This window comes from Rhyacophila brunnea, unplaced genomic scaffold (genome assembly GCF_057557595.1).
Source record: "Rhyacophila brunnea isolate RB1 unplaced genomic scaffold, BYU_Rbru_1.0 scaffold_15, whole genome shotgun sequence".
NCBI classification, from domain to species: Eukaryota; Metazoa; Arthropoda; class Insecta; order Trichoptera; family Rhyacophilidae; genus Rhyacophila; species Rhyacophila brunnea.
The window spans coordinates 20,745,231-20,889,409 of record NW_028232806.1 but is presented as its reverse complement, the minus strand read 5'-3'; the positions used below and the strand labels follow the sequence as shown (position 1 = coordinate 20,889,409).

Here is a 144,179-nt window from a genome sequence, read left to right as displayed (position 1 = left end):
ACGGTCCGATACATATTTTTTTCACATATAAAGGTCGTTTAACATTCATAAATATGGCTTAATGCTTTTGACATGGCTACCATAAAGAAAATTGGATTTTAAAATAGGCTGTATTATATTTATTCGATCTTGGAAGAATTTTTGTGATCTATAAGGGTGTGGGATAGTATAATTTATGTTTTGAATCTTTTATTAGGAAGGTATGTAATTAAAAACAAAGCCAATACTTAAGAATCAATATAAAATATCATATTGTATCGTTTTGACGGGATAATCAATTGTTCAAAGTAATCAATGAAAACAAATTTTCTTTATCTGATATATCTAGAATTATTTATTTATACATATAATATCTGTGTACATTTGTAAAGTCTATAACATGGTTAATCGATACATATTTAAATTTATTATTCATATTATTTTGGATACCAGGAAAATGTATATTTCACTACTAAATATTTTATAAAGCATCTTAACTTAAGCTTCTTTCTGCAATTATTTGCGTCCTCCATTTATAATAATCTTGTATTTAAATAAACTATTTCTTTTATTTAATGAATAAGACATAAGATTTGAGAACGTAACATTCTATATATTGAACATAGGTGCATAATTTGAACGACGGGACGTGTATCTGCTGGATGTACGCATGAGATGTTTTCAAATAATTATGTATGTTATATTTAAATGTCAACATATCGTCACGTTAATAATATCAACTGTCAATAATTAATTTTGAAAAGACGGTACATTAATAAAATAATATTCAATAAATATAATTGGTAGTTAATCCATACAATTTAACAAAAATGTGGCGACAACGGAAATGAATCTAATCTTAGGAAAACCTTTAGTCATAATGAATTGATTATATTTTAGTATAAGATATACAATTTATAGTAAATATTATATTATATTCAATTTATTATTTAAAATAAAACATAATTAAGTAATATTTATATAAGTAGGTATATCTATAGTACTCATTTCGCAATTTTATTACTTAGTATATATTGTGTTTTATTTAAATTAATACAATGTGTATCTACTAAGAATTGAGACCATTAAAGAAAAAATACTAAATGTTATCAGGAAAAGTTACCTATACGGTGGCGTATTTTGTAGAGCAGCCATCTCTAAAGCTGTGGGTGCTTGCTAGATCTTGGATCGAGAAAAAAATAATGTCGTGTTATCAACGTGTATTTGATTCAAGACAAGTGGGTGCCTAACGCATTGGGCTAACACCAAACAAGCATTTCCCATAAATAAATATAAGCTAATATATTATGAAATAAAACTTCTGGTACGAACGAAAATGGCAATTATCATTATTTTTATAAATACATCATGCATAGATGAATCTATCTCTTTTTCTATGTGATATTTTAATAATTAATATTATATATTATGTAAAACCGAACGTATTAGTAGAAGCCGGGCCAATGGCCACCCAAGTATATCGGAATGATAGAACAATCCTCAAGATGGAAAAACATTCCATTTAAGGATTGTGAAAGGAATTCTCGGCACCAGCGCAGTGCGATGATAACAGTTCCTGAAAGAAATTCTCACAAAAGTACAACATTGTCTCACGGTCGAATAACTTAAATGTTCACATACCTATAGATATTTATATTTTTTATCTTCAAATATCATTCAAAAAAATCGAAATGCGACGATAATCAAATAATCGATTGCCGTTATCTCGATATAAATAGAATTTTTTAATAAGAAATATTTACGGGTTATAAATAGACATACGCAAGTATTTACCTGTCAAAATATATATTCCATACTGATACAAGGACCAAATAAAAGTATATTGTGATATGGGAATGACTACTAATTAAAACTTTTATTGTGTGGAAGAATATTCACAAATAATAAAAACACAACTATTTTTAACTATTAACGTTTAATGATGGAATCAAAAGAAACAAGACAGTGAAAAAGTGTCTCATTTGTTTTAAAACAAATTAAAATTATAAAAATATGAAAGCATTACTTATTTGTTCTTAAAACAAATGAAAATGCAGTAAACTGTATTACCTCTCGAGCTTTCATTTATTATTTTCGCCAATTGATGTCACTACACGCATTAACGATGACTTTATCATTGTTTAAATTATATAAAATTAATCCCAATCTCGATTTGATTTACTCTGAGATCTATCGTAGTAACCTTTTGAGAGAATTATCTTAAATTTAGAAACTTTTTACGTTATTAGTTCCAATATAAAACAAGTTTTTTGGAAATTCGCTATTTTTTACTTGTTAAACGAAAGATTTTTTAAAACTATTTACGTCTAAACTGATGTGCTTTAGTGATTGTATTTACAAAAAAAAATATTGCATATTTCAAAATGATAATTCACAATACAATGAAAAAAAACGTGGTAAGATGTTAAATATATACAATACTTTAGTAAGACCGATTCCAATCTAAAAATAAATATAATTCTTATGAGTGTAACTAGTCTGAGTTAATAATTAACGTTAAGAATATGAAATGTTTAAGTCGTGACTACATTTGAACCATTCATACAAATTAATACTCGGATTCAGCAAATCATCCCGTATCGAGAGAATGATTAATTGATTGTATCAATTAGAATATATATTAAGTTTGTAATATCCATCAGGCTAAACAAGTTTAATGATGTTATATTCTTGTTTTGGTATCACAGCATCATAAGTCATGAAATCCTTTCAGAGGAATAGTGGTGTAAGTCGAGACGTGGTTTCGTTGGAAACGTTTCAATTGAGTTTTGAATCATGTTTCGATACAATAAAATAAATAATGAAATACATTTCTACTAAAACTTGATTAAAGTGGATAACCTCTGCAATAACCCTGAAATAAAAATAGATTAGAAAAAATAAAAATAATTTACCACGAGATCTCATGAATAATAATTTTATAAGCCACGAAAATTGAAAATTGAAAATTATTATTTAAAGTTAATGAAATGCAGTATATAATACTTATTCCACGAAGATGAATCATTATTTGGAGCGGTTTCGTCTGCTTCAACGGGACATTTTCAACTAATACAAAATATACGATCTTATAGCGTTATAGCTACATATTTATTTCTAGTAACATATTTTAAAGTTAAAATTATTAATTAAAGTTATGGACAATGATTAAATGAAAAATTCTAAAAAAATCTTTGTTGCTTAGCTGTTATATTACTAAGCTAAGATATTTTGTATCAGTTGAGAATATCCCATTGAAGTGGAATAAAATGGTCCAAGAATAATTTATTAAACTATATGGAATTGGTATGTACAAAGCGCCGACAGGGGGGGCTGACAGGGCTTTGATCTGATGGCCCGGTGTGGCAGGTCGACTAGTTAAGTGAGATAAACACACATTATGAATTTGCTCTAATAACAAAAAAAATCGCTTTTTCAGTTGCACGATATTAACATAAAAAAATGTGGTTATGCGATGTAATTTAATGAGGTATCATAATATTAATTAAATGATAATTCACGTGTAGAATTGTATTTTATAATTATTTTAATTATTTATCGAATATGGCGAAGGGTTGCGTGTTACTTGGCTTGCTTGAGTTCCACAGAACGGTATTTGGGGAACACTACAACTTACTGTTGAACATTACACTGCCCTTAATCTTAGCGATAGGTTGGGGGGGCTACCAAACATCGTGGCCTGGTGGCCCGCTTTAGGATGTGGGTGTAGACTAGGTATAATATTGCGTAAGTGTTATCGTTTTAAGTGCAATAATATATATAAAACAAATTATCCTAATAGGTCAAACTATGAAACTCTGCTATAATACCTAAATACCTATATTATACATAATCGTCACTTTCTTCAATAAACATATTTTTCTTAAACAACTACGTGATTATTGGAATCTTCTCTACTCTTGTCTCCTGGCCAAGGAATGCCAATGACCCTGTTGTTAGTCTTAACATTTATTAAACAATATAATTTAACAAAAATCAGTTCCGGGTACGTCCGCTTTGAATATGCACTCAGTCAGCTGAATTACTTTTATTGATTGTTAAAATCACCCAATAGAGTTAGTAATACTAATAAGTTATAAAATAATAAATACAATACTTATTTATTATTAACAGTATTCGATATATTATTATCATAAATTTGATTGCACCATTCTGATTGTAGATACTCACTATTTAATGAAACAGGAATCATGTTTCGCTATACATTTTTTTCGCTTCTTAATGAAACGTAATCGGTGCTAATAGTCATGCAAATTTGTAAAGAGGCAATAAAAATTCACAGGTAAGAATTAATAATTTATAATATAACGACTTACGCTTTTAATCAGATTAAGTGGGTGGACTATCGCTTAAAATTAATTGAAATTGTTAAAATATCTTGGAGATTTCTAGATAAATATTTAATTTGGCTAATATGCTGTGTTGTTAATATTATATTACCTATATTTTATTTATGCTGTAAAATAACACATTATAAAGATTTCTGTGGGTTAGTTTTATTATATTTAAGTGTGATAAATACCTACAACAAAAAAATCGTTGCGGAGTAATAATACGTTATTGATTTCGTACAAATACCAATCGGGAATTTTCTTTTTTATAATCATCATAAATATATATTTTGCTACTATTTTAATATTCAATAAACTTAACAACTTCCATAATCTCCGACGATGCCATATAAACGACATCTAAGTCATTGTTTTTCACCGAAAAATATTTTGTTATTTTAATCAACTATAATATAGTATAGAAGTAAGTATTCTATAAAAAAGCAATGCATTTATTTAATATTATAATTAAACTAGTGGATTATGTTTTATTATGATTAATATACCAAATAATAAACCCCCCCCCCCAAAAGATGTCAGTGTATATAAAATCGTTTCTTCATTATAATGATGATAACCGTCAAATATGAAATAGTTTCTTAATGACTATATAGTATATAGTGGTGTTAACATTACCTTCAGTTTTATTTGGGCTACTGGATAAACACTATTATTTTGTTAGAGGCACTATTAATTACTAAGTATATAGTTGGATAATTTAATAAAAATAACAATCAGTAAACAAAACTTGAATATTTAGTCAAATGCAATATTATAAAACAATGTAGCAAAATTAATTAATATTAGTAAATACGTTTATGTTACAGGTATAATTGAAACCGATTAAGTATGTAAGTTATATTAAATTCTATAGAGTTTTCCTAATATTAAACCAATAAGTATTTTGGTTATCAGTTACCTAGCAGACTACAATAAACTGAAATAGCCATCGACGAATATGACAATCTGTAGAATATAATATTATATTGTTGTAATATTTACTTTATTTTGATTTTTTCTTTTTGGTGAACGTTGTGCTCATTACGATGAGTTAGATTTCGATTTTAATTATTTTTTTAGTTCACAAAGCACATTAAATGAAATATGAGCTACAATACCTAATTTAATTTAACTAGTTTTTATTAAGTTTTGTATTCTACAATGATTAATATAATATAAAAAAACCTAGGAACCTAAACTTTTTTAAAATATGGTCTATAAAATATTTGGAATGACTCTCCCACAAGCTTCTGTAGATAGGTACCAACTCATAATAATAATGCTAACAAAATGAGACTGGCAAAAGCTTTTGACTGAATTCTTTCGCGGACCAGCGGTTGAAAAGCTGTGGGAATAACTAATTGTTTATTGTTATAGAAAATCACCGTGAAATGAAATTACATAAAATTACCAATTTTATTATAAATTCATTGCTTTACCAATTTAACCACCTGCTTCATACCTAATCACGACGAAATTAACCATCCGAAGATGGCTGCGAGTTTGATATTATTATTATTCATATATTATTTTTTAAACAATAATAACACACTTATTATATATTGCGCTTGTTACAGTTTTGAATACCAGTGGTGATTTGAATTTGGAATTAGGTAAGCTATGGATTTATAATATCGTGGGTCACAGGTTCGAATCCTGGGTTTGGAAAATACACATTTATTGTTTTTTAATGTGTGTTTAGAGTATGGACCTAATAATATGTTGAGCAAGTGGCTGACATCCATTTTACTAGAAAAACAAAATTTGTTAATACGTACAAACCTCTATTTCGTGGATGACCATATTCCCTTCTGAGGATCGAAGATATAAAAAATGTTTATAAAAATCATAAGAACGTACTTTTCAGTCATACGTATCCTACAGGACTTAAAAAGGATAATAATATGATATTATTTGATTAATAGTTCTAGGTACTTATATTAATATACACACTAATACTAACGCAGAATTAAGAACGCAATATGGTGGTTATTAAGACAAAAAACCATACGAGATGAATTTTCAATTTTATTTATAAAAATATCTAAAATTAAATTTATTATAACGGCGTTGAAAAAAACTTTTTTAATTATTTGTTGATATATTGTAATAATTTGTCGACATATGTCACAATATTCTAGTCTAGACAAAAACATGATAAATTTACGTACATATTATTACAGTTTTTGAACGCATTAGTGATATTGTGGGAAATATACTATAGGTACAGACGATTTGCAAGTAGATATATTACGACAACTTTTTTTTCCGACCACGTTTATCATTAGTTTTTATTTAACTATTATTAACTTTACTGTTACATTATATAACATCAATGTCTATGTTAGTTTTTTACTGGTATAGCGTAACATACCATTTTTTTTTTATTAATGTAGACACTAAATATTTTTCTAGTAAGCAATCTTTGCCACTGTTGAATGGTCATACTATTTAATATTAATATATTTGAATTAAGAATTGTTTCACGAGAATTCTTTAACCTTGAGTACAAAAATCTATTGAATACGGTTAATAAGCTGTCTATAAGTTTATAAAACAGCAATGTGAAATAATTTCACGTATTAATCAGTCCGGAATCATGACCATGTATAATGCATTATTAAATTTATGGCCACATTACGAAGAACACGCAGCAAAAAACGAAGACGTGTCTATTTTTTACGGCAGCTTTTATTATTATTTATGTAAAATTCCTTTAAGTATCTCCAGTTTAATAAACATAAAAAAACAACGGTGTCTTAATATGTTTACAATCTCAGTAGATATCTCACTCCGGAGTCCGCTGTAATTTTAAATACAAAAAAATGAATTGCCCAGGCGATCGAGCTCACGTATTTCAGGTTTCGATGGGATCGGAAACCTTGGGGGAAATAGGACCCAACACAATAATAATATTATTAGAAATTAAAAATTAAAAATTAAATAAGCTTCATCAATTTTTCCACATTTTCCATATACATATGTTACAAACTTACTAAATATGTTATAATAATTACTATTTAATCAATAATTGTCCTGAAACTATTATGTTTAGCTTACCTAATGAGCTAACGAGATAACTACAGTCTCTTTTTGTAAAATGCAGAAGTCTCTTATATTTATAGTTTCAAATTATCTGCATAGCCGCTAGCCTTCCACCCGAGAGTTCTGGGTTTTGATTCCCGGTGAGAACATAATATTTATGTGTTTTTCTCCAAAGCCTGGGTGTTTGTAATTGTTCAAAATTAATAACAACCACCTTGTACGAAAAAACAAGTCATGGTTATTAATAATTCTAAAAAAAAGTGTCTTAGGTTAAGTTAGGTTAGAAACAGACATATACACCAAAAATCTTAAGTTGACATTAACATACACTAGGGGTGTCAACTAATTTTTAAATAAGATCTACTTTGAAGAAGACAAATCCTCCGCGATTTTAAACCAACACAGAATCTTACTAGGAAAATTGAACAAATCGTTGTAGATAGAAAATTTTTATTTACATAACTGTAGTTATTTTATTTTGAATACATCAATTTTATTTTGAGCTTTCGGATGGTACATAGCTTGAATTACTTATCCTATATTGTAAGGTGTCTACAATTTTTGTATAATTAGGGGTGTAAAAACATTTCTCAAACATGATTTCAATTTTAGTCCGTTAATAATGATTATTAAATACATTAAATATAATCTAAAAAAATGAATAGTAGAATTATGTTTAATAAATAAAACCCCATTATAGTTCCAAATTATTGACCAATGCATATCAGGGATACTGAGAATTAACGCGTTTCAGTGTTAGCGTTACAGCTTCACAGCGTTAACAGTGGTGATTTTAGGTATGTGGAAGTCTGGGGTGATGACAATTTTGAAGGCACCCTTGTGAAAATTACCTGTCATTGCTTCTGAGATACACCGCCATAATGGTTGTTATTATACAACAATAGATACTTTCTAATGAAGCGACCACATCGTCTGCTTCATGGAAAATCTCTACAGCGCCATATGCAACGTATTACTTGCCGACCCCCACGAGCTGACACTGTTTACCTACATAATAAAGAAAAACATAATGTATCGTCATGTAAGAGTATATTGATTTGATAATAATATACCTAGTTGCAGAACTTTTGGATAAAATTTTTTTAATGTTATCCTTCTAATGCCGTGAATACATCATGTATGTTATTATTTTTAATAAAACACTATTCCTTACTTAAACTTGAAAAATCTTTAAAAAATATATTTTAGTAACTTCTCGGATCTAAGTTAAAAAACAAATTTAATTTAATTTCACCTTTCTCACAAATCTAGAGAAATACCTACATTATAATAAATGATAACTCATTTTCCTGTAAATTGTTTGATACCCCTGACTGCACATCAGTGGTGGGCATTAATGTGTTGCCAAGATGGTTTTAATTGAAGGTTGCCAGCATGGTAATTTTATTGAGTGCCCGTAATTATGTAATTATGTTTTGTTTTTTTTTGTAACCACAACTAAGTAATGGTGTAAAAAATATACACTGTCCGTTTTGTAGAATTAGTAATACCTGCTCTCTATTACATGTGGTAATTGATTTAAATTAAATTAGACCCTAATTGTACGTTACGATTTTACTAAATAATCGTTGTCAATCACCTATCGTCTCTAACTCAATACTTGATATAAATTATTATGTGGACTCGAAAAAAATGAATTCATCTGAAATCGACCTAAGCAAGAAAGAGATTCCATGATTTTTAATAATCCGAGACAGCATATTTGATAAAAAGTTATTATACTAAAATAATATTTTAGATATGTATTATAATTAAAATAATGTATTTCTATCAAGAACTAACACGTCACTGTTCTGGCGGAAGACACTAATTCGAAAAAATGACATTTTGAGTTAGTACCAAAATGTTCCTTATTTCAAACTTTACCATCTGGAAACCTTCTTAATAAATAAACAGTCTTTATTTTAAAATCATGCTTTTTACGATTACTTAATAAACTCACATGATAGACCATTATTTCAAACATTTTAACAACTTCAAAGTCAAATTACTCAAAACTAGTATTCTCCAGTTAGTGTGTTCTGCCAGAACAGAGACGATTATGAAGTTAACAGCGTTAAAGTATGTATTTAGGAACGTTATTATCAGTTCCACTATAATAATTATACTACTATAAAGGGAATAGGGGATATTTATCGGTTACATGTAAATTGTACGTAAAAGATTTCACCGTGGCACAGTTCACCGTGAGCTTTCTTATCGGAAAGAGATGGCCGTATACTTTACGGTCTCAAAGTTTGTTAGATTCATTTTAAACATTAATTCAATTTTCATAGCTGACTATGGCAAAATTCATGAATTCAAGAATGAAAACACAACATAACAAATAATTCAATATATCGGCAATTTTCAAAAATTGTTTGCTGCTGGCTTCCTGTAAAGTGTAAACCGACAAGAACCGTGTTTTATTTAGACATGAATTTTATGTCAGTACTATATTACCCAAAGAGGTTGGACGGTCTTTAATATACAGCCATATATTTCCGATACATTTCACGGTTAAGTATGATATGGCGAACTGCATACGTACAAGTTTCCGGACACGATATTTATCACGATTGGTAAAGGAGGCCATCGAAATCCATAGAAACCCTGAAAATCTTAATAAGGATGATGGGTTACGGTTAAAGACGCCATGGTTTCCGGCAGTGTCAGCAAAATCAAATATTCGAACCGGTATCTCTGGTCATCACACTCTGAGCAACGTTTGCTTTTAGTTAATCGGATTTCTTTTGGCATTCTCAGAGTGTCGTTTGCATTCATACAACTACAATTCATAATAACACAATATATATCTTGATAATGGCCTCTGCAACGAGACCGAAACGTCGAGGAACGAAGAAAGAAGTACACGCGGTAGAAACCCAATAATATATTATGTGAATATACTACTAGCTGCCCGGTACTGCTCAATATGGGAGCAAATGTTGTATGGAATAGGATTTGGTAACTATAACTTAATTTTCAATTAATTACAGGAACACTATTAATTTATTTTGAAAATCTGTCATCATTTAGTAGAAACATTGTGTTTCAAAATTGAAATATGACATGACAAAAATGTTACATTTCAAAATACCCTTCACGATATATTATAATGTTTTCCCACCAAGAATTAACAGTTAACGTTTCAAAAATTTTCAGAACATATTTTTTTAATATAACAATCTTAAAATTATGTTGTCTTATTTTTAAATGAACAGGTTTATTTTATTTAATGAGATATCATTAATTCAAGCCATTTTTCAAAATATAACTGCATTACTTCATTTGGTTTGTATAAAAATGTCTTGTGAACAGTACAGTAAAGTTCCATTTAACTGTGGAAAAAGCGGGAACCCTATGCGCTGGCGCCAAATTTTATTTATCACGCAAAACGTGATCAATAAATAATCATTTTTCTATTTCTTGAAAACGTTAATATTAACACCGTTTATTATTTTTATTATCCTCGATAATACCCATTACTACATCACCACGAGTTGGACGTGTCAAAAAGATATCATTATGTTTGTTTTTATACACATATTTTTTTTAACATATCCACTCCAAATAGAAGATATAGACAAGGGTCAAAATACCTACCCCTACAATTAGGTTATATTATTATATACCCCACAGTAAGTGCAAGCTATACAGATACATTACGTGGTAGGATGAGCAGTTAATTTGTATTCATTATTATTGTTCTATCTTGTATCTCTATTAAAACAATTTATTTCCCAAGAGATAATAAAAACTATATAGTTTAAATTCTTTTAGTCTCAATCAAAGTTTTGTGGAACAATTTTTGAAATAAATATATGTAAATAACGTATTCAATAGTTTTTTTTTTTACTAAAATGGGATTTATGTATCTTACCTACACGATAAACCGATAATAGGCTAAGTGCAGGCTAAAAATGCCATCCTGTCATTTGTAGTTTCACATCATCTGCAATTTCGTTAGCTACCTACGGAGGTACCTATGTTATTATTATTAAGTACCTATTAGAGCATTTTAACAAAGACTACTGTAAAAAAGTTGGAGTTTTGTAAAAATGTGCAATAAACCACCACACGATATAATATATTAACAATCTTCTTCTTGGTCGTGCACTCACGGCTGAGGATCGTGACCACATTTAAATTTCGCCATCCTTTGAGCGACCAAGACTTTCCATCCTTCTCGATCTTCCGCTTCTCTCAGGGCAGAATGGATGGTGCCCCCAGTCAGCTCTTTCACTTGGTCGCTCCATCGCGCATACGCTTTTCGTCTGCTTCGCCTTCCCTGGAGGCTACCCAAAACTACCAGTCTCTCCAGGTTGTCCGGTCCGCGCCTGACAATATGTCCAAAAAACTGCAGAATTCTTCACAGACATATCGTCGGGGGCCGTTCCTTTATCTTCAGTCTCTGGATAATTGACTGGTTCGTCCTGTACTCCGTCCAAGAAATGCGAAGCATTCGGCGCCAACACCACATCTCAAAGGCATCAATTGCAATAGAATAATAAAATTGTGCTGTCAAAAATTTTATAGTTTAATTATTTTTTAAACTAAAATATCGATTATCTACTTCATGTCTCCCATCCCTTTTCTCCCATGGTACTTTTTATTACGACATTAGGTATTATATTAAACTCAGTCAAAGCTCACCTGAGAGTGGCGTCCTCAGTACTTGGGTATCTGGTACTGAGACATTCCCAGGTGTTGATGCTTCACATCCAAACGGAGGGCCTCGTGATCGCTCGATTAAGACGAGTGCTGTGTGGTTGATTTGGTGGATCCATTTTTGTGTTGTCTACTTCATTGAAAACCGTCAGTGTTCTCAAGCCTCGCGAGACATTACTACGACGATAGTATCGTATAATATTATGGTCCTTATAACTGACAGTGTTTATATCTATCTCTATTGTCGCATCGGCTTGTCTCGTTAGACACCCTTTCGACTCTTTCTTGTGTGAATTTATTAACAACTCGTGAAGATGATTTAGTTTTACTTTCTTCTAAGCTGTGTTTGGCTACAATGTGGAGTTCTGAAGTTAGAAAAGGTAACACCGTCCTCTTTTCCTTAGCTTGTTGGATTTCATTGGAATTGCATTTTAGTGGACATGCCGTACATCAAAATATGTATTCCATACTTTGCTTTTTGCCTTACTTGCAGACTTGATTATTAGAGAACTTCAACTTCACCATATTTTCATGAGGGCTTTCTATGTACTTAAGTACTATTATTTATAAATAAAAATATAAAAAAATCATTAATGATATTGCTTGCACAAATTCAGTCAATAGTAAAGTCAAAATTAAATAAGTACCTAGTTTAATAATAATTGCTAAGTCATCGCTCTTCACTGGTATATTACCAGTATAACGAATTTATTTTTATTAATAAAAAAAGTGTAGACACCGTTGATAATTTCCGTTCTTTTTATATTACCCCCATACATTTTTTTAACTCTATTCTTTATCAAATACCAATTATTATTGTATCGGCTTACATTTAGTCAATTGCAACAACTCTAAATGCATTCAGACATCTGTATTTTATTTATCTTTTTTGTTACGGTAAATGTACTGAATCGTGTTATTGTACAATATTTCAAAATTTAAAAAATATGTAATAATTATTAATTACCTTCACATAATATATATTATGTACTTAGTTACTTTAGTTAGGTATTTAAAATAATAATTTATTATATTTTTATGTAAGGTTTAATGTTTAATTGATATTCACTGAGAATAACATAGAAACTCGTGGGCGTTGTTACATATTTTTTTTACAATATTAAACGGTAATCTGATAGATTAAAAATACATTGATATCAATGATGGATGACCTTTCCTCGTGGTACATAAATACATATTATGGTGATTAGGATTATATTGTATAATATGTGTCGCTAGATTTCAAAATCAGCCAAGTCCATAATAGATGAATAGGAGAAAAACAGCTTTTTGTTTTCTCAAGTACACAGTCACAAGAGTGAACGTTTCGAGTACAGAATATTTAAAATTAACAAGTTCCACATTTCGATAATGCAAAAATGTTAGAAAGTAGTAGTTTTTTAGCAATTCACAAAAAAATCAAAAATACCTAAAGGTGGACTTGGCTGATTTTGAAATCTAGCGATAAATATAATGTTGTTTCAAAATATTCTAGGATGATATTTTTCGATTGCGATAAGATTATTATCTTCCACTGCTGAATATAAATAGGCCATCTTTAGGTTCTCACATATTTTCTGAATCCTGAATTCTTTGAGTCAGTGATTTATAGATTGAACGGCCCAATGAAGTTGTCCATGAAGTCTGATTATTTTTATTATAATTTATAACAGTAGATTGTTTTATATTTAAATTATTTTTTAAAAGTTTTATAATTACCTATAATGTACTCATAACAGAACTAAACTCATTGACTGCAACAAAAATACATTTACGCTCACCTTTGCACGTCGGTGTTTGATTGTGTGTGTCTACCTTATGAGGTGGGCAAGAATCGAGCCGTGGGATAAATGCCCGGGACCTTTTTTTAAATTAGGGTTCTTACTTTAACACCCCAAATCCATATGTTATCAACCTTTTAATATTTAAAAAAACTTCTATTATTTTTTCAAAAGTGTTTGACATTTTGTTTTTTTGATTTATTTTATTGAAGTACTTAAGTTCGATGATTAAGTTATTGGTAATCTTTTTGGTATAAGTCGGTTATGTGGAATACAGCGGCAAACATATTTTGAAAATACCCGATATACTGGATTATTTGTTAGTTTTAGTTAGTTTAGGTTAGGTTAGGTTAACCTAACAAATAATCCAGTATATCGGCTATTTTCAAAATGTGTTCACCGCTGTATTCCACATAACCGACTTGTACCATCTTTTTATATAATTGCGCTTGCTATTTAAAATAACACACAGTGATATAAAATAATCTTTGCAAAATTAATTTAATCCTTTTATGTCATATATACACATTCATATGTCGATAGTCAACATGTTTTTTTTATGAAACTCATGGGTATATTTATAAACATTTTATTGAACTTCTATTATACTGATGGAATTTCATATTTATCCAAGAAGCAATCAATGCATTGTTATAAATTAATATAGTGCAATATTCATATTTTTTAAATTATCAAACTATTGAATTTTAACCTGATGCGGCTATCGATTTTGTTACAGCATCGGTTGAAATAATCGCTTTTTATTATAATCAATATAGTCACTTAATACTTTGGACGCTGAAGACGCACATGCGCGTAATGACCAGGCGGCCGATCGATGTAATTAACATGCATTTTAAAGGTGCTAATTAAAAAATCATTATCTACTCAGCAGCGAATGCGTTAATATAGTCACTTAAGAAAGAAAAAATAATAATTCACATCAATCTATCCCACAATATTATTAGTACCTACTAATATTTATTTTTTTACTCATTTTAACCATATTTTGAGAACGGGCACTTTTAATGTAAATTAATGTAATATTCATCAACTATTTTATTGATAATAATAATTATTAATTAGGCTGATTTTATTTTTACTATGAACTTTTTATTATGATATACAAATTTTAAGAATGTGGCAGTGTCCTGCTTTGTATTAATATATTATTCCTAATATATATGTTTTCGAGGTGTTTCAAATTAAGTAAGGTATTTTTTAGTTTACCTTCACTGTTGACTGAAATGTTTTCATGATTTATTTATAAATCGACTTTTTACAGCGTTTCTCATATGGGGTAATTAACACTTAAAAGCGAACTAAGAGCATAAACTTTGAATAAAAATAACGTATTGAAGCGCGGATTCTTAAACTGTTTTTTACCCGCATCTTCTTTCATAACTCAACATTCGCAAACGATGCGAAGTATGTTTATTTGTCAGTGCTTTCCAACTACCTTTCTTTACCCACCACATTAATCACATCCATACTTTTACATTATTTTTATTGCTGCTAATAAGAATATAGCGATCTGCTTAGCTTAAATAATCATCTACGTAAATAAATTATTGCCTTTTAAACTCAATGAATGCACCTATAGTTTTTAGTACGCAAAAACAATTATTTCACCCGAAGCTAGTTTCTATCGATATCTGCAAAACATTTTAATTCAAAGTTGCACGGAGCCAAGTCTGGAGAATTTATGCCATTGCAATAATTAAAAGTTGTTATCTCGTCTTGGGAATAGTTCTCGGAGAATTCAGAGAATGTGAATTGAGAATCACGTGTAATAAATATTCAGATATTCTTATTTCTCGAGAAATCATCAATGAGATTCTCAAGAATTCGAGATATTGTTACGAGACAAAAATAACAACGGGACGTGAAACTAAAAAAAGGAAGCTGGCGACTGCAACTCAAAATTAAAATCCGGCACTGCAAAAGCTTAGAAAGGGATCAAACTTAATCTCAAACGGATACGGCCGGAAGAAAATTTCAAAATGTAATTCTCGAATCTCAAAAAATGAACAAGAGTAGAAAAACCACAAATTTTAATTGCAATGGTCAATTTATTTTGTAAGACGATAGTGTCTTGATGGAAGAAATTTTTGTGTGTGCCAATCTTGGCCGTTTTCCCTACATATCTTATTAGTGAGTGAACTTTTCCCACAAGTTTTTCAATAACATCGCTTAATATTGTTATTGTCTCTTATTAAAGCTCCTGCTATTGTGTTACTATTTTTCAACTTATCATTCCTTGATAACCCAAGAAACCTTTTTTGGTGGACCTTTACCAGTCTTTGTCTATCGCTTTGACAGTTACATGAAATATGGTCTATAGATCCTACTTTGTCATCAGTAACGAATCGTTGCGAAAGTCGCTCGGATTGTGACTAAGAGGCCATCCATGGACTGAAACCGTATGCGGTTTAGATTCGTGTGCCATACTAAACTCATGATTTTTGTTCATGAAATTATATTTTCACTAAATTTGTAAGTGAAAGTGTATGATATAAACGGATACGATTAGATGCTTCTAAACCGCATACGGTTTCAGTCCATGGATTCAAATACTATTATAATAGTGAAGTATTATCCTTTTGGGTGCGTTTTTTGTCGATAGTAAACGACTCCGGCACCCATCGCACAGAAAGCTTTTTAATATCATATTTTTCGTAATGGTAATTGTGCAAATATTAATATTTGCAATCTCAAAAATCTCGCGCACTTGTACTGGTAGATTAATCGATTTTTTTGGTGGTGACCTCAATAATTGTTATCGGTAGTGACATCTTCAGTGCTAGTTCTGTCATGTTTGAACACATTTATTAAAAAAATGAATACCAATATTTAGTCGCGTCCCCTCGTTTAGGAACTTGTTAAATTAGACTGTTGACTGCGTAAGCATGTCTAATTTATCCAAACAAAGAAAATTTTAAATAAGACTGTGAAACATAAGTCCATTTTAAGGCATTAGCTTAATTAAGACAAGTTAATTATTAGTGCTACAGAATATCTTACTACATAATAAAGCCATTTTGTAAAGTTGTACCAGCAAATTAACATTGTTACAAGCCGTAGGTAATAGTCAATGCATATTATTCTACAACCACTATGTTATGACTCTGATTTCATATGGCTGTGTGCAGTTTGGTGGCTGAAAACGGAGATAAGTATTAAAATGTACGTAAAAATCGAGGGCGGGGGGGTTTTTGTAGTTCCACCGATCACTGTTAGGAGTCTGCAACCATGATATATTGGTAAAGCGTCAATTACATTGAGCTACTTTACGAGCTGTTTGTTGACGAATTTACAATCTGCCTGTAAAGTCGCCCAGTGTAATCATCGAACAAGCTAACAAGCAGATTGTAAACACTCTACCGAGAAAAGTTGAAAGCCGGTCAACTTTACACGCTACAAGCGGGCGTGTGGGCCTACTGCGTCTGCGCAGTAGAGCATAGTAGCAACCTCCCGGTAAAAAAACGAACTACGTGCTGTCAAAATAGTCGCTGGCTTATGGCTTCTCAGCGAATGGAAAGTTTTGTGTGTCATCATCACAATCGCAGTAGCTGAATCGCCCGCTATTAAATTCCCCAACAAACAGCTCGTAAAGTAGCTCAATGTAATTGACGCATAAGGCTAGTATAACTAAGTCTTCTCTTTATCACCTTTTATTACAGTCAATTAACCGTGTGCCATTTTTACCTACATAATTTATTATTTTGTCCCCGATATCGTATTCGTTGGACACTTCTTTTTAATTATGAGGGATGTAAATAAATAATTGTATTATTAAATATAATCGAAGCCACACATACATAAAACACATTTATGTGTATTATTTCTATTGCAACTATTTTTTTATAAATTGGATTTTGTTACATCCGATACAGCACGTCATATACTTCAGTAGCTTTTCAACATCAATTACAATAAGTGACCATGATAACAAAACGATACATCCAACATACAAAATTGAATAAAATACGTTTGGATAAGCAATAAAAGTAAGTTATCTTTTTTATAGATGATGGGTAGAATTTTTCGAAGGCTAGGTAATTTATTTGATAGTCCATTTTATACGGAAGATAATTTCTTCATTTAATTATATTAGGGTAGTTCAAATGTTGTCATAAAATATAATACGGTTACACATTTTAATGCTTAATTTAATTATTGTAGTACAAATACTATTCAAATTGAAGTGCAATAACATGCATTGTATATGTTTATCGTTACTTATGAATTTTGTTATTGTCATTAATTCCTAGACTCCCGGGGTAAATACAATTTTTTTACGAAGGAAAACTATTCAGACAAGGTATAAATAAAATATTTTTTCTTATTGTTTTATCCACCACTCATCTATTGGTATGTAACTAAATTTTTACACCCATTACGATTAAAATTGCATGTGTTCTAAATATTGCAATGTGATATTTTGCCTCAATTGAAAAAAAGCGTTTTTAGAATACCTAATTCCATTACAATTGAGTAGTCATAGAACACCAATTTTCAAGTTTCCAGCTGGTTCAAATTCTTAATTGACCATATCGGTTTTTTAGGTAGAGCATTATGGATATCACACTGTGCCTCCATCAACCCTTATCCCTTGCTCTATCGTATAAACCTTATTGATAACGCTCCAATTCAGGTGGTGTTTTCATCAGATGCAATGTTCACTTCTTACTTATAATGATGTAAGTTGATGATCACCACTCCTTTGAAGCTCGTGTTTAGCTTTGGTTTTTATAAATCGGTTTATAAAAATTCTGAAGAATAGACGAAAATACCTAGACATTTAGAAAGGTCTGAAATTCACAGCTCTACAGTAAACTCTAATAATAAAATCGCTCTTCTACTATGCGTTATACGCTAGAAACACGGCTTCATTTAGGCGAAAAATAGACCCTCTTTATATATCATTACTCTGAGGTTTAAACTTTAAACATTAACTACCCATTCTACCATCGAACATTGTAAAATAGTTCTTAGATTGTTAGTATTAAAAATCTTAAATAGGGATAACTAATCAATTTTATATGTCAAATCTGTATGTTACTATTTTTATATTTAAAATAATAATATAGGTACTTTTATATAGGTAACTTGAACTACCCCTACTCTATCCAGTGGCGCCGTTCCTTATCTTTGGCTCTATTACGATCCAATTAAATAGAACCAAAATATTTTCCCATCTGAAATAGTAATAATTAACCCCGGAATGGAATGAATTCTATAATGAACAAATTTAATTCGAAAATTCAATAAAGTTGCTTTGAATGTGAGAGTGACTGGACAATAAATGAAAGCTGAGTGTTTCTACAGAGACATAATTATTATTATTATTCAGTATTGAATATAATATAATATAGGTATAAGGTTTGAAAATGTCTGTATTATTGACAAAAACATTATTTTGCTGAAAAAATATCTGAAATGCGTAATCGTATTAGCAACCTTTGTTTGTATCAGCTCCGACCAGCAAAAAAGTTAAACCGAACTCGTACTCTTTCACTTTCCAGGTGAGTGCTGTATTCTTTAATTAAGTTATTGATCCATATTATGATTCATGCGAATTATTTCTAACTACGCTTATCTGAGATAAAACCTTACATTTAATATGTTTAGGAAAATGAATCTGATTGACTAAGACTAATGGTTAAGTCATTACGCATTTCAGATAGTTTAAAGCAAAATCTTTTATTAGTAATGCGATTTAGTTGCCAGGACCGCACCACATAGAGATAAAAGCATAATACACGATAAACCATAATTATTTAGATGAAAAATCACGTAGCATCTCAAATAGACATTTAGTAAAAAAAAAGAATTGTCAAAACAACATTCATAATATTGTATTTACAAAAATGCTGTAGAAGGATTAAGAAAATATAAATAGATACCACACTAAATCATTTTAGAAAAAAACATAATGACGTGGTAATTATAGGTATATTTTTTATATATATCCCTCTGTATTTTAATTTCTTTAAATATATGTACTCAACATAATATTTTTTATGATATCTGAGTTGTTTTAATAATAATATTCATCATATTCTTCCTATGAAAAAAGAATCAACATGAATTGACAAACAAATAAGATAAAGAACCCATCATCTCTATATTCTCCTTGGATTGCCTGTTGTAGACTACGTATCCAATTTATTTGGTCATAATATAGCCCACAGGACGAAGATCTCCTTCTAGAGTCTAGATGAATAGACCAAAATAAGATTTTACATTCACACAGCCAGAGGTGGGGTTGAGCCGTGGAGATGGTTTACCCGATGGCCAAACCGTTTGGGTCACGTTCCTCAGTCATTAGGTCCTGACAAAAAATGTGAATGCTAGGTAATTGAAAACGTATTTTTATAAATCTTAATACCTAAATTTGATAATAAAAGCTTTAAAAGTATTATGTACCTATTTAAGTATTATTAATTAACTTCCACCCGAGTCTTGTTAGTCGTATGTCAAATGACATTTAACACACCTTTTCAATTAATATTGTACATTTTAATGGCGGCTGTAATTTATTAACAATTTTATTAAATGGAAAACAGGGTTTCATATAAAATAGGGTTTATTATATAGCGAGTTTTAATTAAGATTATTTGTCACAAATTATGATTGCTTAATAAATCCTAAAAGTTTGTTTACAAAATAATGAAAAAAAAACATTGACTGAAATTGAGTTTTCTAAACTTTTTTAGCCTTCTCAAATAAGTATAAGTTCCTATATTTTTCACCCCAAGATAAAATATAAGAAACTATTTCGTGGGCTGGTGCCAAACGTTGGTAAGTCGATAATTAAGGAATATAGAGTTATCGACATATTATGTGTCTATATTATAGATATAATAGTGTAGGTATGCTAGAAAAAAAATCAAAGTCTATTAATCTATTAATTCAATTACCTAGAATTCACATTATTTGTCAGGACCTCATGACCAGGGAACTCAGAAATAATGGGAACTGAAATACCTAACGGGTAAGGCGATGGCAGGTAACCGACTCGAGTAAGAAAAAATTCGGGTTAAACTTACACACGTGTCAAAAATACGTTGTACGTCGAATACTGAAAACTGCTCTCGGTTTATGCATTTACGCTCATTTAATGTTGGTGTATTACACACACTATTGCACGTGCATAATGCGTGCTTCATTGTCGTAGGACACTTACACATTCAAAAACCCTGCATCAACATGCGGCGTATTAAATTATAGCCTATCGGTATTCTATTTATTATCTGTTCTGTGGTCATCCGATATATTATAGCACATCCCCACATAAAGCATAAAAAATTAACATTATGCCTGATTTTAAAGGGGAGTCAAACTTTAAATTTGAATTACTACCAACTTTTGGCAATAACCGTAACAGTCTTAGACAATAGATACAGGTAACAGTATTTTTTTTTTGAATGAATAATTCACAAGATTTGATAATGTAACATTCTTTATTAAACATAATATTATTATATAATTTTAAAAAATATACGACGCAATCATACAACGCCGAGCGTAACTCATATCCGCGTCCATCAGATACCGGCCAATTGAGCTACCTGAGTCCTACCTAATTTCGATGAAATTAACCAGAAGTATATATAACTGAAACGCTTATCAAATTACGTTAATATTGGTAATTGGTATTAATAAAATAAAACACGTATGTAGAATCTGTATTCTTTTAACTGGAGTACCTACACGTCACACGTTAAGCATTCTGCCATCGCGTTCGACTGTTGCAAGTTTTCAATGGAGGGGAACGAGAGGGAATGCAGTGCTGAATCTGAAGCGGGGGGGGGGGGGGAAACCACACGCCAGCTTATAGAAGACAAACTCTAGTACTAGTTTCACTTATTTTAATATTGACCAGGACCGGTTTCGTCGGCTTCAAATGTAAATTGTTAACTGGTCCACAATATAGAAATTTCTACTAGATCCGGTTAATTCTCGAAGAAGGGTAAATTTGCTGGATAACATCACTAAGTGTGATAGTTTTAATTTAATTCACTGAGTTTGGAAATATATGCAAGAGTATGAGTATAATATGACTACCTAGTAAAAAACGTCTGTACTAATAATAGTAATTGATACAATGGTTTTATACTGAAAGTGGTTTATTCAAAATGATTTTTCGTAGTTTCTGTAGAGAGTATTTACCATTGTAAATGCTGTATTATAATACTTATAAGCCCGTTTAGATTTACACGGAGGCATTTCTGCTAGTAAACATAAATTAGGAAAATATTATCTTTACATAAAAAAAATATGTTCCATGTTTGAATAATAAACATAAACTAAATTGCGGCCCTTAATTATAAGGAGGTTCTAACTCAAATACCTGTAGTTTTGTTTTCTTGTGACTCATTCTCATGAAGCAAGACTAATCGACCCACTTAGCAAAGAAGTTGTTAATTAAATGTTATCTTGATTAATTTTACACGAACATGTAAGTTACAACAGTATAACTATTTACTGCAAAATTCTACGCTAATCTGGTTGGATCTTTAACAACAAAATAATAATAATTTATTTAGTATTTTATACGATGTGAAAATACCTACCCATTTTCATATTGCTGTTGGAAAATAATAATATATTGATCTTAGTGTTTGTTATTAATTAACATGTTTTTAATCAGATTTAAGTACTTAACTATTTTCTGAAACATTATCCTCTAATCTCGTAAGATACATTTATAAAATTTAGTATAAATATACAAGTGAATCTGAAAAAAGACTTATAGCTGTTTATTTAATTTAGGTAGATATATGTTACTATATATCTACTACTAATACTGATGGTTATACGAGCTAAAAGCAATGTTACATCGCAGATTAATTTATAGTAACTTCATACTACTATCACCCGTTTTTGTCGTTATTATTTTGTCGTTATAATAGCAATCGTTATTCGTACGATGTTTATCACACTTGAATGGTTAAATACATAACTTATAATGAGTATCTTTAGAATTATCTTCAAATGTGTAAATCTTGCCCATTTTTTGAATAATAAAATGCCTAATTCTTGTCAAATTTGGGATCACAGAGATTATCAATATATTTTTTATCGTAAATATTTCACTATAATAATGTCGATATAAATTATACTTTTAAATGCGTTTAAAAATGTATAAATGTCAAAAAAATTAACACCACTGCACATTTATGTACTGAAATATGACTTTATTCTAAAACATTAGAGCGAGAGGTTTAAAAGAATACTATTTTATATAATAAAAATACATTATGCAGTCATAAAATGTTTAAAATAAATATAAAGGATAATAAGGCTTCAAAATTATATAAATAGATTATCTACAACGTTTAAGGTATGTCCAGGATCATGCTTTGAAAATAGAACAAAAGCTCCATTTTTACCTACGCTAAGCATGTAGATTTCACTTAATAAATCAATGCCTTAAATTATTTAATATGCAAATATTGCCAAGTTAAACCCCGTAAAATAAACTAGTTTTAAATGGGTGTTTCACAAAAAACTCACACAGATCAGAAATCGCAATTTGTGAAATGTCAAAACAACTGTCAAAGATGTTGATTATAAAAAAAATAGAACTGCCATTTTGTAATACCCCAACGAATAAAATATCACATCACAAACGTTGCAGAATCACCATCAAGAGTTGTATTATCACTCACAATCTCTAAGCTTCAGCTTAGTCTGATTAACTCTGACCCTTTTGATCATACATGTCGTCTATTTTGAGATTAAGTACCTTACACTATTGAGGTCCATGTATAGTGCTAAGTGTGGTTATATAGTTGTCAAATGCGATACACACCTGAAGTGAACTAATCATTTGGCAAGTTCATCTGCTCATTGGGTCGAACAAGTCATCTTTTCTCGTTAACCTATTTACGTGTACCGTTTGAAAAATTCTCTTTTATTGTTGAACAATCACTGTGAACTCAGAATAAATAATTACAAGATAAAAGGAACTTTTTATATACAAGGTTTTTAAATTTTCTGTTGAACCATATAAGCTTGACTTGACTAGCTTAAACGATCAAAAAAAAATGTACTTGATATGTCATATTGATTTCCATAGTAACGCACGTATATATTAATAATTTAGTTGATAGGACCCCTGACCCCTAGCAACCAATAATGGTGTCGAAATAACTTTTTATACAAAACAGAATTAACTGAAAATGAATTCAATTCTACTTAAAGATGGCTAAAAGTAATTAAAAAATGCATTGGCATCGTGTTGTGATATATTCTAAAAGTTTCAAATATCTAGCTAGTCGGGAAGTTAGTTAAAAATCTATTGCAAGATTTGTACCGGACAAAGAACCACTGGACAAATAAGAATACGAGCTAAGAAAAACGTTGTTATATTAAAACCAGAGGTGATTCTTTTTTATAATAAACAAACAAACAAACAAACAGCTAAATAAGACATACCTGAGACTTCGTAGATGAACAATAATAATAAGATCAACTTTATCTGTGGCGAATATCAATTATTTGTGAAAAGCGCAGTTAGAAATTATCATGAATTACTACCAAATTATCATCAAATCTCTTAAAAAGGTTATATATAATTATTCTTCACATAATATTTTCTGTAGTATGTTCAAAAAATATCGTTAAGTCGAATAAATTAACGTATTATTAACAGACTTAGATGAGAATAGGTCTTTGGGGCGATAAAATAATATATTGTGATGATTGAGGTTCTACCTTTTAGGTGATACTGAAAGGAAGTTAATTATTTTACATTCAAATGTTTGCTTCTGCAGTTTATTACTTCTACCATTAAGTCAACAAAGACTGGAGCAAAGTGTCAATTATTTTGATATCAATGCATAATTTTCCTCTTTCAATTCATAATGATTTTCATCTTTGTGCTAGAGTTATCTAATTTCCACCGAAATGACTCAGATTTAATTTTCGCTTTTAGAATTATTTATTACACTAAGCTTAAAATATTCAAGTATACTCTTATTCACGACGTTTAATTTGTGCAATAGCATTTTTTTCCTCGTTAAAATAGATTATGTTTTCTATGAGTCACTGGTTTCTATTATGGATGAACCAATATTATATTTATTTGCTTAGTGTTGTTAAAACAATGATAAGCATTTCTTACGTAGGATGTCCATTTTACTAAGAATGCATCACATAATGTATTATATTACCTACAAAAAGTTTTATAAATTAGAATATAATATGTTTGTCTTGATTTATCTGTTTGTAACAAATGACAGACAATATTTATGTAAATGTGTAGAAGAAAGTGATACAGGGAGAAGACATATTAAAAGGGGTAAGGTGAGAGAAAACACACACGTAAATGCAAATTCTAAATTTGAAAAATAAATTGGCACGACAATAAAGAAAGCTTTATTTTAATCGGGTCGTGAAAGAAAACAAAAGATTGGATATTGTCATAATAGTTTGACAGGTGCTTACAGTACAGTACTAGCACATCGAGTATAGAAAGTATTTCACCACATTACAAATAATTTGTGACAGATTGATAGAAAGGTATGAAGAACGATTTTGAAAATGATATATCTCTGAAAATGTAAATTTATGAAAATTTTTGTAATTTTTAATAATTTCTATTGCAGAACTAAGCCACATACAAAATGACAGGTGACACTGCCATCTGATAATATTTTCTAGTAGTATATAATTTATATACTACGACGATTTTTGAACACTTACAAGTCTATGTAACAAATATGCGAAAATAAAATTTAAAAAAATAAATTACAATGCAAGAAACTAGGGACAACTTATACTAATATGTTACAATTTGTTAGTTTAGTTTAAGACAATTTAATGATGGGTTTATGACAACACAAACCGTAGAATTAAATGAAAAATCAAAATAATCTAGACCTATCACGTCAGTATATCAAATCAAATTTATTTATTTTACATATAATGAACATAACAAATTATAAATTCAAAGCATTCACGACATGAAATAAAATAAGTGTTAATAATTTTTAAAAATAAAAATACCGAGAATAAGTAATAAAATAAGAAATTAAATAAGTAACGAAATAAAAGTAGAAGGAAGCACACAGAGTGAACTTTGATAGACCCTATCTTAAAAACTTATAAAACAACGTCCATCTAAATTCACCTCACGTAAGTGGAATATATCAATATCCGAAGCGATTTCATTAAACATGGTTACTGCCCTCCCAATTGGCATTACTAATGGCAGGTTAGTTCTGCACCGTGGGAGAACAAACAACGGATGCCCTCGATTCCTAAGGTAATTATCAGAGACACACAAGTCAACACCACCAAAAATGGCAGAATTCACATTTACGCCGCGTATAAGTCTTATAAGTAAACATTGAGTTTGAGTGTTGCCACACTGAAACGTGATATTGTTAAAGTATAGATGTTTCTACGTAATTACCATATTAAAACAACAATTTCTTAAATTCTTTTAAGTAATAAAATTATCTATGTTGCTCTAAAAAAATACATTATGTAGTTATAAAAACGTCTGGTTTTGCTATCATGTTTACATACATAATAATATTATCAGTACAACGTAAAATTACATTAAAGAGCCTATAAGGAAAATTTTAAATCAATCCTTTCTAAGATCTCAGTGAAGACGGTTCAGGAATACGTACATTACTTTAAATAATAAACAAATAGTCTAATTTATTATACTGATAAACCTTAGAAGTGTTAAAGAGTGATTTCTGTTCAATTATTTATCATTTTGATAAAAAAACAACATATCAACATGACAATATTCAGATCATTATTAGCAGCAGGAGTTATTTTACTGACAATATGTCAGTTATCTACATCATCCGGCCCTCCATATGGAGTGTATGATCCATCATACGGCTCGAATTATAACAGAGGATCCAACTCTTCACACAACTTGATTCTTGGCTCCGTATCTCCATGGGATCGACAGTTATATCGGAAGATTATTAATAAGTCTGCTGGTTTCTACAGTGTTCAATTCGAAAAAGTTCGATTCCCTAGTAATGGAACTCGGTCTCTCTTCACCATCACGTGCATCAGAGCTCTGGATCAGTTTATTAATGGGAATGGTGGATATGCATTTTTGAGAAGAGGAGGTGTTGGTTTCAACAATGTAACGCTGTATCTGAAATCTCAGCGGGGATATGGATTTAATTTTATTGTCGAGATTTGGGGACGCTATATGTCGTCATATTGAAACCACCAAATTGTAAAATGACTAGGTGATTTCAATATAATGTACATCCGGTATTTGTGACACAGATACCAGATTTCTGTATGTTTATTAAAGCGATATATACACCTAAATGTCAAAAGTATAATCTATTTTTATTTATCTGTTAATCATAATAAAACGTATATTATTTATTATTATATTATAGTACCTTTATTATGTTTAATTTAAATAAATAAAATGTCTATTAATTGTGTTATAATTTTTTAATGTTTCTAAAAGTTAATTCATCACATTCAGTATTTTGTTAGGTGTAAACAATTTTCATATATTGTATACAATATATTATATTTCGTTGAATAAAAAAATAGTTAATTAAATTATTAGCAAGATCAAGTAAGTAACAACAAATAATCTTGGAGTGATACGTGACGTCGTTTAGTAATTAATGTAATTAATACCTTATTTGATTTAAAATACAAAAGCCGATTGCCAATAGCCACTCAATTTAGGAAGCGCTTCAGAGAGTATTCTAAGAGCCATTAATTAAAATTGGTCGCAATTGGATATAATGCCTATAGCATTGTGTTCGATATGTGTGGGCGCGAATCCTGAGAAACGCAGGTTTGATTCCTGCTGGATGTCGTATTTTTTTCAAAAAACATTTTTTTCTATTAGTTATATTATATTATTTTCTCAGAAGTGTTTTCAAAATTATGTATTTTCAATTATTTTTTAGAATTTGTGCAAGCATAATATTATTATGATTAAATTGTCTTTCTTTGTGAATATGAGTACAGCAATAATTCTTTCAAAATCAACTATCGCCATACCACTATTTGCTATAGTTACGAATATCTTTGGACTAAGACATACGGCGCTACAATTCTCAGCAAAATGTCGCAAACTGTAGTGGTTCTGTAATACAAAATTTTATTATGCCACCGACCACCGGTTTCGTTCATTATACTACATATTATACCATAATTACATTGCAGCCATGGCATTGTAGTTATCAAATTGGCTAGATAATAAAATTTTCGCATGCAGCGCTGACGACACGGCTGCAGTGTCGGCATTAGATGGCCATTAGATATAATTACCATGTTATTTAAATGTGGTAATTAAATATCAATTAACTGGTCCGCATCGAATGAGATAAAGGGAAAGCCCGTATGAGGCAGCGAGGTAAAGTGTGGAATAAGGGGTTTTACCATGCGTACAAAAAGTGTTATTATCATTGTCATTATCTGAAAAAGTAGATCGAAACCGACCAAGAAGAATCGATAGATGAAAATATGTGATAAAGTGACGGTAAGGAGCAGAGAACTAGAAAATTGCGTTTTAGTATATACATTTTAAAAATAATTTTCATTTATATTTTTTAATTAAAAAATAAACTTACACCTTAGAAAAAAAATATAATTTGCGATTTTAATTAGCTAATCGTTTCTAATTAATATGTTTAGTATTAAAATGTAATCTGATACGTTTTTTTAACAATGACAAAACTATTTTTGAGAATTAATTAAAAAAAAAAATATTTTTCTATAATTCTTATTTTCTACTAAAAAATTAAAAAATATACTTTAATATTGTTAGGTGCATATTGTATATTCAAAAAGAAGATTATTAGAAAAGTGTATTAAATTACAGTATTTTGTTAAAAACGTTACTCTCATCCCCGAGCGGACTAAACTGTACGACCTGCGCACCTCTTTCGCTCCGTCATAGATAGTGTATTCTAAGGGGTTTGATTAATAATTCAGGGGTTCCCAAACATTTCTGTTTATAGCACCCTTGATGAATCAGGGCTCTTTCACAGCGCTCAAAGTCAGAATTTAACTAACAAAAAAATATTACAAAAAGTTATCCACATTTCCTTTACCATGTTGATTTTAGTACGACATAGACGTCATTCCTTGCCATACTATAATATTGTATAATATAATATCATTTAAGTTAAATTGATAACTAACATATCAAGCGATATGTGTTTAGAAATTTCTCGGTAACTGGCATGTTAAGCCAATATTTATTTAATTTTACTTATGTAGGTACATAATATACATATTATCTACGTTGCATTTAAAAATCTACATTGTGCAGTTATAAAAACGTGTGTTATTGCTATGATATTTACTTAATAGTATTATCAGTGAAGTGTGTAACAATATTAAACAGCCTCCATATACAATTTAAATCAATCTTTATTAAGATCTCAGTGGACTAAGACGTGTCAAAATTATATTCAGTTATAAAAATCTTTGATTGAAAAGTATTAAAAAGTGATTATTGAATTAATTTTGATATTTTGAATAACGTATCAAAATGGCAATTTTTAGTTCTATATTAACAGTAGGCTTCGTTTTGCTGACAGTATGTCAGTTATCTACATCTTACTGGCCATTCCATTATGGAGCTCAACCTCATGATCCAATATATGGCCAAAATTTTAATAAAGGATCTAACTCTTCACACAACTTGATTCTTGGCTCCGTGTCTCCAGGGGATCAGCAAATATACCGGCAGATAATTGGCAGGTCTTCTGCTATACTCCGTGTTCAATCCGAGACTGTGGAATTCCCCGGCAATGGATCTCGTTCACTCTTCACCATCACGTGCATCAGGGCATTGGATCAGTTTATTAATGGAAATGGCGGATATGCAATGTTGAAGAGAGGAGGCGTTGGCTTCACAAATGCAACGCTATATTTGAAATCTCAACGAGGATATGGATTTAATTTTATTGTTGAGATTTGGGGTCGCTATACGTTCTAATCTTTAAACTATACATTTTTTCAATATGAAGATCCATATCTACGTTATTATTAGTGACATATCCTCTGCATGTATGTGATTAATAATACAATGATTATGAATACACTCAAAATGTAAAACATATAAACAATCTTTTTACAGGAATAATGATTTTTTATGTTTCTATATATATATATAAGCAAAATATTATTGACCTCCAGTGTTCTTTTTTTAATTAAAAATAACCCTGGGGCATCAAGGAGTGCACGTGAAATATAATTTTAAAAAAAATGTGTTATTAGCAGTTATCACATCACCCACGTATCTACTTAGGTGATTCCATTGCATATATATCTGCTTATTCTATATCTATTTATTATACTCCTAACACTGGAAAACATTCCATCGATACATTATTATTTTTGCACTACCTGCCTTACTGATTTTAAATATTTTGCCCTGACTTGTGTCACATTAAATACTAAAAACATTAATAAATGTTACGGAAATTTCAATATATTTTATTGCCATATGAATAATGTGTAGTAAATTGAAAATCAACCTCGTTTCCAGAAGGTTGATTTACTTATCTTGATTACCTATGATTTTTTCTCTCTTTTATTGTCAGCTCCTCAATATGTTAGACCTTGTGAAGAATTATCAATTTAATATTGTTATGAAAATAGTATTGTATTGATTATAATATACATTATAATTGAATATGGTTACGGATATATACATGTACATTTATTACAAGAGTTTTTTTAATAATTCATGGTTTTAACGTATTTTTTATTTAATTAACCCAAATACTAAAATCCATATTGTATATTTAGATACACTTCGATAAGCATTTCATGTAATAACTAACTAGTTAACATTGACTTGAATTGAATTGAATCGAATTAAACAAGATGGCATAGCTTAATTGGAAAAAACATACTGGTGCGAATCTAGCAGATACAGGTTCAAGTTCAAGATACACGTAGGTATTAATAATGAAATGACATTATGTATTCATACTTTTCTCGGTAGTTGCAGTGCTCGAAATGGAAATATTTACGAACCGGAGCACTCGACAGTTTTCTGAAGATTTTTACATAGTAAAGTTATCAAAGTTTATGTGTTTTTTTCATAAAAATAAGTGTGTTAGATTTTCTATTATATGGCGTATCCAGCTCAGACGGTCAAATTATTTATTCCACGAGACGGGGCGATAATTTTACCGATTTCATGAACAGGAACGGCGCTCCGGTGCGTTTCGGTCCATTTCGAGCCCTGCGTAGTTGCCACCTTAATAATATTTACGTGATCATATTTTGAATCATCTAGATTGCTCTAAAAAATCTACTCTTTCTAGTTATAAAAATGTCTGTTATTCCTATCATGTTTACTTAATAATATTATCAGCAAGATCTGAAATTAAATTAAACACCTTCCACGAAAAAATTTAGTTAATCTTTATTAAGAACTCGGTGAACTAAGATATTGAATTAATTAGCTTAATATAATACGAATTATATTTGTTATTTTGATATAAGTGATACTCATATAAAAAGTCTAAAAGTGATTTCTACTCAGTTAATTTTGACTTAATAAAAAGTAAATAAAAATGACTATATTCAGAACAACATTTTCAGGAGCTTTTATTTTGCTGACAATATGTCAGTTATCTACATCACAAGGCCCTCCATATTATGGATTCCATGATCCAACATACGGCCAAAATTACAATAGAGGATCCAACTCTTCACACAATTTGATTCTTGGCTTCGTATCCCCAGGAGATCGTCAGTTATTCCGTCAGATTATTGTCAAGAGTTCTGGTTTCTTCCGTGTTCAATACGAGCTTGTGCAATTCCCTGGTAATGGATCTAATCCCATGTTTACCATAACGTGCATCAGAGCTTTGGATCAGTTTATCAATAGACGTGGTGGATATGCAGTGTTGAGGAGTGGAGGTGTTGGGTTCAGAAAAGCAACGCTTCTTCTTAAATCTCAACGAGGTTATGGATTGAATTTTATTATTGAGTTTTGGGGACGCGAAAATAAATACAACTATCATTACTAATGACTAATGAGTAACGATTAAAGATATTTGTTAAAATTAAATTATTTATCAGTGACAAAACTTAACTTCTTATGGAGAAAAATAAAAGTGTGATTATTTCAGGTTTTTATTAATTTAAACAAAATGATATGAAAAAAAAATACTGGATTATTTTATAACAACGACAATATAAATTATTATTATTTATGATCAACGTATGCAAATAATTGAATTCAATTAAATTAGGTACTTACATTTTGTAAATATTTTTTTATTTTCAATTAAATAAACAAATATCTGTCATTGGTTATTTTATTTATTCTTAGTATTGTTTTTTTCTGTTTTCGACGAACTATCTAACTACGTATAGTAAATTACTTGACTGAAATTTTATAATAGAGCAATCATGATATTTCAACGTTCATGTTGCATGAACTTCGTCGAGGTCAACTATAGTCTGGCCGCGGCACGAAGTTGTGAATTTCGATCGTGGTGCTAGTTATTGGTCAAACTCCGAATGCAATATAGTAAACTATTTCGTAAAAAAAACTAATAGGTTTAGCCAGTGGCTAATACCCTTTTCTCGTAAAAAACAAAACCCACCTAAAATCCTAAAAAAAAAACATGAATCCTCATTTACTGCACACAGATACGATAATCAATAACTAGCACTATTATCGAAACTTGCTATTCAATGCCGCGGCCTGACTTTAATAGTAGGCCCTGGAACTTAGTATTATGTACTTCCGTACAAATTACACATTTACTTCGTATCGACTGATTTTTTTCTTATTAACACCGATTAATGGGTTATATATGTGATTAATTTATTTCCAATGTCATCTGCAACATCCCAATAAATGCATGAATAAGAATTTATGACAAAGTTATAATGGTTTTTGATGTGATTGTAAAAAATATATGATGAAAACCATAAATTAATTCTTCATTTACGCCATTTTGAATAGTTATCCTAGATATTTGTCAGAATACTATTTCATCACGTTTAAACCTAAGAATAAGGAAAAAATATGACACTCTTCTCCGCCAGCTACCATCGCATAATAGCCATAGAATAATTTAATACATAATTTGGAAACATCTCAGAAATATATATATTAAAAAAAATATGGTGCCAAGCGAGACTTGAACTCGCATCCATCGGATTCTGGCCAAAATGCTATACTAATTTAGGTGCCTGTACCTTACCCAATTGCGACGAAATTAACTGAAAGTCATGCAAGTGAAGCACTTCTCAAATTTCGGTAATATTGTCTTTCGCCTTTTGTGGTTTGAAAGTAGGGTAGGTGATACAATTATTTATTTTATTGATATAGGACTCAATAAAAATAACAGCTATAGGCAAGGTGTCAGGTGCGAGAAAATATTGTTTATAAAGTATTGACTAAAAACTACAATTTTCCATAAAAAAATGATCTACATCATCATCCCTCCATACCAGACCGGCTTCGAATGCGCAAATTTTACGAGCGGTGTGATCACTCAACCAACATACATACATATAATATAAATAATATACCCCTACAGAGGCCACTATGTATGACAGGGTAGAAGGGTATCCGGGTGTCTCAGTTTACTACCTCTCTCTTATATTTTAATATATTATTAGTCTTAAGGAAACAGACAAGTTTCAAGTGGAAATGGGCTGGACACATAGCTCGAAGAAGGAATAATCGTTGAACAAATCTAGTCATCCAGTGGTACCCAAGAGGTAAAAAACATCAGACCTAGAGGCCGCTGCATCGGTGATATGATTAAGTTCTGCGGAAATACGTGGCAACGCAACGCACAGGACCGCAAGAAGAGGATTCAGCTTGGATAGGCCTTCATCCAGCAGTGGATATATTCATGCTGATGATGATGATAATTAGTCCTATTTAAAAAATATATGCTCGATTTATTTTCTGAGATTATAATACCTATACGGCGAACAATTCGCTACTTCGCCACTAAGCCAGGCAATGTGGTAAACGTCACTTTTTGTATGTATTGAGAAATGATACTGTGGCCGAATATATCGTCATTGTTCTGGCAGAAGACGCTAATTCGAAAAAATTACATATTGAGTTAGTTATACCAAAATGTTCCTTATTTCAAACTTTACCGTCTGGAAACCTTCTTAATAAATAAACAGTCTTTATTTTAAAGTCATCTTTTTGACGATTACAATAAACTCACATGATAGACCATTTGAAATATTTTAAAAGCTTCAAAGTCAAATTACTCAAAACTAGTATTCTCCAGTTAGTGTGTTCTGCCAGAACAGAAACGATATATAGGTAGTGGGCAGTAGCACTGAGTCTCGAATTACGATGGTAGTGTTAGTTATTTATTACCTTTGAATGAAATGCGATAAGGTGTTGATAACCATGTTTGCAATAATTGTCCATATATTATTACCATATATTTAAATATGCAACTGCAAACAGTTTACCATATTAATTTAATACAAAGTATAAAAAATAACTAGCACTACTTTAAAGTTTACAGTGTCGTGTCATGGCCTGACTATAATAGTGAGCCTTGAATGCTACAACATACAATATAATTCACCCACATTTTTTTTTGCATTCAAACATGAGTTTAATAAAATTAATAAAAGAATATTCTTTTAAGTAATATACCGAATCCTATAAAAAACTTAAAGCCAATAAATGTTATATCACGTGGAGACAAAATATATTCGTAGTTTTTTTTCAAATTAATATTCATACGTAGATGGAAGAAGTGATGCACGTACTAATTTTCATGTAAGACAAAAACAAACAAGGATGGAGTGACATCCGTTGCACAGGTATAAATAAAAACGTCACCAAGTTTAATCAGTACCTGTTATCATGTTTACATGAGTGTTCATATCAGTGGCAAGTCAGATGAACAATGTTGGAAAACAACAATCAGTATTAACTCAAATAAATCCATCAGACATTACAGAAGTCTAGAAAAACACAGAAGCTGCTACGTGTATAAGCCAAGGTTCTATATTAGGTAAAATACATATATTTTCCTGTTTTCAAGGAAATCAATAAGTAAACTTAGTAATAAAACAGACGCGTATACATAATAATGGTATGAAGGATCCATTTCGAAAACAATTTGTAAAATGCTAGAGTTACGCATTTTTTTTATATTGGGTGAGTATCATATCATAATAATTTAATTATTATCAGATTCGACTACAGAGAAGATAAATACGATATCAATACGAAAGTCAGTCACCATAGCGTTGCTATAGGATTGGTTTCCCGAATATCCGTTTTTGCCTAAATCGACCTTTTAATGCAGAATGTTTTTTTGTATCTTATTGGACGAGAACCAGCCCTTTCTTTAAATTACTTTGTAATGGTAATGAATACATCATTCATATGCTGTAAAAATAACAATTTAAATATCTCCATGTATTTAAATATAGGATTATAAAATTTGTTTTTCGTCTCTTGAACATTTGGTCTATTCGGGAAACCAATCTTACAGCGACGATAGATCAAGGCTTTAAAGCCAGGTTAGGTTTATTACTTTATGTCGGTCTGACAGTAAATTGGAAGAATTATAAAGCGCCCCAAATATCCCCAAATTTTACCAATATTAAATTCAGGTTTATTTTATGTTAAAAAATTTAATGCATACTTATTATCGAAGCAGAAGTAACTATTAAAAATAAAATATTATTCTTTAACGAGTGTTTAATTTTATCGCATATTTATCCTTTTTTGTATTAAGCTACGAATTATCAGCTTTACTTTTACATCATTACATAGCATACGCTGTTAAGTGTTATTACAATAGTATTATTACAATTATGTAGGTAGTATTCAATTTAAATTTACAAAAAAAAATACACTTTACACTTGAAGGTCACACTCCCTCAGAAACACTTGGATACAATGGAACGCTTTGATATTCGGCCGAGCCAAAAATATAGCAAGATACAGTAGTAATTGGTACTTTTGTTTACTTAGATCCTCAAGAAGCCTCTGTCTCTGGGTATCATACAAAGGACATTGCCAAACAACGTGATTAATGTCTCAATCTCACTTCCGCACTGACACCTAGGGTCATTTATTATACCCAAGTGAACCAGGGAATCGCATATTTATCCACACTCGTTAATTAAACCTTGATACAGCCTCACCCAGAAAGCATCCCATTTCTCATTATTTTTGTGTTCCCTGAATGCGACTTACTATAGAGTTAGAAAAGTCAACTCCTACTCTTACACCGCCGACTAATTATCAGGCCTCCGCTTTCACCGGGAACTCTCGTACTTTCCCGGCTACATTCCCTATACCTAATCACTTCGTTCATTAGTTAAATTAACTAATATAATATTATATGATTACTATAATAATCGTGCTCATATGTACGAGTCGTAATATGTTGTGTTATGGATACACATTGACTAATTTGTATATTGAAATTCAGTGAGATTCTAAAGTAACTGACTTTTTATTTCATTCCCATGTGTTCTTTAGTAAGTCTTTTACCGTAGAGAAAACTAGCTGGCGCCCGAATCTATTACACTATTTGACTATTCTTATATTGACATATAATATCGTCGCCCCAAAAGCAAAAGGGCACTTGTGCATAAATTGAGTTTTGAGAAAAACGCATTTTAAGTGTTTTTGGAGTGAAAAAAAATCGTGGAGAGGTTATTACTTAATATTTTGAAATGAAATATGGAACACATATCACCTAATTACTCAAGATTGAAATACAATTTTTATTTTTTATAATCTGTCAATTTTTGATTTTTAAGAGGTTTTAAGTCACATATTACCTTTTTCCTATATGCATTTATGAATGGCTTTATCTTCTTTTTTTGATTTGCAAGCGTCCGCTGCCAACATGTTTTTAAATTTTTCACAAATTTCACAAGTGCCCTTTTTCTGCAACGAAATTATTTTTTATTGTACAAAGGCCCTTACTCACTTTTAAATAATTACACTTGTTACCTTTTTCCTATATTTTTTTTTGTAAACATTGCAAATAGTTCCCAAAATTGTGTACATGTTACCTTTTTCCTATACATTAAATGAAGATCAGTTTACAAATACACAAGTAACCTTTATTTTCTTTGCTCAATTGTGAATTCATGGATTTTTCTTCAAAAATGCCGTTTTGCCTATAATGTAGAGAAAAAAAAAATACGAAAAAAACTGCATTCATAACTCAAAACCGTCAAAATTGCATATGTGCCTTTTTGCTTTTGGGGCGACGATATCATCTACCCTCCGAATTCGCATTGAATTCGGGAGCTCATGTCGTACAGATTTGAGCTTCACCAAAAGAAAGTGGTGCGTGAACTCGCACCCTGGTATATTAATTTATACACCTTCATTATTAATCCATAATATCCTTTAATTTTGATATTTAAAAAGAAAAATATTATACAACATGGGGTGTCGGATTGAGAATGTGGGTAACATCAATTTCTTGTATAAAAATCTGTTAAAAAACATTTTCGTGACCAAGATCTACATCGAATTGTATACCAAATGAAATAATAATTAGTTACATGAGAAACAGAGACGATATTATATCGATACATTAGGTACATTTTATAACTAAAAAAATCTCTTTATCACGTACCTATCTTCTATTTGTTCGCAGTTATATGGGGATGCATGGTTTTGAGACGTGGACGGCTCCCGAAGAAACCGAATGCCGATCCGTGGCTGGTCTCTCACCCGGGCAATCTCGCCTCTGCCAGCTGTACGGAGACCACATGCCAGCCCTGGCAAAAGGCGCTAAGGAAGCCATCTCAGAATGTCAGCATCAGTTCCAGGGGAGAAGATGGAACTGCACTGTGAAGAATGATACTTCGGTTTTTGGGCCGTTGACTAGAATAGGTGAATAGTAATTATAATATTTATGAAATTATAGCAAAATAAGATACTTAATGTATTTTTTTCAAGAAATTAAAAGTATCACTTGGTATTAAATTTAATTACAAATATACAGAACCGATGAAACGGACAGACAAACACACACTCAAATTTTATTATTACTATAGTTCATACTTATTTATTTTCGTTGAACAGAAGGTGTTGTTCACTAAGCTCTGCCAAAACCAAACCATAATCGATAAAAATATATATCAGCTATATAACATCTAAATTAATTATGTATAATTTAAGGGCATAAAGTTGGATATTTTATAAATAAACGAATATGTTTTTACTGTCACTTGGATCAGACAAGATTTCATTGAATTTAAAAAACTAACAAACACTATCTAAACGTTATAGTCTTAGTTCAATGAAAACAAATACGTTTGACTGACAAAGTTTAGTCTGCTCTATTTATGTCGGATCCAATTAGCCTACTTCCACGATTCGCTACTGTTATATACCTATATATATATATAATATATATGTGTATATATTACCAAATAATGCCACCTGCAGATATAATCCCCAAAATATTATATTAATTTAATACATTCACGGAATTAGTTTTATGTAACAGTTTGACCGGCATCGTAATATAAATAATTGCAACCCCATGATAAAAGATGCACATTTAGTGAAATTGCATCGATTCGTTACACGTCAGTCACATACGACCATTGACTCAGTGATTACAAACCATCTTTTTCAAATAATTAATTGTTTTAATTTTATTTATAAAATCAGTGTATGTATGAAAATATTATCATTTATTTATATTCAATGCAAAGTGATATTCTATTAATTAGTATATGAATATTCAAAATTATCGTTGATGACTACGATTTCGCCTTTCGGTATTTTCATGTATTATACACATTCACTTATTGAAAAAGACAATATAACATTTAGTTTTCTTTTGATTCTTCTTTCTACTCCTACCATGCTATTTTATTATTTCATTATTTCTATCTAAACCACTTTAAATGATGACGTTTTTTTTTGTTTTGAATAAATAATAGATACTATTACGTCTAAATTGACATGTGTTGAATTGTGTCCTTTTTTTATAAAATCTACTGACCTATGCATCACTCTATGGTATTTTTACGTGCTTATATATAGGTATCGAGTAATAGAGTATATTACTGTTTATATACCAATTTATTATATAGTGAAATTGATTTATTGATAAGAGAAAAAAATATCCAGACAAAATTTAACAGTAAAAATATAAGAAAATAATTCGCCATGAGCCTACCTGAAAGTACATTCGGTCCATACTTGCCAGATCGCTCATCCAAGTAACTGGTGCAATTAAGAATTATTTAAAGTATATGAAATATATTTGTATGAAAACTAATATTATCAAAACCACCAGACTATTCATTCACAAATTGTATATAAAAAATTCATGCCGAATAGAATTTCGATCAACCCGTTCTTTACTTTACAAGTTTTTGAAACATTTATCTTATAAATGGACGAAAACGTCAGAAAATATGATAAAAATAAGATCTGTATAATATTATAACAGTATCCCAATTTCTTATTAAATTAATATATAGGTATGAATGACCACATAATATTAGGTGAACACATCAAAAAAATATTATTTCTGTTTAATGACTTCGAGCAATTTTCCTTCGTATTTTCATAGCATTATTCAACATTTTGTTACGCTGCTTCCTCTGTCAGTTTTAAGTGATAACATCAAATAACATTTTGATTGATAGTACGAATTATAGTTTTTATATTGTGTTTTATAATAGGTAGTCGAGAATCAGCCTTTACCCATGCATCACTGGCAGCTGGTGCAGCGTTATGGGTGTCGAGGGCCTGCCGAGACGGGAGACTATCCTCATGTGGATGCTCAAGAGCGCCAAGGCCAAGAGATCTACACAAAGACTGGCTCTGGGGAGGCTGCGGTGATAACTTGGAGTATGGATACAAGTAAGTAATAATTAATTGATTTTGATTATCTTAAGTAAATATTAATGAGCGCCTTTGATGGATGAGCTGTAACGTGTCCGCTTATAAAGTTGTGGGTCTCGGGTTTGAATACTGGGTTTAGATTTGTTTTGGAATCTATATAAGTAATAGGTTGACAAAGGGTAAATATCCATTTTCGGTATAAAAATTATTACATTAATTCTTCGTGAGGCGGCCAAGATAGATACACGTTGAATTGTAGAGGCAATGAAAAAAAATGGCATTTTATCCTTAAAATACTTAATGTTAACTTGCGGCAAAAAACTGTGATGGTACTAATTATACAATTAATTAATTATGTATTATTTTATTATATTTTTATTCTGTTTATACACAAGGTTTTCAGAAGGTTTGATTCGTTATTAAAGAAATAACATAATTTAGAAAAACCTCAGAAACATACATATTAGAAAAAAATCTAGAAAAAAAAATTGAACCAAATGGGACTCAAATTCACGTTTTTTACTTTCCGGGTGAGTGCTTTGGCCTCTAAGCTACTGATCCGTCTATGATTCATGCTAATTATTTCTTATGTTTACGTTTAAACTGAGGTACTTCAAATTCCACCAATTAGTAGGCAATCTTCTTTGTGATTAATTAATGTAAATGACAATACTAACTTAATTATTGTAACAGACGTCGGGGCACTCGCCACGAATTTCATTATTGACGTTCTTGTACTAATGAGTAATGGCATTTTTTTTATTCATTATTGAATATACACAAGTTTTTCAGAATGTTTGGTTCTTTATTATTAAAATAACGTTTTATAATATATTGTTTTTATTAACATATTCTATTAATAATTCTTGAACCTACCCTCACACCTCCCGCTCTCCGACCCCTTTGTACTCGTATATCTGAAAATCTTATAATATGAGGAATCTGTTAGTAATCCCATTTTCTATAGAGTTCGTTTTTGTTTTTAATTTTCGAAATTCCATTTAAAATGAAGATTAAATGTTTTTTCCGTCTTCTAATAAAAGGTTATTTTGAATTTATGAGGTTTACAAAAGGCTCCTTTTGCATGTTTGTCTTTTCGATGTGATTTTGATTAAATACAATCGTGATAAAATTGAACACTGTTAGGTATATAAATTGGTCATACATTTTGCAAACATATTTATCCACCTCTACTTTTACGCCACTTGACTACTAATTGATAGAAATATAATTGCCATCATCATATCGCACGGAAGATTGTATTATTTTCTGCGGCATTTAGCTTTGGTCCATGACTTATGACCGGCCTCACGGCGGCAGAAAATACTTTATAATAATGCCAAGCGACTGCTTGTGACAGAACAATGGAAATTGTGATATGGCAACAAGAAATATTCACCTCCATCTATGGGGGCGAATGTTTCCCTAAAACATACTTTATCTCTTTACCTACTAAACTATTAAGCTATACTAAGAAGAAAATGAACCCATACATTATTAAATTGGACATTTAATCACTTTAATGGTTATTTCGTTATTCTATACTTGAAATCCTTTGTATTCATACAATTTTTATACATAGAAAATTGATGGTTTTAAATTTAAAAAAAAATACATTAAAATTGAAATATTCAAAATACATTATAGAAAAAAAAATAATCATATTATAATATTTGATAATAAGATGATTTCGTTTATCGATCGCATATGTGTTGGTTTTTTTTCGAATTGTAAGTTAACCTTTTAATTAAAACAAAAAAAACGATAACTTACTATATAATTTAGTAATATAAGTTAAAGTGTATAGAAATAAACCAACGGCGTTCCAATAAACGGTCCTTTTTCTTGAGTGTGTAATTTAATTAGATAATTAAGAGCTAGTCGAAGAATATAGGTTATCACATCATTGTATCATTGTTTTTGTTTTGTTACGCCAAAGAAGTATAACTTCTAACGCGCGTACATAAGTACACACATCGATTATTTTTAAATCCATTTTATTTAGTTAAAAAACGCACACAACAAGGCAGCTACCAAAAAAAATATGCTAGATATGTCATGTTGCCGCCAATTTTCTTTAATGTGACAAATTGTTTTTTCCTTATATCTTTGGAAATATTTTTTTAACACATTGGATAAATTGAAAAAGACCCGCAAGATCATTAAATTTGACATTGAATGGATATAAAACATGAATTTCACTAAAAATCTCAGATAGGCCATATTGTCAGAATGTTCACGAAATGTGATATTAGTATTATTATTTACCGATACTTAAATTTCATATAGATGGTAAGTTTATTTTTGTGAGGTTATTTTTGTATATATAATATTATATACCTTAACGATTCAGTTATGTACCAATAATAGGTAATTGAGATACATATTGCTTATTTCCTTCCAAAAAGCAGTCTGAAACCCTAGTACATGTTGCTATAAAAAATATATTAAAACGTATGAAATAAAATAAATATTTTTTTTACAAAGTTTTCTTGCAATCTTCTATGTCTAACTTTTGTTGTTTTATTCCTGCCACAGATAGTAACTACTCAAGAGATATCAAGTGGTCTTCTAGCGACAAGTGCCACCATACGGTTACACGATTTCAAAATACGATACTGGTTAGCTCAAGCCCCACTCTGTTGGAGATTTTCTCGAGATGATAGTATCTTTTAGATATAAGTTATACGGTTTCACTATTTAACTAATATCAAATGATAATCTTTACTACGAAACTTTGTAAATATTTGCAGATGGGTGATAAACTACATATTCATAATATTTACGGCGACTAATTATTATTATTTACGAATGTCAATATTAATGTTTTGCCAGCTAAAGATATGTGTACTTAAAACATGTACGTGATTAATGACCTTAATAAATAATGTTTAAAATTTACATTTAACAATAATCAAAAACAGAAATCAGTATAATGTTTGGTATTGTTTTACATGAGAGCTTTAGAGCTTTATTGAAAAACAAATTGATAGGTTACCTATGTATGTGTTATGCCGAATGTGCGAAATTGACTATTAAGTACATGAAATGGGAAAAATTTTGCCTAATTCATATAATAGTCAAGCCCGTTGCCTTATTCATGAATAAGGTAAATTATCTGCCGAGTGCGCGAATTCGCCAGGGTATGGAATTCTTAAACTGTAGACTTACATGACAGAAGAAAAATTAAATTTAATACGGATGGTTTTATTAGTTATAATTGGACATAATATAATATTATTATTATTATAAGGTTAGGTTAGGTTAGGTGTTGTAATTCTGAATTCAACTGAATGTCTATTTTAAGGTTTGCTAACAAGTGTCAACAAACTATCAAATCATACTAGGTATCACAAACAAACAATCGACCATTGCACGATTGATACCCAAGCACGAATCAAATCGCGAAAATACCTTTTAATAAAATTCTTCGTATATCATATTATTATAGTTCTAGATTTTTTTTTGGGCATAGTAAATGGATATGAACGTCATTGTAGTTATTGATTGGTATATTTTTATATAATCAATGACATTTGACACATTTGGTTAGTTTCATTAGTTGCAAAAAATACCACCGGAGTGCGACCATCTTTTTTGACCAATGCATGAGCATTTGACACATTTGGTATAGTTGCAAAAAACACCACCATAGCGCTACTATCTAATTGACCCAATGCATGAACTAGGCAGAAAAATTACTGCCAAATTCACACACTTGGCAGATATTTTGCCTAATTCATGAATAAGGCAGCGGGATTGTATTTTTCATGATTTAGGCAAAATTTTTCCCAATTCATGATTTAGTCAATTGCGCACATTCGGCGTAACATATATACTATTTAATATTTTTATTATTTATCGCTTTTTAAAAACACCATATTTGTTTATTTCACCACTTCCTGTAAATAATGTCAATTGTTTAAAACGTTAGGATATATGTAAATCTTAGGGATTCAAAGCTATATTCATTCTTCTCGTCATATAGAGATTTTATAATAGATACGTCAGTTTAATGACAATGTATTTAAATTGATATTGTTTTATATCTTAACAGTCTTTACTCGGTACACTTCTCATTGTACTGTCGTGTGTCAGGGTTCTTACTTTATAACTTTTTGAAACATACATCTTAATATTATGTTATAAATAAACGAATCAAAATAATGGTTCAATGTCCATAGTGTGTTACAAAACATTAAATAAAGTAAAATTTTGGATTTCTTCCAAACGAGTCAATTGTAAACTCTAATGGATAGTATGCCGAATATAATATAATAAAATTAACGGTGTAATAATAAATTTGACATAAAATAATTTATGCTAAAAAGTGTCTTAAACCATCGATATCTGATTTAGTAAATATGATCTTAATGTCAATTTTACAATATCTTAATTACAACAAGAATTAATATATTTTATTTAGTGGTGCATTATTGATTTTTAAGTTGCTCCCAGTTAGCTCCCAAAGACACCTCAAGCTATTAATTTTCGACCATGAGCGTAAGCAAAGTTTTTAAAAAGTTTGGCTAGTAATACATTTTTTATGAAAACAAATATAAGAAAAATCAAAACAAAAAACATTAGGTACAAAATTGTCATAGAACAATTATTGTGTAGGCTGTAAGGAGTCATGATTGATTTTTATAATCAATGCATAAAGCGGTAGCCTAAGCACAGGCCACCTGCCGAGATTTCAAGTAACATATTATATCTAGTAGGCATTGATTGTTGAGTACATAAAGAATGTACCTATTTCAGATAACCAATCAATTCCTTGATTCAAAATCTCACGAATTATTATTATATCACTCATCATTCTTAGTAACAATTTTAAAAAGCTTCAATTTATAAATTAATTGCAGGAAATAATGATCTTAGACAAATATTACATTAAAATATTTACAATTTAATATTTTTATATTATTATCGATCTTATAAATTATTATAATTACAAAGTAGGTATTTTTATAACCCTATTCGATGTACAGAAGTACAAATTTCATACCCTTCGAAGAGTATCTGTAACAAAACGTTTTACATGTTAAACGACGCTCATATTATCTGCAATCGCATGGTATTATCTGTAATCATATCATGCCCCTATATTCAAGCCATTTCAATTCCACAAAAGCCTCACTCACTGATACAAAAGGGCGATTCACTATCAAGATTGCAGCTTACCCCCTTCTGGGGCGATGACATTACGTACCTACTAACTATATTGTTATAATAGTATTGTCATCGTATAGATAGAAACTACCAACAAGTTTTGAATTCAAATATGAATATGTTGAAGAAGCTTTTTATAGGCGGAGCTTTTATATTCACAAATATAATTGAAAAATATCTAACTAGAGGTAATGATTTAAAGTTATTTCGCATTGCGAATTAATTTATAGTGATTATTAGTCTTTAATTAATGTCTATTTTAACTTGTAGTAAAATGTAAATTAATTATTTTAAGCTAATACGATTTTCATGCAAGTAGGTATGTATTATCCATGAATGGTCACATTGTGAGAGAGAGAGATTATTTTGTCTCATTCTATGAGTTATATACTTAAGCGTAGACAAGTCATATATTTTTCTAGTATTGATAATGGTATTACAACCGAAATAGCTATCGACTTAAAACATTCTATAGAATTAAATATAATTTATATTATCATTAGCAAGTTTCTCACTTTTATTATACCTTTATTACATTTATAGCGACGCCCATGATAGTTGAGTGGTTACGCGTCAGATTTATAATTTATTTATTTATTTATTTAAGAATACAAAACATTGTGGACATAACAAATCTAAATTCAAGACGTACACAACATGAGATTTACATTATAAGTCAAACATTACCCTCACAAGAGAGAAGAGAATATAGAAAAAGAAATATATATATAATAACAATAATAATAACAAAAAAAATAATCAAAACATACTTGAGTACAATTTAATACAGAAAAATATAATTTTTGAGAACGAAAAATATACAATTTTATACAGAAAAATACAGTTTCAAAAATAAAATGCAAAGTACATCATTGAAAATGTCTATGTCTTTAGGGAGCGCATTTACTAGTCTTGCACCCCTCGCTAATGGTGCCTGATAGGCTTGACACGAGGAAACGGTTCCAATCCAGAATAAATCATGACTGCGACCACGTAGGTAATTGACAGGCGCATGGAAATTCAAATTCATTAGGACACCAGGATTGGAAACCATCCCTCGCGATAACAGGCAAAAGTGTTTCAACAGCAGAAGAGATCGACGAGATTCAAGAGAGTGAAAAGTAAGCATGCCTTGTAGAAAGGCAGTCGGAAAATAATCATCTGACGAATTATCGAAAGGAAAATAGTTAAATGTTTTAAAATAAAGACATCGAAGAAATTTCTTCTGGACGCGTTCTAAAATAAGCTTATAGGAAACCTCATGTCGTGGGCTCCGGGTTTGCATCCCGGATCTGGCAAAAACTTGCATGTCTATTTTCAATGTGTGTTTGGACCCAGAATATAAGTGTTTGTAAATTACTGTAGAATGTAGTTATAGATGATGGAAAATATTTAGTTAGAGTATAAAAATGTATTTGTGATTTTAGTCACATATTATTGAGAACCCTCCAATTATATTTCAGTTCCGCTTCCCCTATGCGCGCGCGCACTAATTTTTATCACAAAGCAGTTTCCTCCTCTCATCACACATGCGTGGAGCGTGGATAATGTTTTTACGATCGTGCACCGCACGCCATTGCCCTTTGGTGGAGGTCCTCGTACAGATTGGGGACCCACCCGGTCTAGTTGCATATCGCGTAACGAATCTATGCAATATAAACTGAATCCAACGGTGGCTGACACACGGCAGCTCTTTTTAATATATTTCGTAAAATTACACCAAATACTGGTCCTTTGAGAGTTTTGTTTAGTATTTTGTAAAGAATGGAAGAAAAAGTGTCTTTTTCAGCACAGAAAATTTTACGAACCAGGGGGCTCGATAATTTTTCGAAAATAGTAACATAACTATCTAATTTTATGTACATTTTATAAAATAAGTTTGTTAGATTTTTTGTTATTATGGCCTATCAATCTCAGACGATCAAATTGTGATGGAGCGATAACGATTTCATGAACCGGAACGGCGCTCTAGTCCACTCCGGTTCAATTCGTATTTTTAAAAATAAAACAGCAAAGCTTGCCATGACAGCATTGTTGAAATATATAGTATTAATTTTCAAACCCATTCCGTTAAAAAATAATATTATGGATATGAACACTAAACTTTTAAATTATTATTTAAAATGTCACACTTCTATAAATAAGTATTATATTATAATATGGAAGTTAAATATAAGAAAATGAATATAAAATTGTCATATATGTGATCATTTTAAGTCTGTACCTATATTGGCTGAAAAATGATCGTTTGTCAAAAGTATACAGCCCTAAAAATATACAGTTCTATAAGATTTCAGTGATGTTTAAATAATTTTATGATTAAAATTACCATCAGATAGATACAAACCTAAAGAATAAATTGTACTAATATATATTACTAATGTATACGATAAAAACGTGTACATTACGCAGCGCTTTGATATAATATCACATATTTGTGCTGTTAAAAATATAAATAATATAACATAAAATCAATATATCTATTTTAAAAGAACTCACTCATGATATCTTCGTGGAAAATAATAAAAAAAACAGGTCAGAGGTGAAACGGGTATCAGGATAGCATGATATTCAAGGTTGAGTCGTAGCGTAGGAGGGCAAGACTTCGATTAACAACGTAGAACGTTTCCCTCACGTAATTTTCCTTTATCTATCTCCTCGCAACTTTGCTCTCCTGGTATTTTTTCACGCTACGAAAGGGCTTCAATTTCGGATTTCCCGGATATACTGAAAGTTTTCCTGAAAATTATTGCCGTAGAGCCTACAAGCGCACCTGCAAGAAACCTTTTTTTATTCGTAGCACCTAAATGTGTTAAGAATTATTTATTTTCAGGAAATATTTATTATCAAGAAAACCGAGAAAACAATCGATTTTCAATGAAAATGTATTTATTTAAACATTGTAATTTGTTTTTAATGTGAATTTGATGCCGTCGCCTCTAGAATGTCTCGTGAAGGTTTCAGGATTGATTAGGAGTACAGAACAACGAATGAGATATTTTTACGGGTTTCCCACTGCCTATGGTTGGAAAAGCGCTACGCTTTCCTGCGGGTTTATCGGTGAAACTGTCGGAAAATTCAGTTTTCACATCTGTTGTATCCACTAGAAAGCTCAAAGTCGTTTTCCACGGCGTGGGATTCTGCCAGGAGCCCAAGCAACGGAGGAGGTATCATTTTCTACTAGCGCGAAAGGTTATTGTGTAGGTCAGTTGGCTGTAGTCAATGAATGTCTACGTCACACGAAGCCTGTAAAACGTGATATGCAATAGCATCGGATATTCTATCATTCATTTCAGTCTACGGCGAATGTTATTGTAGATTTTCATGAAAACGCTTTCCACAAAATATTTAATATTCTTTGCCTAGCTTTTCCGTTATGACAGTTTTCACAAAAACATGGATTTTTCTGCATATTTCGGCTTTTCCATATTAGGAGCCCAGAAAGTGGCCCGGGTAAGTCAACCTACATTCGCTGTAACCGTAGATGTAATGAAAACTCAGGAGATTTTTATTCATTTTGTATACATGTAGCTACTCCGTATAATAACAAAGAAATAATACTCTTCAATGCTAACCGAAATCTCGCATTTTCAAATAATTTCGACAGGGTAGCATAAATGATAGTTAAGTACATACAGATAATCATACATACAAAAAAATGTTTTTTAAAATAATGTTAGAAGGAGAAAGCTTAGCGTAGCCTAGAAAGTTCCGCTATCATGAGCTTATTTTACTAAGGGATAAGAAGAAAAGAAGGATGTCAATAATTTTGGATATCTATTATAATTATAATGTTTTACGTTTTTAGTACCTGTTCAATTATTATCATTCTATCAGTCTACAAACTCATACGAATAGATACAACATTCAAAGATAATAATTATTGTTCATTGAAAAAATAATTTATACATAGGTACCTACAAGCTATTGTTTTAAACACAAATAATAAAATGAATAAGACTAAAACTGTGAAATATTACTAAAATATTGATTCATGTTAAATTGTGTGTAGGTACCTTTTTCGCTGGAAAATATATCTTTTTTGATAATTTATATTTTTTAGATTTTAATTTTTTTATTTAAAAAAATAAAAATTAGTGCGAAAATTCCACGCGAAACATTGTATTGATGAATTTTCTATAACAGGCGCAAAGAATCCGCAGGAGATGGCGGTATGTGCGGCATTCCAGTTATTTCTTAAGAAAATTGGCGGGAAATCGCTTGCGAGCACTTTGGAAACGAATTCCCGCATTCCAGCCATTTTTCTACCAGGGATCTAGGAAACAAAAGGTGTACTCAGAGGGATTAAAACAATGTTCACAAGTCAATTGTGTTACTAAACACTAATAATAATAATAATACACTGATTTAAATTTAATTTAAAAACATTTTGTTTCGTTATTCACCTAGACCCAAAGTGGTTTCTATAAAAATATATATTGATTTTAAATTTTTATATTTGGATTCTACGTATTTAATTTTACCATTTTTAATTCTTTGATATTGTTGTTAAAATTAGCATGTAAAAAAAACTAAGTATTTATTTAATCAATACCTGCTGCCTGATACTGCTCCCTACGAGAGTAAACTATATAGTTATGTGAGACTCGCAATTTGGTATTAAATATTACATAAAAGTGGAATATCATTATCGTATTATATCATAGTTCATCACCAAAATGTTAATACAATTTACATTGTCCACTCCAAACGCAAATAATGAAAATAAATAATTAATAAGTTTTGAAAATTTTCGGTTACCAAGTATTAAGTAGAAATAATGTACTTAAAAATTGGAATATATTGCGACAAATAATGTTATATTGTATAAATATTATGGTTGTATAATCTTAATATTATTTTAATGTGATCACTCATGACTAATATAACAGTAGCATTACCAAGAATTTATTTTTAATTTTTATAATATATGCAATTATACTATTTATAAATTAACATATATGATCTTGATAAATTGTTCAATTACCCATTTCAGAACTTTTTATAGTGTGTTCAATATAATATATTTTTTTATTATTTTTTTGCGTGTAGGAAAACCAAGCATAGGCGGATATTGCACGAAGGGCGGAGCTAAGCGGATGGGCGGATAAGGCTTTAGCGCTTAAGATTGTCCAAATCCGTCGGAAAATATCAGGCGCACATAATGTAGCAGAAGATTTAAGTAAATCGGATTATCGCACTTGCTTGTGCCAAAAATGGTGTAAATTAGGTTTTCAAATTATTTTATTATATTGCTTATTTCAATCAAAGAATAATAATAAATTACTCCATACATAATAAATACCTAGCTAGTTTAATAAGAAGATGTACCTACTTGGTATAAAAATGATTAGATTTGAAGTTCTAATTTATCCTTATTTAATGTGGAGACTAAACGTTTGATTTGATTGGTTCATCCTCGTGCCAAATTGTGATTGTATTAATCATGAATTTCTAAGCTATCTGATAATTGTGTAATACATAATATTACGTTGCAAAACTTTGTAGTACCAATTGAAGATGTCATAAGGACAAAACGGTTCTACATATTTAAAAAAAATTAGATATAATAGAAAAAATGCAATTAAAATGGTAAAATATAAAATATTGAATACTGCTAAAAATAATATATATCTTTGTGTGAATTTGTATAAAACATAGACAAGTAAAAATGGCATTCATAAACTAACAGAAATAAAGAAAAATAGTAAAAAAGAGTACTTACTACTTATTTACATAATATATAATATCGTCACTGTTCTGGCAGAAGACACTAATTCGAAAAAATGACATATTGAGTTAGTTATACCAAAATGTTCCTTATTTCAAACTTTACCGTCTGGAAACCTTCTTAATAAATAAATAGTCTTTATTTTAAAGTCATTCATTTTACGATTACTTAATAAACTCACATGATAGACCATTTCAAACATTTTAACAACTTCAAAGTCAAATTACTCAAAACTAGTATTCTCCAGAACAGAGACAATATATAAATAAAATTCAACTTATCAATCAATTGAAGGAAAATCACCATATTATAATGCTATGAGATGCAAGTTTAGCGAATTATATATTGAGTACCAGAACGGAGGTATTGAACATGCAAATAGAAGAACTATTTTTTGCAAAAGATTAGAATGAATTAGCATGTTGGAAGTATTATTACGAATAAAAATGTGTTGCCAATTCAATCAAACAATACAGTTATCGTTACTATATTAATGTATATAATAAATATTGTCTAGATTTAACTTTAAGTAAATTTATTGAATACTGAAGAAATCATTGACTCGTAAGTTGTTTGAAAATATTCATTAAAAAGAGCAGTTTTAACCTTTTGACAATCAACTAAAACTACCAGGCGCTCAGATAACTGAGGAGAAATATTCGTAACAAAATCCTCGAAACCTCTCAAAGTGACCGAATCCTCCGGGAAAATTTACCGAATGTACAAACGAAACTTATCTCAACGTCCATGTACAGACGGTTTAAAACCCCATGCCAAACACACGGTGACTTACTATACGAGAGCGTATATTGTGTGGGGTGAGAGGGAAAATCAATACTAGGGGCGGCGCTAAAATTGCGTTGCTATGGTACTAGATATGGCGCCCCTCTCTTAACACGACTGACATATCAAAGACAAAAGTATCTGAATTACAAATTTCAACACCATGTTAAACTCATCAAAAATCGTTTATTTTAACAAAAGATTACATAATTGCGATGAAAAAATTAAATGATTACTTTTTAATTGTATTCGATTCGATACTATGTTTAAATCGATCTTATTTTGAGTGTTTGGAATAATTTTCTATAAAGTCTCACTTAAACCAGTATGATATTGTAAAATATCTGGAGTGGTCAGTGATATAAGTTTTGGACTGAGTTTCTATTTAGGATACTGTTATGCGAGTGAGAAAGTTTGTAGGAAAATTGACTGAGGAGGTAAATTTCTCTTGGATTTATACCAGGAGTAAAATTAGATACACCTGTTAAGTCTTATATTTTTGTTAATAATATTTTCGGTATATGAAATATTATTTTTTAGTGATTTAAAATAAATATAATAATTGACTTTGCATTGAACTAACATAAATTTATTGTTGTTGAAATATTTTGAATTGTATCAATAATAATTATAAACGAGCTTTCATTATACAAGTATATTTCTTAGGAAACTTTTATCAACAAATAAAGCTGCCAAAAAAGCCTTAAATTAGAGTCTGATTTTTTTTTCTTTGCAAATGATTAAATGCGATGCAAGTCATTACGATTTTCATGTTTATTTATTGCACATGCAGTCGTAATCTAAGTGTTTTCTCGCCTAATTGATGAGAAACATCGACTTTTATCAGTCTTACGCAATAATAGTTAACATATTATATTACGTTAGTAATAAAAGCATAAAGTTAACGGCAATTTAGATTTGATTTAAAAAATATTGTTAATTAAAGAAATATTAACGTTTCGATATTTACCAGTTCAACAATACCAAAATCATTCTGATATTAGGTACTGTCAAAAGATGTTATATCCAGTTTGAAAGAGAAACCATTATAAAAATACTATGAAGATTTTGAATATTGAATAAATATTAAAAATATATTTTGATAATGTAAACCCATTTCACATACGTCTTCGTAATAGATGAGGATTTTTCTTCACGCGTTGAATCAGTTTCATTTAACATAAAAATATGACGTTGTGGATTTTTTATTTAATTCAGAATTTATCAAAGATGATAATTTTAGCATGTTCGATAATTTGTCATTTTTTGTTTTGTTTATAGGTTCAGCGAAAGTTTTGTGGACAGTCGCGAGCGGGAGATGCGAGCAAAGCGAGGGAGCAGGCGGCACGCGCGCGCTCTCATGAACAGGCACAACAACGAAGCGGGACGGAGGGTGAGTGGATTTGTGTACATACTTTAGTAGTGATTCAGTGATAACAATATTCCTGTGACATCTTATGCAAGCCTGATAACTGGGTGACGTCAGATATGATGCGGTGCGGCGTCACGGCTCTGATACACAAGTCTGATATGAAATTTTTCACTTCACTCACTATGCGATGATGTATATAATTTATAACAAACGTTTTGAATCTATTTGAAAAAAGAACGTTATTAAAAACAAAAGACATGTAAATAATATTATTATAAAAGACATTTTAGAATACTAATTATTTTAAATTAAGAATATTTGGCACTGAAAAGTATATACAATATTTAGTACTACCTAATTAAAATTAGTTTAATAATAATCTGTACCGATTTTGTCCTCTTCAAAGAGACATTGTCAATTTTTTGTAATTTATTTAAATGTTGCTGTTTCCCATTTTGGCGTATTGTCGGTTGTTATACCTATATTATAAATAAATGAATAATATAGGTACGAAAAAAAAATTTGACAAAAAAAACTAGTTCGTGCATGATTTACATTTTATTGATGGCCAAACCTCGGAAAATCTTATATTTTACCTTGTATCAAAATATTTGATTTTTTTGAGTTTTTTCACATTAGTTCTTAGTAGTTTCAAATGCAAACTAGGTGCAATAATCTATCCTTGCTGAAAAAAAGAATATGTAGTTAAACATACATAACTTGAAAACACCTCCGATCACCCACTAGAAAAAATCACATTTGAAAAAAAAACGTCGAGCATTGTAATTTTTTCAAATGTGATTTTTTGTAGTTGTTATATAAATATCTAAGGTATTTTCAAGTTATGTATGTTCTATAATATATGGAATGTTACATTATCAAATCTTGTCAATTATTCAATCAATAAAAGAAATGGTTTATTAAGAATGTATAATCTATATTTCTTATATTAACACTTTTTATATTATTTATTCAATGATAAACAATGAAATCTGAGTCCCACATGTTGAGAATAATAAAAAATCTTATTATTTACTTAGGTAGGTAACTAAGATTGGTTTAATTTCTTGTCAATTAATAGGTAACTATTTTTAATCAATAATTTGTACTGAAAATAAATGTACCTTTGTTAATTAACAACAAACTATATAGCTGTGTAATTAAGAGCACGATTGCCATTTAACTACTCGCTGATTTAAAATAAATAGGTAAACTAATTCAATTCATTTCCTTGCAACACCGTCGTGATATGTCTTATTGGAAACTATTTTCTTAATTGGCCGTTTGAAACTGTCAGGACTTTATTTCATCGAAGAAATACATACGTATAAAAATTCTTGCTCAGCACTGGATATTATAGGCTATTGCTATACTTTAATTAATTGTATAACTGGATTGGGTAATTAAAAGTGTTTTAATACTACTAATGTAGATATCGACTGTAGAAAGGAAAAAGGGCGTAACCCTCAGTTTTTTCAAAATAGGTTTTATTGCATAATAACGTTGTAAATACATGTTGTGTCCAAAACTCCAAATGATGTAAGCTGCAAATGTCGAAATTAAACTGACAATTTAAATAAAAGAATTAAGTGACGTAGGAAAAACGACTTAACCATCGTTTCTGTTGGTTTTTTTTTTTAAATTAAATCAGTAATTAATATCATATTAGAGATATAAAAACCAAATTATTAATTATCACGCACTTCAAGGTTATGTCTATTTTATATTTTAACTTTGATCGAAAACCGTAACAAACACGTTTTTGTGCCTCCTGTTAAATTTGATTTGTGTGAATTACATACTATTAAAAAATTATCACGGCAACTTTCACGTTTTTTTTAGTAAACTATGTCAAATAATTCATCACACGTAAAGGAAAAAAGGACAACTTAATTGCTGTAAAAAATTGTCATAAACTCAGTCGACATTTTTTAGCTCTCCTATTTTGACCAGCTGAACATTATGAGAATCTTATTAAAATTATTTAATTGAGTATAATAAATAAACAATAAACAGTTTTGTATAACGGGGTTCACTACACTCAAAAATATTTTTCGACATTTCACTAACATGGTGAGTTTTATCAAGTATTATTATGAATAACTTCCAGTTTCTTGAAAAAATCTTGAAAATATACTAAGCTAACTAAGCAGTTTTATACTGAAAGACTAGATACTTTGTGAAATGGAAAACAAACGTTTATTATTGAGTGAATATTATAAACTATAATTATTATTATCTCTTCATAGTTCATACATTATTATTTTTATTATAATAATATCATAAAACATAATCACAATAGTATTTATAATGTGTCCAACACTTAGACAATAGAGTCCAACGTGTACGCAATGTAGGTGATGGTGGACAAACACGCACTTTTCAATACATTTAAAAGTTATATTAGTATAATTTGTATCGGGTGGTTGAAAAATGTTATGACCCTATTTGAAGATACCTACCGCCATTTATTTTTGTCATTCAAGTATGTGACAGAGTAGTAAAAAACTCATCAACAACATGTAATATACCAATAGAAAATTATAGAATCTTCCACCTGAAATATTGAAGATATTGGCGAAAATGCCATAAAAATTGTTGAACTTGAACGGCGCTTGAAGTGGCTATTTGGCTACAATTTATAATGTAGGTTTTAAATACATTTTGATCTAAATTATTTACAAATGAGTGCATCGGATGACGACATTTGAAACTTCCTGTACATTTTAGCCACTTACATAATAATATGTGTGTAAACATATTCCTAGAGTAAATCCAAAAACTATAGTAGTATGGAGATAATGCGCAGCTTCTGATTTTGGTTGAGTTATCTATCGCTTTAATGGTTCTGTTTGCCTGGTCGTAAATATAATTATTTATGCGGAGATCATTTTGTATTAAATAAAATAAATAAATAAATAATTATTGTTATAACGTTTATCTCTTTTACCCGTTCGTCTCTTTTGGTTGCATTTGATTTACGAACTGACGGTTAATATTGCGAGGCATAATCCAATGATATGTTGAACAGGAACGCAGAAAATAAATCGGGAAAATAGGACACTATCATATGAAAAATAAACATTATCGCTATGATAATAATTGATAGCACATAATACATAATATAAACCGTTAATTAAGCTACAATTAACTTGACAGAATTATTATTTAAATAATTTTAAAAGGTACATATTTTCATTATCAACAAAGATGGTATAAAAGTAAAAATTAGTGTGCACGAAAACCAAATTTATATATAGTAATTAATTTTAATACAGTCAAATTATTAGACATTTATGATATAATCTGTTTACTAAAATGAAATTTTAAAAAATCATCATGGTACTCTAGAATGATGATAACAGGACGGCGGATGATGAAGTTTGGTTTTTTTTTAAACATTAGTGTCTTGCATTTTACGGGATGAATTAAATTATGCAATGTCGTTAGTTTAATGTGCAACTCAATAAATTGGCTATCAACGTTGAAACAATGTGGTAATTACATAATTATTATTGTTTTCAATACCTATCCTATGATGTAGATAATGTTATCTTGAATTAGTTTGTTAATTATTTGTGTATGGTTTTAACTATTTTATTGTCATTGACGTGAGCAGGTCACAATTTCGTTCTAATAAATTGAATAAAAATCCTCGTACACTAGATATTTTTTTAGTCTAAAGCCTATAAATATACTAGTAGTATCCTTTATCTTGAACTGGGTGCTTTTATCTCAGTTTTTATAAAAAAAATATACAACACTTCCATAACGTTGCACTTATTATTTATTTATCTTTTGTTGTATTAATAAATAGTGTATTTTATTATATTAAAATGATGTGTCGTAAAAGGCTACCTAGTTAAATATTTATATAATTCTATTGTTTGACACTGGGTATCTTTATTTTATAATTAGAGTTTAATTTATATGTATAACTTCAGTAATGTAGTTGTTGAATACAATGTTTTAATTAGTGTTAAATCATTCTTGAATAATTAAATAAACATTTTAGTAAATCAATCAAATAATCTACTTAATTAAAATATAGTGATACTTAACATGCACAATAATATATTATCATTGTATGATAAATTAAATCTGCATTAGATTTAAAATTAAATATTAACCGTTTTCCCATTTTCCGAGAATAAAGGTTGATATCCAGGGTAAAAGTAAATGACATTAGGATATTACCGACATCTGGTGACATTGCAAATAGCTTCGCGTTACATAAAGCTTTCCTAATATCCTACTTCCAACATTAATATTGTTTCATGGTAGATTTGAGTTTAATATTTATTTATATATTATATTATCCATCCAATATAAGATTTTATGAACTTGTTAAGTAGGCAGGTAACAATAATTATAGTTTATGAATTTATGGAGAGACTGTTCTGAAAATATAATGTTTAGGTTTTTATGTTGATTATGTTATTTAATACAAACACTGCTAACCTTTTAATTACCACATTTAAATAACATATTAATTGTATCTAATGACCAACGACTCCAAGCTCCAACTTATCTAAAAAGATTTAAATTGAGGGATGATGACTGTTGTCCATGTGACGGCAACACTTCTCAAACTGTGTGGTATGTCATCAACGACTGCTCTATACTAGAAAGGGAGCAATAGACTCTCAGGACTCAGACAGCATAATCATGAAATTGACCTCCAAAAGCCTCACAAAGTATTAAGCAATATAACAACACAAGAACACTACACAAAATATTTAATCCTGGCCATAAAGAAAATTAAAGATATAAATGGAGGAACCTAATTAGCTCCACATCAATGCAACTAACCCACCCAACCGCCTTGTACGAAAAAGCAAGGGCATGGTTATTAATAGGTACTTAAAAAAAAAAAAAACGACTCCAAACGCGCCAGTCGCGGTGTTAGCACTAAATGAGTTATTAAAAGAGTTTTAAGTATATTTTATATATATATACATATATATTGAATAAAAAAGATTGTGATATCGTCTAAACTAAAACATGGATTAATATCGCCGTTGTTAAGGGATGTTGATTTCTCTTGATCAGCGTCAAGCTGAAGCATTATTAGGTTAATGCTTACTTACCCTTTCTTTATAGAATATATACATAATTTATTTTGTTGTAACAAAATCGATAAACTATAGTATCCTGACTACAATGGTTATGGTTTTTAGACTCTGTATAAATATTGTTTTAATATTTTCCGTTAATTATATGTTGTATCTGTAAAGTAAAGCAAAGCTATTCTGTCTCAATTAGCACAATATTTTAATACAAATATTTCGGTGTATAATAAATAGCTTTGCATGCGATGTGTACCATGTTTGCTCAGTTAATCACCACAAACGTCTTTGAACGTGAACGAACAGTTATTACACCACATAATTGCATTTTTTTCGCCAATTTATAATTGTTGAATACTTTTTGTCTAATCTAGTATAAAGAAAAGTCACAGTAGCATACACAGAAAAACAAAATTGTGCCGCCGTAGCTAAAGTTTCTAAAATCTGCTAGACAGGTAGTGCTCACTAATTATTGGTAAGCACGTGAAATAATTTTCATCGCCTATCTTGCTAAAAAAAACCATCATCAGAGAGTATTATTAAAAATAATTGCTAAAGAAAAAATTGACAACGTTGTTCACACAACAACAGTAAGGTTGCAATGACTAAAATGTCTAAAATACACGAAGTTTTATTAGAATTTATTGATATCGTATATACTTTTGATGCTATATTTCCAATGACATTAATATGGACGAAGCATCTAGAAAATAAAATGACACTCACTTTGTGTCGGGTCTGCCGGATGGCGAAATTCATATTTTAATATCGGTATCCTACGCTCAAATGAACATTCGGCTTGCAAGCGGTCTGGCGACACCGCTGGGTCTGCCCATACAAAATTTCTGACTGTCAGGTTTCGACTCCACCGTTATTATTGTGTTACAAAATTCCAATGTGCCTAGTTAAAAATTGTATAAAAATCTACTAAACACTCCAAGAAAGATGGGATATCACTTTGCATGTGTTAGTATTATTTATTATTTATAAAATGCCATTTTAAGATATTGATGAATGTTTATTCAATGCAATTGAATGACAGGAACCATTGGACAGTCAGTCGCCTGTGATTCGCTGAGCTCACTGGCGTCTAATCTCCGAGAAGTCGTAAGTAACCGAGAATCTGTTTCTAACGCAATGAGTCATGACACTAATACGCCATTACAATAAAGGTTATATTACTATACATTCTCGAAGCTTGTATCGCATAATGGAAACGGATACGTCAATGGTCACGTGACATCTACCTATACATCTGTAAATGACTTTCATGCACAATTTCTCGTGCGCGCCGGGTATGAAGTGAGTCGTCCATTTAATATGTCATTGTATATTTCCCCCCAAGCAATATACAATAAATTAATCCCAAATCTAAAGTGATACCTAGCTCCAATACCCCTTTTACATGTACCTGGATTTACTGCTGACAGTACGTATTATCGTGCAAATTTCAAGATTGCATGCATGAATCGAAAAAGTTCAGAAGTTTCTGATTTTTCACACGACAATTGGACCGTTTGGCAATTGGCCTGCGTAGTAGAACGATAGTAGCGAACCTGCCGGAAAAAAAACGAACAACACTACGCAGAGACTCATTTTGAGGTTAACCGATTTTCACGACTTGTTAAATAGTACAATAGAATGACAACATCGCGTCTCGCTTACTCTTGAAGAATGAGATTGGCAGATAGACAGGCGCTTACAGCGCAGGAAAGCAATAGTGAAGTCATTATTACTAAAAATAATAAAAAGTAATGTTGTCAATTGTACCCAGATCGTTACATAAAATGTCTAGCTAAAAATAACTTTTCTTAAAAAAATAAATAAAATTCCACTTGTAAAACTGATGTTTTTTTTTTCAAACTACTCAAATGTGAAATAATAATAATTTGATGAGGTTACCTTTCTTTTACAATAAGTCAAAACCGCGTTTAAACGCTTTTGAAAGTTTCTGAAAAAAGATAGGAATATAACAAACAAAGAAACAAATATACATATATATAATTATTAGAAAGACATGCTCAGTAAACAAGTTTTTGTATGACAGCACTTTTCACTACAATATATATTATGTGCAGCTTTAAAATTTCTTGAAAACCGTTCAATATAATAATTTCCATTTTAGTCTAACCCGGCTATAACATAACATTCAGTTTTATGTGACACGTTAAAAAGTTATGCGACAGAATCGTTAAAACTTCTCAGCTAATGAGACATTGCCATAATGTAACATTCAATATAAGCATAATAGTATGCACTTACTTAGATAATATTCCAAAGTTATCGAGAATGCTTCCAGCAACCAGGTGTAGACATATCCTCAAGAAGTAATCCGTATGTCGTTTTGAGACGTTATATTATGGAACTCATTTCGTATAGGTACTCGAGATGCGATATTAAGTTCTAATGATTAAAACGCCAAGATCTTTTGAATACATGTCTGAAAGCTAGCGCATCGTTATACTATGCCAACATATTATAATATTAAAGCGTATATACTAATATAATTGCATACTTAAAAATGTGTATTGTAGGAGGGGAAGGGGGTTTAATGTTCAATGTATAAAGTGATCAATCCATATTATGTATCTAAAAACATTAAAATATATGCCAATCCAAGATGAATGATCTTGGCATAATTTTTGACTGTACATTAAATTTTCACTTATCATCTCTAAAACTACATACTAGTAAGATTCCAAATGTCAAACGTACACTCCAATTTGCTAGTGCTTAGTTTTCTTGAATATTCGTCCATTATTTAGAGCCATTATGAAGTTTCCTACATCCTATTTAATATTGCGTTCAAAAAATATTTCTTTGATGTTTTATTTAAAAACATATAAGTAATTATTTTCTATTCGATAATCTTTTAAATTACTTACTATTTTCCGTTTGATTTTCTTCAAGGAATGCTTGCATTTGACTTTGCAAGGCTTCTGATTATTCATCATCATTGTCAACCGAAGTTTATCCAATTCGCGATTAAGGTTTTCTCTAGCTCGTTCCATTTTTCCATGGTTCCTAGTCCTAGCCACATATATCTGCCAAAATTAATAAGTTCATCGATCCAGCAGGTTTTAGGGTGCCCCCATGGTCCTTTAGTGCTCCTTGGATACAACTGTATGACTGTGATTGTCCAAAGGGAAAATAACAGAGAAAAAAAAACAAAAAAAGAGAGCCGTTAATTTTGATCTGAATGGAAACCTTTCAATTACCTGATAAAAAGTACTTGATTTTGAACCAGAATATAATATATCTACTTATCTTATTCGATGATAAAAAAATATTGGACAAGAAAAGCTTATTCGGCGCTAAAAATCTTTGGGTAAAAAAAGCTCTCAGAAAAAGTTCTGAAATTTGATCACAAATGGCGTTGACTGGCAGAAAAGCAGCCGAACGAGTTAGAGTAAGAAATAAAGATATTTCTCGAGAAATCGATAAACCAATATCGAATTGTCGAATGTTGAGAAACGAAAAAGTCGAGAAATCACAAGCTGTTATTAATTTAGTCTTTTTCATGTTAATTTTTAAGCCTTTTGATTTGCTGGCGTCATTTTTTTTATCTACTATCCAAATATCTGTGGTAACTGATGGAAATTTGAAATAAAATGTATTTTCCCTTAAAATAACTGTCAACACAACATGTCAAAAGATTTTTTTTTAAATACTTACCTACCTATTCAAATAATAAATAAAGATTGATTTTGTTAAAAAAATATATTTTGATTAAAAATTTAGAAAAAGAAAAAGTTATAAAAGTAATATTTATTTAAATAAATTCCTTTACAGTAGATATAAAATGTATGCATGCTGCATTGACTTAAGACACACCTGGTTAACTACAAATTCCTTACCTTTCCTCGTAACTACGAGAATGAGCATTACAAAGATTTTACGATACTTTCCATTTAAGTACCGGATGTTTCCTTTCATGTTCATTATAGTATTGATTTTCGAAACCGACATTATTTGTCAAATATAAATAAATACTAAGACTTGTCGGCGTATTGTAAGGAATACTAATAAGAAGATAGATCCATTAAAGTAATTACTGGATATACAACTTTCTTAATAATATTATATCGTACTAGTTTTTCACTCATTACTCAATAATTTATATTAGGTATATAGTAATTTTACCAAGTACATAATAATAATATTGTTTTTTTTTCCATGTCTTTCCATCTTAGTGGAAGTAGGTGACAACGAGACCACTAACTTTGTATGAGTTCATCGAATATCACGATGGTTTTCTGTAGCCTTTTGCAATGCAGTTTTACAGTCGTACCGTTGTTATAATTGCATGCGAATATAAAATACTTAACTAATCTAATGATATTTAACCCACATAATTTTGAAAACGCTTCTGAGAAAATATAATATAACCAATTGAAAAATCTTTCTGAAAAAAGTAAGACACCCAGCAGGATCGAACTTGTATCTCTAAGGTTACCACTATGCTAAAGGTACCATACTTGATTACGACAAATTTTAACTAATGGCTTTTATAATACTCTCTGAAGCGCTTTCTAAATTGAGCTACTATTGGCTACCGTTTTTTGTATTTTAAATCAAAGTAGGTATTACTTTAATTACTAACCGACGTCACGGATTACTCCAAGATTGTTTAGTGTTGTAGCTTCCGTGAACTTTATTCATAAAAAAGTAATTAAGTCAGTGGCAAAGGGTGGGAGGTAAGGTTCCGAGATCCAACATAAATAGTATACACTAAACTTTGTCAGTCAAAATTATTTATTTTCATTGAAGAAGAATACATATTGCAGGTGTTGTTGGTTAGTTTTAAATATATAAAACTTTGCATGAACCAAACCATATTAGATAAAACATATTCTGTTATCTATAAAATATCTAATATCCATTATGGTTTGCTTTAGGCAGGGTTTGATTGAATTTAAAAAAAAATAACCAATACCATCTGCAATTTGTTTTATTATTTCAATGAAAACAAATACGTTTGACTGACAAAGTTTAGTGTGTACTATTAATTTCGGATTTCAACAGCCTACCTCCACGCTTTGCTACTGATCTTAGTATTATACATTACAAATAAATTTAAGAGATATATTTTATGATATGAAAATCACTTAGTTATTTCTGTCGTAATTGGGTCTGGTGCAAGTGGATAAATTCCTGTCTAGACTCCTGCCCGATGCCATATTTTTTCAAGATGTTTTCTAATAAGTATGTATCTTTCTGATGTTTTTCAAATTATGTATGTCCAATAAAGTGTTCACAAACCCTGTGAATTATTAGTTGAATAAAATAAAATAGTTACATAAATTTTGAAATATCTCAAAAGACATAATATTAGGGGGAAAACATAGAAAAAAAAAGTTAAGTTGAGTGAGAGACGAACCTAACATCTTTTCACTGTCCGGGTAACTGCTCTATCCCTTGAGCCACTGACCTGACTATGATTCATGCAAATTAAATCTTATAAATATATTATACGTATTCAGAGGTACGTACACAAAGTATATTATAAGCATCTGATCGTATCCGTTTATACCATACACTTACACTTACAAATTTAGTGAAAATATATTTTCACGAACAAAAATAATAAGTTTAGTATGGCACACGGATCTAAACCGAATACGGTTACAGTCCATGGAAGCCAGAATAATTTAACATTCCTAAAAAATATTGTGTCAATTCAAATTTGAAAAAAATAATGTTATTAAAACAACTATCAAAATTTGTTATATTATATTAAAACTACATAATTCTTATATTCTGATATTATCTCCTTATGGGTAAAATACCTACGTCGTAAAATCTAGAGCGACAATAAAAATAGTTAACAATTGCACTTAAAGGTTTTACTTTTACTCTCAATACCGACAATGATATCAAGATGGCGTCTTTAATTGGCAATTAGCAATAATTTGTTGGCAAGTGCGAGAATCACACGAGAATTGTTTCCAATTTCCTGTCGGTTAATAGTGCCCAGGCAAAACCAGTACGACTCGAGAGAATTCTGATGCCCAGGATATCTATATAATCTAAATTCTTTGATTATAATTATTTTGCAAAGCAATTTGCTGGTAACATATAAGCAGTAAGCACATTGGTCAACGTACCTACAGATTTCCAGCATTGCCAACATGGCGTTTTTATTTATAAATTTAGAATAATCATCTTGGTTTGAAAAGATTGCGTTTGGCATTTGACGTTAATTTAGAAAGATTGTTTTAAATTCGCATTAAGTTCTAGATTTGTTGGTAAATAAATTCGTCATGCAACTGCACAACCATGCAATTTTGAAGCTAGGGTTTTTGTCAGCGATCATAAATGTGTGTACTTATGTACGCGCGTTAGAAGTTCTTTGGCGTAACAAAAGAAAATCAAAACTTGTGATAAACCGGATTCTTTGACTAGCTCTTAATTATCTTTTCAAATTACACACTCAAGAAAAAGAGCCGCTTATTGGAACGCCGTTGGTTTATTTCTTCACACTTGAACTTATATTACTAAATTATATAATGGTTTCTCGTTATTTTTATTTTTAAAGTACCAACTGTCACTCTGACGTTTAATCGTTTGTTTAGGTAAGGAATTGCATATAATATATTAATTTATATTTAATAATATTATTGATTTATTGCTTCTATGTGGTGGAGCGATGATGATAATATAAAACAAATAATATGACTCTCGATATGTTAGTTACTTAACTTAGTATTCATCATAATATTATAATATTCCAGGTAAAAAAAAGTCTTAAAAGATACTAACAATTAAAAGCTCTCTTGTCTAGTCAAGATCAGTTATAAAATTATTTATAAGCTTTCGCCACAATATAAACACACATGCATAAGTAATTTGTTTGAAACCCAATGGATAACGACAACCGCAAAAATTACTGCCGAATTAAACATAGTTTTGATGTCTATTTCACTCAAGTTTGCATGATTTAATCATTGGTGGTCTCGTTGTACAAGGATGAGACCGTTGTATGAGGGTGACCAGGTGTGGAAATGATAAGTCGGATTTGGTCGTTGCTCCAATGAATGAAGAATCGAGTTTTTATTTTAGCGTAAACGGTCGATACAAGAGTATGTCACAAGAGTTATGTTACAATACTTATGATACTGTTTTGAGGTCCGAGGCTCGGTAGATGAAATGCTGTGCGGAGCAATATAGAGACTGCGGTACTGACAGTCCGCCAAGCTACATGGCATGTCCAATCAATTGTGATCCGCTATTTATCGACGTACTCACAATAGAAATAATATCTTGAACAGAATATTTAGGAAATATGAATTAAAATTGAGTAAGCTATTTTATATTGAGTTTGCGATAATTGGATATGGCTATATGGGAAAACGGTTATTACGTAAATTATAATTGTAATTGTCAAATATTTACTGAGGTTGCAATACGGAAAATGGATATCAAGGAAAGCATAATTGCGGTCAGCTATTTAATATCACCAATCAATATGCTGACATGGCTTGAGTTGTTGATCCTCTTAAATCAATACAAGAATCCACGAGACCACTCATCACAAATATATTTTCCATACAAGGCAGAGTATTAAAAAAATAAAGCAATGTTTATTTATTTACGTCAAAATACATGACGATCTAAGCTAGAATACAAGTTTAATAACCATTTTTATGTTTTAAAAAATATCCACGTATATACGTCATTTATAATTTAAATATATCATTTGTATGTACCTGAAAGAATGGAAAATATCTTCAGCGTAGATATGTCTGTTATTCTTTCCATGCACTTAGTTTATAATAATCTGAACCGTGATCTGAACCAAGAGTAAGTAAACTAAGTGCATGAGCACAAGATAGTATTAAATAAGTTCGTATATTGAATAACCGGAATATGTCGTGTTAACGCTCTTACTATCTCATATTATTGTCCGTTAATTAGTTGAGTTAAACTCCGTTTTACACATGTCCACACAACATCTGACAAGACGTCTAAACAGGCCGGTTAATTACTTATGTCAATCAAATAACGCCTTGATTAGTTAGGTATTATGAGATTATTATGAGGTTTTTTTATATTTAAAGTTTGTACTCGACTGGGTAATGAGAAGTAATTATAAACTTACCACATTAGCGTGAGGTTCGATAGTTTTTCCACGAAACAATCGCTGTAAAAGAAAACAATGCAATAGGTTTGACATAACCACAGTATACAATACTATATAGCAGTGGCGAAGGGTGAAGGTAGGGTATTAAGATCCGACATTAGTTAAGTAGTGCACACTAAAATTTATTTTTTTAAACTAATTATTACAGATCCGTACTAATTCACAAAAAAATATACCACTCATATTATTATATGTCATTAAGCTAATCTTCAATAATAAATGGATAGGAAAACTATAAGTACATTATTTTTTTACTGATATTTGGAATGTAGGTATGGTCCCTAAATTCGCCACTATTTTTGTTTTACACATTGTGCGACTATCGAATGATTCCATATACCTAACACTTTTCCTCAGTATACAATTAATTATCTATGACTGTCCAGTTTGTCCTGCTTAGTCCAGTACCCTGAACTAACTGGATGACCAATCTAGTACCCACCAATTGACTCGCTAAAATATTATATATTTATCAGAAATATAATTATTATAGTATCTTTCTTACATATATAGTCAGAACTTTGTAGGTGTTACATGTTTTCAAATTTTACAGTACAAACTGAAATTTATTCTTTTTAGGAAGCTTATAAAAGATATATCATATAATTAAATTTTAAGGCATTCAACTAATATCATTAAAATTAGAACGAATAATAATTTGTAGGCTGCTGTACCTCATTGGAATCACTAAAGTTCAAATACCTACGTAGTTAAATGTTGAACGCTTTCGTACATTAACTTAAACTCATTAACCGACGATAAGTTGTAAACGTTTAACGGTTATTCACAATTAACTTGCAACCATAAAATAAATCAAGTCTGCGGCAGTTGGAGGCAGGTATTCACCGTCAATCAGTAATGCTACAGATAATTTTGTATGCTACCTTTTCACTGAGGTCATAATGCATAATCATGTACCTGTACTGTGAATAAAGAACAGTATTATATTATTATTATTATACTGAAAACATTTTTGTTGTTGTTTTGTTGATATTGGAACACTTTTACTTCGATTTATCCACTCTTGAAACCTCTTCAATTTCAATCGAGCATATTCATATAGCAATTGGCATTTTCAAAGATATAAAATTTTCAAAATCGTCTTTAATATCCGACACAATTAATACTTCTTTATACCTTTCCGTCAACTGTCACAAATTTATTATAATGTCGTTAAATACTTTCTATATTCCCGATTTGCTAGTAAATTATCAGAGTAGGTATCGCTTTTTTTTCTTTGAAGACCCGATTAAAATAAATAATTCCTTTATTAATTGGATGTCACTTTATTTTTAAAATTCAAAATTTGGGTTGTCGTGTATGGTGTTCTTTACCTTACCCATTTTATTACGTCTTCTTCCTGTCTCTCTGTCTCTCTGTCTCTCCAATACATTTACATATTATATTCTATCTCATGCATTACATACAGACAAATATATGAGGAGCTCATTATCAAACACGGCCAAGTCATGTTTTGGCCGATGTTCATTTTTAGATTGGTTCCGGTAGGGAATCAATTCAGAGGGATCTTGTTATCAAAGCGGCCAAGTCATCAAGGAGCCAATCAGATTGCAGTATCTCTATCAGCTGTTTGCAATCGGGCAATCTTTTGTATGGAGCTATTTTTGCCGATTAGGTATATTTTAAATTTAAATTTTATATGCCATTTCAACTCATTTTAGTTTCAAAAACGGCCATGTTGACACCTTAGTATCAAACACGGCCAAGTCATGTATTCAAGCTGATTTTTTGACAAAACTAAGCATCTTCAATAAAATGTTATCTTTTAAATTGTCTTATTGCAAGTATGTATAGGAAGCTCTATAGATTGCATAAAAACATAAATGTCATGAAAAGGTAGTCAAACAAATTTTCGCCTCTCCTGAAAAAAAAGTGAACATGACTTGGCCGTATTTGATAATGAGCTCCTCATATTAAGTAATTTTTGTATATTGGCCACAAATACAAGAAATATGCGCGGATTTTCTGCGCATTTCCGATTTTAAATTAAAACTTGGTAACAGATAAAATAAGGTGCGGCCAAAATTTTAATTTTCTTATAATTATCTTCTGCTTAGATTGATTTTTAGTTTAAGTATTATATTGTATTGTATCATACAATACAATATAATTATGGTGATGAATGCTAATTCAAAGTTGAACTTGATATTTTGTGACTAGAATCCAATAGAATACGAAAATTGGGGTCAAAAAGTTTTCTAAAATTGGTCTGATTTCCAGACACTCCAATTTTATTATTGGTACATGCGTAGATTATTTACACATGTTTACGGGTGGGCTTTCCAAATAGTTTCTTATACTATTGTAATTTTTTGATAACAACCGTCTTAAACGTTACGGGATTTGACATAATCATCAATTATAAACTGTTAGGAAGGTATTTATTGGTTTTAGTACTTTAATTATGTCGACAGAGTTAAACCATAGTGTGCTAAGTGTCAATTTCAAACAGTACAAAACAATATAAGTAGATCTTAGTTTGCTTATATTTTTCACTAAATATACTGAAAAAAGCTCAAAATAACTTTTTCTGGCGTACTCTACTCTAGATGACATTGTAAAAATAATCTTACCACATTAATTCTGTTACATCTCTAAAGCCCTATTGGGTTCTGCACAACCGATGTATATTATTAATTATTCTTGGTGAAGACATATTAGTAAATGAATCCATGGACACTGAATGTGACAAGAGTGGGAACTGAATGGAATTTTACCTACCTAATATTTTGAAATATGGTATCTTGTAATCTATATTTCTTAATTAAAACCTTCATTACTTCTACTTCTACCTTATTTACCAATACTCAGTGACGTAGAGGCTAGACGGACTGACTAGTTTTTTGACCCGCTACGAAAAAAAACCATTTTATTTTCCCATAATTTTCTTCTAAAAAAAGATTAATCATCAATTTATAAGAAAATGTAATGAATATATTAAGAATTTTTGGTAAAATTTAATAGTTTTATAAACTGGTTTAGAGGCACCTTTATAAAATTTCCGCTGCAAATAAATTCCCATTCAAAAAAACATATTTATTCGTAGTTACTTTGGTAGGTATTTGTTATTTTTATGAAAAACCTACAAACTCGACACATGGCGTGGCAGAGTAATCAAGAAAAACAAAGTGTTGCGATAGATTCGCCATTCACAGGTCATCTTAATTAACCCCTTTTCGTTTGCTAGCCAACGTTAAATTTATTGCGTGCATTACTCAATTATAAGCTTTTAGTGCTTACAACTTAACTTAGCAACAAGATAACGTGGCTATTCATTATGCTGTTTTAATGCATCAACATTTAGATACTACGACTTATTTTAAGATGTATTTTATAGAGTTTCATTCACAGATAAGGTCAGCGGCGATTTTCTTTGACGCATATGACGCAAGTTGACTATAAAATATTTTCCCAAAGCATAAAAAAATCCTTGCAACCAGGGAACTCAGAAATAATGGGAACCCGTTGGTAAGCCGAAGCAGGTAACTGACTCCGAGTAAGGAAGAATCCGGACTAAACTTACAAACGTGTCAAGAATACGTTTTACCTCGAAAACTGCTCTCGGTTTATGCATTTACGCTCATTTAATGTTGGTGTATTACACACACTATTACACGTGCATAATGCTTGCTTCATTTTTCGTAGGACACTCACACATTCAAAATACTGCATCAACATGTGGCGTATTGAATATAGCCTATCGATATTCTATTTATTATCTGTTCTGTGCTTGCAACTAATATCAAAAGGGACTAAAACATAATCACAACAGGTACGTAGTTACGTTTACACACAAATAAATCACTAAGTAATAATATTACCATGTGTGCCCACGATTGCTGAGCAGTAACGTGATGGCTTATAATGCCGCGGTACCCGGGTTGGAACTTGTGGATGGACGATGGAATATGCACTTAATAGATTGAACACGTGGTTAGCGTATATTTATAAAACATAAAGATATCTTAGAAAAAAAACGTTTTTATAAATTTTGGAATTAATATATAAATATACCAGGAAACACAGAATTAATGGGAACTGAAATACCTAACGTGTGTGGAGTAATATGGGATAAACTTAAACACGCGTCAATACAAACTTATCCTTCGTTTTAACAACTGCTCTCGATTTAAGCACTGGCCTTCATTCAATATTGGTGTATTTGAAGGTTGCAACACTCACTATTGCACGTCTACAATGTGTGTTTCATTTTCTCACTCGGACATTAGGACACTCACACATTCAAAATCCTGCTTCAAAATGTTGTGTATTGGGTATCGGATTTCTATTTATTGATCTGTTCTGGAAATATACCTATAACTAGGTACTGGGTAGGTATAAGTATATACGTAGATATACGTATTTAAAGAACCAAAACCAAAGCGAACCAACATAACATCACACTGTATGACGAATAAAATAGAAAAAAAACATCATTACTTGATAATAATATACATACCTAAGTATGCTTTAGAAATTAAAATGTAGTTTTGAAGTGTCTATACTTTAGATCCGCTCAAATTTATTTTTAAGCACATTTATCATTTTTAAAGTTCTCGCCACACTGATGTAAAATACTTTTCTTGATAATCTTCTTCTTTTCTCACAGAAACACGAACATAAAAAAATCCACAGGCTTATAAATATACAGGCACAATGTAATTTGATCAACATTTATGATAATATGCATTTTTTGCAGTAATCCTCCTGATTTGAATATCTTCAATTTTATTGAGTAAAACCGGATGCATATTTGATAGTCGCTCGTCAAATTCTTCGACACACCATCATATCGATGTGACGTTAACAGTAATTAGGTAAACTATAACAATTTAATGGCGATATATCAACATTCTAAGTTTGAATCTTATAACTTATTTACAAACTTTCGTTGTAGCGCTTTTAATGGTCTACGCCGCGAGTAAAGCTTTTATGATAATGGAGGATAGATTCATAACCCCACCCCGTAAATAAATTGTTCGTTGACGGCTACTTATTAAACAATAAAATGTCGATTAAAAATAAAAGCCTTCCTTTTACATTAAATACTAACTTATTTTTATTGTAATTACATTATATTACCTACTATATTATACAGTATTATTGTTTTGCCATATTTTGCTAGTGTTAATAAAATGTGTTTGGTGCGTACGCAGCCACAGAAATAGCGAAAGAGGAAGAAATTGGTACTTTTTATACAAATGTAAACAAAGCTATTATAACAAATTACAATACTATAAACCAAGCACATAAAACTTTTATAATAGTGGGCGACCTAAATGCAAAAATAGGCCAACCCAGACAAGACGAATACTTACTTACGAAATCAAACGGGTACGGAGAAAGAAACCAGAGAGGCCAGAGATTAACAATTTTGAGGAAGCCTTCACCCGAAGAGGGGTTCTTACAAACCAAACAAACTAATTACTTACCATTGTTCAATTTATAAACATTATTTAATAGTATTATTTACAAAAATAAAAAATCTTAATATAATATATATGTATTATAAAAAAAAAAATATATATATAAACTAGAAAATAAGTAGATAATACATCCATAGATAGATATATATACATAATAAATATATTCATAGGTAATATATACATATTCATTAGATATAGTCATTTATTTGTCATTTACTTTTGTTTGTAAGAAATACAAAGGCTTTTTATTTTATTTATTTATTTATAATAAAATGTGTTATGTTCGTCTTTAATAAATATTAATTTATTATCTGGTAACTAATAAGTAGACAGGACCTATAAATTATATTTAGAGATATTAATAAAATCATTTTTATATTACGTTGGTCAAGTAGGTGTCATATACATTAAAGTAAAGCTGGAAAAACTCATGCTGCAAATTATTTTGAATTATACTTTATTTTTTTGTATCATCAATTGTGGCAACACTGATTAATGTTTATTTTATTAGTGTAAATAACAATATGGGAGGAATCAGTTACCAATCTAAAATACCAAAATAAGCCGACATTTTTTTCAATTAACAAACTGATTATGAATGAAAATACTGTTACATACGCAGAATGGAAAGAATAATATTTTCTTTATAATTATCAAATCACCAATAAAAATCATTCTGGAACCGCAACCAAATGTTGCAGAACAAAAAGATCAATATTATTATATTGCAAACCTGGTCAAATAATATAAAAAACGATTTTTTTTAAATTACTTTACTATTCCTATTATTTATTGAATAAATTCATATATTATATTGCTGTTTTGAACGTTTTTAAGGAAACGCTCGTTATTTTTAATTTAGACAACTTTTTTTCTGCATTGTCTGCCGATGATTGACATAGCAATAACAAAAATGTAACAATTTAGGCAATATTCATCTATAAAAGGCTTGGCTAAATATGATTTAGAATTATAAGATTTTAAAATAAATACAATGGATGGTGATTTTAGGCTCAAATTATTGATCACTCGCGTGTAACATAAAAAATGATCAGGACTTTGGGAACCATCATCAATCCGCAATAATTCCGATCAAATTGAGACTAATAATAAACCTATCTTTAGGTAAAGTTAAAAATACTAACTGATATAATATAATAATTATGAGAGCAATGTCGATTATTGTTAAGCCTGATTTCACATTGAAAAATTATAATGTATTCCTATCTCTTTAGTAAAGCTCTTCGAAAAATTCATCTGTTATCACAAGATTTTTATTAAGACTGTTTATTTAAATGTATTGTTATTATTACCTACCTATCATTCTTTGATTCCAGGCAGTGATCAAGAAATCACGAGTGACGTGTAAATGCCACGGCGTATCCGGTTCATGCAGCCTCATCACTTGTTGGCAGCAACTGGCTTCTTTCAGAGAGATTGGTGAGTGAATACCTACAAAAAAAGTTATTAACAAAGGCTTTGTCATATTTTATCAATCAACTTAGGTTGTATAGTGCTACATCGAATAAAATTCTTATATGCATAGAATGTACCAGCATTGCATATACGTAATTGGATTTAACCTTAGACAAAACTCAATTGAGTAGCAATACGTGTGTGTATAAAAAGGGGTGAATATTAAAGATAAACAACTTGAAAACACCTCAAATATATTATACCGTCTATAAAAAATCATATTTGAAAAAAATACGATGTTCGACGGCTGGTATCACGTCAACTGTGCATTAACCAAATATGCTACGAGCCTCCTACCTAATTGCGACAATTTAAACTAGTATGACATACATGAAATGTTTATCAAATTGCGTTAGAATTGATTATCGGTTTTTGTGTATTAAATCAAGGAATATTAATTAACTTAATTACTAACCGACGCCCGGCTCTCGCCAAATATTTTAAGTTATAACATCTACTTGAATTTGCTTAAAAGTAAAACTTGAATAAAAGAAAGGGGTAAATATGTTTAAAATCACTACTTTTTGAAGGGTTAAAAAGGAAAACTTTGTATATAATTTTTTTCTTTGTATGTAAATTATATATTAATTATTATAACCAAATTAAAATCTATTGATTTAACTCAAAAACTATTTGGCTGATTTTGGATGAAATGTATGCCGCTTATAAACGATATTATTATTGATACCAATTTAGAATACTTTAATATCTTTCTTAGAGTCAGGTGCCTCAAACACCAGAAGCCGTAAAGTCGTGAGTTTATATTGTGCATATAGAGAGGCACGAAAACATATTATATAATATAATGGCCGATAGGCCTTTTTGGCAAATCTCGGCCATTCTAGGCCATTTTTGGCCATTCTAGGCAAATTATTTTTTTATGACGACGGAAATATATATTTTTAGGACAAAGTATAAATTAACTTATAATATATTATATTATTATGTATATATATTATTAATAATATTATATAATTTATATTATTAATTAATCTAACGCTTCGTAGGTATCAACGTCATGGTTAATTTGGCATAATTCAACTTATTTTCCAATTATCAAAAAAATAGATAAAATCATAATATCAATTCAAGGAGCATATATTTTCATCAGAAACCTTTTGTTTACCGATTTTTAATAAAGTGTGTTTTATGTATTTATTATAAAAAAGTTCACACCGCGTATATTGTAGTTTTGAAATGAATAATTTGACTACCTAACGAAATCTTATGCAAGCAAGAATAATGCCTCTATTATATTATAACACTGCGTATATTTTTATATCAACGACTCTTAAATGAAACATCAGAATAAATTATGCCTGATATGAGTTGACGTGCTTTTGAAACCCCCCAAGCCTGAAGATCATTATCATGTCTGATGTTCCAGAGACAAAGGTGCATTACATTAACAGAAATGATAATTCGGTAGAGAGAAAAAAATATATTTGAGAAATTAAGGAAACAAAAAAATATTCGGGCCGCATATAATTAATGTCGCACTGTGGTACGTCACATTATCATAATGACTCTATAACCCAAGGTTCTCAAACGTTTTTTTTTTTTAAATCTGATACATTTCAAATTTAAACAAATAAACGAAAATGCTAAACAATATTTGTAGATTAATAATAAAATAATTACAAGATAAAAAGATTTTTTTATATACTTACAACGCTTTTAAATTTTCTGTTGAATTATTATGCTCAATGTGCTCAAACTTGCACTTGATAGTAACGCACGTATATATTAATAATTTAGTTGCTAGGGCCACCCACTTAGCAACCAATAATAGTGGATTGGATTACGGATTTCTTCCGAAATAACTTTTCATACAAAACAGAATTAACTGAAAATGAATTCAATTCTACTTAAGTTAGTTAAAAATCGATTGCAAGATTTGTACTGGACAAACTACCACCGGAAAAACAAGAATACAAGCTAATAAAAATGTTGTTATCAATGATGCCAACGGAAACTGTCTGGTGATAAATATTAAAACGACATTACTACTAAAACTAAATATCTTAAAATATATAAACTCAATCTCATATTCATAGAGAATGATGGTTGAGTATATTATCTTATGATACATATTTAATTTTCCCCACCTTATTTCAAACAGTATGTATCAATTTCAGCTGATAGATTTTCGATTTAAACTAAAAAAGTCTAATCTACAACATGTTCTTAAAATTCCCTAACATATGAATTTTTTATATTATATTTTCCAGTTATGTTTTATTATTACCTACCAAAAAAAGATTTTGATCTATTTCTCAGGTTTGTCTTAGAATTTTGACAGGAAATAATTATAGGAACTGTCAAATGGTTTTATATTAATAAAGATTTAATTTGATGTAGGCATAAAACCGGTTAAATGATTGGGTCTACGGTGTTTCCAATTGAACCCAATGTATTCGATGAAATCGCCATTTAATTTAGGATATAATTAAAAGGTTTGTTTGCACCTTTTCGACCACATCTCTATATTATATATTATTACGTAAGGGTTTTAAAATGAAATAAATACTTTTCCTCAAGGTGTGAGTACCTATTTATATTTTGAGGATATCACCGCGGGCGGTTGCACCCAGCCTTTATTTCGTTTGAAATCGTTTTATTGGCGAGCATTGTTTTGGGAGCAAATTACATCCAACACCTCCACAGGGCAACATCTCGACCCGACACGACATTATGAGACAACAACTGCCGCAGTGGCGTGCATACAAATATTACATTTAGAAAATTCACATATTAAATTGATTAGTTGTTAAATGATACCCAAGATCTTATTATTTTCTATCAAAAAAGATATGATCGTATATCTTTTTAATGATATCACAAAGAGCTGGCTTATTAATTTTGTACCTAAATTAGTATGGGACCATCAGACTTCCCCTTGAACTTATCTACAGTATCATACTCTCGTAGTAGCCATGTTACTACCCAATATAATACTAATGTCTATATTTTTTTTTCATTTCATATCTCGCAATATGATCCGGCCTTATCCACAGTTTTACTGTCCCCATTGTCTCCTGTCACTCATAAGTAGGGAGCGGATTTATATGCAACAGAAAACATGGTTATATGCATGCACGTATGCACTTAATGTATTGTATGCACTGCAGTTAAAAATTGAGATTCTTTGTGAAAAAAAATGATTTTGAATTTTTGAATAGTAAATGCAATGTAAACCAAACATAAATTAAAAAACGAAAACGACACACTTAACTATTCCTAAATACTATTTTCTGTTTTTTGCCCGAAAAAAAAACATTTTTTTTTCAATATTATGCTCTGGCATGTCAAATGTCAGTATTTTGTTTATATGCGGAAAACGACCTCTCAACGTCCACAGCGGTGATTGGGCAAACTTTAAATAAAAGTTCCCGAGTTGACTTCACTTTTTATGGTAAATCCACAGCTCGGAGATGGCATCAAAAATGCAAGTGCATCTAAACTATCTACCTTCCTAACTTAGTTATACTTCGATAAAATAATTTAAAAAATTAAAATTATAAATTCAAAAGCTCTAAAATTTGCATTTATTTATGAAATATGCACTAATGTCTCAAATATGCTCTAATGTCTTAAATATGCATTTATATGCACAATCAAATTTTATTTTTGGATTCTGTGTCTTTCAAAACAGATTCCTGTGCGACTCTCATTGCTGTGCATACACCCTAACAAAACATGCACTAGCATATAAATCCTCTTCCCTAGCACTAGCATATAAAGTTTTCTCCATTTCCCAGGATTTTAGATCTTGTTCCTATTCCCTTCTATTCGTTTAAATATTAAATTCAACATATTTAATAGTATATTTTTAATAAACTATTAAAATTCTTATATTCAACGAATAATTTACAAGATTTGTTAAGGAAACATTCCATATATTGAACATACATTATGTACTTTAAAACATTTCACAAATTATATACTCGTACCTACTACAGAAAATCATACTTTTGAAAAAAGAGTTTGGCGAGAGCCGGGCGTCAGTTACTAATTAAAACAATGAATATTCCTTGATTTAAAACACAAAAACCGACTGTCAATAATAACGTAATTTGATAAGCATGATACCTGTAGTTTAATTGGTTAAAACATATTTGCACGATACCAGTGGTATACGTCGTATTTTTTTTTTCAAAAATGTGATTTTTTTCTAGTGGGTAACATATCTTAGGTGTTTTCAAGTTATGTATATTTAATGGTATATATTTAATGCGGCCTGTCCATCCAAGTTTATATTTACCAGTGGTATTCTAGGGCCAGAGCTTCCCCAGATAGTTTCCATCAATATTAAGCACATTGTATTTAGGTACACATTTAAATAATAAACATATTTTTCAGTTACCTTTTATAGGGAAAATTATGAAAAAATCTATGTAGACATACTGTTTTATAAACCATCACACTTCCGCCACTCCAAATCTATTTTCTCGGTCCTTCATTGGTTTTTCTTTTTCACGAATTTCTGCTAAACTCGATTATATCAATATTACTGCAGGTTTTTGGTCACCATTTAAATATTTTGATATCTCTTGGTCAAAGCTGGATAATGAGATTTGTCTGGCGATGATCCGTTTTTATAATGATGCCCTGCCCATCTCCACTTCAACCCTCTTTTGCGCATTTCTGTCCTTTTTCGAACTCTGCGCGTAATGCTTGACATACAACTCTCCATACCACGTTGCTACACCGTACTTAATGTACATTCGATTAAACTTAATTATATAGCATTAAAAATGATTAGTATAAGTAGGTAAAATACAGATTGATATGTATATTCACTATTATAAGTAGTTATAATTAATGATACATATATTTTAGTAATCTAGTAGATTAAATTTTGATTTAATATTAATTAAATATGTTGGTTCTATTTTCTGTTATTATTGTTATAATATGTTAACAAAATTCTGATTTATTTTCCTGTTCACTTTTCCTGCCAAAATAGTTCTATGAACAGCACTGTTCAAAACACACATAAGACAATGGACTTGTAGCTGCCAAGAACAAAGGTTCCGCCTTACTTTGACTTACCTTACTCTTACATGCCGACAATCTCACATGGTGATCCGCATTTAACCTATTAACGTCACAGGTGAAGCACGAAAAGCTCACAAATAGCATCACGACTGAGCTTTTTAAAAGTTTCCCATAAGATAATTTGACAAGAATGAAAAACTTTTGTATTAGAAAAATATATCACGGTTACTTATTAGTGCTGCTTTTGTTTTATATAGTTTTTGTCACTATAATTATTAGGTACGAGTACAACAAATATTTATGTTAAGAAAATGCTTAAAAATAATAATTGGCTTAAAGTATAGACATGTTTATATGTTACATCTTCTAAAATAGTATGCTACTGATATTATTTTTGACAGAATCCGTAATAAAGCAAAATATAATATTTTGGGGTTTTGATATTTTCATACTCTTTTAAGTTCTTCATAAACTTATGTAGCTACTATTAATAAAATTATCAAACAAAAAACATTCCTATGTCATTTTGATTAGATTAATAATAAAATTGATAATTTTACACGTTTTTTATAAATGATTTTGTTTTATTTTTACCACGTCTTTATTAGCTCGTATTCTTGTTTGTCCGGTACATATTTTATCTAGTGTGTCCAGTATAAATTTTTTCTTGTTTGTCCAAGATTTATATTGGATGATTGAAGATTTTTAACTAATTTTCCGACTAGCTAGACATTTGAGACTTTTAGAATATATCAGAACACGACGACAATGCATTCTTTTAATACTTTTAGCCATTTTTAAGGAGAATTAAATTCAAGTTCAGTTAATTCTGTTTTGTATGGAAAGTTATTATTGTTGGTTGCTAAGGTGGTCCAAGCAACTAAATTATTAATATATACGTGCGTTACTATGGGAATCAATATAAAATGTCAAAATGACATTTCAGTATTCTCTATTTATTCAGTATTTCTATTAAGTAAAATAAAAAGTTTTTATTAATACATGGAATTGTCATGTTTATATGATTTAACAGAAAATTTAAAAACGTGGTATATAAAAAGTTCTTTTTATCTTGTAATTATTTAATCTAGACAAAACGCAATATTTAAAAATGTGGCATTGTTCGTTGAACATAATTGTATAGATTGTAACACTATAGAATAATACTTATTCGAAAATGAAATAATATATAGAAAATATGCGATTACTTGCGAGAGCTCTGACTATATTGCTGCCGCTGCCAACTCAAACCCTTATATAATGTAATAATATGTCCACTTAAGATATCTCAAGTATACTATTTTTTTTTTATAAATGGATAACGAATTTTTAATTTAAAACATGGTTTGTATGTCTTGAATAAGAAAAAAAATAGTCAGAATTGTTTCAAATTTTGTGTTTTAACGTCCTTGTACCTACTTGCTTTTTTATTCAATTCTGAATATATACACGATTTAAGAATGTGGCACTCTTAATTAAAAGTATATAGCCAATAATTCTATACAGATATTAGTGTACAAACCAACAGTGTTAAGTTTGATTTTTTCAAATTAAATAACCATAAAGTAAACGTCACAAATTATTATTTGAAATAAGAACAAAAAGTACTATAAAAGTCTTCGGGCGTTAGTGTGTTGACGACAATAAAATTTATTCTTAATAATATATGAGAGTGTCCATTATTATGAGCTGTGATTACGTTTTATATTCTTTTAGTTTATTATTTCTTAGAATTTTTAAACAAACTTGTGAATGTTTTTTTATTGAATTGTATTAAAATATGTAATTGCATTATACAATGAGACATTTACATGTGATTATTTAAAAAAAAAACGTCGCCGCTAATTTTTAGCTTGGTAAAAGTATTAGTTAGCTAAAATACGTAAATGACTCGATTATAATAATAATATGTGTATAGGTATTATAATATGTTCGAATAAAACTTTCGGCATATAATTAATAATTGTAACGGTAATATAATTTCTATCCTTGAAAAATTCTTGAAATTATTGGAATTGGTTAAATTCAAGTAAAAAAAATCGATTATCTAAAAAATATTTATGTTTAATATCGATTCATTTGATCTTTTTAAACTCCTGACATAATAATTTTTAGCTATTTTTCCAATTGAAAATTTTCGAAAAACTATTTTTTACCTCAGTTCAATTTTCCAAAAAAAAAAAAAATCGTTGAAATCATTATAATATATCGTAGAGAATCGATTACTTGAAGTAACAATCTTAATCTTGCCTTAAGAAACGTTATAGAATGGCATTTTATCATCCTTTTATATGTAAACATAATATATATTATTATATACCTAGTATATAATATCTAGTTAAATAAAATATTTTATTATTACTAAAATAACATCTTAGAATCTGTCAGTGTTTTTGAATAACGGGTAAATAATATCTTTTTAAATCTGCGTGTAAATAATAATATTTTTTTAGTGTGACAATGGTATTTAGTTTTTTCAAAAAGTGTTGTTTAATTTTGAACCACCCACTCTGAATTATGAAATGTTGCATTATCATAATTTGATCTTAATGATCAAATGATACGATTAGGTTTTGAAAGACAGGGAAGCTCAAACTATATCATATATATTATATATTTAAAAAAATCGAATTTATTTAAATATTTAAGCGAACACCACGAAAAACAATAAAATTCGAATTCGTTAACTATATTTCGTTCTTGCAATGTATCCATCACTATAAAGTATTGTATGGATGCCTCTATTTTCTCCACAGGTGTTTTTATTTAATCTCTATTATGTAAAATTATCGCCCCTATTATATGATAATAATTTGTTAGAAATGTCCTTTATTATGTCCATCCATCACAATAGCATCTTATATTAAACATCTGCAACTATAAAATAAAGAAGATTATAGAAGAACAAGATTGGAACATAATTATTGTGGAATAGATCTAAAAAGGAAGCTCCATAATGGACATAATAATATGTGTAACACAATATTTATAACTACATAATAAACTATTTTTTTATTCAACGAATATGAAACAAGATTTCAGAATGTAATATTCTATATACTGAATATATATAATTTGAAAACATCTCATGCATATACACACTAAAAAAATCATTTGTAGAAAAATAATTACAAGATAAAGAGAATTTTTTACATACCACGTTTTTAAATTTTCTGTTGAATCATATAAACTTGACAATTCTACATACTTATTAATAATTTAGGACAAATAAGGCAATTGTCAACAAAATATTTTTTGGCTATTTTGCAACAAACAAACATAGAATACTGAAATGTCATTTTGATTTCCATAGTAACGCACGTATATATTAATAATTTAGTTGCTTGGGCCACCCCCTTAGCAACCAATAATAGTGGATTGGATTACGGATTTCTTCCAAAATAACTTTTCATAAAAAACAGAATTAACTGAAAATGAATTCAATTCTTCTTAAATATGGCTAAAAGTAATAAAAGAATGCATTGGCATAGTGTTCTGATATATTCTAAAAGTTTCAAATGTCTAGCTAGTCGGGAAGTTAGTTAAAAATCGATTGCAAGATTTGTACTGGATTAACAACCACCGGACAAACAAGAATACGAGCTAAGAAAAGCGTGGTAATATACGACACGCAACGGGACTTGAACCTGTACCTATCTGCTGGATTCACGCCAGTGTGCTTTTCCAATTAAGTTACGGGAATTTTATTTAATTACGATGATTTTAACTAATAGTTGTTACATGAAATGATTATCGAATTGCGTTGTAATCTTATTATAATGCTATGTTAAATTATATAAATATATGTAATATTTAGTGGCAAGATAAGGAAATTAGGAGTACCTTCAGTAAGTGGGATAATTATACTTACATTTTATATTATTTAAATGACGATATGTTTTTTTTACTTTTATTTACGTCACATGAACAAATCCAATATAAATATAAACTAATTTAATAAATTCATTACAATCTTACTTACTTTGCCTAACATTGAACAGTAAGTATATTTATTTCTATACTATTTTAGCTCCTCAGCGGAAAATAACCACAAAGTGAAAATTATATTAATAGCCTTTTTATCAGGAATGTTTGTTAGTGTTTGTGAATTTATATAACCTTAACCCATTGTCATAATATTATGAATCTAGCATATTTTGAAAAAAAAACTACATATTGTTTTTTCTCATCTTAAGGATTGAAATCACCAACTCCTTACCAACTAAGCAACCGTAGGTATAATATTATCATAGTAATCAATGACACATTAGTTTAGTATGTCTTTATAAGTTACGTCTATATTTTATTTAAATATTGATTATCCCTTCAAGAAACATTTGATACAACTGTAAAAGAAACAAATAAACTGTGAGGTAGGTATATCTTGATGAATGAATCCTCATTGTTCTGTCAGGTGAAATACATCTAAATTATACCTGGGAGAAAACCAACGGTTATTTACCAATGTCAGGGATCTTTCAATTGGAAATATATATTTAAGTTTACATTGGTCAATATTGTACTTATTGGTTATTATATTTTTATTAGAAAAAAAAATATATATTTCAATTATATCATAATATCTAACCAATAATATTAGTACGCAGACCGTTCAGCTTCAAAGTTTCGAATCAAATAATAAACGATTTTCTGTAAATCGATAATATTATAGTAAATGAATTTACCCATTATTATTAATTTATATGAAATATTGCAGACTGAATTAAGCAATTTATTCTACTTGAATATAATAAAATTATATGTAATTAGAATTTATATTGACGTCGTAACCGTATAACTTTCTTGAAAATCGAGCGTAGAATAGATTATATACGTCATATAACATTTTTAAATTATTATAATATAACTCCAATAAAATTCAAGAGGTGAGCATTTATCCGATGTTAATAATTCATGATGGTTTTAAATTTTAAATAAAATACAATATATTGTGTTTCGATGTCGTCTATCAACCAAAATTCGACGATTTAATTTATACTTATAGTACATTATATTATATACAATTAATAAACAAAAATTGCTTCGCACAACCGCATTTTTTAAAATATCTTGAAGTAAAGGCGACTTTTTTTTACTATCAGAGAACATTTGTGATGTGTGTCTGATGATGTTGACTGGTTGACATGCTACACCGGGCCCCCTCTTGAACTCGGAGCCCCTGTCAGCCCCCTTGTAGGGGTCATGATTATAATACATACCAAAATTAATAAATAGATTATTTCATCGAAATGTGGAGAGTATAATAGCGTTTAATTATTTAGAAAGCGAATTAATAAATTTTATCATAAACAACACAGATAAGTAATATGATTTATGCGAAAATTACTAGAATGCCACGTTTATTTATAGTTAGCTTGTCTTTCCTATTGTGATTTGAATTATTGTACATCTCTGATTGTAATTTTATCTCATTCTTATTGTGAGTGTGTCTCTCTCGCTGTAATTTAATGCGGTGTAATATATTGTAATGAAATGTAATGGGCGGTAATTAACAGTTGAGGCCAACAAAAGAAAGTCCTTTTCACAGAATGGAGGGGTTTGGCGATTCATAACTTAGGGGGCGTTTCAAACATAATACCTATAATGCTCACAATAATTATTGTAATTAATTAAGCTTGGTTTTGGAAATTCTAGCCATTCAATTGTATTGAATGTATCGATTCTATTAATAAACGCCTTGTTAGATTTACAATTAAAGAAACTTGATTGTTTTTTGGGTAATAGTATTTTATGTCAGATATCAAATATAATCAGTGCTTATAATTCAATATTTAATAACAAAAATTTCAATTTATATTTATAGTAGGTAAAAAGGTAATAATCAATAAAATTTCCCATGAAAAAAATTAAAATTCCATATCAATGTAATATTTTAGTCAAAGTAAATATATATAATTTACTTGTTCAGTACTGCCAAGTTATGATAAAAGTCAATTGAATAAATAATTATATATATATTATATAGAGGTGGGATGTCAAAATTCGACATCACTATATAAATGTAATGTGTTTGAACACTTTTAATTTTACTACTAGATGTTTCCAGTGAATCCACAATATTACTACATTTCGCTCAGGTACTATAATAACCTTCTATAAAATAACTAATAAATAGTATTAATTTTATAGAAAATACCTGTAATAAATCGTGAAAGTATGAAAAATAACATGGTTTAAAGGTAACATTATTTAAATACTTCAGTTTTACATTTAAATTTCTTCAAGTAATAATAATCAATTCAACTATAAGCACAAACTCAACGTATAATATAATTTTTATTTTAATATTTTAATACTGAAAAATATACGTGAATAATCGATAATGTTGGAGAAATATTCATTTTGAAACAACATAATATTATAATGGCGTCTGTCATTTCAATGTAATTTAATAGTAACTAATAGGTTAGTGCTGATAATATCGCTTATAATAATAGCAATTGCATTAAATAAATACCAATAAAAATACGTGGATATTATATTTCTGCGAACTAAATTAAGGCTAACTTTATATAGCAGTATTCGAATACCTTAGGAGAAAAGGTATTTTCGACAAGCGGGGTGGTCGAATGGTTATCGAAACAATAAAAAACTAAAATAAAAATGTATAAAAGTTTAAATTAAAAAAGAAAAATTACAGATTTTACATTCCTTAGTCAGTGTCTGCCAAACTTTTTTGTCTGACGGCACACTGGGGAAATGGAATTTGTTTCGAGGCACAGTAATTAATTATAAATCCCCAAATCCACATATTGTATAAGCTATTCCTGCGCTGAACACCAAGCTTGCAACTTACTGTTACTTGTGGTAACGTAACAGTGTTCTTCGTTTGCGGCGAAGCTTAGTGGTTATTACACGAATATGTGTTAATTCAGTGTGTCACACTTCTCGCACTTGTATACACAATTTTCCAATTTTCTATTTTTACTTATGTATGAGTCATATGAGTATACATAGCAGTGGCGAAGGGTGGAGATAGGCTGATAGGATAAGATCCAAAATTAATAGTGCACAGTAAAATTAGTCAGTCAAACATATTGTTTTCATTGAACTAAGACTACAATCTATTTATTATTATACTGTTTGTTAGTTTTTTTTTTAAATTCAATAACATTTTGCCTAATTCAACCCATAATAGAAAATAGTCAAAAATAAGAGTTTATCTATAAAACATCAAAAATGATGCCTTCAAATTATTCATCATTTATATATTTTATAGATAGAAGAACATTTCTTAACGATTATGATTTGGTTAGGCAGGGTTTAATGAATTAAAAAAAACTAATCAACCCCATCTGTAATATGTATTTTTATATAAACGAAAACAAATAAGTATGACTAAAAAAGTGTGCACTATCTTTGTCGGATTGCCCATAACATACACAAACTAGTATGGTTTGGTTTTAACAGAGTTTAATTGATTTTTAAAAACTAACCAGTACCATCTGCAAATTGTATTCTTATTTCAATGAAGACTGATAGATGAAGTATGACTGATAAAGTTTAGTGTGCACTATTTATGTCGAATCTTAACAGCCTGCGTTCACCCCTCATCTCTTTTATATACCATAGTGCCTGAAGATGCCGAATTGTGAAACCCGGATTGCTAAAAAATGATTAAAATAGAATAGTACAGTACTCAAATCAATTAAAATTCAAATATCTTTACTAGAAATTTTGCCATTTTTTTAGGTTTATCGGACAGGTAATGTTTTGATGAACAATATATTATTATGCTTGTTGTTAGTTATTAGTACTATTCAATTAGTTTAATGAATTATTATTCACCAATGGGACTAACTGTCTCGATTTTTAAATCAAATGTCTCCGGAATCATTCCTCTCGCACCTTTGTACACGATTCTGACATACCTATGCACTTTCACACAACCAAACGTTTGGTATCGACTGTCGAGCCTCGTATGTTTCACTTCAGCTAGTAAAGATAACGAAACCTCTTTAATTATCACACGGAATCTTGAGATCGCCGCCCCGCAAAGTCTTGGAGATTTCCTAACATGTCCGATTCATTCTATTCTAACAGGTGATATCAACTGGGAAACTTTGAAACGTTCAGAACTATCAATTTAATATACTAATTAGTGACAGTTCTGTTATTTTCAATAGCTATTTACACTTTTCAATTCAGAAAATTAAATATATCACATTTTTTGTTATATGTATTTAATTGTTAACGATTGTATGTAGAACATCCGGTAAGTGATAGGTGTGAGTTATAACCTCATTCGGTCAAAGATTTTTTTTAAATTTTCTTATCAAGCATGTTCATTGCACGGGGTCGGCTGAATTGAAAGGGTGGCTAATTTATCTTCATTAAACTCTGATTATTATTTTAATAATATTGGTGACAGCCGCCCTTTACAATCATGACCATTTGTAGGAAGTATTTAAAAGAAAAATCTATCTTACGGGTGCTTATTATCAATATGGCAGTTTTTATACTAAAATATAATAGTTTGCCTTCGCGTGTAATTAAATCGGGAGCGGCCGAGTCAAGTGAGGTGGGCTTGTTTTTAATGGGTATGTGACTGGAGAATTGACATTATTAAGTAATTGCAAAATAATTAAGATTATATAAAATAAATTAAATTAAATTAATAAATTTGATAAAAAAACGGAGAATTTGAATGATGGACATCATTAATGAATTAAGTTAACACCTGACGCCATTTATAATCACGTCAGTAATATTGTTAATTTTATTAATTTCAAAGTTGGTCGCCCTTCCATTGGCGGAATTTGGAAACATCTCGGCTAATATACTTGGCAAAATTAATTCATGAGTTGTAGACGGCTCACGTAGCTTAATGGATAATTTGGATAATAGAACTCACCCGGCCAGTGAAAGGCGTGAGTTCTAGTCCCGCTCGATCCATTTTTTGTCTCTAGTATTGCTTTCAATATGTATGTTTCTGAGGTTATTCAAAATTATGTGTTTTAAACCAATTCCAAACATTATTTTCAATAATTGTTTATAATATTTTATTTTAATTTTAACAAATAAGGGAGAAGTGTTATATTAAAATATTATATTTAATTCAAAACATCTTACGATTGAATTGAATATGCAAATCATATTAAAAATACTTACACTACATTGAGTCGAGCTTTGTAAACTCATTGAAGCGTCGATTTTTATCAAATTAAAAGCACTTTCACGGCCTGATGGAGCTTTGACATCTATAACAATATTTATTTGAAGCTTATAAAAGTGACATCGAGAACTAGATTTCATTTTGACATCAACATTAATAATTTAACTGATATAATCTAACTAAGGTGGCAAATATATGTTTGATTAGTTAGTTATAAGCAGTGACGTCTCTAGCCTTTAGAGCACCCCGATCGCATCAAAATTATATAAGTATTGTCACCGCATAATTTGATGATTCCCAACTAAGCTTACGCGAGAATTATCAAAAGAAAATACATATAAAATTAAGTGTGAGGCACAGGACTAATACTATTTATTTTGATATATTTTTATTAAAACTTCTAGCTGATTGCGGTACTTACGGTACCATCCCTTAGACTTGCCATATGTTGCTTATGGGAGGCATATTCTAAGACGTAAATTAATTAAGGAAGTCATAATGCACGTATTATAACTTTTCAAAGTAGATTCCCTGAATATGATAATTTTATTTGACTGTGGTGCTAACGACTAAATATTGTTTTTCAGTAAGTATATATATATATAATAATATGCAAGTATCATTCCAAAATGAAATACATATATATCAAATAATATTGCTAATATATTACAGTGTATATAATATTGACTTTGCTTAAGGGTGGCAAGTTGCTAATATATTTCACTAATGTTGTTATTTACCTTTTTGTATATAAATTTCAGCCAGGTATAGGTTCTCAAAGATTTTACGAAAGGTTTCCGTTCCGCCAAAAAATACAGTATTTGGAATTACTGGAAAAAATCTGTTTACTGGATTGCCGAAATCGGCAAAATTCATGAATTCAACCTAACCTAACAAATGATCCAGTATAATTATCGACTATTTTCAAATTTTGTTTGCCGTTGGCTTACACTAAATAGACATGAACCAAAAAACACATGTTTTCATTATCATGCAGTTTGAAGTTTAAATATAGAAAAAATACAGTTAAAATACATATAAGTACACGTAGAGCTCAAGTCAAATAAAAAGTACCCAAGTAAAAAAATCCGCTCATGCCATTGTCATATTAAATTAAGTACCTAACAGGAATATGATTATGGTACTATAGATATACATACAGTAGATAGATGTGTATTGTATTATGCTTGGCAGTGGCAAAAAGAGCGGAGGTAGGCTGTTAAGATCCGAAATAAGTAGTACCTACATATTATTATTCGTTGTCAGTAAAACGTATTTGTTTTCATTTAACTAAGACTACAATGTATAGACAGTGTTTGTTAGTTTTCAAAAATCAATTAAACCCTGCCTAATCCAAGTCATAGTAGATAACAGTAAAAAATATTCGCTGTTCTATAAAATATCTAAAAGAATACCATTAAACCAAACATCATTTTAGATATTTTATAGATAGAATAATATGTTTTATCGATTATATTTTGGCTAAGGCAGGGCTTAATGAATTTGAAAGAATAAACCAACAACATCTGTAATATACATTCTTAATTCAACGAAAACAAATAAGCGTGCACTATTTTCTTGGATCGTTCATATAATACCTTAACTATTATGGTTCGGATTAGGCAGGGTTTAATTGAATTTTAAAAACTAACCAGCAGCATCTGCAAATTGCATTATTATTATTAATTAAAACAAATATGTTCGACTGACAAAGTTTAGTGTGCACTATTTATGTCGAATCTTAGCAGCCTACCTCCACCCTTCGTCACTGATACTAACTTAGCTATAGGCTTAATATGTATTATCATCATCAGCCGGGGTCAATCCACTGCTGGATGAAGGCCTCCCCAAGCTTCTCCCAACTCTCTCGATCCTGTGTCGTTCGCTGCCACGTATTTCCGCCGAACTTTACCAGTTCGTCAATCCAGCGGCTTTTAGGGCGACCCTGTGGCCGTTTCGTGCCCCTTGGGTACCACTGGATGATGGCATTTGTCCAGCGGCCGTCCTTACGGCGAGCAATGTGCCCCGCCCATCTCCATTTCAGCTGTTTGGCAACGTCTTTTACATCGCGTACTCCTGTCTGCTTCCTAACCCATTCGTATCTCTTACGGTCCTTTCGCGTGATGCCCAACATACACCTCCCCATGCCTCACTATGCGACTCTTAGCTTTTGGACATCTCTCGTGTTGAGAGTCCACGTCTCGCAGCCATACGTGAGCACGGGTAGCACACATTTGTCGAACACCCTACGCTTAAGACACAATGGTAGGTCACTTTTGAAGATACTGTTCAGTATCTTCAAAAATATATATATAATATATAACTAATAATATATTAATGTATTATACTAGTTTATGAAAAAATAAAGGGAATTGTTTTAACATTTTTGGACAACTTTGTCTAATCGGTCATTTCATTGTGACTATAAATAGGTACGTCCTTATAAATTTAATAATATCATATGGACTTCTTATTATACTTGTAATAAATAATGATATGCCTACGTATTCAGGTTAAATGTGAAATAAAACTAATCTCGCTGGGCGCCAATTTAATGGGCTACCTCGATTTTGAAAAGTGGCCCTTGTTTGTCGAGCTGATCTGACTGTAAATCATCGCTTAGACTTGATATCATCCTATACTTTAGAATAAAATGCAGCATTTCTCAAACGAAATCTGTTTAAATAATGATATAGTATCATGTATTAACGAAATAAATTAAATGCTTAGGGATAGAAAATATAAGTCAATTATATGGAGAAGAATGCTCAAATTGTCTCTGTTGTGTACATTTTGGTGGCATATAATATGTGGTACTAAATTTTATGATAATGGTTGACTTACTTTAAACAAATTTCAATAACCCCAACCAAAGTACTTGTACAGTACCTAAACTCAAATATAACAAATGTATCTTGCCATACTAATCAATATAGATATCTCAAAATAATGTATGATGATAATATATTTTTTTTATTTAGTACATAAGTTATAAAATAAATTCTGTATTTATTTAATTTGCTGGATTCTCATTTTTACCTTAAACGCTTGGAGGATTTTAACCTTGATTTGTAGTTGAATTCTAATATTTTTTCAGCAATTTATTTAAATAATATGTAACACAATTATTTTGTTATAATTCATAATTATTGTTATGTAAAATATAAACAATCTCAACGTGTTTGTAGCGGCAGGAAGAGAAGAGGTAATGGAACTACCTAAAGCTTTCGGCATTAGTATGGTCACAAAATCTAAAATCGATTCGATATAACTAAAAACAATTTCAAGTTATACATATTATTTCTATGGGAGTCCACCTCTACGGTGGATATGTGTTGCAGACAATGACATTATTAATGGAAAACGCACTCAGTACAGTAGCTAGTAAGTAAATTCGCGCATAGCGACATTTGCACATGTATAGGTAGACGTCACGCAATTTCCATTATGCGATATCGGGAATTTATAGCAATATCACCTTTATTGTAATGGCGTTAGAACAGTGTTTCTAGTATAAATTTTCATTTGAGCGAACCCGTTCGAACCGAACCATTCGGCAGACTCGACAAAGAGCATCGGGAATTTATAGCAATATCACCTTTATTGTAATGGCGTTAGAACAGATTATGCCATTCGGCAGACCCCACAAAAAAGTGAGTGTCATTTTTTTGTCTAGATGCTTCGTCCATATTAATGTCATTGGTTGCAGATGAAAATCGGTAGTAGTTGTTCGTGATGACGGAGGAGCGAGAATTTATTTACTGTTTTGTTGTACCATCGGTACAAGATAATAAATACAATGACAATACGGTGCGATGTATTTTTACTGGGAAGTTATAATCAAATGGCATTTTAATAAATCAATTGTGATTCATTATTTATCAACGTACAATCAAAATAATATCCCGAAAAGAATATTTAGGAAATAGCAATTATAATTGAGTCAGCTATTTTATATCGAGTTTGCGATAATTGGATGTGGCTGACTATATGGAAAAACGGATATTGCGGAAATTATAATTGCAGTCAGCTATTTACTGAATTTTCAATAATTAGACACTATGAGAAATAGATATTAAGGAATTGGTAATTGCGGTTAGCTATTTAATATCGCTGATCAATATGCTGACACAACTTGAATTGTTTATTCTCGTACATCTTTTTCAGAAATCGATGTTTTTAAATTACATAATAATAAACTACATAAAAATCACTATTTAACTTATAACTGATTATAAACAATTTAATGATAGAAATAACCATAAAATATTCTGTAAAAATGAAAAACTCGTTTTAAAAAAAAATGTTACGTTTTTTTTTTATTATAATATGTTAATATTATTATTAACATATTTTGAAAATTGTGCCATTGTTATTTTTAACATCGAAATCATTCACTTAAATTTTCTATTAATTAGTCCGATTTATAGGTGATTATGAAAAATGTATTGTTTATTATTTTACTACGATCTTTAATATCTGACCGCTTCGATAATCATTATCATTACTGTTAAGACTTTTTGGTACCCATCCGTCGAAATAAAAAGTGGTGAAAAGGAGGAGTAATTGTGATTTAAAAAAAAACAGCGTCCTACACCATTTTAGTTAGTATTATATTATATAGTATTATTATAGTATTATTGAATAGTAGTAGTTATAGTATTATTATAGTATTATTGAATAATATAACAGAACAGAAAAGTTTGGGAATGATCACATGCATTTATTCTAAATGCTTCACATTATCTACTAGTGATTTTATATCGTAGATATTCTGTTGTCAATGTTGATTACTGAGATTAGTGAGAAATAAACTAATATCTTTTTGGACATAAACTTATTTTTATACTTCGAGGAAAATCTTTGAAATGCATTCTGTCATGAACATTTCATAGGTCTGTGGATAAATTATCGAGTTTACTTTAAAACATTACAAACTCAATAAAATGGTAATTGTTTATTCAAAATTAAATTTAAATGTCTTTATTTACTTACTATATAAGAGAAGAAACATTACAAATTGCACGTAAATTAACGTTCATAACGTGAAATATAAAAACATACTATATAAATAAATAATATTTAAAAAGAAAACAACGTAATACGATGAGTAAATGATATAATAAAAATCATAAGACTACATAGATGTACATCAGAGCCTTTTTTAATAACTTGTGAACCTACATCTAATCTCACTGATGCAAGTGGAAATAATTGAATATTTAAAAATTAACCACAGAACATAATAAAAATGGGAATATGTAAATAGTTTAATAATTATTCAGGCACCACTAAACTAAAAAATTGCATGAACTGGTGTATATTAATTTTGGTTGATTTAATTCTTAAACTCCTATTAGTTTATTAAACAGGGTAAATGATCATTAATTTTGATCGCTGAGTATATGGACTACCACTGATGTTTATATATTAACATACATTTTTCCGGAGAAGTGGTTGTTAGCCATTGGCTCAATATATTAAATATACGCTCTGTGATCAGACACACAATATTAAAAAAAACATGAATTTTCCATATAGATGCAGAATTTAAAATCTTGAACATATACCAAAACTATGCACAAATGTGTAGTTTTGGTATGCCTTCAGTATCTATTTACCAATTACAACATTTTACCAAACGGCAAAATTCTTTTTTACCCCGTTAATTAATCAAATAATATATAATTAATTTAAAATGACTAGTTCACCAATTATTTAATGTACATAATTAAAAAAAATATTTATTAATTGTCTGGAATTATACTCTACCGTATATTATAATAATTATGAACATCACATTTATTTACATTCAATATTCAAACTGGATTATTTTAAAACCAATCGCATGACAACCAGTACGTATTTTTTTTCGACTTATACGAGGTATAAATGAGAACTCTGCCATTCTGGGCAGTGTTGACCTGTGTGTCCCTGATAACTATCTTAGAAATAGAGACCATCAGTTGTTTATTCTCCCAAGGTGCAGAACCAACCTGCCACTGGTGATGCCAATTGGGAGGGCGATAACTATTTTCAACGAAATTGCTTCGGGTGTTAATATATTCCACCTACATGAGAATAAGTTAAGGTGGACGTTGTTTTATAAATTCTTAAAATAGGGTCTGCTTAACTCATCCGGTGTACTTCCTTGTACCTATCTAATTTATCTACTCATCTATCTCTTTTTATGTAATACTTGTTATATTGATATATCTTTGTTTCTAAATGTCATGTTGTGAATGTCTTAAACTTATAATTTGTAATGTCCACAATATGTTAAAAAAAAAAATTCAAATTGAAATTGAAATTGAAAATTAGAGCTGGGCTAACAATTATTTGTCTTGAGTAAAAAATCAAATGTGGATATTTTAGATTTTATTTTTATACACCTAAGACACTGTCTAGTTGATGTTTTTCATTATCTCTTCAAGATAGTAGTTGTCAAATAAGATAATTCAAAAGTTACCTACTCACTCACCTTGATTTATTAAATAGGTACAGGTATAGTAGGTACATAAACTCAGTTTAGTTTTACGTGGATTTATATTATGTTGCAAGTTGCAACCGTTAGGAAAATACCAACTTATATTATGTGCAAAGCTGATTCGTAAAATTTAAATGACACTTTTAGCTGTAAGTACGTTAATCAAATATTCAAACCAATATTCTATTATAAAATAAATTACATTTAAGTAGGCACTTTGTTGTGTATCTTTTCAGATTAATTTATAAAATATTTTATAAAAAGTTCATATTTTGTGATAAAAAGATATATGACATGAAATAGTTGTACACAATCCATGGCCCGCGGGCCGTATACGTTAACCTGTGGTAATTATTGCGACACATTCACAAAAAGTATTCGAAAATATGTATCTATTGTCTAAGGAAAATATCATAGGTTAGAATATTTTTGCCAGTAAAAAAAAATCTTGACGGAATTATTTGGTTATTAGTAACTTCAGTGATATACAGTAGGTCACAAATTTAATGACAATCACAAACGTTGAATCCGATTTACAACGTTTGCAAAATGCAGTGCCAACGATATCACTAGCGCTTGTACTGAGTTTCGCCTTGTTAATAATGCTACGATACGCAATGTTAACAGTATGTACGAAAAACATTATGATTGAAGAATAACCGTAGTTTTTGAAGGGTGCTTTATGTATTTTTACCATGTTTTTATTAGCTCGTATTCTTGTTTGTCCAGTACAATTTTTTTCTTGTTTGTCCAAGATTTGTATTGGACGATTGAAGATTTTTAACTAACTTCCCGACTAGCTAGACATTTGAAACTTTTGGAATATGTCAGAACACGATGACAATGCATTCTTTTAATACTTTTAGCCATCTTTAAACAGAATTGAATTCATTTTCAGTTAATTCTGTTTTGTATGGAAAGTTATTTCGGAAAAAAAATCGTAAAAAGTAAAACACTATTATTGGTTGCTAAGGAGACCCTAGCAACTAAATTATTAATATAAATATTACATGCGTTATTATGGAAATCAATATGCATGTCAAAATGACATTTCAGTATTCTATATTTATTAATACCTACATAGAATTGTCAAGTGAATTGTATATGATTCAACAGAAAATTTAAAAACGTGGTAAGTAAATAAAAAGTTCTTTCTATTTTGTAATTATTTAATATAAGTATTATTGTGTCGTCACGGGAAAGAATATAATATCTTGTAATTTGTGATGTCCGCTACGAATTAGAAAACAGGTAAATAATTATTAGTCCTACGGATACAAAGATTGTGCATCACTGCTATAAAATTTTTACCGGAGATAAGAATTTGAGGTAAGGGCGTTGTTAAGACCATGCATTTTATGAGGATAGAAAATAAATAAGAGTACAAAAAATATTTTGGAATAGAGATGGAATAGAAAATATTTTTCCGGAAATGGCATCACGTGATTATTACCAGCAATGTCTGAGTCACGATGGACCTTATTTGACCTTAAAGCAGCATCTTCAGATGATACCTTAACCTCAACAGAATAACGATAAATTATAACATTTTCTTTAACAGACTAATAATTTTCGGTTAGCTTGGCATAAATACAAAATAAATAACAATATTATCGTCGAGCGCTTAACTTTCACCCATCTAACTTGCGATGGATCGATCCGGATATCAAACGAATCCATATATTTATTACAATATCTACCTACTAACTTATCGACATATGTATACTTGAACATATAATAATTCTATTATTAAGTGAAAGATTTTAATAGTTTTGCTAAAAATGTGAACAGTTGAGAATCTAATGTACTACGGTATTTCCAAATCTTTCGAATTTCGAACACTATGTTCTTTTATTGTATTATTTTTTATGTAACCGAGAATTATAAACGGTAATCCGTGTCCAGTGTGCATTTGCCATTGATGAGTGCGCACTTCGCATGAATATTATGCGGAAAAACGAAACCCGGGAAGCTAAAGATGACTAAAATGGAATATATTATTATGTACATAATTTTGAAAACACTTCTGAGAAAATATATTATAACCAAAAGATTTAAAAAAAAAAAAAAGGAAGACACCTCTCGGGTTTCGCGCCCATGCACATATACCACTATGCTATGGGCGTCATACTTCATTCCGACAAATTTTAATTAATGGCTCTTAATACTCTCTAAAGCGCTTTTCAAATTGATTAACTATTGGCGATTGGCTTTTGTTATACTTACTTATATATATATATATATATATATAAATATTTTCTCTATATATTTTATAATATATTTTCTCAGAAGTGTTTTCAAAATTACGTATGTTCAATAATTAGAATGTAACATTTTTAAATCTTGTGAATTATTCGTTGAATAAACAAAATAGATAATTAAAATGGAATAGTATACCTAAAACTTTAATCAATCTGTAAAATATTATTAATTATCGAATTAAGACGATACTTCAGAGAAACGGCAAATAATTTTCAACTATAGGCGCGACGAAATTTTTGACTCGCTAGCAATCGGAGAGCGAACGTCGAAGTGTGAAGACGTCAATTTGTTTCGTGATGGCGACGAGGGTATTAATTCTTTAATCGTGTAAAGATGACTAAAAACGTTACCCATTTACTTGAAAAAGAAAACAGGTTTATCAAATGACGCCTGTCAAACAAAATATCGAATATTTACGTGGAAATATTGAAGAAATTAAAACGATAATCATGTTTTTTTTAATCCATAGTGTATTATTATACCTTAGTTATAATAATAATATACATACAGTGAATTGTATAGTAAATAATTATAATTTAAATAGATTTTTTATAAACAAATGCAAATGTTGTACGTTTAATTAATTATTGGATATTAATAGATTCATTATCGTTTCAGCTTTGTCTCTGTCCACTGCCATAATGAGCCTATTCCGGACCATTGGGTCTATTCTATGCTTATCGACCGCTAAAGTGATAAAATGATAAATATTGTCAAACTTAGGGTAGGTTTGTATCAAAATATTAGCACATATTGTAACAATTACACGAAGCTGGTTTTTATTGTTGCAATAAGTGCTATATTTTAACAGCACCTATCTTGCTGCTGTTAAAATATCACACTTATTGCAACAATAAAAACCAGCTTCGTGTAATTGTTACAATATGTGCTAATATTTTGATACAAACCTACCCTAAGTTTGATACTATTTATCAATTTAGTGTTCGATAAGTATAGAATAGACCCACATGGATGGTTAAACTTTTTGTCGTAGAAGACCGCAATAAGTTAGCTGTAATAGGTTAATGTAATTAGGATAAGGCCACATTCAAGAAATTTTCTTTTGAACAGTTTTTGCTACATATATAATATGAAATCATCTCATGCATATACACAATAGAAAAAATCATTTTGTAGAATGAAAAAAAATACGAAACCCGACGGGACCTGAACCTGTATCTGCTGGATTTGCGCCAGTATGCTCTATAACATAATATAAGGTAGTCAACCTGGTCCCTACCGCCCACTAGTGGGCGTTCCAGCTTTCATGATGGGCGGTAGGGGTTTTAAAAACATTTTCATAAAATTCCCCGTGACAATTTAAATTTCAGAAAATATAATATCTACTGTTCAGTTTATTGATACCTTTTCATACCTCATATATTGAGGAATCAGGCTTTAATGCTGTTAATCATAGTATGACCAAAGAAAGAAACCGCTTGAATATTTCCGAAAGAGGAGACCTTCGTTTGTTCCTCACAAAAATTGAGCCAGATATCCAGTATTTAGTTTCGCAGCATCAGCCTCAGGGATCTCATTAATAATTTAATTATTTAAATGTAATTTCATCAGACTTATATGTGTGCAAAGTATAAATAAAAAGATAGATTTAACTACAGTAAGTTGTTTTATAAAGATTTATTTTGCCAAACTTAGGTAGCGAAAGTCTGACATGTAAATAATAATTATTGTATTGCTTTAACTTGCTGTAACTTTGCTTTATAAATTTTATAAATTAGAGTTACTTTCCTATTTTATAAAACACCATTACTGTGGAACCGGTGGGCGGTTAGAAAATTTTACTACTAACAAAAATACAAAAGTGGGCGGTATGTATAAAAAGGTTGACTACCCCTGCTCTATATACAGAATGTGTATTCAATATATAGAATGTTACATTCTCAAATCTTGTGTCTTATTCGTTGATAAAAAAATAGTCTATTACATATGAATAATTATATAATCTCAGTTTTATGATATTTTGTATAACAAAACTTTTAGTGTAATTGAATTTCCATAATAATTAAAAAAAAAGAATTCTATCAAAAACATATACTTACTTACTTAGTTTTAAAGTTCTACAAAACATGGGTAGGTACATATTAGGAAAAAAGTTGGACCGAGTGGGACTCGAACTCGCATTTTTTACATTCCGGTGAGTGCCCTTTCTTTTAATATATCGGTACGTCTATGATTCATGTGAATTATATTATGTAATAACTATGTTTATCTGAGGTTCTCCAAATTTCACCAATCGAAAGGAGATCGGCTTAGTAATCAATGCATCTGAGGTTTTACAAAATTATGTATTTTCTATAATAAGGAATCTAATCTATTGAATAAAAAAACGAATAGATAATCTGTATTCTAATGGATTCAAGTTTATAGTATAAAACTTAAATCCGTTAGAATTTAAATTCAAATTCCAACAAGTAGGTACCTTCGGTCGATACTATTGATATAATAATCTGTAAGTCGGTGCATCGAAACACTGCGGCTAACACACTTATTCAGATCAGTTGTGAATGTCTTATTGAATCGGATGATACTGGTCTTAAATATCTGAAATAATTACTATACATTGTGTTTTATTTTAATTAATACAATGCTTTTCCACCGAAAAATGACAGTAAAGTTAACACGTTTTGTCAAATACATACCGTAAAGACACGTATTTCCCAATTTTATTTGTGTTACAATAATATCAACAAGTTTTGAAAATGTGACAACATAATAATTTGCAATGCACAAAGGTTATCCATTGCAAGAACATCTTTTATGCATTCAATACCTGGAATAACAACAAAGACTTTATTCAAACTGAACCAAAAAAGTGAATATAACGTGTTATTAGTTGTCTTTGAGCCATTTTATTCTGAAGGATAAAAACACTTCGATACGCCCGATTAACATTTAGACAGAATTATTTTCGTCTTCTCAAGAGATGTAGTTCTCAAAGTGTGCACAGGATAAAAGTTTCAGACGTGCATAAAGTCTTCTCTTTTGGCAGCACCGTGCGTTGAACATCACATAAAAATCATACCCTATTTTCTGACAGTTGAAATTAAATTATAATTGAAATCGCACAAAATAACGCAAAAGCTTATTATTGTTTGCAAAAATAAGGGTAGGTACTATCACTTCCCTCCATTTTGAATATGAATTTCAAACTGTCACTTTTATTTTTTTGTATCTGGTTTATTCGTCTGGATTCGGGATGTGAAGGTGGATAATTAACACACCGGAATTGTTTCGGAAACGACGAGTTTATTTGATGATAATATATTATACTAGATTACTACATTTTATATAATTTATTTTTTGGATGACGAAATATGCATAGCGCGCGCGAACAGTGTTTTCTGCGTGCTGTCAAGGAAGCTTCTCCCCGCCAAAAAAAAACCGTCACACTTGCGAGCTGTGCACAAAATGCGGCGTTGCCATACGTATTTTTTTTTTGACAATGTTGCCGGTCATATATTTATTAGACGGATATTAAACATTATTTAATTATTTTCGCAATCAGCCGTTATTATTTGTTGGCTTCGATACCGATTCGGGCCTCTTAAGATACACAAAGACATCTCCAAATGGGGACCATACGGGGGTGTCACAGTACCTATATATGACAATTGTCATTCATATTATTTTTTACGAAATATTGTGTAACCTCGATCTAACTATTTTATTAAGAGCATACTTTAGTGAAACGGAAAATAATTTTCAGCAATAGGTGGGACGTAATTTTGCTCGCGTTGCCATTTGAAGAGTGATAGTCAACCTGTGAGCACGTCAATTTGTTTTGTGATGGCGTCGGAGAAATTAATTCTTAAATCCTGTAAAGATGACTAAAAACATTACGTATTTACCCGAAAAATAAAATATGTCAATGAATATATTATTATTATTACTTAAATAATAATAAACATAACATTAAATGGACGCATATTGAATTTTTATGACAAATTATGTTTTCGTTTGCACAATCTGCGCCTCGCGTAGTCACAGTCGTTTTAGACCATGCCTCAGCTGAAGTATACTCCTTACTCCTTACTCCATACTCCATCTTAACCGGCACTCTTTCAACAGCCATTCGAGCGCTGACCTAGGAGAGCCTTAAGTACAAAAATATTTAATAATAAAAAACACGTTTTCAGGATCCTTCAATGACGTATGATTGCGAATTTGCAAAAGGCAGCCTTATTGCAATGTAGATAGAATTCATTTTTCAGTCAATACGATATTTATTTTATTTATTTAAAAAAGACACATTCAGCACATAACAAATTATTAATTCAAGACGTTCACAACATGACGTTTAGAATAACAAGTACAAGTAAATCAATTAGAGAAAAAACAAGGTCGAGAAAAAAAACAAACCAAAAAATAATTTTATAGAAAAGAGAAAAAATAAGAAAACAACAATAATTCAGAAAAAAATATAAGTTAAACAATAAAATAAAATTTAGAATGTTATAAATGTTAAAAATATAGAATGTTACATCCGTATTGCAACCTAATGTGTGTTTTGTTTACCTTTAAGAAATGTTTCCACGCCCCTCTACCACTAGAAGTTCCATCATCTTTATTAGCATCATGGATTATCTATCTATAGAATCCAACTACCTCAGATTAAACCTCTCTATCATCCTCCAAATACGGTCTATGGATATCTAATAGAGTCATCTGTCAACTTTTATAGTACTTTACCATTTTTTTTAAACTTAAGAGCATACATCAGTGAAACGGCAAATAATTTTCAACAGTAGGTGCGATGAAATTTCGCACTCATCGCCAATCGGAGACCGACAATCGAAGTATGCGCACGTCAATTTGTTTTGTCATGGCGTCGGATGAATATATTCTTAAATCGTGTAAAGATGACTAAAAAACTTTACGTACTTGAAAAAGAAAACATATCAATGAGTATACTATTATTATTATTAATATAACAATTAACATAACATTAAATGGACACATGTTGAATTTTTATGACAAATTATATTTCGTTCGGCACGAGTCATTTGTACAATCCGCGCATCGCCTAGCCACGATCTTTTTAGACCATGCCTCAACTGAAGTATAGCCGTGTAAAGTAATGGTAAATACTGGTTATGTAATGTAATCAACTGTTATATATCATATGATATTTCTGGAAAGTTTGAACAGTTCAGTGTAAGAATAATGTATTCGGAGTGGAATTTTGTGGCGATTTATAACGTTGCAAGTGTCATATGCGGGGAAGGCGCGAACAAAGGGCTGTACACAAATAGAGGACCTCTGCGCTTTAAGTCGACCACCGTAGCCAATTGACCACGCGTCCAGCCGTTCTCAAACTACACCTAGCATGAAATAATACGAATACAATCATTCAAACTATCTACGCTATAGTAGGTACTTTATACTATTTACGCCCAGCCATTAATTGGGACGATAAAATCTATTAGTCAACCTTTATGTAAATATTTTATTATTGGAAACCTAAATACTCCTCACGTCTCACGATTTTCCCATTAAAATATCCCCCTTCTCTACTCAATCGTAATATGGATATTTTGTCAACAACACCCTTATCATAATCATAGCTCTATCCTTTCTCTTTCTCATTTCAACCCCCATCGCATAGCATTCATAAAAAAAATAATTTACTTAAATTCAAAAGTTAATTTTTGATAATCATATTTCATATAAATCACAATGTGACAAATACCAAAATGCATTTTATAAATTGTCATGAATCACCGCTAAGTAAATGCTGATTCTATTGAATTTGAAAAATTGTAATATTCACACTACTTTTATTAATGTCTCGCCCCCAAGCAACGCATGAACTCATTGCCACACGGGATGTTATTGTAAGCAGTTATCCATAATTTGTTGACTGAAGCTATTCTATACACAATGGGGTATCGATGGCTATCGACGATAGTTTATCATATGTATATATTTCTGCAGTTAATTGTTACAATAAGCCAACAGTCTGAACTGTTAAAAAGTGCTATGTTTTAACAGCCCCTCTCTTGGTTGCGTTAACTTTTAGTTTTGATTGTTTAGACGGCTAACTTATTGTAAAAATTATATTACCTCAATACATAAATATGATAAACTACCGACGGTAGCCGCCGATAGTGTACAGAATAACCACATAGATCTTGAAATCATGTGAGCTTCACCTTTAAAGTACGAGTATATTTGAAACCAGTTGCTAAGGTGATATAAATGCTCATCAAAAACGATTTTATAACATGATAGCATATAATATTATAACTTATAATATAATATTCTTAATATTTGTGGTTTTTTCAAATATTTTTATAAAAACTTATAACTAAGTAACCAATTCAAATTATTATTGTTGTGCATAAATTTAAAAACTGATCACCTTTCTTTGGCAGTATGTACCCAATACTTATTTTTATTTGAATGCTGTACTATCAATAGCAATAATAATTATTAATTTGCAGTTTTGGAAATTAATAATATCATATATTTTTCGAAATTAATAACATCATATATTTTCGAAATTATTAATCTCGAAAAATTTATAATCATAATATTACAACATCTAGATATATTGTTACTAAGACGTTTCACAGCTTCATTGTGTTATATTTACAGCTATATCGAAAACGTTTCGAAACCATAACCACACCCATTATCCTCCTCCTATGCATTCGCTCATTTATAACTGGCGAAAGGAAATACCATTTTTGTTACACTTTATTTACCACTCTGTGTCGTCTCATTGTGAGAGGATTTTCGTCAAAAATTTCATGGCGGCACTAATCGTAAATGATTGTGTGGGGAATGGCACCTTTGGGCCACCCTGTATGTCAGTCACGGAACACAATATGTGTTGGATTTTTTTTATCTTATTCTCACCTTTGTATGAATTATTTTATAGCTGGAATTAATTTTATTATTGCCTCATCTAATTTACACATAAAACTATTTGATACTACAGCTGGAAATGAGATGGAGGCTCAGTGTAACCATTATTAAGTGTGTATTAAATTCTTGTTGATACCTATAATAATTATTACAAAAAATTTAAAATACCTAGATTATTAATATAGTTTCAAAATTATCACGTATTTTATCACGCTAGGTATACCAATTGTAATGTACATTATCTCTACTGAATTCTAAATGACAAATTTTAAGAATAAGACATGAAGTTTTATATAAATTAAAATATGTGAATTTAGTTATCGGTGCTTCCTTAAAATAATGTAAGGAACTGTGCAAAATGTAAAAAGTTACTGCCGAACAGTAAGTCTCATAGCATACCATATTTACTCTAATAGGTAGCAGTATCGAGAAGATAGTGTTATTGATTAAATAACTATTAGGAATGACCTTAAAAACAATTCTTTCAACATCAAGGAAAGAATGAGAATAAAGAATACACGGAGACAACCCGAGGAAACAAATCGATAGGTAATAAATTTCGAGTTAGGTTAGGTTAGGTCATTTTCGTCACCTCCTCATCGATGAGTTTTCAAAGACAGTGTGGATCTCGGTAAGGTATACGAGTAATGGTTTTAAGTATTTGATTAACCTATGATAGCCAAGTTTTGGCACCAACAAACACACGAACTTGCCAGACACGAGATTCGAGTAAAATATTCTGCTTAGTTTTTTTTTTTCAAATACTATTTGGATATGTTTAAAAAATCTTATTTCAATCTCTTTATAAAGATTAAATAATGGATTTGAAGTACTGCGTATATCAATTAATACCAGATAGTATAAACATCTACGGTTAAATCATTTGTTGACATATATACATTTTAATATAATATGGATGAATACATATTATGGAAGACGTACTGACGCATTCAAATTTATCATAATTAAGATTTCAATAGTTTAAATTTCATTCATGTACCCCTTCCCCTCAGCCTCTAATTCAAAACTTTAGATACTTTATATTTCAGTTAAACAACATGGAACTGAATTTATTTGCTCTGCTATTTATCTGCTACAAATTGAAAATACCCAATGATGAAATCTTTCTCATAATAAAAGTATGTATGATCAATTAAAAAATATCATTTCGAAGTGTTTGTCATGTCTAATAACATTATATTAATTGAGTTAGCATTTACTTGGTAGAATTCCATTTTACAAGAAATGAAAATATAATAAACCTGTAGAATTTAATATTTTCATTTCTTGTCTTATAACATTATTATCATTGACCATAGCATTGATGTAGATCAACCTCAATTAACATTTATAACCAAATATCTACACATAATTATATAGAATGTATTGCATTCCTAATTAGCTAGCATCTTATTTATTAGAAAAATACCGTTAAAAGATATTTTGAAATCTTGAATGTAGGTATCTGTTTATTATTGAAATTTCACGAAAATTCTCTAAATATTTACATTGATAAGATCACTCACGGGTTCGTGGATTATTTCAAACCATCTAAATAATTAAATTAAAATTTCTGTATTATCAAGATAATTTAATTTAAAACCACTCTACCGAGATACTCAAACGTCAGGATATCTAAATGTCAGTAGCAAACCAGCTAAGGTACAAAAATGAGCATAACTTTTAGTTGAAATTTAAAAAACTTATAGAGATAGTGCTGAAGGTAATATTTTTTTATTACTGTTTTCCTATTAAGTATTTCTTATTTAATTTGTATGGAGTAGTGATAGAGCGCCCATAAAGCTATCATTTGACATTCGTTTTTTTATTTTATTATTGTGTGATTCAGGATAATAGTTGAGCAAATGGCTAACAACCTTTCTTCGTAAACCGTCGGTTAAATTAATATTTTGCAACCTCAACGCTGTGAGATTACTACAAATAATGCACTTGCTCAAACCAATAAATTCATGGGTTGGGTCGCAAATAGGTTGAAAAACAACATGTAAATTTGCCAGATCCGGGGCTGGAAACTGAAACCCTCGTCTACATGTGCGGACACGTTACCAATCGTCTATTTCGGGCGTAGCTTAGAATAATAGTTATAATGTTTATTGTCTTTATTGTCGATTATATAATTATATATCTAATAACAATAATATATTTATTTCGTGTCCGTTGCTATCGATATTGTATATTATGGTTGTTGATTGATTGCTACGGTTTTCTGCTCTTATATTTTCCGCCTGTCGCCGGTGTTGCTATTTCTACTGCCACACTGGTATAGGTAGGTACTTATTATTGAATGTTTCTAAAGTTTGCAACACTTTACCTAGTTGCGTTTTTTATAACAATGAGATTTTAATAGGCCTGTTGAACGAAACAATAGGTTTTATAAATATTTCCAAACATTTTAAAAATGTTATATAATATATAATATTTTCTACTTACATAAGTCCTTGTTTCACTTAGTGTTTTCATGATTTTTTTTATCTAGGTATGCATTTGGTATATATACGATGAAAAGTGACCTCCCATTGTGACTTAGGCGTAAATCGTTCAACTAATATGTGCTACCAGTGCTCACGTATATGTGTGAAACATGGACTATTAATTTAAAATAAATCCAAAAATCGTGAGCAACGCAACGTAGCATGGAAAGGTGCATATTGGACAAAAGAAACAAATAGATAAAGAAACAGACAAAAGTACGCGATGTGATAAAGGTCGCTAAATATATGAAATAGCAATAGACTGAACATGTCGCTCGGCGAGTGGATAACCACTGGTTATATTCTCTCATACAGTAGCACTAAACGACCACACGGATGCCCTAAAACCTGCTAGATAGACGAATTCGTAAAGTTCGGTGGATGTACGCGGCGACGTAGAATTAAGGACCGAGAAGAGAGGTAGGATCTAGGGAAGGTCTTAATCCAGCAGTGGATCGATTCCAACTGATGATAATGATATACGGCAATTAACTATATTTTGACCTGACATGTTGGTTGTGTCATTAGTGAACCTGAATATATCAAAATGTTATCAAAGCGCCCACGATAGCTTATTTTAAATATTTTTATATTATTTTGATTATATTGTTTGATATAGGGAAATACATGATTCAGGATCTAAAGGTGTTATACTTGGGCTATTTGCCACTGCGCTTCGATGCAATGGACTCGAAAAGATCTATTTAATTTTGTTTTTTTTTCTTCTTTTATACTGACCAGACGCATTCCGAACATTTTATTTCTTAACACCCGCAGACCGCAAGGTTACACACCGCTTTATAAATTGTATTATATCCCACTTTTCAGAGATTACAAACCGCCGATTGCTGGTCACCGAGCTAAGCTTAATGCATATAAAAATAAAAAGTAAACTACCCTGCAAAAAAAAAACATCAGAAATCTATGGTGAAATTTATTTATAATAATAATATGTTTTAAGCTTAGACTATAGATACAACTAGACGCCGCCCATTGCATTGCTAAATGAAGCTGCATGCCGTACGTTTGGTTTGTGGGCAAGCAAACGCATTCGTATACAAATGTATAAGACCATAGACCATTTCGGCAGTGCTCGTACTAGACGCTCAGAATTAAAATATAATTTTCTATTTTTTTTAACGTTATATAGTATTTTTAAGCGGTCAAAATGTAACCATTAGGTAATGATATCCATAGTTTAAGTTATTTTAAAGGAACACCAGGTCACTGATATTTAAAAAAATAATAATATACAATTAATAAAAATTAGGGGTTATATAAATCATGGGTCATAGGAAAGCATCCATCAATTTATTATAAAAAAATATTTAAATATTGTTTTTCATGATAAAATTAGTCCGTCAATATCAGTAATTTATTTAACTTATTTCACTTCTTAAAAATCATTGTATAGATCCACCAGAATAAGTGTTCTGCTGAATGAGGGCGCCGCATGCTAGCATCTGACATAGCATTCAATCTGTGATGAGCTTAGTTCTATATTCGAACACATGACGATGTATGATGATCTATAATTATGTTTTTTTAGTCATAACGGAATAATTAATATTGGTGTAAAATATGTTGGAAATAATGAATTTTGGCCAATGGTCACCAGGATCTCCAAATTGTCAGTTCAATGGAATAAAATACTAATATTTTTATGTCTGAAAGAAGATAGCGTATCAGAAGAATATGCATCGGTACTTGCAAGTATCATTTTGAATTAACTGACATGCTGGGGACAAGGGTAAATAGAGTATTCTGATGCAGACCCCCCCATGAACAAAATAAAATGGGTCAATGGAATATTATGTCTTCTCATTCTTCGTCAGAACCACATGACTTATTATCGTGACCAGACTGATTTGACTGTCGAAAAGCCTATGAACTGATTGGCCCCAATCAAGGCCTGAACAAAAACGATGCATAAGTGCGAGTGAGAAAGTATTCGGCAGCCTTATAATCTCTGCGACACGCGCTAGGTAAAGGTTTACAGATGTGTGGGATGGTTTGCTATGGTGTCGCCACCAAATTTTAGGTTGTTGCTTAACTAAGCGTAGATAACTTGGGAGCGCGTGTTGCTAAAATTGATATTTTTTGTGTTAAACATAAAGTCGGTGGTAAATATTTTTAGTTAATTAAGTAGAAAAAATGGTTTCGTGTGTTGTATTAAAATGTGGTAGCCATACTGATAAGCAATAAGATGGTATTACGTTTCATAGGTAAGTTGATACATGTTCGTGATAATTTATTTGTATGTTATTATATATTTTAATATCAAGTGAACTAGTGTTTCTTTAAAATAACTTAAATTATGGATATTTTTACCTAATGGTTGTATTTTGACCGCTTAAAAATACTATATAACGTAAAAAAAATAGAAAATTATATTTTAATTCTGAGCTTCTAGTGCGAGCACTAGCGAAATGGTCTATGGTCTCAAAGATTTGTATACGAATGCGTTTGCTCGCCCATAAACAAAACGAACGGCACGCAGCTTCATTTATCAATGCAATAGGTGACATCTAGATGTCTAAGGCCCCAATCTTATCTGGATTCTATAACACGCAAGATATGTGGCTACTGGAAGACCCTTGGCATGGACGACACAAACAGACAGTACCTACCTAACGTTTCTAATAATTATGACTGTTAAGCCACGTGCATTGGATGACAACTTGTAGATGCAACGGCTCGCAAAAACTCGTAGGTGAACATCCTTAGTTATACCCGTATGTCAGGTGTTTATAACTAAACTGAGGCGTCTAATTCCAAAAAGCGGTAAGTCCACATTTGGTCAAAATCGAGAAAAAAATACGCACGTATTCTTTGTATAATTTTACATAATATGTATTGATCGATAAATTCCAAAACGCGACATAACCCTACGAAAAAAAATATTTTAAGTCTCGATTTATTACAAAAAGCGCCAAGTCCGTGTTTCATAGCATTTAAAGCTTGGTTGATTTTGCGCGTGCTTAAGTCAACCAATAAGGGAACATTCAATATTGAAAAGGGCGTCTTCCATGCCGTAGCATCTGGTAAACTCATGACAGTGCCACGGAAATATGTGCCTTATGCGGAGTAAATTAAAAAGTGAAGTACAAATAGCGCTACGTCCAATTTTATTTTGCCTATATATATTAAATTTACGAGTTTATCGGCTGAAACAAATTGCCATTTGGTTCTAATTTCGATATCGAATACAACGGAGAAAATAATCTCACGTTAAAACAAATAATTGAAGCTTGAAACATAAAAACGTTGTTTCCCGAAAATATTGAATTGTGGACTTGTCGCTTTTTGTAATTAGACGCCTCAACTCAAAGTGAGGAGTGTATGTGTAAGGGGAATGTACCCGCGAGGGACTCCACGATTGAAGCGACGAGAGTAGTCTGTGGGGTAAATGTGGAACTCTAGTTTTTGTTAACCCCGCTCCCTCTCACCGACCGCTAAATCCATAAAAAAAATAATAAGGTGTTCATAATAAATTCATTTAAATTAAACAATATGTGTGTAATAATAGTGTGGACATATTACAATAATACATCTTTGAAATAATCTATTGATATTTTTTCTTCGAAATGTTCCCCCCCAAACCATTTTCAGTGTGCGCGTGAACCTAAAATGGAAGGTGAACTACCCCTGGTTTGGAGGTGTAAAATTATGATGTATCATTGAATTCTGGTTACAGCGCTATGAATTTTAATCCGTAAGTATTCCAAGAAAAGGTATCGATTCGCTATGCTATCTACCTTTACAAATTCAAAGTTCTCTGAACATATACAAAACAAAAGAAAATAAAACAACAAAAGCTCGGCTTACATTATACTTTCAACACTTTATTATGATACTCGTACGTAAATTATTTAATTTTTTAATCTACTGAACATGACGTATTAGAAGACAACTGGGGTTTACTTAGCAAGAAATTGTAACATTTGTTACCGGAATACAAATTAGATTATAATAATAGCAAAGTTATACTTACCACAAAATAGTAAAAGCTACGTATTAACAATGATACTTAGGTACCTAATCAGCATCTAAAATAAATAAACTGAAAGCTTAGCTAAAGCTCTATATTATATACACATCGCACGTGCCATTATAAATGCAGACTGCGGAATTTTTGTAATTAAAAAATATGTTTGTATGTACCCCAAAAACAATATACGAAGAATTTATTGGCAGATATAAATTAAACTTCAGTTTTTGGACGTTTTGATACGTCATATCAGACTATAACAATTTATTTTAGTAGGTTTAGTTAATTGGACTCCGTGGCGAATTGTGGAGGAAGGCTGTCAAGATCCTAGAAATATTATATAAATATTTATTATATATACATATAATAAATATTTACTGATTGCATTTTTTTATACCGTTGCATAATTCAACTGTGACAAAGATTTTTTTATATTATCAAAGCGAATAAGCAGTCTTCGATATGTCTATTTAGTTGGAGAATTTAAATAATTTGTTTACGTGGGTTTATAATAGTTTACAATTTACACGGAGAATCACCAAACACCATATAAGAGAGAGCTATTACCATTTTTTCATAGCTTTACAACACTGTGGAATCGCTATCCAACACTTGTTTGAATCTTTTATAGACATAATTAATATGCATACATAATACTATTATTTGTATAACTAATGCGATTAAATTAATAAATATTGTCATATTAATTTTATTTTCAATAAGTATTATTAATCTGTTCTGTCTTATACATGTAAATACTACCTACGAGGGCTGTCGTATATTTTATTCCATAATGTTAACACATACTATGTTAAATATATTCCTACTAATTAAAAGAAATATATTACATCTTTAATTGAGAAATATTCTTGAAATGTCAACCAATTAGTCAGCCGATAAATAAATGTATTTTAAAGATTACAGTCGAATAAAATTATAATAAAATTTAGAAATGTAGACATACCCTATAAATACTTTTGGATAATAATGATTTTACTAAAATAATCATCGGCTGGCTTTTCCACTCATGTGATCTTGGATAATCTCGATTATCTACGAGAATTTCGCTCTATACCTCTTTTGCTGTCTACCGTCATGGGACATCATTAGATCGTATATTATGAGTTTTTTCGTTTATCGAAATTTGATAATTCTCGAATTCAAGAATATTTTTTACTTGACAATTTGAAAATTCTCTAGGTCTTTTTACTCATCTGGCCCATTTTTTACCGATTTAGGATCAAACTCTATACCTTTATATGCTTTTCTTGCACACCATTTCTTTAACCGGCAATTTTTGTTTAAATTCCGGCTCCATTCGGCGGCTTTCTTTTTCGGTTTTAACTTTTCTTTTTATCTTGTAAGAATTTCTCGAATTCGATTTTTTTTTAATTTATCGATATTTTGGAAAATTAATTAACTTCTCGAGATTTACATTTTCTGATTATTTCTCGAGAGGAGATTTATGCTGAATGCTGATGCTGGTGCCTGGATGGGTTCTTTTGCATCTTTTAGGACATAAGAATAACGGTTACATTCTGGGTCTAGTTTAAATATGGTACAATAATTGTACCTTCTTTAAACTAATTTAAACTAAAATAATTATTATTCTCGAGTGAAGAGAAATATTGATTAAATTCAAACACATGTTAAAAACGATGATATTTTCAATAGTCACGAAAACAAAACGTGAATTCAATTTTCGTGCTCCAGGTAGAACATTCAGAAGGCCTTGTATTTCTTATGTTTTATGGCCTGAAGTCATTAAGTCATAAAACAAACTAAAAAACTAGCTTCGCATTTATATATTATTAATCTGTTCTGCATGTAGTCAATGTAGATCGTAGTGCATATTGGATCTTTAGTAAAAGCATCTAATACACTTATATCATACGGAGAAAACAAATTCGAATGTACGCACTTTGAGACAGAAACTAGCGACATATTGCTATGTAGTTGTCAACTCACATACTCACTATTGTTCATGTACGTTTTTTTTTATTGCAACGGTAAATAAAGCTAAGCCCTGTTACATTATCTGACCTGTGCCCTGACATTTTGAAACTACACGCCTCTTCCGTTTCTCAATTGACTTTTCCACGGTACGCCCTTGGAAAATAAGCTAAGTATGTATAAGAATATATTGAAACCTATTTACAAATTTAGTGAATATATCCGTAACTGTAATATATCTCAACTTTGCTCTTCAGTATTAATACAATTATTAATAATCGGACATCGTAACACTTGTGTAAGTCTAGGTAATCAAATATTAATTAATATTATTTCTCTATTGTTTTCTTCACCTAATAACTAAAGACTAATGCAAAGTAGCAAAGACCATACTAAATGATTAAAGGTATTCAATATTGACGAGAATTTTAAATAATAATACCTACACACCAGTGGCGAAGACTCCATACTAGGCGATTATTTAAAGCCTACCTTCTTAAGAAAAATATTTTTTAATTTTATATTGACATGTTAAATAATATAATCACATAATAATATATTCAATATGCCCAACGACATCTGTCGTATAATTGTCATAATAATTTTACGATCTTTTCCACTATTTCAATAAGCACCATTTATGGCATGTCTCGAAGGTTTAAAAAAATAAGCGACATCTCGTTTCGCTTCACATATTGTATGGATTCTGTTCGCGTGAATCGAAAACTTTTTTTATATGAAGTGTGTTTATCATAATTTCAAGACGTCTGCGGCGGCCCATATTAATTGGTAAGCTATTTAAAGAGCGCTTACATTTTACGTAAGTGCACATTTATTCAAAATAATTTATAAGATAATTTAAAAAAATAAATTTCTATGGGATTCAATCACATATAAATATTGATTGTTGTTAAAAATAATAAATATTTTTATCTCGTGATTTTTATTTGTCAGTTAGTTTATTCATAGACTAAGACAATTTAGTCAGCCAGTTATGTCAGTTGAAATCTGATATTGTATCTAAGTTGTGTTTTAAATATAGAACTATTTTAAAATGTCTAGTTTACGGGTTAAATTATAAATTATTATGGAAAAGATTCACATCGACGGATATTTTCAATATATTTTGAGCGTATCTAGCGTTTATATTTAGGAAAATACATATTTCGAATTAATTGCTTAATTTTATACCATCAGTGAGCTTTTGAAATTTCATCGGTTTTTGTGTACCTACCTATTTATCAGTAGTTATGTCGGATTATCTTCTTATTTCCCGTAAATACATCTAACAAGTGTGCTTTCTCCACAGCCTACCTGTTTCCAAAAGTCACCCTTCGCCACTGCTACATACAATACAATTCACACGAATAATGCGAACATTATTTACTCCAATAGTAATGAAATAATACTTGAAAACTAGCAGCATCTATAAAGAGTATGAAATTATTGGTCTGTGATCGTAAATAATATTTGTCAGATAACGCCACACTTTGAAGATTTAAGAATGATTCCAACAATTATTTAAATAATATATTATTGTCTGCGTCGTGCCTTGTGACTTTTTCATAACATAGATTTGAAGGTTATATGAAAATACTGTAGGTATCACCGTGTCTTACCGGAAAGAGATGACCGTATAAAATTGAGATTAAAAAAATGATGCGTTGTTCGTGGATCATTGCAGCCAGTAATGTTATAATTTTATTAGATTCAATTAGATTATTAATTTCATTTAGATTTTTAAATCTATAACGCTATCACGAATGACTTAATACCAACAAGCACCTGCTAGATTTTTATATAAATATATACGATTTGATTTTAATTCTCATTTATTTACTATTTTATTCTATGTAATACAAGTGTAAGTATTCTAGAAGTTTTTATTACGTATATTGTAAGTATTTTCTTTAGATATGAATATGATCTCTATGCTATACGGTCACCTGTTTCCGATGAACTGTGATGCGGCGAACGACATAGGAACAATTTTCCTGACACGAGATTTGAAAGGAAAATACTTATAACAGTAGGTGTAAGTAGCCTCCTGCTGACAAATGTATAGCTGTGATCACAGAACAGATTAATAAATATAATCTTGATAGGCTATTCCCCAAATACACTATTTTGCCGCATAGTTTTGAATGTGTGTGTCCTACAAACCACTCATTATAGATGTGCAACAATGTGTGTTGCAACTTTCAAATACACTAATATTGAATAAGCGTTAGCGAATAAACCGAAAGCAGTTGTCAGAATGAAAGACAAGCGAATTCTTTACACGTGTTTAAGTTTATTCAGCACTCTTCAACACTCGAGATCGGATGCCTGTTAGGTCATCCCTTACGGGAATACTCAAAAAGGACGAGACTGAAACTAAAATTTCAGCCAGTATCTAGCTAATATACCTATGTCAACGGCGGCACGCTCAGGGCAGGACTAGAAAAACTCAGTTTCAAAACGTTCGCGACTAAACTGAAGAGACGCAACATGCTAGACTCCCAGTCTCTCAGTTTTCAGTTCCCCATAAAACAATAGTGCCCAAATCAGTAGATTCTATGAAAAATTATATTTTCTTACCAAAATAAAATTGGTAAAGTGAATTAGCAATAACAAGTTAAAACGTCAAAAGTTAAAAATGGGCGAACCTATTTTTAATTTTAAATTTGTGGCAGAAGTTGAGAAATATCCCTGTCTGTATAATTACAAGCTGTCCCGTTTTTGACAGTTTGAGGTTATGAGATTATTATTTCAAGTGGGTTTCAGTAGCGTCGTGTGCGAAGCATCAGTCATTGGCCAGTTTATAAGTTCCAGTTCATCAGATTCAAGTTTCTCCATGAGCGAAAGGGCTTACTTCACACCCGTTAGGTATTTCAGTTCCCATTATTTCTTAGTTCCCTGGTTGTGATAGTCACAACTCACAGATATTTTTTTTATATACGAGTAGGCAGTAAATAAATACAATATGACACCATAAATCTACAGATTGCCCACAAAGTTTTTGCCAGCAGTAAAATATTATTATGGTAAATCAATTTAGGCTATTAAGAGAGAGTGGTATAAGTGAACAATGCATTTTTCTTTAAATATACTGTAAAAATATATTCCATTCAGATATTTCGTGTTGAAGATCAGCAGGTCATCATAATGCTGTCAATTTTAAGTGCTTCCATTATTACCGCATAAAATCGATGTTAACACCAGGGATATTAAAATCAAACGGTTACATGTACATTTCTGAAAAAAATGTAGCACAGTTCGCCTTCTTATCGGAAAGATATTATGACCGCATACTATACGCTGACAACAATGTTCCAATTTTATTAGATTCAATATGAATATTAATTTGATATTGATTGGTTTCAATTATCTGATAACGCTATAATTATTCTTATCAGAAAGGTATTACATTTTATATTTTACCTAACCTAACCTAACCCTTAACAAAAATAAACTCGAATTTAATACTGACAAATGTGTGTGTATTAGCTTTTCGAAATCAAGATCTCCAATTATATTCAACTATAAAATGTCAAATAGATTACTGAAGCGTCAATCAGAAATTAAAGGTCTTGGCATATTGTTTGACACACGTTTATCATTTCGCTCGCACATCACTTCTACGGCATTGCGTGCGAGCAAGCTTCTAGGATTCGTCATGAGACAAGCCAAGTCATTCAAGAATCCAACTGTTTTACGTACACTCTATGTGTCGTTAGTACGGAGTATTCTTGAGTATGACACCATTTTCTGGAGTCCTTATGAGGTTTCCTATAAGCTTGTTTTAGAGCGTGTTTATAATTATTTTCCTTTTGACACCTTCTCAAACGAGTATTTTCCGACTAACATTCTTCAAGGCATGCTCGCCTTTCATTCTCTTGAAGCTAGTAGGTTACTTCTGCTCTTAAAGCATTTTTCCCTGCTCTCACGTGGTATCGTTTTCAATCCCGATATTATAGAAAATTTGAATTTTTACGCACCCGTCAATTACATGCGTGGTCGCAGCCATGACCTATTTTGGGTGAAAGCTGTTTCCTCATGTCAGGCTCACCAGGCACCAGTAGCGAGGGCTGTGCGGCTGGTCAATGCACTCCCTAGAGATGTAGATATTTTTGGTGATCCATTATATATTCTGTTTTTTTAAATTCTATTTTATTGTTTAATTTGTATTTTTTGAATTATTGTTTCTTTTGTATAAAACGATTTTTGCTTTCTTTTTTTTCTCCACCTTGTTTTTTCTTTAAATGATTACTTGTAATTTTTATTCTAAATGTCATGTTGTGAACGTCCTGAATTAATAATTTGTTATGTACTCAACGTGTTTTTTTTTCAAATAAATAAATTAACCTAAGCTAACAAATAATACATATTAAAATTTCAAAATTCGTTTGACGCTGGCTTCCTGTAAACCTACAAGAACCGTGTTTTATTTAGACATGATTTTTATCTTACGACCCAAAAAGGTTAGACGGTCTATAATATACGACCATATATTTCCGATATAACATTTCACGGTGGAGTGTGATATTATGGCGAATTGCATAAGAACAAGTTTCTGGACACGAAAATTTGTTTTTTGAATAGTTGTAATATTGTAAATTTATTTAACTATGCTAGTTTAGACAAAAAGTTTAACACCTCTATTCAACGACAATAACTTGCATTGTCCAAAGATTGTTTCATTCTTACAAAATTACCTTCTACTCCGAATGTCTCGTCTCACTTTCCCAAACAATTTGGTCGTGAATAGAAAACAGAACACTTGCACAATGAAGATTATTTATGACGACCCCTGGTCTTAGTATTGTGGTACCAACGTTAAGTTATTTTTTTATTAAGAATATTATTTTGTGGGTGAGATTTATTGACGGGGGCTTCCGATTTTGGATTATTTAGTGCCCAGATAATCACTCACAATACCTACTCAATTAGGTACTGAAAATAAAAACGATGACTTCTACTGATTAGCCACTACAACTTCTATCAATCGACTTGCTCGCCATTGTTGGCCGAAATTCTAACCTGCAGTATGTAAGGTACACGTATCCGGAAACTTGTATGTATGCAGTTCACCGTATCACACTTCACCGTGAAATGTTAATCGGAAATATATGGCCGTATATTAAAGACCGTCCAACCTCGTTGTGTCATATAGTATTGACAAAATCATGTCTAAATAAAAGAAGGTTCTTATCGGTTTACACTTTACAGGAAGCCAGCAGCAAACAATTTTTTAAAATAGCCGATATACTGGATTATTAAATTTGTAAGATTAGGTTAGGTTTTCATTTTTGAATTCATGAATTTTGCCAAAATCTGCTATGAAAATTAAATTTATGTTCATATTGAATCTAATAAAATTGGAGACCGTATAGTATACGTCATCTCTTTTGGGTAAGAAAGCTCGCGGCGAACTGTGCCGTGGTGAAATATTTTATGTACAATTTACATGTAACCGTATATACCAACGATTTGATTCAATCATAGGTCATAAAGCCAGTCGTCATGTATCAAGGTTTTGAAGTCAAAGCATTAAACCCAAGATAAAAAATTGTTCTCAAATTTTACCAATATTGAATGCTCGTTTCGTTTACGTAGCAAACTTTAATAAATAATACAGACGTAACTATTGAAAATAGAATATTATTTAAAACGTAGTGCATCCCATATTTCTACATACTTTCCATTTAAGCCTTGCTACAGCCTCGTCTAGAAGGCAATCCACTTTCCAATATTTTTGTGTTCGTGGAGTCAATCCTCAAAACCGATTAACTCAAAACTCACACGTTAGAGCCAGTTTAAAACAGATTCGGTTCCAAAGTAAAGATCTAATGGTATGTTTCTTTTATATTAATTTTTAAGGGGTTCCAGTTCGTTGTTCTGAAAATTTTGAATGAAGTTCTGTAATTTCCTGGTCAGGGCAGAATTGGGGTGACGATTTGTGGATAGTTAAACAATACAATATAATATTATTAGTTGAGGGTGTTTGTTATAGTATATCAATTTTATTATCTGGATGAACTTCCAATTTCTATTAGGTAGGTCTATTATTAAATTTCATTCATGATAAATTTAAAGTCAAAATTCCTTAAAAGGTTGTTTTTTACTAGATAATTGATGAACAAAATTGTTACCAAGAAGGTCCGTTGTATCGATTCTTAATCGATGGATCCACTCACATCCTGAATAGCCATTGTCGCTATAAAAGCATCATCAGTTTGAGTCAATTATCGAACCTAGATCACAATGGGACGACAACGGGTTATTTTCTTTAAACGGTGTTACCTTTACAGAGAAAAGAATCGATACAAAGGCGATTGACGTAAAAATAGTCAGGTGAATTTTGACGCTTGTTATTAAAATGATCCAACACGCGTCTACGAACATTTATTTTAAGCTTAAAATAACCATACAATCGGATAATCTGAGTACTCGGTAGAACTTATGCGAGCGATCTCTCTGCATCTCGCGTAATATCCGCGTATGAACCGTCTCTAAAAAAATGTAAACGTAGATTGCTACTTCCTGCGAATATAATGTTATATTGTATTTATACCGGTAAATAATCGTATGTCGATCGTTTTGATATTTTAGCATATATAATATGAATAATCATATTCAGATTCTATTCAATTCAATTTATTTTTTTAACATATTTTGGACATTACAAGTTATAAGTTTAAGACGTTCACAACATGACACGGAACATTATTATAATGAAGAAAAAAAGTAATAAAAGCGATAAAAATGAAAATATAAAAAGAGAACATAATATAAAGATACAAAAGCAGTGAAAATACAATTATTATAGATCTATAGAAGTTCAAAGAAGTACACCGAGTTTGCGAAGGAGGCCATATTTTAAGAATTTATAAAATAGCGTCCACCTAAACTCACCCTCACGTAAGTGGAATATGTGAACACCCGAAGCAATTTGGTTGAACATAGTTATCGCCCTCCCAAATAATTGGCATTACCAGTGGCAGGTTGGTTCACCTTGGCCAGGAAGCACCTTGGAAGAATGAACAACTGATGCTTTCTAAGATAATAGTTACCAGGGACACACAGGTCAACACTGCCCAGAATGGCAGAGTTCTCATTTATACCTTGTATAAGTCGAAAAAAATACGTAGTTCAATAAAGATCTCTTCTAAATTATTGTAGACTACAGTATTTAAGCATAGGTAGTAAAGGATTTCAAGTTATACATATTTATATTTTTATAAAAATCGACGTTTTTTAAAATAAATATAAAAAATATTAAAACGATGAATTAGTCAAAAATCTACACGGTCAAAAATTGATAACTTAATAACCTAAATTTTAATAATAAATATAATGTAATAATAACGTTATTAGTGACATAAATATGTAACAAATTCACACTTTTTTTACAATTGTAAGTTTCTTTGACTTAAAAAAAATCTTTTTAATGTTTTCAGATACATATTTATACAGCTGAAAATGTAAATTATCAAAATAATGTCTCAAATTGCAAGCTTCGTATATTTTCACTGGGTGCCTCTGCTGGTATAAGGATCCCTCTTAACTTCGGAGCCGTAAAGAATGAAATCAAATTGAAACTTTAATAAATTGGTAGCTACTAACAATATGACTTATTAAAAGCTATCTATGTAAGTTTCATAAATATCAGTTCATTCATTTTTGAGTAATAAAGGAACTGACAGACAACGAATTTTAAGAACTAAATTCTGCGCTTAGGTACCTACCTATCATGGAAATATTTCAAAAAGCACACGGCATTTCAATTTTATTATTATAATAATATTAACTACTAGCCAATAAAGTACAGATAGATTGAAATGATCAGATAAATTAATATTATACCTTGATTTATAATCGTCGTTTATCGAAAAGAAAGTTGTATTGTATGTATAAGCCTTTTACGGGCCATAAACATTTTAACAATGTTATTATTTATCTCATCGAGTAGAGAGAAATCAATAAAACAATTTTCCCGTCGATAAAGATATCATAGCAGTGTTGTTTTGTTTTTATGTTGGTGAGAAACTGTTAATTTCGTTCGTTTGTCCTACAGAACCTGGATAGTACCTACCTATACATATAACTACCAACATACTTTCAGGGTTCGAAATGGACCGGAGTGCAGCATCGGTTCGTGAAATTCTTTTCGCGTTCTATTAGAAATATAATTACATTCCGTGGGGTTGCTGCCAAAAGTTGGTAAGTCGATAATTTAGGTATTTAGAATTATCAACGGATTATGCGCCTATATATATATTTTTTTTATATTAGAAAAAAAAACAAGGTCATCCGATATAGAACATGCACATAAAGCATAACGAAATTAGCATTATGCTTGATTTTGCCCTCTAGCATATTATCAAGCTTCAAATTATAAAATTACTGCATAACATGTTTTCGAGACTTGCCAACTTTTGGCAGTAACCCCACTTTTAAGTAGGTACTTTACATTTTCGACATCTTCGGTATATGGATTACTACTATGTTTATTAATTATTATAAATTATACGATAATAATAATATGTAGGTAGGTACATAACTTATAGACGTCCCGTGGTGCTGATTTTTTATTATAACGGATAAATACAATCACAGTATTTAAAATATTCTCATACATAAATCAACTGAAAAATTCGTAGACAAAACAGAAAAAAAATCATTTATACGAAATATACCGTTGAAAATAATAATATTATTCTCTTTTTTTCCTTTATCATCCATTTTGATGGGTGATAGAAACCTCTAAGCATGGCTCTCACATTCTGAAGCGGGCCCCCAGGATCTTTGGCGGGCCCTCCAACCTATCGCTAAGGTTAAAGGCAGTGTGACATTCTATAGTAGTGTTCCTTAAATGGTATATCGAGGAACGCCAGGATTCCGCGAAATTAAGGGTTTTCCGTGTATTTTTTAATATTTTTCATTATATCCACTTGAATTAATGAGTTATCGGTATTCGGCATCATATTATGAAGCTGACCGGAGCCCCCTTTGTGGTAGGTAAGTGACATGCGATCCTTCGCTATATTGGATAATTAATAGTCTTTTTATTAATCAGGAAATACATTAAAAATAATAAAATAAAATTCTACACGCGAATTATCATTTAATTATATCAATCATCCATCATATTGCATCGCATAGCTACATATTTTAATAACTAAAATAGTGCCACATGCGATTTTTTTTAATATTTAAGCAAATTTGTAGTTGTTTATTTCACTTAACAGGTCGACCCACCACGCCAGCACCCCTCTGAGCCCTGATAGATCCCCCCTTTGTGAAGGCCATGCCTCTGCGTGTAATGCGAAACTCACATTATATTCATATATGTAATGAGCTTACTGCCCTCACTGAGTGATAATAATAATTATTAATACGAGGGTGGGTCAACAAGTCCTTAGAAAAGCCGACAGGTGGCGCGACTAGTACTGTAAGCGGTTTGTTTTCATGCAGCGGCACTACCGATTCAGTATGCTGCGAAGTTTCAATCAGATTGGTCGGGTTGTTGTGTGTTTCTCGTACATTTAAAAAAAAAAATTGCTTGTGGAAAATGGAAAAATGGAAAATGGAGAAAATTGAGTTTAGAGCTGTTATTAAACATTTTAATATAAAAGGGTTAACAGCAAAGGAAATAAAAAATGAGTTGGATTTAGTTCACGGCATATCTGCTCCTTCACTTGCAACTATTTATAACTGGTTAAATGAATTTAAACGTGGTCGTACATCAACAAAGGATGAACCACGCTCAGGACGTCCTGTAGAGGTGACTACACCAGAAATGATCAATAAAATCCACGATATGGTGTTAAGTGACCGAAGATTAAAGTTGAGTGAGATAATTGAGGTTACAGGGATCTCAAAAGGTAGCGTCATTTCTATTTTACATGACAAATTGGGCATGAAAAAAATTTCTGCAAGATGGGTGCCGCGTTTGCTCACAGTCGACAATAAACGCAATAGGGTGGTGGCCTCTAAAGCGCTGTTGTCGCTCATGCAACGCAATCCGGATGAATTTTTTCGTCGTTTGTGACTGTAGATGAAACATGGATACACCACTATACTCCCGAGACGAAAGAACAGTCAAAGCAGTGGATTGCGAAAGGCGAACCATGTCCAAAGAAGGCGAAAACCGTAAAATCAGCTGGTAAGGTTATGGCTACTGTATTTTGGGATGCACGTGGAATTATTTTCGTTGACTATTTGGAAAAAGGAAAAACAATAACAGGGGATTATTATGCATCTTTATTGGACCAGCTAAAAAACAAAATTGAAGAAAAACGGCCTCATTTAAACAGGAAAAAAATCCTCTTTCATCAGGACAATGCCCGTGTTCACACATGTTTACGATCAATGGCTAAAATTGAAGAATTGAAGTTCGAATTGGTCGACCACCCACCGTATTCGCCAGATTTAGCCCCCAGTGACTTTTTCCTTTTCCCAAACTTAAAAAAATTGCTAAGTGGACAACGTTTTTTTTCAAATGAAGAAGTCATCGATCGGACAAATGCTTATTTTGAGGACCTTCCGAAAACTTATTTTTCTGACGGTTTAAAAAAAATTGAGAAACGTCTAACCAAGTGTATTAAGCTCCAAGGAGATTATGTTGAGAAATAAAAAAAAAATACAAAAATAAAAACTGTTTTAACGCTTTTTTCTAAGGAATTATTGACCCACCCTCGTAACAGATGAATATATTTCTAAAATATTATTCTCTTTTTGTTTCAGGTGATTACTTACGTGATAAATATGATGGAGCTACAGAGGTGAAGGTGAGCAAGCGAGGGAAGCTTCAGATCAAAGACCCTCGTTTCAGCCTGCCCACAGCACAGGACCTCGTCTACCTGGAAGACTCTCCCAACTACTGCCTCAAGAATCCCACCTTGGTAAGCTTTTCACATTAATTACTGTTGAACCAGAACTGTGGTACCTCTGCGGAACCGATTTTACATTTTTTTAATATTCAGTTCCAGCCAAAAAAATCGCAAGGATTATGGACTTTTCACAGTTTTATTTCCATCTTGGTTTTTATTCCGTATCTGCTTTGGAAGAATGTGTTTACCAGTTTACCATATTACAGTGGCGTAGCTATAAATATTTTCCCCCTACGCAAAGATTATCTAAGAAGCCGCTTTAAAGGTTTTAGATAGTTTCTAAAAAATTAAATGCAAAACAAAGTTTAGAGTTTTAACTCTTCCTACTAAAATTTTCTTCGATCTAATCGGCTCTCCACCCTTTATTTTGTCAAAAATTCAGTATTTTCTTAGCTTTACTTTCAGTTATTTTTGAAGATTTATTTTCAATACCCACAGATGATGTGAACAGTCTAGTATTTGTAGTCAGAGAATGTCGCCGAAAATATCATATTTTGTTAGGCCCAATTCACACTTGAAATCTATTTATAAAGAAATCCGAAATAATGAGGGCTGAAAAAATTGATTAATGTAGATGTCAATCTATTCAATAATCTGGTCCTTAAACTGTTTTAATACTCAATGATATTTATTAAGCCCCTGGAAAAAAAATATAATTTTTATAATATGTGCATATGTATGCGTGTGTGTATGCGTAATATTATATAAAATAAAAAAAATAATGCTTGAATAAGATATAGGAGGACTACAACACCACTGTTTAGAAGAGAAGTTTAGTTGATTTACAATTTATAAACCCTCTCCCGCTAACAATAATCCGAGATTGGAAACGGGTTGTCGACTGTTCTGAAGATGGATTTATATCCCAAAACAGCTGTAAATATAAATGATTCGGTTAAACTAGAATTTAAAAAAATAACTTTATTTAAAAACCATTCCTTTTTTGTCTAATTTCGTATTTCGTTAATTTTTCCAGGGTTCCCTGGGAACCACAGGAAGGTCTTGCAACCGAACGTCTCCTGGAATGGACGGCTGCGACTTGATGTGCTGCGGCCGAGGATACAACACGTTGAAGACAACGGTCCGCGAGAGATGCGAGTGCAAATTCCACTGGTGCTGCTATGTCGAGTGTAAAACTTGTATAAAAACAGTGGATGTGCACACTTGCAAATAAACGACGGTGATATATTATTTCATCATTGCGAATGAATACAGATCATGTAGACTATTATATCCTTGTCAGTGGCTATTTGAAAAGGTTCAAACGTTGATTTTCACACCCACAGCCAGAGAACTGACGGTAGGTTGGTTATGAATAAACTTGTTTGTTGATCTCCTTCAAACCAAATACGAATATAGAAGGATACACATTAGATTCTATTTCAAATTAATTAAATAGATCATTCTAATGATTAGAAGATTCAACCTGAAATAAAGAATGTGAAACGAAAATTTGGTTAAATATTTAGTATTTTATATTAGATTCCATATGATGAAATTCTCATTTATTTACAGTTTGACATTGCAATTATGAGTGATATAGGATACCTACTGATACTTATGGAAATGTGTTGTTCGATGGTTTATAATGTGTTATTACTTCTCTGGCACTACAGCTCTGGTGGACTTTGGCTCCTCCAGTATGCTCGGTATTTTTTATTTGCCAGTGATTAAGCAAACTGAAGAAACAATTATTCACCAGACCACAATCACATTTAAATTCTGTATTTATTTTACAATAACTAACTAGTTATTATTGATTGAAAGATATATTATAAAAAACAAACACCTCAACCTGTATCATTTTTTTTTAACACAAAGGCGGATTTTTCAATATTGGTTAATCACAATGAATCCAGTCTTGTTTGAAAAAATATTCAACAATAATTGTGGAAAAACTACAAAAAAATAATTATAACTTACATGTTATTAAAGTGTTTGTTTTTTATTGGTAAGTACTTTCTTACAAAAAATATTTCCTATTGCATAGGAAACTGCAATCTGTAATTAAACATTTTCATTAATAGAATATCAATTCTATTTTTAAATTTGTGTAGTATAATAAATATACCTATGAAAAAATAGAAAGTACTTATACTACATACTGAATAGGCTAGTACGCCCTACACACTTTTTATTATGAAGAGAGTCGAGTCAATTTTTATGTAAACAGATTACAATATCATGTAATTCCATATTTCTGTTTGCAAAAAAAAAAATATTTTCATAGGCAATGAACTTGTCAACCTATGTATGAATTAATTATTCGTGTAAACTTGTAATTCAAAATCAATACATAATATTATTATATCATTAATTGAACTGGTGTTTACATGGTTGAACTTCTTTATAACGGTTTTAAAAACAGAGTTTTGTTAATTTTATGATGGTGACCGGCATGGCTCTTTGGCTATTTATATTGACAGCCTTCTGATTTATATCTTTGGGAATCAAAAAAGTTTTAAGAGAAGACTATTAAACAGGTTCATATCTGTATTAATAAGGTGATCTCTGGACTATTTTGCAATGTATTAATTATTTATCTCAACTTGCTTCATAACGTTAATAAGTTGATGACCATAGAAGTACAAAATAATTGATATAAACTATAAACCGTAGGTTAAATCCACAAAATGGCCGCTCTCTGTTTGACGAATCTGTTTTAGGAACCTATTTTCCATGAATATAATATATTATTACATTGTAATAAAACTTCTGCTTTTCTGATCTAGACAAACTGTTGAATAAGTTCCACACTGTAGCAAATATACAACACTTCTGAATAGATTTATAGTCTTTATTTATTTTTCAAATGAGATCTATGGTTGTGTTTTGCTGTCCACATATGTCGTCACAGTTTTAGCTATTTTTAACCCCCCCCCCCGTCTATATTACGTCACCTTTTTGACACCCCCCTAAACGTTAAAAAATTTATCTATAAATCTCCAATATTGCGTGTTTCAGATCCTTTTATATTTTTTGTTTACTTTGTGACATCACATTTTCTCTGACACCCTTTCTCCCTTCATCAGATTATAGCAAACCTCCTGCCTAGAGCGTGATGTTATATTTATCAACACCTTACTTACTTTTCTGATATGAGGAATGATGATGTGTTTACAGGCAGAAACAGCTGTCAACATAAACAACTTATATATTATTATCATATAATTAACCAAAAGCTTTGTTTTTAAAATCATAAAATGTATTAATATTATAATAATAAATGTAGGAATGTAGAAAAAAGACTAAAATGTAAAATGTACTTCTTCCATAATAATGAAAGGCTTTAATTTTCTAAAATAATATGTTACTCAATAGTTCAAATTATTTTGTTTTATTGCAGTGCCAAAAATAAATTGATTTTAATGTAATAATGCTTCAGTATTAATTTATTTTTATTATAATATTCTAGTTTAATTTATTATTATAAGAAGTATTTTAGTGGTATGTAAGACATGTAATTTATTTTCATTCATATATTATTTAGGATTGTAAATATTTCATTTTGTAAATATAACGAATATTTAAATTAAAGCTAACTTTTATTATATGAATAGTTAGGTATATTACTTGTAACAAGATTATTAAAATATGTTAATTATTCACAAGAGAACCAAATGATTCTCACAATTTCCAGATAAACAAAGTTATTATTGATATATATACTTTCTAATAGTTTCTTTGACATAAACTATGTAGTAATGTTATTATCTTTATTGAAGAAGCAACCGGGTAAAATTGACAAGTTTGCAATTTGCTCACAAGACCACTACAAATCTGTATTCAAAATACCTATAGGCATTTTAGGCATAGGTATTTATATCTCCATTTTCAAACATTCAATGACAGATTATACAAAACCGTTCATATTAATATGGCGTTTGAAAGAGAAAGCAATTAACATCTTGATAACACTTCAACACAATGAAAAGTTAAAGGTTTATTCTAATATTACAGTTCATTTATATGAAATCAAATATAATTATGTTAATAGCCATATGCAGAGATGTCAATGTTAAGTTAGCCTAAACTAAGACATTCTAATAAGGATAATAATAACAAACACTGCATGTTTTTCTCACTTCTACTATGGATGCCGATTCCGGTGGTATAAGCTTAAGTGTTGCTTAAGGCCATATAGGCCAAGTATGACTGCATTTGGCCCTAAGTAGTATAGCTTTAATTGTAATTTGTCATATTTGTCTAAAATTATCTGATTAATAACGACATGTTAAATGTATTAATAATCGCTTTAAAAAAAACTCTAGTAACTATGTCAGACAAAAGAAAAAAAATATTTAATTGTCAAGATGTTTGAAATTATGTAATATATAACTCTAATCATAAGTAACTAGAGATTAAGAAAGAACACATCTCTCCATTAAGTATTATTATTCAGAATAACTGTATATAAAAGATTTGCTTAATAATTTAGGTTTAGTAGGTTTTTTCAAATCAAAGAGGCTCTCTAGAATGACTTGTAATAGAATTTATGAAACTGTAGAAGTATGTTTAGATATTGTGATTAATTTGTGAGTGTGAAGTATCTAAAAAATAAGGTAATAATTTTTGGCAAGATTAATTAACTTTGGCATTATGTAATTGATGAAAATACAGTATTTAGAAGTGTTTGTTGTAAAAATAGTAGTTTTACTCCATTTAAAAATATTTTATAATAAGTAATAAAATATGAAATAACTTGTGAAATCATAGAGTCACTGCAAAAAATCTAACAAATAATTTATTAACTTCACACAAAAATAATGATTTGAAGCATGAATTAATTTACATTAACCGGTTCTATGCCTTCAGCGAGTTTTTTCGATCTGAGGCCACGATTGACAGGCAGCACATACAAATTTCGCAAGTTATCTTGTCAAATCGAGGAAAATCATTTGGAATATATAGAAATAGCTATATAAAATTAGTAATAATGAAAATATCTTTCCATTAAAAAAATCAGCTCACTGGTATTATCGGGTTCACGATATCTAGTTTACTTCCGTTGCCTTTCAACGTCCTTGGTGACCGGAAACCAGAGACCACACTTGCAGATTTGCGATTAGTCTGATATTTTGTTGGTAATGTATGCATACAACACATTTCTTAGATATTGGAGTCGTGAAAGGATGATAAAAATAATGTATAAAAAAATGAGGCGGCATTTTGGCGGTGCCTAGGGGCGGCATTTTATCTAGGGAAGTTACTGCATAGAAAAGGTTAAAATAATTTTGAATTGTTGGTTATAATGATATTCACTATGTATATATTTTCCTCTTGTCTACTCTTTTTATATTGAAATATAAAATAGACATCTACATAAAGGTTTCTTATTAATTTATTTTCATCTATTGACTTTTTTTTTATATAAATTCGTAAAAAATATAATGCTCATAAATTATTATTAACAATACTCAATCAATGTTAAGCTTTCTTTATCCATAATAATTAATATAATATTAATGATTAGTGATGTAGAAATTTAATTATATTTGTAAGCTGTCATTAATAAAATAGAAGTGTGTAGAGAACTTGATGTATATTTTTTATGTTCGTATAAAATAATGTGTAATTATTTCCACTTTCATATTTAAATCGATTCCATTTAATTGTGAGAATAAATACTATACAAGAATCACTTTGTTTTGTTTTATTGCATATTTGGATTCATAAGAGATTGACTGCTGCAGACTGCAAATTCTTAAGTTCAGACCAGGCACAGAAACATTTTTTATTGAATTTTAAAGCGGCGAGATGAGGTAGAGTTAATAAAATCAGTACAAGTCTGTTTACTGGAAGCCAGGCGGTAATTTTCATACCCGAAACCCCCTACCTCTCGTGTGAGCGCTTGGCTCACTCAGTCGGACCAGCCACCTCGTCAATCATCTGTCTCACCATAACAAGCCTAATAAGGTTGCCTACGTCAATTAGTCATACTGCAAAATCTTATTAGTGAGTTTGCATGTTGTGACATAGTAGATACATAAACTTTTATTTTGCAAGCCATGCTTATCTTCAGTTACTAGCTACAGTTGAAGGAATATTCTCATGCCAAGTTGTAGGCAGTAACATATTATAAAAGGGCCATGCCTGTCACCCAATATAGGAAAATACACTGTACTCGTGAGCCCACTAGCCCTGAATAACTCAAAGGTATGTCTTTTTTGACCCCGTGGCGATCAAAACAAATTATTTTTTAATATAACGATGAATTATCTTTTAATTCTCTCTTTCATACGTTTTGTTAAATGGCTGTTAATAAAAACACTTACTATTTCCTCTCACAGTTATGGCAACACTTACAATATATTGTAGTTTATACTCAACTCTACTGACATCCAGAATAAGATACATTTTGATGGGTAGGTAAAACCAATATTATTAGAAAAACATTTTACATAAAAAAATGCAAATTTCTTTTAAAAATATTTAATATACAAAGTTAATAATATTGATATAAAACAAATGAATTGATAAAGCCTACATTTTTGTAATATAGTTATTAGGCAGTTAACGAAGACTGCATTCCCCAACCAATTGAGGATCCAACTTCAGCTAAATGGGCTCTCACCGCCCGATCTAATATTGCCTGAAATTTCAAAACAAATTATTTTAAAATCACATTTTTGTTAATTTCTAGATCTTTAAATGGGTTTGTTAATGCCATCTATATGGTACATTTAAAAACATTTGTAGTGGTGACTCAAACCTATAATAGTAAAAATACCCGTAAATGCTTATTTTCTAACTTTTTAAAGAAAAGGTTTGACGGATTTTCCCAAGATGGATATTCCAAATATTAAAAAAGGTTGTAATATAAAACTAATAGGTAATAGATTTAATTTTTTTCTCAATGAAAGTAGCAATTACTAATAGCTTACTTGAATATCTCTACAGCCTTGGAGTGCCGTTTCCAAAACTTTGGGTAAATGATCTATGTGGAATCTCTGGGACATAGACAGTAAAGCTATGCTTCCTGAAAATAAAGGATAAAACATTAACGATATCAGTGATACAAGAAAAAATGTTTTATTTTGAAAATGATTAATAATAATGTATCTTTATTATTCTTCTCCTATGTTCATTGCCATAATGCTATTGATACTCTTGTATAACTAGTCCCAGCTTCAAAACCAGAGTAACAACAGAGAAACAAGAGTCAGAGTATGGATCTAATAGGTTGAGCAAGTGGCTGACATCCATTTCTCGTAAAAACACAATTCTGTTAATACAAACCTCCACTCTGTGGAAGCCCATATGATCTTATTAGGATCGGACATAGTTGAAAAAAAAGACATGGTACATTAGTACGAATGCATTACAAATACTCGAGTTTGAGCCGGTGTATCAGCACTCGGTAATTCAAGAAGTCATGAAGTAAACGCTTCACGCGGCTTGGACCGGATCTTGTTCCGGATGCCATAAAAGAAAGTAACCCTGTGGCACAGAGTCAAGGATTCCGTCGTCGTCATGGCCGACCCTCGGTCACCCTACAGTGGTGCAATAAAAACGATCTACGCACTGCAGGTCTCATATATCAGGAGTTACGAGACGTTGCGATAGATTGAGTGAAGTGGCATGTCTTTGTGCTACTTAATTAATAATTAGTTTACCGACAGATTCAAGAAAATAATACAGTAAATGTGTGTAAAAAAAGGTGCAGCAGACCTTCCATTGTCATTCGAATGTGCTAGAAAAGTGATTTAAGTGCTGCAATGTATATGTGATAAGTTGCAGAGGCTTGGCACTAGGTCGTGGGAAATGGCAAGACATTGTGTTTCTCCATTGCTCCAAGGTTGGAATGTAAGACGCTGAAGGAAATAAGTAAGTGTTATCACTTCCCTCCATTTTGAATGTGAATAGCAAACTGTCACTTTTATTTTGTTGTCTGGTTTTTCGTCTGGATTCGGGATGTGGAAGTGAACAATAACACACCGGAATTGTTTTGGAAATGGCAAGTGAGATCCCCAGGGTTCGAGCGGCTAGCTCAGGTGTCCATCGAACCCCGGATTCACAAAAAAAAATACGATATATTTGAGGGTGGAATTAAATAAAACCACGTCTGTCTCGTGTAACTTGGTATTAGCTTATATTTTGCACTTTCTTTACATGTTTAGGTTTTTACAATTAGTTACGCAGGTCCGTATATGTCGGAAAGGGGACGCTTACTAATTTTTTTTCTTTTTAAATTTCGCGTACCGACGCCGTCCAGCAAAAAGGACTCTCGTGATTGGCCAAATTTTATCGCGTGATCTTTGATTCAGCGAATCACGAGCCTGACCCTGGCGCAGGCGCGCGAGGATTTCACGCACAATGCGCGGCAAAATTTATTATATTTAAATACTTATATTTAGTCTTAAAATTATCGCTTTCATCCATCATCATTTATACTTTTTAAATTAAATTAAATTTATCTTAATTACACCTCCGCCCAATATGTGATTTTCACACACCGGACGAAGGCCCTTACTTATAAATAAAAAAAATACTTACGTGGTTGAGCAAGGAATCAGATTAGATGTTTTATGAAGCCGTTTCTAGAGGTCAGGGTTACGTTTCGAATTGAGCTACTAAATGATTATTTTACACCGGGAGAAGCCCGCCTGTAACAGGGGTGTATCAATTCGCCCCATCTGGATTAAAGTCGAAAGGTACGCCCTGATCTCATCGGCCACCCATCCAATTCCTTGTTCATCCGTTAAGTACATGGCATGATAACAGTTTATAAAAAAAATTCAACTACAATCTAACAATTTTAACAAAAAAAAAAAAAAAACAACTAACTTTACGTATTGTTTCTATATTTATTTTAATTACTATTTTCCTGCTCAAAGCAATGCTCCTGAATAAGTCAGAGTTTGATTTATTTTCCTTTCTTATTATCATTTGTCATAATTTATTATTATTTTATTTTTCTCCTGTAATGTCGTGCGTTTATTTTGTTTTCGTAATGTTTTTGTTATTCTTCTCGTTCTTTTATACTAGTCAGCGGAGGGGTCGTGGAGCTATAGTCTTCGACTCTTGGGCTGTCCAGTTTTTTTGTATTCCGAGAGGCTACATTTGTAGACGTTTGGCACTCGTTCGGAATTATTATTTCGTGTTACCTACGTTTTTCTTCTTCTGGTGCAATAGGAGCGTACCTCGTTTGGCGTCGTCTGCCTTTGCAACCAGGGCGTGGTAGTGGCGTTACTATTGAGCCAGGCTCGTTCCGAGCAGCGGATATCTTTCTGTGAAAAGTTTTCCACTGATCTGCTGGTCTCTGGAGTATCACCTCATAGATGGACAGGTACTGTGTCTCCATCTGTTCCTATTACTGCGGGCAAGGCATCGTATAGCGGTACAACGGCCAGGCTCGTTGACGGCGGCACGGCTTTCCCACAGGTACTAGGATGGATTTTCACAATAAGTATCCTTTTCCCTTTCCTTTTTTTATAGATGGTTACACTTCGGAGGTACCTCTTGTTGTTTCACGATATCTTTCAGGCGTCACGTCCCTAGTCTCTCCATGAACCTGCGCGAGAAAGGAGAGTGCGCACTCTCCACACCATCAAGCTTTGGTATCATGAATTTTCGGCTACGCTGCCTTTGGATGCGCTTACTTCGAGAGGTGGCTCCCTTTGTGCTTCCAAATTGTCTTCATCTGTATTTATTCTTTTTCTTTCTTTAGTAATTTATTCGTTCATTAGACTTCCTGTACTTTAAATTTATTCGAATTTACTTTATTAATTACTCCTACCCCATACATTAAATAGCTACTAATTTTATAATCTTCCCATTGTACTTATGGTACTTACTATCACTTTTAATATTTTACCCTAATACCCATAATTATTTTGCAACATTGTATTGACTGTATAAATCACATTGATATTAAAAATTGAAATATTCCACCCTCTCATTATATTTATTTCTGAATCAGTACACTTAAAACTGTGTAATTAACTTTATTTTTAGTGAAACCCATTTTATTTAAAAAAAAAATTGTTGTTTCGTTTTACGCGCCCGACATCCTATTCCAAAGGCGCGCCGCGCCGATTTGCGGTGCCTCTCACGTTTTATTATTATTATTATTTTTATTTTTTTTCATTACGGCTTATTGACTCATTTTTTTTTTTTTCACAAGCATACAATCTCTACTTTCATCCTCTTATACTTACCTAATTTTAACGTATTATTAAAATTTCACTTATCAACTATAATATACACTTCATCGAGTGATGCCGTATTATTCCCATTCCGTTTTCGCTGTGTTAAATTTACGATTGGTAATTTGTAAAGAAATAATAGTGACGGTCGTATACTATTTTCTTCGTTTCTCTTTGGATTCAAATTATTAACACGGCGTAACTTTGAAACAGGTTTCGCGCTACTGTAGAATATCCTCTTTCCCGTTTATAAAATTGTTTGCGATTTTCAATGTTAATGTTTTCGAATTCATTCATATTTACTTTATTTGAACAGAAAGAATTGGCGTCACTTTGCGAAGCGTTATTTTTAAAACTAGAATGTACATTTTTCGTACTAATGAACTTAAGATTACAAGGCTCAGAAAGTTTGTCCTTAATTAACTTTATATCCGTAATTAGAAGAATTTCCGGATGTTTTATTCGTATAATCTACACATTTCACTTCTAACAGCAACTCGGCGTTCACCCTTGACTCGAGGGTTGGCGACTGGTCCTGCTTCATCTCCTCGTGGTCGAGCCTGCGCCCGCACAGTTTCGATTCATTTCAGCTTGCGCGCCTTTTCAGCCCTCTTGTGAGGCTCCCTGGCCTCGCGTTTCCTTTTTCTCTCCTCACCGAACATCCCGTGGTCGACTAGGGTACACGACATGTTAGTGATACCCTAGGAAAATCGGCATTTTGCTCGCCGTTTTTCGTCGCGAGTGGGCCGTGGCCTCTACGAGCCCTCCTCGCTGGATACCGTCGATGATGTGTCTGGTCTCCATAGGTGGGATTTGTGCAGCCATTCGTCGTACTGGAGACGCGCTGGTGCTACGGTCTCCAGCACGACGCTAGGCGCGGTCAGCTCCGTATGTGGACTGTCTTCGAACACCAGAGGAGGGCTCTCCCGGTTTGATGTTGGAGACAGCACTTCTTCTTTGATAAGGGTCACGTCGGAGTCCACTTTTTAGTTAACCATTTCTTGGTTGTTCCGGCTCCTGGATCATAAACTTTTATTTAGCGTTCGCGGGCGTAAATTTTATTTCGCGGGTTCGGAAGAATCCATGCGATTCTTCGAGCTTCACGTTGCCAAGGCGCCATTGAGATCCTCGGGGTTCCAGCGGCTAGCTCAGGTGTCCATCGAACCCCGGATTCACAAAAGAAAAGTACGATATATTTGAGGGTGGAATTAAATAAAACCACGTCTGTCTCGTGTAACTTGGTATTAGCTTATATTTTGCACTTTCTTTACATGTTTAGGTTTTTACAATTAGTTATGCAGGTCCGTATATGTCGGAAAGGGGACGCTTACTAATTTTTTTTTCTTTTTAAATTTCGCGTACCGACGCCGTCCAGCAAAAAGGACTCTCGTGATTGGCCAAATTTTATCGCGTGATCTTTGATTCGGCGAATCACGAGCCTGACCCTGGCGCCGGCGCGCGAGGATTTCACGCACAATGCGCGGCAAAATTTATTATATTTAAATACTTATATTTAGTCTTAAAATTATCGCTTTCATCCATCATCATTTATACTTTTTAAATTAAATTAAATTTATCTTAATTACACCTCCGCCCAATATGTGATTTTCACACACCGGACGAAGGCCCTTACTTATAAATAAAAAAAATACTTACGTGGTTGAGCAAGGAATCAGATTAGATGTTTTATGAAGCCGTTTCTAGAGGTCAGGGTTACGTTTCGAATTGAGCTACTAAATGATTATTTTACACCGGGAGAAGCCCGCCTGTAACAGGGGTGTATCACAAGGTATATTTACGTTAATATTATATAATAGTTACATTTTTAATAATTTAATTTTACGGAGCACGAAATTGGCGTGTTCGCGATTTAGCTGTTTGTAGCGTTCCCTGCGCCATCTTGTGTTTTCGCTTTTCAACGAGAGCCGTTGGCGAAAGAAGGTGACGTTGCAACATCTCCAACTGTCAACAAAATTTACGGCATTGCCGGCTCGGCTCTTTTATTATTATTTATTTTCGTAATCAGCGCTTTATTATTTGTTGGGTTTGATACCGATTCGGGCGTCTCCAGATACACAGAGACATCCCCAAATGGGGTCCATACGGGGGTGCCACAGTGTGTAATAAGTTTCGGTACGATTAAATTAAATTATGAACTATTTTGAATGTGTATAATAAATGCATTGCTCACCACTGGTAGGGAGTGCAGCGACTGTTAGGTTGGCACCTCCAACGGTCTCTTCTAAGTGTGAAACATCCGCTAGGGCAACATCGCCATTGGCAAGACTAGCTGTACAAGCGCAAACATACTCTCGTAGTGGCACCCCTGCATCTACAAGGGCAAGTGTTGCAGCGTTCACACACGCACAGTAGTTTCCTCCGTCTGCCTGGGAATTGTTAGAATAATATTATTATTAATTCATAATTAAAAATATCTACAAGAGTAAAATGTATGTGCAGTAAAAACTTAATTATCTAGAAAATGGTAGATTTTCTGCACAGCTAACGTTTGTCAGCTTGGAGAAAAAATGCAAATTCCATTGTTTCTTTCTTATACAGGACAAAAAAAAACTTCCTCTCAAAATTAAAATTAGGTCTGTTGTTTTTTGTTATGTTCGTGGTCATGGCATGGCAGATTTAAAAAATTCAGAAAAGATTTGCATGATGCACCATCATTGATGGTGCATCATCATTGCACCATCGATAAAAAAACTCACTTACATTAAAAAATATACATAAAACGCATGAGTAGTATAAATTACTTTCTAAAACAATCTATGTAGTATTTTTGATAGGAACTTAGGTTCTCATTCATTTGATATTGACACCACTACCCAATGTCAGTTCTTATCGAATCTACGAAACGTCTCCATTCCCTTTGTTTACCGCAAGCCCTCCAGTGTCTTAACTTTCTATATACTTAGTCTAATCACCGCAAACTAGGTCTCCTAGCCCTCCGTTCCTGGTCTATTGAAGATAGGCTTCTTGTGTGAAACTTAAATACTTACTATCAAAAACGTTGCTAGTTGCCAGATGTAATTTTAGCTTGCTAGCTATTTGCCTAATCAAAAATGCTAGATATGGGAATTCCATTCTGTAATAAACAAAAATCATACCATTCTTTGAAAAACCCATATACATCAGATAAATGGGATTCAGATAATCAAAGTAGGTACAAAAGTTGATAAGTCTCGAAATCATGTTATGGAGTAATTGCAATTTGAAGTTTGACGTGGCCTTTAAAATCAGGCATAATGCTAATTTCTTTGTGTTTTACGTGCTTGTTCTATATATATCGGATGACGTTGAATTTTAATTCTTGCATACATATTTATATATAGACACATAATGCGTTGTTAACTCTAACCTAAATTATTGACTTACCAACTTTTGGCATTATGTATATTTAAAAAAACTTTCAGTACTGTTCGGTTATACGGAATACAGTACAGCGGAAAACGCATTTTGAAAATACCCGATATACTGGATTATTTGTTAGTTTGGGTTAGTTTAGGTTAGGTTAGGTTTGGTTAGGTTAACTTAACAAATAATCCAGTTTATCGGCTATTTTCAAAATGTGTTTTTCGCTGTATTGTGTATAACCGAACAGTAACAAACTTTCTGTATAAGTACTTACTTGTAAAACTTCCACATAGATATCTATTTGGGAATAAGGATATAGTTCAGTTTTGATTGCTGCTGAAAGAGCCTGTCTCAGATTAATGGACATTTCTTGGGACTTCTTGTCCCCACGGGGTCTATTTTTTCTTTCACCTGAAATAAAATACAATAGATTACAACTACCGTGATGGGCATTTCTTTTTGTAAGTTCTTCAATAACAAATTTAATACAGCATCATCTATGTGTGGCCATCGCTATGGGAGGGGTTTGTTGAAATCTGTTTTCGAAAAGTACCAGAATCATTTATAAAAACATGTTAACTATCCTGACTGTTGATGATTGTTGGTGAAGATAGTTCAGATACAGATCCGGAAATCGAAAAATAGTAAAAATATTTACTTTACTAAGCTTACAGAATGTATTACAAACGTAATAATTTTTAAAAATTTAATTTCTTTATTATTCTCTTTGTTTTCTTTATTAGGTATTCCTTAAAATTCTGATATTTTTCTAAGTGGAAAAGGTACTATAAAAATTTGCGTTTTATTAAATTAAATGAATAATAATATAGAACTCTAGATCGCATACAAATCCAGATAATCAATTTTCTACTATTATAGTTTTTTCCTGAAACGGAGATATTTATTTAAAAATATCGAATAAGCCTCTGTAGGTACATAATAAATCTCCTATTACTATTTTGTAAAACACGAAGCAGTACTGATTTATAAAACACAATGTCAAATAAACAGTTAATTTGGGTGTGTAAAATAAATATAATTTAGGTTTGTTATATAGAAATGTCGCATTTTCAATATTTACATAATATAGTGCTTCTTTGACCTAGCGTCATGGCATCTTACAGAGACTCATGGCAACCACATAATATGGCTCACGTTCAGATGGCTGTGGTGACTATTAAGCGTACGGTGGTATGACTTTACGAAGGATTTCCTAAAATCTTTATTTTGGAATCAAGACTAATATTAAAGGTAGAAAAAGATATCAGCAACTTTTGCTTACCCGTGGAAAATGTGGCCATACTATATTGGCAGTTAACAATGACATTGTCCTGTGAACCCTTGTTTTTTCCAGACGCCTGAAAATATAAACACAAATTTAATTTTTTGGCAAAATTATTTGAGAAAATGAGTAGGTACTACTTTTTATGTCTCAAGAAATAATTATTCTTTGAGGCATATTAACTTACACTAAAAACGAGACTGCTTAGTAACTTTTAACGAATAAAATAATGTCAATTTGATTAAATTAACTTTACAATATTTTTTCCATGTTTGAAAACATAACCTATACCTGATGGGGGCCGTAAACAGCGACGAGAACCTTTGTATTTCCCTGTTCGAGATATGCACTTCCGTCTGATTGATTGAATACTCCAAGTTTACATTTGATTCTTCGCAATTCTGTTGATCTTCTTCCATCAAGTCGCAAACCCTGATCCGATAGTAAATCCCTGTCTGACATTTTAAATTTTGTTTGAGAGCGGGACCATAGACTATAGACTAGTGCAGCGCGATTGTCAGGTTGCCAGATAAAATATATCATGGCCATAGACAAAATTGTAATAAAAGAATATCGTTGCTATAGTTTCATAATAAATAAATAATAGTTACCATCAATCTCTTTGATACCATCCTAGGTATTTCAGGTCAACCAAAAAATATTTTTTTTATGAAATCAATGGCAATATAAAAATTAATTCATTAGAAGTTCATAAAATTATTAATTGTAAAAATTACTAGGACCCAGGTAGGTATACCAGCTGAAAACGAGGATGGATCTATATTTCCGCAAATCGCAGCCAAGACGTCCATAGCAAAAATAATAATATTATAGTAATGGTACATTATAATAATAATGAAAGGAGTTTTACCTACCATTAAAACTCTTATTATTCTTGTTGACTCTGAAGTCCCTTGAGATGTTGATCGTATTTTCTGCCTTGTGTTCTTCTGTGCTGGCCCTTTTTTCCCCCTTTTATTCCCGATTATTTATCTCTCTGGTTGCTCATCTTGTTTAGCAGGCTGGCAGGACTGATGCTTCCGTTGGTGGCGTCCTTTTTTGCCTCTGCTATTCATTTTGATATGTCTCAAGGAAACCAGGTAGGTGTTCTCTGGACTTCAGAGTCAACAAGAATAATAAGAGTTTTAATGGTAGGTAAAACTCATTTCATTATTCGTTATTGACTCTGAAGTCCCTTGAGATACCTATCTGTTTGTTATCACCTGGTAAAGCAAGATAGATCCTGCAAGATAGGATGGATGAAACCTAACATGGGAATTAGGTATAATATATTCTTTGCTTTTAGACTCAGTGCACCGGGCTGAACAGAGAGGTCAATATTATTATTTCGTTCCCCCGCTGTAGAAGTCTGTGTGTCTATCGGTCTCTGGTAAAATGTTTTAAAGGTAGCCTCCTGGCGCCAATTGCCTCTCTGCAGGATGTCATCTATGGGGTAATCCTCTAACCAATTTAGGGAGGCGACTGCTGATCGAGTACCTACTGCCTGGTGATTCCTGTGCCCCTGCATCAGCGAGTACTGACTTCACCCAATTTCCGATGACTGCTCGAGTCGCAGGTTTCGCTACACTGAGTAGGGTAAGGTCATGAACCCGTCGTTTCGATGCGAGTAATAATAATATAGCTGTTCTGCGTGAAACTTCATATGGGTTGTATACTAGTGGTGTTGTTTTCTTGAGGTAGTCTACGACTATTTTTGGATCCCAAATCGGTGGTTTTGTAGGTTTAGTCTTGCGGGTGGATATGGCTTTTAACATATGACGCACTACTATGTTACTGCTAATATCTTTACTGATCATAGGTTTGCAAAAGGTAGCTATGGATGACTTAATTATGTACAAGAATAGTGTTACTTATGAAAGACCTTCCTTATTGTATAAGTGACCCAGGTTTCTAGCCACTTCAATGGGTTCGGGGGTATTATAGCTTATCGAGTTGGCCAGGCACCATATCTTCCATGTGTCCCATGCAGGTTTATAGGTCTTCAAAATGGATGGTCGCCAGCCGGAAGTGAGAAGTGATCTGTCCTCTACCGACCAGCTAGAAACTAACTCTGCCCATCCGAAATTATCCATAACTGGAGTGATAGGTCTTGTGGAGGTGAATGGTTTGTCACCGTGTCCACTAGAAATAACTCTAAGTACGGGATCGGGTAGAGTGGTTCCAGTGATCTCTGCTGTAGGCCTGCGCTCCAAAAACACTTCTTTCACCATGGGGCCACTAGTAAATATTTTCCCCTTGCCGTGTTCAGGTGCGCCAATACCTGTGGAATTAGATTCAGTGGCGGGAATATCCAGGGTAGTTTGAAGTCCCACTGTCGACTGAAGGCATCGTGGAACAGTGCAAGGGCATCGTTCGGATATCGTGAGATATACGTTGTGACAACATGGGCTGTGTTGGACGCGAACAGGTCTACGTCTTAGAGTCCCCATCGTTGAAATATGGGAGTTGTAGCCGCCATAACTAGGTGCCATTCTGGGATAATTTTGCTGCGTGAGAGATGGTCTGCACTGTGCAGTCAATGGTATACTGGCCTGGTTGGTGATTTCCAGAATCTGTCAGCAAAGACTTAGTAGGGTTGCGGACTTTGTGCCCCCTTCGTTGTTGATGTAAGCCACCACTGTTTTGTTGTCGGTTTGTAGGAGTAATTCTGATCCCCTGAGCGTTTGCTACCGGAGTTATATGGCTCAGAGTACTGCATACAGCTCCTTTCGGTTGGAGTGTCACGTGGATTGGTCTTGTGTCCATGTACCTGTTAGGTGGTACTCCTCTAACTGCGCTCCTCAGCCTGAATCGGTTGCGTCTGTGGCGAGGAAGTCATTGTAGGTTGCCCTGTGAATCTTTCCTAAGTAGCCCACCGCTCGAATCCACCACATGATGTCTTCTCGAGCTTGTGGTGAAATCGACGTTGTTCGGTGAGGGTGGCTCCTTGATAATTGAGCGCTCGTACGTTGTAGACGTCGGCAATGCAACCTCCCCTGTGGAGTGACGACGGTTGTAAAGTTGAGTCGCCCGAGGAGGCGTTGGGCCTGCCTGAGCGACCAACTGCCTTTTTGGATCTGCAACTGTAGGTGATGACGAAGTGATGTGCACTTCTCTGTTGATAGATATTTCTGAATGTGATGTGAGTATTCCATGTGATACCCAAGAACTCCCGTTGTTGGCTCGGGATTAGACAACATTTTTTCTTGTTGATTATCCAGCCTAGTGCCTGCATGAAATCTATCATAATATAAGTCAGTTGCGACAGAAGAATCTCTCTGGACTGATTTGCCATCAGAAAGTCGTCTAAGTAAGTGACGATTCTCATACCTTTTCCCCAGAGGTGTTCGGTCACCCAGTTTGTTAATGAGGCAAACAGTCTTGGTGCTGCGGTCTTAGTGCGAACGGCAGGCATGTGAATTGCAGGAGTTCTCCTTGGTAAACTAGCCGAAGGAATCGGCAATGTTGTATAGCTGTAGGTACATGTAGGTACGCTTGGCTTAGGTCTATTTTTACTAACCACAGCAGTTTGAACGGCCTTGGTTGTAGGAAACCGTTTGGGCGTTTTAGGTTGAAAGCGGGGGTCGTTGACTGCCGAAGCTCGAAGATGGCTCTGCCGATTCTAATACTTCCGACTTCTTCAGTTCCGCGATTTGTGAAGTGATCTCCGGCAATTGTTGCGTTTGGAAATCCTTCTGGAATTGTACGGAAGGCATTATTTGAGTGGGTTTCTTTATAAACGGAATACGGGTTACCGTTATTATTTTTAATAATGGTGGTGGTGCACCCTTGGCCTGCCAGATTTCCTGGAAATGCTGGAGGCGTCCCCTTGTGAACGTGGTGAGTGAGACCCGGTCACCTGCGTCTAGGGTTAGTGCCCCTCGCACCACTTCGGTTACCTCTGGGAAAACCTCGGTTGGATGGGCTTGGGCCTCTCGGCAAGCCACCCCTAACCTGGTCTGACATCCTCCTCGTGTATCCCTGCCTCCGAAAGGTGTCCTTGTGTCCACCGGACGAAGTGCTAGGTTGACTCTCCACCCTGCCCTGGTCAACCACTTTGGGGGTCTGATCGAAGACCTTCTCGCGACCCCCACCTCTCTTTAGGAAAACGGCCAGTTGATCTTTGTTGAAGATGTGTTCGGCGCTAGGTGGGATCTTGGTAAGAGCCTCTTGCATTTTGGTGGCCGGCGATCGTTCGCTTCATTAGATGAATGGTTTGCGATGAATGGGGTGTAATTCATTCATTCAATTGTTGAGTCCCAACTCAACGAAGGACGGAGCCGCCAAATACTGTTTTTGGGTTTCAACATAGCGAATCCCCGCCCAATTATCTGTGTCAAAAAGCTGGAGCCTGGTAAGTTCCGCTATCCGAGCTTAGTCTGGCGTCGGAAAAGCAGGCTCCTGTACTATGACACTAAATACAGGCAACGGAATCCTGTTGGGTTTTTCCGCTGGTTCGGGCCGATGTTCGGTTCGTAAAAAAATTACCGGGGAGTCGATGTTTACCGTCAGCTTCTGCGGAGTAGGTGCCACTGCAGGTAGACCCTGTTGGGTCAACATTGAAAAGATTTGCGATACCTTATTGTCCAGTGACATTACTGATGCCCTCAGTTCACTGACACTCACGGGTTCCTCCATCAGTAATTCCGACTAATTCAAGTCGGTTTCCATCGCCAGTCCTTCCGCGGCGTTGCTGTCTTCATTGCACTTCATTTTAATGCATCAATTCAAAATTTTACTGTACTTTCGTAAGACTCAATTTTTCCGCTTGCGAACAAAGGAAAAAATAATCAACTAATGAATAGCAGAGACAAAAAAGGACGCCACCAACGGAAGTATCAGTCCTCCAGCCTGCTAAACAAGATGAGCAACCAGAGAGATAAATAATCGAGAAGAAAAAGGGGTAAAAAGGGGCCAGCACAGAAGAACACAAGGCAAAAAATACGATCAACATCTCAAGGGTTTTCAGAGTCAATAGTGAATAATATGTAATTTTTGGTTCGTAAGTTCGTTCCATCGGAACTAACGAAACAAATCAAACTAAACCATAGACAATATACGTACAAATTGTATGGTTAGAAAGCAATTGCGCGTAGTTATGCACAAAGCAGCCGAGCCACACAAACCTCAAACAGAGATAGAAGCACTTTTATGTAAATTGTGTTTCTTTAAATCAGCAAAGCCTCTGTATACTGTGTATACTTTTTGAATGATAGATATTATATATATATATATATCGTCTATCTAGTGTAAAACTGTGCCAAACGCCATTTTCGTTTTTTTTTTTTTTTTCATATTCGGGTTCAGTAGGATCGTACCCATCGTTCCCTTTACTCGAAATATTTAAGAAAAATTTAGTTTCGGGTCAATTCGTCAATGTAAAGTAATCCTAAACGACAAACCGAGTATTATTTTAAGGGTAAAACTGTGCTAAGCACTTAGCACAGTTTTACACTCGCATACATATTGTATTTATACCGTGTTTATTGAGTGTGTATGTATTTGGTACAGTTTTACATTCAAAATCCGCTCGATTATTTTTTTATAAGGACATTAAGTATTTCAAAAACAATGATAAATACCACATTAAAGAAAGCTTCAAGTGAAGGAATTAATTTTAAAGAAGGCCGAGGTTCAAAAACTCCTGCTGTTGCTCGATCAGAGTCTGCTAAACAATTCATCAGGGACCACATAAATAGTTTGCATGTAGTGGAATCTCACTACTGTAGAGCAGCATCAAAAAGGTTATACTTGTCTCCCGGACTATCCATTAAAAAATTACATCATGATTATAAATTATTTTGCATTGAAAATAATACTGAACCGGAGAAGGAACATCTATATAGAAGTATTTTTAATAATGAATACAATTACGGTTTCCACGCTCCGAAAAAAGACCAGTGTGACAAATGTACAATTTTTGATTCCCTGACAATCGAAGAAAAATTAATGCATCAAAAGAAACAAAATGAGCACTTGGAAAGAAAGGACCAAGCAAGGAAACATAAGACAGCAGATAAGGTTAGAGCAAAATCATCTGAAGAATTCGTGGCTTGGTGCTTTGATATGGAAAAGGTTTTGCTTTCTTACTGAGACATCTACATGTCTTTGGAAATTTTTTACAGCTTTGCCATCGCATATCAAGGAGGTTGTGTTATATTCAGATACAGCTAGTGGTCAGAATCGCAACCAAAATGTTGCAATGTGTTGTCTTCATGCTGTCCGTAATATTGAACATTTGGAAGTAGTGAGTCAAAAGTTCATGGAATCGGGACATTCGGAAATGGAGTGCGATTCGGTGCATTCGACAATCGAGAGAAAGGCCAAAGATCTTCCTATTTACGTACCAGCTGGATGGTATTCTGCTGTCAGGTCTGCACGTAGGGGTAGACCATACCAAGTAGAAGAATTATGTTTTTCGGACTTCATAAATTTCACAGCTCTTACAGAATCTACTTTGCAAAATAAAAAAAAGTGTACTGATGGTAGTGACGTAAATTGGTTGCACCTTAAGTGGATTCAATACAGAAAATCTGACAGTAATAATATTTTTGTGAAATGTGAATTAGATGAAAGAGAATTTAAAACCATTTGTATTAACAAAAGCAAGTCAAAGAGGTGTCCTTCAGATACCATTAATAATATTGAACTAAAACCACTTTATGATGGACCGCTACCCATTACAAAAGAGAAAAAAAAAGATTTACTAAGTCTATGCCAATCAAATGTCATAAAACCTGTGTACCATCAGTTTTATAAGGATTTAAGGGATCGCGATAGTATCTAAGTATTTATTATTTTTATTCAGTTTGACCGTAATTATTTGTCAATATTTTGGTTGTTTACCTTTCTAATTTTGCATTTTTATTATGCTATTATTTTATTGCTATGTATAATTATTATTGAATTATCTTGTTTTCTAATAGGTAGGCATTAAGTATTATTGTAAAACATTGTTTAGTTTTACCTTATGTTTTTCCAAGGTCCCAGAGATATGGGTATTTATCATATTTTTCAGTATTAAAATGGTAATGCTTTCTTGTTTTCTTTTACTTTTTTTAATTTTCATTTTTCATTTTTAATAAAAAATACCTTAAAAAACTGCTTTCTTATTACTTATTATTTTCTACAAAAATAAATGGTTGTGTTAATGAAAAGTTTATTTTATTATACATTATAAGTAGACAATATAGCTAATAATATAGCGCGTGTAAAACAATCCCAAACGCCAAAACGGCGTTTAGGATTGTGTTACTCTAAAGAAAAACTAGTTTTCGTAATTATAAAGCAGTCCTAAACGACACATTTTACATCTCACTGATAAAATACATAAACAAATAAATTGATTCATATAAAAGGACACATTAGAAGAAAAAAAATCTATAATTCCTTGTAAGCTCTCCCTCTATTCACGCATTAAGGTGAGCGA

General features: G+C 31.2%; 3 protein-coding genes across 3 annotated transcripts; 2 read left to right on the top strand and 1 right to left on the bottom strand.

Moving 5' to 3' along the window:
- Positions 1-26,396: 26,396 nt before the first annotated feature.
- LOC147075028 (putative salivary secreted peptide) lies at positions 26,397-27,276 on the top strand. The gene has a single exon (XM_085942854.1). The coding sequence runs from the start codon at positions 26,598-26,600 to the stop codon at positions 27,042-27,044; it is 447 nt and encodes a 148-aa protein (XP_085798980.1). The 5' UTR covers positions 26,397-26,597; the 3' UTR covers positions 27,045-27,276.
- Positions 27,277-37,471: 10,195 nt separating this feature from the next.
- On the top strand, positions 37,472-123,131 carry LOC147075027 (protein Wnt-5b-like). Its single transcript, XM_085943293.1, has 6 exons — positions 37,472-37,700; positions 39,512-39,692; positions 52,642-52,753; positions 72,729-72,831; positions 121,812-121,969; positions 122,934-123,131. Exons 1-6 carry the CDS (start codon positions 37,472-37,474, stop codon positions 123,129-123,131), a joined length of 981 nt encoding a protein of 326 aa, XP_085799419.1.
- A 5,242-nt stretch (positions 123,132-128,373) lies between these two features.
- On the bottom strand, positions 128,374-137,251 carry Ski6 (exosome complex component Ski6). The gene is made up of 6 exons (XM_085942847.1): positions 137,042-137,251; positions 136,751-136,826; positions 135,743-135,879; positions 134,297-134,492; positions 128,842-128,936; positions 128,374-128,549 (listed from the first exon to the last, which is right to left on the bottom strand). Exons 1-6 carry the CDS (start codon positions 137,210-137,212, stop codon positions 128,463-128,465), a joined length of 762 nt encoding a protein of 253 aa, XP_085798973.1. The 5' UTR covers positions 137,213-137,251; the 3' UTR covers positions 128,374-128,462.
- Between the last annotated feature and the right edge of the window lie 6,928 nt (positions 137,252-144,179).

What these genes read in the sequence shown, in the direction of transcription:
- LOC147075028 (XM_085942854.1), top strand. Translation starts at nt 26,598, where the DNA reads ATGACAATATTCAGATCATTATTAGCAGCAGGAGTTATTTTACTGACA.
- LOC147075027 (XM_085943293.1), top strand. Translation starts at nt 37,472, where the DNA reads ATGCATGGTTTTGAGACGTGGACGGCTCCCGAAGAAACCGAATGCCGA. An exon ending in GGCTTCTTTCAGAGAGATTG is followed by an intron (nt 72,832 to 121,811) that starts GTGAGTGAATAC and finishes TTTTTGTTTCAG; the next exon opens with GTGATTACTTACGTGATAAA. An exon ending in GCCTCAAGAATCCCACCTTG is followed by an intron (nt 121,970 to 122,933) that starts GTAAGCTTTTCA and finishes TAATTTTTCCAG; the next exon opens with GGTTCCCTGGGAACCACAGG.
- Ski6 (XM_085942847.1), bottom strand. Translation starts at nt 137,212, where the DNA reads ATGTCAGACAGGGATTTACTATCGGATCAGGGTTTGCGACTTGATGGA. An exon ending in CTGTTTACGGCCCCCATCAG is followed by an intron (nt 136,827 to 137,041) that starts GTATAGGTTATG and finishes TTATATTTTCAG; the next exon opens with GCGTCTGGAAAAAACAAGGG. An exon ending in CGCTGCACTCCCTACCAGTG is followed by an intron (nt 128,937 to 134,296) that starts GTGAGCAATGCA and finishes CTTTATTTTCAG; the next exon opens with GAAGCATAGCTTTACTGTCT.